General features: G+C 44.7%; 4 protein-coding genes across 7 annotated transcripts in view; 1 reads left to right on the top strand and 3 right to left on the bottom strand.

Annotated features, from left to right (window-relative positions):
- The window catches only part of flii (FLII actin remodeling protein), an 11,804-nt gene extending 3,870 nt beyond the window's left edge, over nt 1–7,934 (bottom strand). Inside the window, exons 1-21 of the mRNA XM_062407679.1 lie at nt 7,792–7,934; nt 6,387–6,497; nt 5,669–5,740; nt 5,400–5,480; nt 4,987–5,234; nt 4,749–4,852; nt 4,365–4,540; nt 3,954–4,111; nt 3,603–3,687; nt 3,283–3,430; nt 3,043–3,173; nt 2,677–2,784; nt 2,487–2,591; nt 2,175–2,354; nt 1,953–2,035; nt 1,677–1,751; nt 1,278–1,361; nt 979–1,150; nt 697–804; nt 416–607; nt 121–225 (exon numbers count right to left, since the gene is read on the bottom strand). Of these exons, the coding sequence (XP_062263663.1) occupies nt 121–225; nt 416–607; nt 697–804; nt 979–1,150; nt 1,278–1,361; nt 1,677–1,751; nt 1,953–2,035; nt 2,175–2,354; nt 2,487–2,591; nt 2,677–2,784; nt 3,043–3,173; nt 3,283–3,430; nt 3,603–3,687; nt 3,954–4,111; nt 4,365–4,540; nt 4,749–4,852; nt 4,987–5,234; nt 5,400–5,480; nt 5,669–5,740; nt 6,387–6,497; nt 7,792–7,854 (2,589 nt within the window). The 5' untranslated portion in view covers nt 7,855–7,934. The remainder of the gene's footprint in view (nt 1–120; nt 226–415; nt 608–696; nt 805–978; nt 1,151–1,277; nt 1,362–1,676; nt 1,752–1,952; nt 2,036–2,174; nt 2,355–2,486; nt 2,592–2,676; nt 2,785–3,042; nt 3,174–3,282; nt 3,431–3,602; nt 3,688–3,953; nt 4,112–4,364; nt 4,541–4,748; nt 4,853–4,986; nt 5,235–5,399; nt 5,481–5,668; nt 5,741–6,386; nt 6,498–7,791) is intronic.
- Nucleotides 7,935–8,695: 761 nt separating this feature from the next.
- desi1a (desumoylating isopeptidase 1a) lies at nt 8,696–12,885 on the top strand. The gene is made up of 6 exons (XM_062407841.1): nt 8,696–8,860; nt 9,091–9,112; nt 9,814–9,883; nt 10,058–10,167; nt 10,271–10,393; nt 10,630–12,885. The coding sequence occupies exons 1-6, from the start codon at nt 8,770–8,772 to the stop codon at nt 10,718–10,720; spliced, it is 507 nt and encodes a 168-aa protein (XP_062263825.1). The 5' UTR covers nt 8,696–8,769; the 3' UTR covers nt 10,721–12,885.
- Nucleotides 12,886–35,634: 22,749 nt separating this feature from the next.
- LOC133970942 (protein shisa-8) lies at nt 35,635–102,582 on the bottom strand. The gene is made up of 4 exons (XM_062408102.1): nt 102,020–102,582; nt 73,210–73,325; nt 42,686–42,802; nt 35,635–36,445 (listed from the first exon to the last, which is right to left on the bottom strand). The coding sequence occupies exons 1-4, from the start codon at nt 102,580–102,582 to the stop codon at nt 35,856–35,858; spliced, it is 1,386 nt and encodes a 461-aa protein (XP_062264086.1). The 3' UTR covers nt 35,635–35,855.
- Nucleotides 102,583–132,669: 30,087 nt separating this feature from the next.
- The window catches only part of LOC133970689 (myocardin-related transcription factor A-like), a 16,740-nt gene continuing 5,230 nt past the window's right edge, over nt 132,670–144,179 (bottom strand). Inside the window, exons 4-18 of one of the 4 annotated variants that reach the window (XM_062407701.1) lie at nt 143,898–143,973; nt 143,623–143,781; nt 140,631–140,791; nt 140,233–140,349; nt 139,671–139,733; nt 139,400–139,584; nt 139,042–139,216; nt 138,472–138,727; nt 138,145–138,281; nt 137,056–137,964; nt 136,810–136,962; nt 135,392–135,544; nt 135,184–135,264; nt 134,592–134,637; nt 132,670–134,496 (exon numbers count right to left, since the gene is read on the bottom strand). In XM_062407701.1, the coding sequence (XP_062263685.1) occupies nt 133,937–134,496; nt 134,592–134,637; nt 135,184–135,264; nt 135,392–135,544; nt 136,810–136,962; nt 137,056–137,964; nt 138,145–138,281; nt 138,472–138,727; nt 139,042–139,216; nt 139,400–139,584; nt 139,671–139,733; nt 140,233–140,349; nt 140,631–140,791; nt 143,623–143,781; nt 143,898–143,973 (3,231 nt within the window). In that variant the 3' untranslated portion in view covers nt 132,670–133,936. Of the gene's footprint in view, nt 134,497–134,591; nt 135,265–135,391; nt 135,545–136,809; nt 136,963–137,055; nt 137,965–138,144; nt 138,282–138,471; nt 138,728–139,041; nt 139,217–139,399; nt 139,585–139,670; nt 139,734–140,232; nt 140,350–140,630; nt 140,792–143,622; nt 143,782–143,897; nt 143,974–144,179 lie in introns of those variants that run through there. The other 3 variants (XM_062407702.1, XM_062407704.1, XM_062407705.1) reach the window with 3 other exon arrangements.

Raw genomic sequence — 144,179 nt, 5'->3', positions numbered from 1 at the left:
AAACACAAACACACAAATAGACATCAGCAGCTACACATGGGACACATTTCAGTGCAAATCTTTAACACCTGATAATCCTATTTTGTGACAAATCAACATTGTGGGGAAACACACACTGACCTTGCCCTGCAGGTTGTCCTGGTCCTTCTGTTGGACAGTCTCAGCTGCTCTGGTGTAATCCACCTTCAACACATCGTCCCAGTTCTTAAACTTGGACTTGAACACCTGGTCAAAGAGGACGACGACGGGAAGTGAAGAAAAGAAAGAAACAGGAAGTAGTATTTTACATTTAATTTTGTATCTTAAAGATTTAAAGACAAATATTACACTTAGGAATGTTAAGTTTAAAATGTGTTGGTTTATCCTCACAAGAGATACAAAGACAGCAGCTAAAAGAGGACTAAGCACTTGTTACCTGACACTCGTTGCCCTCCAGGTTGCGGGTGACACAGGCGTGTTTGGGCCGGTGCAGCATGGAGCAGATCTCCTGACCCAGTTTCAAGGCGGCTGCGCGGACGAGACGGGGAGACTTCCTCCCGATCCAGATGAACACGTCAGACCAGCAGTCCAGGATGTACACGCACTTTGTGTCCAGCAGAGACTGCACCTGAAGGGGGTGATGGAAAAAAGAGGAAGGTGTGAAAAAGGGAGGAAGGTTTTCTTGCCTTTAGGCGATCATGCAGCGGCTGCACGTACCAGCCTCATCTCCGGCAGGGTGTCCAGTTTGATCTTGTGGTCTTTGTGCTCCACTGACAGCTTGTAGTTCACCTGAGGCAGCTCCAGGTAGCCCAGCCCCAAACCCACCTACAGGTTGAACACAACAAAACATACGTGAAATGTGATGTTTACACACATCGTGCATCTGATAACAGATGACTTTAAGCTGGAGATCAAGCAGAAAGCTCAACAGTGAACCTCCTACACAACCCTGACCAACGTGCATCACACCCTCACAGCATGGGTCTTATAAAGATGTACCTTGTATAGTTTAGGTTTGACGGGAGAGAAGTCATCTGGAACGTGTTTCTTGATCTCCTCCGGTTGTCCTCCCAGAACCTCCCAGAAAGCTGGAGGCTCCTGGTTCTGCATGAGGGTTGTGATCTCCGCCTTCCCCTTGCGCTCATTCTTATTGATCTTTTCTGCAAATAACCTGGAAGAGGACAATAAGATCACTGCACTTATCGGTTTTGCACTTGAGTCCCAAACGTGGAAACTGACGTGAGATATGTCGACCAAGTGGCAGAGAAGTTTGTGTCGACACTTGATTTGTGTCTCACCTGGCCTTCGTGGTGCCGCTGAGAGTGGCGTTGGCTCCTCTCCAGACAAAGATATCCAACCCTGTTTCCAACAGGAAGACGAAGCTGCCAAAAAAATTGAATAGTGTTAAAGAAACACAACGTTATCGGCATAATTATCCATAACAAATGTAGACAGTGAACATATGAAATAGCCGTCAGACAATAAGAGCAACACATCAACTGCAGGTCAACTGCAAATGTACTGATTAAGTCAAGCAGACATAAGACGGATAACAAAGGTATTAGGAAAGGAGAGCGTGTGTGTGTGTGTGTGTGTGTGTGTGTGTGTGTGTGTGTTGGAGGGTGAGGTGAGGTGAACATGCAAGTGCGATTCAAATGAAAATCTTATGTAAAGCAGGAAGAGTGTGTGACACTTACCGAGGGTCGAGGGAAACGTTCTTCACAGGCACAGATTCCAGTCGGATGTTTTTCTTTCCGTAAACTCTGTACAACCTGAGAAACACACAAGTTATATATTATAAAATATTGTTAGGTCAAAAAGACACAGTCACACCAAAGGCTGATGAATTAATTACACACGGATGTGCAGGAAACAGCCAAATGAATTCAGAGAACAAAACAAAAGCTGCAAGAATGTCTGACTGATTTCACAGAGTAAGATCTGCTTTGTAGAACACGTTGCTTCCAGGCTACCTGACAGAGTAGTGAGAGTCCTCCACAGTGTAGAATCCACTGGATGTTCCTCCCTCGATGTAGGAGATCTCATTGTTAAACACCTGCATCAGACAAACGAAGTTTTAAAAAGCTGCAACCTTTCGTCTCTGTATCACAGCCAAAAGAATACATGTGTTTTTGCATTATGCACAGTGAATTGCCCTTATGCAAGCTAAGGTTGTACATCGTGTTTATACATACAGCACTGAACTCCTCGCTCTCATCTCCCATCTCTTCCCTGATCGTCCTGCACTCTGCTCCAAGGAAGTTTCTGAGGTTGACAGCATGGATGGCAGAGCCAGCCTTCTTGTCCAGCGTGGCTTCCTGACCGATCCAGTAGTAGATCTCCCAGTTCAGAGCTCCGTTATCATCCAGGAAGGTCTACATCACAAAGAGAAGCATGTGAGATGGAGGGGGGGGTCTTCTTAGGTAATATGCTGCAGGAAAACTTAAAAGATGTTCCAGCTAGATTAATTTCCAGCCACAAATATCTACAGGAATCTGACATGTTACCTTGAGGATAATGTAGCAGTCCGCCTCATAGAACTTTCCATGGAACGTTTCATCCACCAGGATGGGAACAAAGTTCTCTATCTGCCACACTCCTACACCAGGAATCTGCAAGGAAGGGGAGCGTGAGTTAGAGTGTTCAATCTGCAAAAAACATTCATAAGCAGACACGTTGTCAAAAAACACACAATACCTGCCCGACGTCCTCAACAAAGAACTCAGAGTAGTCGAGCTGAGGCTTCTCCAGACTCTTGTCCCATCGTTTCAGCTTTAAATCTCCATATTTCATCTCTCCGTTCTCCTGCAAAATGAGCAGATTTCTTGGTAAATTCATTGTAAGTCAATCCTCTTGAGTTAATTCTTCTTCCTTAACCCATTTGTCAACTGCTTCTGAGGTTATAGGACACATAAATGAACCAATCAAACTGCCAGAACAGTAATTAAACCAAAGGTATTCATAGTAGTGGCAGAGAACTGTTCTTAATAATAACAGCCTAGGATCCACAGACAGTGTGTCAATCCTTTGTCACACTGTTCTTTATATACATGTTTTCCTTACCTCTAAGTTCTTCTTGTCGTGTGCGATGTCACTCATTCCCTTCAGCACCTGCTTCGCCTGATCGTCCTGAGAACTGTCCTTCCTCCTCCTGAGCCTCATCTTCCTCGCCAGGTGATCTCTTGGGCTGGCTCCTGGACACATGTACAGACAGATACAGATTGAGCCTCGAGAAAATACACAAACACATTGATATGGTCCAAAAGTCAAGCTCCACACACAGCAACACACACACACACACACCTCCTCCAGCAGCTGCCACAACAGCAGGCGAGGCCCCGGCCAGTCGCAGCTGGTTCTGTAGGGAGAAGTCAATGTTGTACCACTCGGCTGCTCGGTCCACTGGTTTAGGAGGCATCACCAGGTTGGGATTTTCACGCACGTCTAGAACCTACAGAAAGGAAATGACAACAGGTTTTAGATGGTTTAAAATCCTTATAGATTTAACTTATATTTCATGAAATATACTCAAAAAAACATTGTTACAGACACCGACTTTAACTTTGTATTATTATTATCTATTTCATTGGAAAACTACTGCATGAAGTTGATAAGTATTTTACCTCCAGGTCAGTCAAGAAGTGGATGGCCTCAGGTAGTGTCACCAGGCGATTTTTATTCAGCACCAGCTTCTTCAACTTGCCACACCTACAAAACAGCATGTTAAGAGAATTTACCTTTTCCAACACAATGGACTGTATCAAACCCACTTTCCTTATAATGATCAATTCTTTTTTTGGAAAGTAGTGATTAAGAAATCCTGAACTAAAGACAATTCTGTTCCTGCGTCAATCTTATTTTCTAATGGGATAAACACTTGATTTCCCTTTGGTCTCTTTTCTACAAAATAACGTTATCTTTTATCATTTGACAATTTAGAAAGTGTAAGTCTGGCATCTCAGCCAGAATCTCACCTGCAGAGACCCTCGGGGATGAGCTCCAGGTTGTTGTTTGCAGCCATGAACTCAACGAGGCTGGAGAGTTTGCCCACACCGGGTGGAACCCCGTCAAAGTCCAGTTTGTTGGAGTTCACATACAGCTTCTTCAGTTTGGACAGTTTACAGATGGCGGACTAGATGGAGACACACAAACTTTAAATGTTAGACATAGTACAGAGGAGTTTAAAAAAATAACCAGCTGATAACTTACAATTAAATACATTATAAAAATAAACAATACCATGCAACAGTTTGATCCACTACAAAGCTACAGACACTTGCAAACTAATTCAACTTTCAGAGTAAGACATTATTGAAATTAAGTTAGAACACATAACTCCATGAACACTTGTACAGAAATGGTGGTTTAATGGTTATCGTTCTTACCGGCAGTGAGGTGAGCTGGTTGCGGCTCAGATTAAGCGTTTCCAGCTGAGTCCACTGGTCAATGCACAGGGAGAGTTCAGAGATCTGATTACTGCTCAGGTTGAGTCTCTTCAGGCTGCCCAGCGTATACAGGCACTCCGGCACCCGACTCAGGTCGTTACATGACAGATCGACATCTGGCAGAGATATGAGGGAGACGAGGAATTGCACTTTGTTAGAATATTCAATAACAGTGGGTGAATTCCCCTCCAAGGGTATAAGGAAATGTATAGTGATACAATTCTTTAAAAAATGCAAGTGCAAATAAAGAAGGAATGTAGGAATGAAAGTGTCTCTGTGAGTAAGTCAGTGATTGTGTATGTGTGTGTGGTGTGTGGGTATTACCTGCTAATTGTGTCAGTCCCTCCAGGCTGGTGGGCATGTTGCTCTGGGTCCTCTGCGTGTTCCTCAGGTGGAGAGTCTGTAACGCCACCATGGCCGGAAGCTGGCTGCTCGGACCCACACACAGACACACAAAGACAAGAGCAGCAGAAGAAACAAACAAAAGAAATGCATTTAAAACTTTTAGACTTAACATGGGACCTGATTTAGATGGCAAAGAATAATAGCAGTGTGTTTTTACCGCAGCTGTGCGTGCATCAGTGGGTTGTTGTTTAGTACGAGAGTCTGCAGATGCACCAGGCGTCTCATCTGGGGCGGCAGACTGTCCAGCTTGTTGTCGCTCAGGTCCAGGTACAGCAGGTCTGTCAGGTTGATGAACAGCTGGTTGGGGATGGAGTCGATACCGTTGTGGCTCAGATTCAGCACCAGCATGTTCCTGCTGTTCTCCAAGTCCCTGGGGATCTCCGTCAGCTGATTGAAACTCAGGTCCTAAAGGAGAAGAGAGACAGTTAAAGCTTGGGTCCAGGATTACGTTTGGGACAAGGATGTTTCATAACCAATAATAAAGCAGGGAGAGGATGACATACGTGAAGTGAAAGTGGAAATAACAAATAAAAATGTGGGTAGAAAAGAAAGACGTTGAGATTATTATACCAGCACAGAGAGATCATCGAGCTGAAAGATGTCATCTGGGACTCCAGAGTTTTTCAGGTTGTTGGCTCTGGCCACCACCGCCTGCACACATAATCAAACACATTTAGTGGCGTATTATAGCTGAATTAGACATATATGGTACAAATAGGAGGTCACCCAGAAAAACAATGTGAACTTGTCAAAGCATTACATTGAAATCATTGACTATGATATAACAAAATGATTCTACATGTACTTTATATGCATTTTGTTGTGAGTGTATCAGTTACCCGTAGATTTGGTAAACTGGACAGTTCTCCATGTAAGGTGGTCAGGCTGTTGTGACTCACGGAGAGATGTTCCTGAAGAAAAAAAATGTGCACACATGACATTAAATAATATAAAACTAAATTGAAATATCACATTAAGTGCCACTTGCATTAATGCTCAGTTATCTCTACGCAGAAAGAATTAACTACAAACAGGATTTTAAAAAGCATAAGACCTCCCTCTTCCTCTTTCCTGTTTAAAATGTAATTTAACATTTTGTCATTGGTTGTTGTTGTATTGTAAATTTCTTTTTTTATTCCCACAAAAAACCACAACGATTGAATCAAGTTTAAGCAGCAGTTTATCGAAACACAGCCCAAGAACAACAACCCTGAGCAGTGACAACCCACTAATCTTGTTTATCTCTGTAAGAGATCAAGCACACTAGTGTAGATGATCTTTTTTCAGTGGCCTGCTGAGCACTGCTTTGGAGAGTTAGATTAGATAATCCTATCAGATACAGGTGAGGTTTTACAGGCGAAACGCATCAACATGCTCCTGTGATCTCCTCTGTTACCCACACTTACAGTATACAAGTGAAACATTGTTTAGACCCAGAGACTGAACACACTGAAAACAACAAAGGGATAATATCTGGAAAATGGTTGAGGTAATCTAAATTGCTAACGTAAAAGTTTAACTCATTATTACCGATACAAAAACACCAGAATGTCTCACCAGCTTCTGCAGAGAGGCCAGCTCCTCTGGGAGGTAACACAGTCCTGTCCTGTTCAGCTTCAGCCATCGCAGGCTGCTCATACACTTGACGTGCTCTGGAAAGTATCCGCCCTGGAAAGACACACAACAAGAGACATAAGTGACTTGAAAACAATAAAGCTTCCACTGGACTAACCAATGCTTTACATTAGTGACATTAATTTGCCAGAATCATTTGGACCTGAAATATCAGCGAAGGTTGTGATGTTTAATTATATTTGGAGAACGACAAACTCATGCACAACATTTAGCGAATCTGAGTTGTGTGTTTTACCTTCTCATTTGGTTTAAACAATGCATTAATTCATTGTTCATACATCTTTATTTATTGTATTGTATAATATGTACAAAAATACATATACTAATACACCTACATTCCCAAAATCAAATATAGACAAATTTGCATTGTCATTTATGGCAAAAGGAGAAGAAGATAAACTAATGCATATGCAGAATCGTGCAAAGATTGAGCCTTTGATATATTACTATTGAATTAAATTATGATAGTTTTTGTTCTGTTGCCAGCCTCAGTCTACACACAAGAATAGAATCTGACATCAGGCCTGTGGGAGTCAATGTTATTAAGAGGCCATGGGTGTGACAGTACAAATGTGGACAGCGTTCATTTCCAAATCAGCCACATGAGTTCATGGTTTGTTGTCTGTGCCTGTCAGGATGTGACACATGAGAAAATGTCTGTTCTGGTCGTGTTGATATGAGGAAGAGGAAATTATGTCATCCCAGACTCAGCCATTCGCTGAGTAACAAGCCGGACTCGACCAACCAGTGATTTCACTTTATTCCCACACCTGTGATGAAGTCAGAGTTTAATTGACAGACAGATAGTTGTCAGTTCACCTCAGATGTTCCCAGCTGTCACCGCTGCTCCTCCCCGCTGAGTTGTACTGGGTCAGATTTCACATGTGTATCTGCAGCCACTCAACAAACCAGCAACAACACAAACCAGCAACAACAACACAACCCAGCGCTGTTCTTGGCCGCAGTGTAATCTAAAGTATACAATGATAGAGCCCCAGTTAGCCAAAGCTAAGTAGCTAGCGAATGTGACGTTTGGAGACAAACTTGAAGTTACGCCAAACTACAAATGCTAATTCATTCAACAGCTAACAAATATTATTTTTTTTAACGTCAACTGCTCAGTGTATAAACAGACGTACACACAGGAACTATCCGGACTCCACCTAGTCCATGTGGAACGTCTGACAACTGGCTAACGCCCAATGTTACAGCCGCGAAGCTAACGTTTCAGCGAGCTACGCCGACAGCCTCTAACTTTAGCTTTAGCCGCGTAGCTAAGCTAAAGTTCGCCTCTCTACCGGGAGAGACTGTGGGTTCGAATCCTTACTTTGAAGTCGTTTCCACTGAGGTCCACCCCCCTGATAAAGGGAAGAACTCCGGTGGCAGCCATTACCGCTGGAAGTCAGCTGCTCAGCCCAAGACGGTCTATTTTGGTGCCGAGCCCACAGTAAGCTACAGGGAGGCAGGGCGACTTCTTCGTGGCGTGGGGTGACGAAGACTCGAGGTGGCTTCAGCGCCACCTACTGCTCCGGAAAGGGAAAACAGCGAGTGTGGAACCACGTGTGTGAGAAGCTTTGTTTACTTTGACATTTCAAAAATAGTCGTAGTTAAAAAAGCTTTTTCGAAATCCCTTACATTTTAGAAACATGAGATGACTCGGACTCTTTGTTTATTTAATCTTTTGTTTGATTATGTCTGTTTTTTTTATTTTAAATGTTAATGTTTTACTCAATCTGGGACTGAATTATTGGATTAAAAAAAACAGGAAATGTGCCTTATTTGTTTGTATTTGTATATGCTTTAAAAAAATATAATACTACATGTATCATATTTCATTTTATTTTATCCTATTTCATTTTATTTTGATAATATAATAATATACAATATTTATTGCATTATTACTTATTCTTAATTAATTATTCTGTTTCTACACTTTATGTATTAATTTAGTTCAATTTATATTTTACTATATCCCTTACACTTAAATATTGCATGTTACTTATTTATTACTTCCTATTTCAACTCTTGCTGCTGTAATTCCCCATTGTGGGACTAATACAGGATTGTTATATAATATATCACATCTTATCATATTATAGTAAATCATTATTTGGTTTAAGTCATGGTTTAAGACTCCATAACAATAGGGGGCAGCAGTGCACCAAACTGTGTCTGGTCTACCGGAAAACCAAAGAAGAATACGTCATGACATCATCGTTTCCAGCCCCGCCCAGTCAGCTGTTCGGACGGAGCTAGCCGAGGCAGCTAACAGGAAAAAACATAAAAATACAGATCCGTGTACGTGATGGATAAGACCACTACGCGGTACAATGTACAGCTGTACATCTACGACCTGTCGAGAGGGATGGCCCGCAGCCTCAGCCCCATCATGCTGGGTGAGTCCTCAGAGAGAAGCCCGGTGCAGTGTGGCCTCAGGCACAAACAAGTGATGGTGACAGACACCGGCTGCAGTGAGGCTCCTCTCTGCTGGGAACTTATCAGGACCACACAGCTGTTTGAAACACCTTAGTGTAGAATGTAAAACATGGCTGATTTCCGTTGACATGTATCTTGTGTAGAGGATCATCTGCTTCTTCTGACTGCTGTCCTCTCTTCTCTCACACAGGAAAACAACTGGATGGGATCTGGTATGAACCTCTCCTATGAGTAGCTCAGTCAGAACTGGACCAAATAGGATTTAACATCCTCCCCTGGGGGAAATCAGCTGCTTGTTGGTGGCAGAGATTCTGTCCCAGTTTGTTTGTTGTTTGGATTCTGCTGAAAGAAGTTGTGTGAAGTTTTGAAAACCCCAAATTCACAAGACAAGTTAGTCATAGGAGATACAACACAATGTTAATTACAATCTTTTGTCACAAACATCTCATCGGACATAAATTAAAGGGTTCAGTGTGTAGGATTTAGTGACATCTAGTGGTGAAGTTGTATGCTGCAGCTGATGACCCCTCACCTCACCCTCCCCTTCCAAACCTGGATGAGAACCTGTTGTAACCTTCAGTTGTGGTAAAAACCCAAAAGATGTTTAGTTGTCCAGTCTGGGCTACTGTAAAAAAAAACATGGTGGCCTCCGTAAAAAGGGCCCGCTCCTAATGTAAAAGTATATAAATATAAAGGGTCATTCTATGGTAAAGAAAAGAATGCATACAATATAGATGTAACACACTCGTTGAAACATCACTAGGATTATTCTATTTTAAATTTCTGCTAATGGAATCCCTTTCACCTAAATCTTACACAATGAGCCTTTTAATCATGAACAAAGTCCCACTTGTCCTTAAGGACATGTATATATAAATGCTGCTGCCAATTTTGAGTGATGTGTTTCTTCCAGGCACACGGCTATAGTGACGTACGGGGATGAGTTCTTCTTCGGCGGGGAGGGGATCTCCAGCTGTCCACCGGTAAGTTGGACTGAAACTGTCTTTGAAACCTGTGTATACTCACTAAGTGTTAGTGTAAGAGAAGTATATAAGGCTCAGATCGATAAAACAACAATGATCGGGATACGTTCTTCAACAGCTGTCGCATATTGTGTCAATATTTGTGTGTGTGTGTGCGTGTTATATGTTTGTCAGGGTGGGACCATGCTGGGACCTCCAGACACAGTCGTGGAGCTGGGTGAGACCGAAGTGTCCGAGGAGATCTTCATGGAATACCTATCCTCCCTGGGAGAGAGTACATACAGGTGAAATAACTGCTCTTCATCTCCCCCGCACCTCATTGGGATTATATGATCTGTCCTCACTAGCTCTGATTTATTAAATGTTTTCCATTCGCTCCTGGTTCAGAGGGGACAGGTATCGTCTGTTTGAGCACAACTGCAACACCTTCACCAACGAGGTGGCTCAGTTCCTGACGGGCAGGACCATCCCCTCCTACATCACCGACCTTCCGTCCGAAGTCCTCTCCACGTGAGTGTAGACCTCAGTCCTTCAGCTGACTCATCCCCCCCTCCCCGACACCACATGATCATGTCTGTTCACTGATAAGATCCGAGCAAGACAGAGGCTCACATGCTCAGTAACAACCCGTCATCTGTTTCAAAATGCTGCCTTGCGTCATTTTGTTTCTGTTGTGGCAGCAACACATCGCCTGTATGAATATGTGTGAAGAATCTTATCGACTCTTTCCTTTCTTTTGTCTTCAGACCATTCGGCCAAATACTGCGGCCCATCCTGGACTCGATCCACATCGCACCACCAGGGGGCAACGTCATCAACGGAGGCAGAAACGTCTAACCTGAGAGTCGCAGTGTCCGAGGTCACTTCCATTGTAGTCAGTCACTAATATGTCTCAAGTTCATCTTTCTTTCTGTCTGTCTTTTTGTCCTTTTGTCTTTCTTAGCAGTATATGAAGCTATAATTGATAGACAAAACCTCAATTCTTAAAATTATTATATTTCTTCCTTAAAATCCAGTGGGTCGGTGAATGTGACTCCCTGCCCACTTGATGAAATTTGATGGTGCCTTGGTCAGTTGAAATGTGATATATTAATGATCAATTATAAAGTTTTAATTTCACAAGACCAGCAAAGTCTATTATATCGAGATTTGATAAAACACGGAAGATTTGATGAGTTGCCTCCTCAAAGAGTTTTTAGAAGTAAATGGCAACAAAGTGTATTTCATTATAGATTTAACACATTAATATACCTCTTAGCACATTGGTGCATTCATATATAGTATAATATATAATAAACAGTGTTTTTGTTGGTATAGCAACATTTTATTTATCATAAGAGTTTGTTTATTTAATGAAGTTGTTTCGATATGGATTTCAGTTCCGCACTTATCAGGTTTCACGCATGGTTCCTCCAGCGAGAATCATCTCCTGCTGACTACAATGGAATGAATCTGATCACTTTAGCATAGGTATGTTTAATATATTCAAATCAATGGAATGCGGGTTAATATATAGATAGAAAATAGAGTTTTAATCTTTAAATGTCATGATCAGATTTTAATTTAGCATTTTTTTGTTTTGTTTTACTTTTTTGTTATTTGGTCGCCTGCATTTCTCCCCAGAGATCATTTTGTACCTTTTTGATATTTGTCTCTGTTTCTCCTGAGTTCAGCCTCTTTCCGGTCGCCTCCTTACCAAACCTTCCATTGTCATTCCACTTGTCACAGAGTTTGTGAAGGGACAAACAATGTGTGACCGGTGCCTCATGAGCTGAGAGGTTTTAAGCTTATATAAGAGATAAGATAACGTGTTTATCTCTATAGCAGGACTGGGATCAGGTCACCATAGATTCACCTATGTCTGTGCGTACAAAAGTAAACCCTGGTGATGGAGGTGAGGGCTTTTTGTTCAGTTTTGGAAAATGAAATGAGTTTTCTCGGTTATTTTGTTTAAAATCGACTAAAAGTAAACTACATCGCAGTAACGTCACATAAGTTGTGCCTCTTGGCCTGTGCCCCCACCTCCAGAGGTAGATGCTGATCACTGATACTCTTCTTTTTTTTTTTCTTATTTTAAATACCTATGTTCCAGTTGCCATGTGGATAATTCTAAACAATTGCACATGAAGTTCTGCCCTGTTGACTTATTAACAGCTGATGCTTGAGTCCTTTAACAGCCACCAGAGTGTGTTTGATTCAAAATACATCTCTGTGCCTTCATCTTCCCGGTGGCTTGGTTGCAGTCTGGCGTGGTTATAGCTTAGCACAGATGGTACATTGTGAAGTTTTCAATTAATTGCATGAATGTCCGACCCTAAATATCTTTAAAAAAATTAGGCGAAGTTAAACCGCTGCATTTTGCCATTAGAAAGAAGATATATCTGTTCAAGCTCTAGATAACACACACAGTGGATCACGTGCTTATAGTTGATCTGATTTACATGAAACACACTGAACCTCATGAGCCAACAGACAGAGTGAAGGATGGAAGAGGCACAGGAAAAAGAAAACCGCAGAGTCAATAAACCAGCATTAACTTAACTCACCGTGTTCTCCTGCAATAAACAAACCTCTCACACACACACACACACACACACACACACACACGCACACACAACCTTCCCAGCAGTCGCTGCTCAAAGCTCAACCTCACGTCTTTTAAGTATTTGGATACTTTGAAAGAAATTAAAAACTGAATCGTGCTTCGAGAGGCCAGAAAGCTCAGGTGAATCCGGGGTTCTGTTGTTTTTTTGCCTTCAGCTAACTGACATGCTAACCGGACCACTGAAATGTATTACTGCACAGGTCGCCCCTCCTCGCTGTGACGTGTCGTTGGTGGGCCGTGACCTGTAATGTGAAATTCATAACATTTATTTATGGATATTATTCCCTATTTGAATACTCTAACTATGGTGGATATGTTAAATACATATTATTTGTATGGTTTGTGTAATTGTTTCTTTTTTGTAATCTGTCCTATACATAAAGCCATTGACTGCAAATGTTGTGACTCTCTGGTTTGTTCCTTATCATTTAACATGGACTTCACACCTTCAAAATATGAAATAAAAAAAAAAAATGTGTGTTACATTATGTGAAAATCTTAGACTTTGGTGATTTAAGTGTATAAAACGAATTAATGTACATAAGGAAAACTCTTATAATGGGAATAAAGCAGTTGATTAGATCATGTCACCTGTTCTACCTCCTGCACTATCTCACTGCAGTTCTTCCCTCATCCACAAGGGGACTCTGTTGCTCTGTCTCTCCAGCTCCAGATGTCCTCACAACAACAGATAGATTTTATTTAAGAGGTTGTGATTTCAAATCCCAGAGTAAACCGTCTAGAGCGTTGAGTCAAATCAAATCAAAGATCCCTTATTGTCCCCACGGGGAAATTAATCTTGTGTTGCAGCAGCTGCAGAATCAATATCACTGCATCACTTTCTATAGATTTCCATCAAGAACCAATAACAGAGACACTACACAGTGAATAATTTACACTCCACTGCAAAGTGTTAAACGAGTTAGGAGCTAAATAACATCCATAGTGTTATTCACAATTTACACTAAGTGCTTTTAAGTGTTAATGAGAATTCACTTTGACTTATTTTCTCTTCATGAGCACTAAACCTATTTAACACTGTCTGAAGTTTAAATATATTTTTCCCAACGGAGGATTGATTTTTAACCAGTTCCTACTACTGGTAAACATATTTTACACATTATTTACGAACTAATTTACTCTTCTATTGAATAACATTTATGTAATTTACAAGTTTCTACATTTACTTTTCAAAATAAAACTTAAAATGTTTGCATGGGGAAAAAAAAACTTTATATCCATGACCAGCAATAAATGATGTTGCAACAAGATCCACCTGTGACGGTGTTCAGAGGAAAGTGAACACTCAGCAAAACCAGATCCTCTTGGAGAAAAGTAGAAGGTCATTTGTGCACTTCATCTAGTTTAATACTGACACACAGCCAACCTAATAAGTGAAAAAAGGTGAACGCAAGACATCCTGTAAAGATATTATGTTTGCAATGTCCACGGCACAGTTTGGGGATAGGGTCAACTTCTTCTATGGGTAAAGATATTCTACATTGAGTTCACAACAATGATTGTAGTTCATGGTTTTTGCTCAGTTTGGACATTCATCACAAAAACACCCTGTCATGTCTGAGCTCAAGTGAATCCTGATCTCACTGTGCAGACAGATGTGAAGCAGACAGATGTGAAGCAGACCTGCTCCGTGGCCTGTAGATCAGCCCCCCCCCCGCGCCCCTCCGAAGAGAGAGCTGTTGATGAACTCACTCCCTCTCTGTCCTCGCCACCCGTGGGTGAGCAGCTGAATCAGCTCGGTCTGTAGCACGATCGTGAGCGTGCATGTGTCGTTTGACAAACTTTGACCTTCTGTCAAACTTCAAGGTCACCGTCAGCCTGGGCCAGAGTCGTTAGCACGGCAGCACCTCTGTGACAGAAGCCAGTGAGTAACACTGAGCCTCTTGCTGTGGTGACGTATCCTCCCATGACACACAGGGGTGACTTCTCTTCCACTCCTACAGGCTCTGTTTTAGCTATGGTCCTTTTAATATGAATACTGAGTTATGAATAAATTAAACCTGATACATTCACTATTTAGACATCATAATTATAGGAGTACATAACTAAAGTGTGGCTGTCAAAGTACATGTAGCAATCTGTTAGCGACATTTAGAATAGTTGCATCAAGATATTCTTCACAACATTGACTTTACAATTTCATCATTTGAAGTGTTTACTCCAGATGTGTTACCAAACATGTGGCTGTTTACACATCCAGCATAAACAGGAACATGTCACATATGTAGATGTGTATATATTAGTACAATGTTATAGAAAATATACACACACAAACACACACACAGACACACAGACACACAACTACCCTCAGTCCACACATACACACGCCATCTTGTACTATGAGCAAACTCATTATAATCCTTGTTTGGATTTGTTTCCTTCTTTATTTATGTATTTGCCTATTTCTTTATTATTTTGTTCGTCTTTGTGTCAGTTTGTGTGCTGTCCCCTGAATGTGTCTCCACTTGTTTTGTGTTTGCCACGGGGAACGTCATTAGTTTTGCAGGTGTTTGGTCATAAATCAAAATCAAAAAGGGGACAAATAGAAATGTGTTTATGTGTTTGAACATGGTTCAGTCCAAAGTGGTGGAGCAAACAGAACAACGCTGCAAAGTAGTGTGAGTGAGTGGTTCAGAAGTCAACCACACAAAATCAAGTGGATTGTAACACTGCAAATGAAATGAGAAGTGAAAGTGTGTGTGTGTGTGTGTGTGTGTGTGTGTGTGTGTGCCACTGTGAAGGTGAGAGACAGATGGATGCTTTTAACAGGTAAGTGTTTAAAAGCCGCAGTTTCCTGAGCTCGACTAAAGGTTTTATCGGGGGAAAAAAGCAGCTCCCCGAGGTCTGATGTTTCATTTAGCCCTGATATGCATAATTAAGGGACTGCTGTAGCATGTTTGAAGGTTACCCTGCCACTGAGAGCGAGGAATAATGAATGCATGCAGCGCGTAGAGGCTGAGTGTCAGGCTCTGAGTTGTGAGTCGCTGAAAAAACATCTATCGTTTGTTTCCTGCGTCGTGGAAAAGTCTTGTTTCTCTGATCTCTCATTCAACATAAACCAAAATGTCCACAAAGACGGTTTCCAACAGCAAAACCCAAACAAGCATCAGAGACTCCTCGATTTCCTCCGACGCTAAAAACAATTCGTTCAAATAAGTGTTGTTGGGACAGTCGTCTCCACATCTGTTGAAGTCTCACAGGAGTCGGGCTAAATGTTGTGTGCGCCACATCAGTAAAGTGTGACGATTATTCTTGTCCAGTCATGCTTGCTCGGACATGGTTTCATCTCTGCTGCAAGTGTCACTTTGAATGATCGTCAGTACGTCACAGCAGCCTCTCTAACCCCCCCCCCCCAAAAATAAATAAATAAATAAGAGGATATCCGTCTTTGCACCCATTTAACTCTCATCCCTCTTTTCCTTCCTTCTCACACCAATCGCCATATTTATTATCGACCTTCCCATCTCGAGCCTCCTCATCCTCCCCCCATCTTTTCTCCCACTTCCTGTCTTCAGGGATGCTCACCCTCTCTTCATGTTTCACCTGTTTCTCCACAGTCCTCTCGTCTCCCGTCTATTTCTCCGTTATTTTCTTCCATTTCATCGCTGCTTGCTTATTTGCTCCCTCTCACGATCCCTAATTACCCAGAGAGTTCTTTGCTCGGCTGCTCCTCCTCCGCTCTCCGGTCCTCCTCGGCCTCCCTCTGACCTTGTTCCTTAACCTCTATCCTTTTCCATTATCCATTTTGCCTTCTAGCCGTAATGGGCTTAGACTTCGCAGCCATTACAAACAATTCCCTTGAGTTTTTCCTTTAGGATAACTTTATAAAAGCACTCATGCGAATCCAGAGAACATAAACGACCAGAGTCCCTGAATGTCACAGTGCTTTTGTCTCATGGTGTTGTTATTTTGCTCAAATGCACAGACACTCACCCACAGTCAGAATATTCATGTCCCAGTTGTTTATGAGTCGCTCCCGCTCAGATTTGATCTCTGGCGTTAACTTGAGAATTGAATTAAACGAACTTTGTCAGCGTTTGACACAAAGCGAGAGAACGAAGGGGTGACACTCTCGCCTTCACTTTGTCCTGATCTGACGCTCCTCCACCTCTCCACCCTGCCTCGTTTACCCCCCCGCCCCCCCTCTAACTTGTCAGCCAACACCACAGGCAACCAGCTGGGGAGCGGCCAACCAGCTGGCCAGGTCAGCGCTTTGGAATCGGACGGGTCAGCAGCTGCTGTGTGCTCCTTGTCCACGTCCAGCCAAGGCCAGGGTAACTGCCACGTCCTTGCATAAATACATAGATGTGTAAGTATACGTGAACTGTCCCCGAGACCTTTTACCGCATCACTCGCCATTTGCAGCTGTTTCCCTGAATGTCCTTGGGTCGTCCCATCTGGACATGAATGTGTGTGTGTGTGCACATGATGCCTGTTCTGTGCTATTCAGAACTTTAAGTAACATCAGAACCAAAATCACTTGAAAGGATAGGTTCTTATTGAAAAGTGTCAAAAAATCTTCATTGATGATCTCGTTTAGAAGATGATTTGGATGTTTGACCTGTTGCCAGTTATCTAACATCACCTGTAGTTCTCAGAAGGAACCAATTCAGGACGACTGAGTACATTCTGGGATTAATGTTGCACGTCAGTCTGACCTGCAGATCAGAGGACATGAGAAGTAATGTTGATGTCCTCATTTAACAACAGAGCATTAAAGTGCATTTCCTAAAATGTAATTTCTTTCTTTAAGAGGTACGGTAACAGTTTGTCTCTCTCTATTTTATTTTGAAAATATCCTGTGAGGTCAAATAATCCAAAACCATAGCACGCATGCAATCCCAGTGCAGGAAATTGCCGTTGTGTATTTATCTTTCTGGTAGCTACCATCACACGCACACGCACACACACACACACACACACACACACACACACACACACACACACACACACACACACGCACACACGCAATCACAAACAGACACACAGACAGATAAATTGGTAGTTGTATCCACAGCTGAATCAGGGCTGCAAACCCATTTTGTTGATCATTAGAGGAGTGTAGTGTAGTGTGTAGTCGCAGGACTTTGGTGGCTGATCGGGTCACTGTGGATTCTGCCGGAGGCGGAGAGAGAGAGAGAGAGAGAGAGAGAGAGAGAGAGAGAGAGAGAGAGAGAGAGAGAGAGAGTTGTGAGGGATGGAGAGGATGTGAAGAGGAGGTGAAGAGAGAGTGAAAAGAGCAGGCTCCTCCAGAGAAAACTAAAGACAGCTTAAATGGGTATTAATAGACAAATTACACATATTATCAGCATCAGCACATATCCAGACAGTTGCTGTTGTTGGCGAAGTAGAATCTGATTTCAAACTGTGATATAGCTTTCTATAATTAGAGCAGGCCTGGAAGCTTTAAATTCCTCAGTGGCAACAATCCCCAGTTTAGCATTTCACACACTTTCCACTTGATGGCAACATTTCAGAGCGGTGTTACCTACACAGGACAGATATTCTGGCACCGGAGGTATGGTGTGCAGCTGTCGAGGTAATCAAGGCTGGTTGTGTTTGAAAGGAACAATATGTTCCAGACCTAATTTGTCTTCTTTTGGGGTATTTATCTATACCAAGCACACTGAAATGATTTAAATGCAGGGGAATGAAAACCAAAACACTCTCAGGCTGCTTAAGCAAAGTATATATTTAAAAAATCTCAGGGAATTTAGGAAGTCTTGGAGTTTTGACTTTAGTCTTAAATAACACACTCTATGTCCTTCAAGTTTCTCTTTACCATCGAGTCTTTATAAAACATCTCGATCTGCATTTGGTGCCTGGCTCTAGAGTAGGTCTCCTCCTCCATGTTAGTGGATGGGACATGTAGACAAAGCCATGACGCAGATCGTGAAAGTAGAGCGGCTGGTAGACGACCAGATCTCCGTCAGGAAGGAGATAGAGTAACAGAGGAGGGAGAGGACAGATTCTGGGTTAGAAGGATGAGAAGTTCAGCCAGCTGGCTTCCTCCCTGGTCCTCTGCATCCAGCACTGCTACGTCCCCTCGATGGAAACCTTTACAATGGTTAGAGAACGTCACTGCAAACAGAACGAGTGCCGACGGTGGAACCTTATTTTTTCTCTTTTGTTCTGTTGGATCAACGATAGAAACACTGGCTCCAGTGTAAAAACTGTAAAAACCCACTTTTAGATCCGTTTTATGAAGAAAGTCTGTTTTTTATACCTCCTCCCTTTTGTTGTCTTGTCCTCCTATTAGAGTCATTTGTCTCACAGAACACAGTAACGTATTATATCACAGCAGTTGATTATAGCAGAGCTGAGTGGATGAGAACAGCAGCACCTCGACTATCCATTACATTTTTCTTTCAAATCTTCTCACATCTGCCAGACAGAATACGGAGACACATTTATGTGAACCTACGCTCTGCAACTTCAGATAATATAAAATAAGTGCCCTTGTCATCGTGAACTGAAAAAAAGTGGAAAAGCAGCAAATAAACATTTCACACTGAGACTTTTTCATCTTCACTCCCCCGAAGGTGTTTCATGCTGCTGCCTCGGTAAGAATAAATGTTAATGTCAAACCAAACTGTCAGAGAAACAAACCTCCAGTTTTTATACGGATGATTCAAACGTTAGTGCATACTAGTTTGTGTGTGTGTGTGTGTGTGTGTGTGTGTGTGTGTGTGTGTAAGATATCACTGTGATGTGTGAATAGGGGGCAGTGTCAGTTGTGAAAATAAAATATATTCGCTATGATCATATCAAACACCCTATGTCGTTGGAGCATGAATAAACAGATTGTCACTCTCAACCATATAGGCGGATGACTGCTCCCCAAAAGTGAAAAACAGCATCTCCATCGCCCCCTGGTGGCTGGCTGCAGAATAGTTCACCTCCTCCAAGTAAGTGGACGGGACATGGAACCATTTAAAGAGTCAAAGTACACATCAGATACATTTCAAAAAAATTATAATTTGAAAAGTGGCTTGGAAGTGGAACTCCAATCTGAGCAGGTCGAACATAAATGAAGTGTGGACATCATTTGACCTTTAATCTACAATAATCAATTAACTCTCTTCAAAATGACACCACTGACGTCCTCGCCCCTCAAACTCAAAACCCGCTCACAGTACATTATTCTGAATTGTGATAAAGGCATTAGCATCTAGACCAGCTGAGACGAGGACTATCACACTCTATGTCACACACACACACACACACACACACACACACACACACACACACACACACAAGGTCAGTTACAGGTGTGAGGTCAGGTATAGGGCCAAAGGTAAAAGATTTACATGGACAGTTAAGCCACTGGAGGTCTTTGGAGCCAGTCCATCATGGAGATGAGGTCACGACATGCAACAGCAGCCGGACTGACTCGGTGTTAGCAGGTCAGGGGAGAACTTTAAACCCAGTTCAACCTCAGGCCGAGATGAGACGCTGTGTAAAAGTGCATTAATTGACAACCGAGGCGAGCTGTGTGTTTTTAAACCTGTGAGGTGTCAGGTTGGAAAGGTTAAAGACTCTGTGGAACCAAAGCCTGGAACGGTGCCTTGAAAAGACCGAGCTGCAAGGACAAATTACGAGGAAGGACAACGACAGATGACTTCCACAAAAACTGTGGTAAGTGGAAGTGGAAGTGGAGGAGCACAAAGAAAAAGAAAGTTCTTAAAAGTTACTAGCAGTCAGAGAGTGGCAGATGTGATAAAGCGAACCCAGATGTCCCAGGATGCTACTGAGGAAAAAAAGGCATAAATGGAGAGAAGTTCTGGCAGTTGGCAGAAACGGAAGCATGGGAACGAGCTAAAAGACAAATCGTCTTGTTAAACAACAATTGAGAACATCTGTCCCCTTTGGATAGTCCTCACTGTTTGTGTGCTGAAATCAATTTAGTATAAGCTGAGGAAATTTTCCCCTTCGACAGGATTATGTTACTTAACTTGAATCTTGACTGTTACTAGAAATATTTGATTCCTCTCGCGGTGGCAAACCACCCGATTATTCATCCACAGAAAATCTTTTGAAGCAGCCGGAGACTTTCAGCAATCATGAAAGAGTGAAGATCTCAGAGCCACTCCGACCCACTCCTCTGATCTTTTTGCTGACATTTGAAGAATACACTTAAACTCAACTTATAATGCAACCCAAACATATTTATAATGCAAATCGACTGCTTGGCCGAGGGAAGACTGTGGTGCACCATCGCAGGATAAGTAAAAACAGCAGCTGGACAGTTTTTCCAGATGTGAGCGAGCCCTGCTCCGTGCGGATGAATTTACTTATGAGCTCGAACAAGAGGCCCTGAACAAAGTTTGTGAAAGATGGCGAAGTCATGCTAAAGAAACCGAGAGCTGGGTCCAACCAATGAGAGGAGGGGCACACAAACAGAATTAGATGGAGGCACACAAAGAAACACACCCATGGGGAAGAATACAAACTAAACACAACCAGATTCAAACCTTTAGACTCAATATTCTCCTGTAAGTATCTCCGTCTAGCTACTGCAACAGTTTTGTGTGTGTTTTTCATTATTCTTTGTTATTTTATTCTTAGTCGACAATCTTCATACATTTTTGTCCAGCGGTACTTTTCATTTACACAATTTTGTTCTGTTCCCTCAAACTTTCTCTCTGCTGCAGCGTTTTGCTGCTCGCTGCTCGGAGGCGTTTTTTCCTCCCGACTCAAATCATGAAAGATTGATCATATCACAGAGAGACAGGGGCTGGAGAAATGAAAACAGAGAGAATCGGAGAGCAGGGAGGATACAAGACACCGAGCTGCAGGATCCCTGACTTTCTCCTCTGCTGCTGTCAAGTGTTGTAGTTGTAACTGCACAACACGGCCATCACATCCGCCTACGAGCTGACCCTGAACCAGCAGATACTCACACAGACGATAAGAGAACACAGGCAGGATATTCTGCATTCACGCGTCACAGTCAGGATTTGTTTGGCCCATAAGACTATTCTGGTTCTGTGTTTGAATGCTCTGCAATCACGGCTTCATTCAGCGATCACAAAGACAGACTGGATTGATTTAACCTGAAGTGACTGGGATCGAACCGTTCACTGCGGCGCAGGGGGAGAGGCAGGCGCACCGACTGCAAAGCTGTAGTGGATTAATCCTGCAGCTCTCAGGTGTCACATGTATTACCGGGGGATGTGGCTGATTAAAAGGTGCGAGGGGAATCAGAACAGTGACGTTTGTGAGTGGGAATGCAAATTGAACCTGACGTACCGTTAAATAGGGAGACATGTAGAAAAATTGAAGAAATGTAGAAGTTGGTTCATCATGGACGTGTGTGCCCACAGCAATTAAACAATTATCTGGTGTTAGGAAACGTTCCCCATTCAGAGCTGCCAGGTTTTCTGGTCTCTCACAGCAGTTTACAAGGATTTTACCATGATACAATAACTTTTTTTCCATCTATCAACAATCAGTCCAAGATTTTAGAATAATGTGAATGTTATGGAGCTTCTTTTACTATCAAAAGAGATGAATATGCTGCTCATATCCAAATTTCAATTTGGGTTTTTATTGTAAAAGGTTCACATGCTCTTATGTTCAGAAAACATCCTCAGATTGTCCTTTGCTGCAGCTCCTCTTTTCAGCCTCTGTCTGAAACACTTCCTTTCCCTTTAAGGCGCATTATAGGAGAGGGCCTGCTCTGATTGGCCAGCTGACTTGCTCTGTTGTGATAAATCAACTACTTCCAAGAATTTGATTTGGATTTTCATGGTTTGTGTCGCACAAAAGAGAATGTGACTCGCTCTCCACTTCACTATATCGCACGACCCACAATGTCTGTTTTCCTTATTTAAAAAAAACTATTTTTATATAATGTTGCTCAAAACCTGACACAAATAGAAAGAACTGTGCACTCACATTGTTTTTATATGATTATCTCTTTGACGTAATGCAGCAGCTCGACCCTGTGGGAGAAGAGAACTGGAGAAAAGGGAACAAAAGCCTGAGATGAAGCTGATAAATGATAATTGGTTGGAATAAGTGCGGCTCCGGTGATGGTGAGCGATGGTGGTGGTGCAGCGGAGGATCGGCAGCGACAGTAAGAGAGTCGTGATGGAGAGTGACAGGATCATCATCACACAGCCATTGCTCCCCCATGATTCATATCGTGATGGATATTGTATTAATAGCTCTGTATAGGAGAGCGTTGGGCATTTGTTCCAATCTAATAAAAGTGGGGAGACGATTGAGGCTTCTCAGAGACGTCCGGTTCACCAGGACTTTGTGTTTGGTTGTCCTGACTTGCATTTGATAGAATCCTGAATTTCAGCAGATGGCTTTTAACGCGAACATACAAAATTATACGTGTCTGTGTGAAGATGAATTAGGATTAGTGCGAAGCTGTTGAGGTGCGCCTGCAGTTAAGCAGTGGATCTATTATCTACTTTTTCAACCGTAGTGATATGAGGTAAGATTTTCTTTCTCCCCAAGGAAACCGCAGCCCCCGTTTCCACTAATCAGAAAACCCACTCACATCTGGCTTTTGTCTGCAATGACAATGGATTTACATAAGCAGATTCTTTATTTTAACAGTTTAGACGCTGACACTGCACTTTTTGCGGTGGAAATTATGATTCGCATTTAACTTCTGGGCGTCGGTGCATAAATAGCCACTTTGTCATCTCTTGCAGAAAGCACATCCGTCACTGTAAAATCATTCAGTCGACTTGGAGTTTGAAAGAGAGACTCGAGTTAAAAAATACAAAAGTGTCTGCATGGGTTTTTCTTCTGTTATGTTTCCTGCTCGTGAAGTGTTGGTTTCTAACTTGTTTGTTTATGTCTCATGTGTTACGTTGAACGTGACTCACCTGGGTAAGACAATTGGGAAAAAGGCAAAGTCCTCTACTGGCACTTTTTAAGCACTTTTAGAAAACCTGTATATACCTGCTAATATTGGTGTAACAGAGGAAGTTGATGAATTCAAAATTCTCTAACAACTTTATTTGACCACAAAATTATCTTTAAAACATTCTGCACAGACGTCGGCTCCTCCTGCTGCGTTGCATGTGAAAAGAAAAGTCCGGAGAAAGTCAAGACTCTACTTGTGCCAAATGTTTTCCAGAGTTGATCCAGAGAAATACGGCTCCGGTCAGTGTGTTTCCTTACGCGTGTCACATAACTCCCAGCTAATCAGCAGGTATCAGCCGGCAGCAGCACATTGTGACTAGGTGGTGTACGACAGTGCTGCACTCAGCAGAGTTTCAGCGGAGAGATAAAAGTTAACGTACTGGGAGAAGCGTCGTCCCAGTGAACGCTCGCTGATTGATTGTGGGTGAATTCCAGGTCAGGTCGGAGTGACTGACTACCAGACTGACTGAGTGGGCCCCGCTCCACCATGACTGACTGGTTTACTGACTGGGAGTTTACGTCCAAAGACTTCATTCGAGAGAGAGAGAGAGAGAGAACACACACAACAGCACTGTACACTCTAGTGTCAGCCGCACACAACCCAGCCCACGCTGGGATGAGATCATTACACACACATGCACATGAGGATCAAGCCAGAGTAATTATAGATGTGTCCAATCACCATGAATTCCCTTAAGTTTAATTAATTTTGTGCAGTAGGTCCTGGCTCTCCCCATCCATCAGTTTTATGTGCTGTCCGCCGCCCACCTCTCCATCTCCCATCATCCCCCCTTTAAAGCAGATGTATTGATTGGGGCTTGTCTGCGTTTTATGAAGTCGTCCCGGGCGCTTGTCTCGGTTTTCCCCTCTCTTGTGATATCCCCGTTGTTCTTGAGCTGAAGACGGGAGAAAAATCACTCGACATCGTGGTAATAAAAACCCAGGTCCCTCGATATAAGTTTTTGACGGAAAGCAAGAAAAGAAATTAAACATTTAAGAATCGGTTTTGTAAATGTCAGACAAAGATTAATGAGGTCGAGGTGAAGATTAGAGGATGTATGAACTGCACGGGGATATTTTTTAATTTCCTCTGTTATGTTGCCCCTGACAAACGAGGCGTGGCCTGCTGCTGAAGAGGGAAAGAACAGAGAGTTAGCGGCAAAAACAGGTAGATTTCCCGCCAGATTAGAGGGGGAGGGATGGAAAGAGTGATCTAGATGGATAGATGGAGGAGGAGAGTGTAGACCTCTCAGGAGACTTGCAGTTTAATTGAGTTTATGAAGCAGTGGATGGAGGGGAGTGATGGAGGACATCCATCTAATAGCACCACGATCTCTGTGGAACTCTTCCTTCTTGCTCTCCATCGTTCACCTGATCTTTTCAATCCCCTCGTTCTTCCTCTATTCATCTCACTTACTGTCTTTGTCTCTGTCTTCCCTCTCGTCTGATCATTTCTTTACTCTCTCCTCTCACACAAACTCTCCTCACTCTCATATAAACTTCTAATCATCCCTCAGTAATAAACAGAATTACACACATGTTGTACATTTCACTAACGGTTGACTTTGGTGTCTGTTCTAACAAAGAGGTGAATATATACCTCTCTCTCTGTTTAGTTCTTGCTGTGTAATTATACTGGAATAACCAATAAGACTCACAATCTAATTTCCAACAGGTGGGAATTTAACAGCTCAGTCGCTTGTGTTTATTCACGCCAGACATCCAGCGCACTAACGGTACAGATGTCGCAATCAAAACACCACCCGTGTGTGTGTGTGTGTGTGTGTGCGTGTGTGTGTACCACAGAACTTGGTTTTCTTCGTAATTACAACCTCATGCACCCGCACACGCGTACTTTATTATGTTTTGTCCGCCTGTCACACTCCTGGTTGTGTTGACGGCTGGTTGCAGCTGACCAGACTGATGGAGCTGTCGGCAGATTCCTGTGTGTGTGTGTGTGTGTGTGTGTGTGTGTGTGTGTGTGTGTGTGTATGTGTGTGTGTGTGTGTGTTTGAATGAAAGATAATTTACTGATTGAAGATGAAAGAAAGAAGGAGCGGGATTTCTGTGGGATGCGGAGTAATGAGAAAGCGGGAAAATAAAATGCTAATGGTTGCATATTATTGCATGAATAAAAGAGCACAGGGTGAGTGTGTGTGTGTGTGTGTGTGTGTGTGTGAAAAGGCTGAAACACCTGTGTGTGCACCGCCGTCTTTCAATGAGCACATAGTCAGAGTCACACTGTTACGCCTGTGATTATAATCCCCCCCTTACACAGATCTTATTACCTTGATACTTCTTAATAACTCTCGTTCAAGCGTTCCAGTTCTGTCGAGCTTCTCTTCTAAATCTTCGGCAGCTTATTAACCAACTAAAACATGTTTTCAGATTCATATTCAAACTTTAGGAGAATCAAATCCTTCGGAAATGGACAAAACACGAGGCAGAAGAAGGAAAACATTGCTTATTTTGGATGAATAACTGTTTTGCTCATGGATATAGGTTCTTATGTTTAAAGGGGGCAGCGTGGGTCTAAGGATGTGCTTTAGAGCAGCTCAGTGGAAATCAAACAAGTCAAATCCACATGCTTTTAGCTCTTTGTGTCACTTAGCCCCCACGAACCACTCGGCTCATCACTTCCTCCGCTCTCCATGGCCCTGTCTCCAGCTGTGAACTCCCCAGTCCACCGCAGCATTAGCCGGATTAACCTCCACGCTCCCACTGCTCGCTCTGGTCGTCTGTCTCTCTCTTGCAGCAACACACACAAACACACACACACACACACACACACGTAGAAGACGTCCTTTGTCTTCTTCCTGCCTCTGACAGTCTTGTGTCCCACCCACCCCCCCGCACAGCAGGAAATGTCATCTCCCTTTTTCTTTTTAGTTTTCCTTTGTCCCCTCCCTTTTCTTCTTCTGGTTTTATCTGGCACAGTCTCAGTCTCTGTTTGACAGTAGGTCATCAGAGAGTGAATTCTTCTTCCGCTGCCGCCTCCTCCTTCTCCTCCTCCTTCCGTCTGGCTTTGTAGTGTTTTTTATTTCTTCCTTTCATTCATTGGGTTCTCTGTCCTGTCATTATCAAGTCCAGGGAGATGCTTTGTGTGGCAGCTCCGGCCTTATCTGCTCCTGTCAGGTGCAGGTTGAAATCCATTCATAGGACGCACGGTGGTGGGCTGGTGAAATGCCAGAGCTGCCTCCACATGGCAAGGGGAGGAATATTTGTGGCAGGATGCACCGTGCACCACAGAGAGAGACTTGATTTCCTCTGGTTTGTCTTCATCTGACCCTCGACCTGCCGCTCGACCAGGAGACAAACTATTGTCTCTGTCAGGTCTGTGCCAAGAGGACATGCTTATTGGTGGACCACCGTGCAGCTGATTGGCCTGCTGCTACCGACAAGAAGACCGAAAGCGGCAGGGTTGAGCTGCAAGGGGACACACGTCCTCCTCCTCCCCCAGCCTGGGACATCATCCTTTGTCCTTTAAAGTACAGTACAGAACTGCTCTGTAGCTACTTGGGTCTTGGGAGAGAACGAGACGGCAGTGTCTATTCCTACAAACCAAAAACTCCACAACCCTCTAAAGGCAATTCTATAATCCATTTGAGAGGTTTCCTACTGGCACACAAAGGGTCTTAATTCACATTTCTGTCACTTAGACTCTCCAAACAAAATGCACGAAATTAACATAAAGCTGACATTAGTGGCATTCATTTTCCTTTTGTGTTCCTGGCCACCAGGCAAATGTAAATCAAGCATTCACCCTCCTTTTAGAGCTTTTTTGGTTTTCAACAAAATGCTGGCTCACTGTCACGACTCACTGAACCGTGGTTAATGTTGTTAGAACCCCCGTGTGCTTCTCCTACTCATGACAAGTCAACATGTCTGTTAATAGGACACAGAATCCTACTGTTAAGTGCAATAAATCCAAAGATGACAATGATATCGGCGAACACTTTCCACTCAATACTGTAAGTGAGCGTATTAGTGGGATGGCTGCAAAACTTATGGTAATGCAATATTCAAATATCCTCTGACCTGAATAAGAAGAAGTTATACACTGGTGCTGCGCCCCAGGATTGGGGAGGGGGGGGGGGGGGGGGGGAGAGAGAGAGAGAGAGAGAGAGAGAGAGAGAGAGAGGACATGGATTGTGGCATTTGGCTTTTTGCTCTGTGTGATGGATTTGGTCCAAACCCTTGAGACACACAAATGAACTGTGACATCAATGACAGCTGGAGATGATGCCCACCACTGCTCGAGCTGTGCACGCACACACACACACACACACACACACGCACACACACACCCACACACACACACGCACACGCACACACACGTACCCTGTTAAACATACCTTTGCATGGTGGACAGCATTTTTTTTTTTCAAACATTCCCGTTGCAGAGATGATTTTTTTGGTCGTGTGGAAGTAAGAAGGGGAGAAACAGACAAATAAAGTATTTAACTAGTGTATGTGTTTTTTAATGTGTTTATTTTCCTAGACATAATAAATGCATTTGTTTTACATCATGGACCAGGCTTTTCCAAACAGACCTCATGTGTGGAGGCTATGTTTGAGGTTTATTCTGAAGTAGCATATTTTTTGTTAAGGTTGGTAAGAGCCCTCGAAATAAAATATGCAGGACGGCTGCAAATTGGTCTTTTAAGCCTCTGGGAGCAGCGACATGAAAGAGGATCATCATGAAATTTGCCGTTTTAAAAACATAAAAAGTGGAATTTCCACTCGGCCTCTGTGTGCGGCTGCATGTTCCTCCTGTGACAAGCAGCCGGTTCCACCTCCCGGCTCTGGGGTTGACGTTGTTTTTCCCCCCGTGCAGAATAAACATGACACTGTTTTCTATAGTGTTCTGCAGCCATGTGTCCTCATGTGTAAACATCTTTGCTCATTTACACTCAACATCTTTAACACACTGCCTACACATTAGCTATGCCTACTTTGCTCTATTCCTCTCGGCTGTGTGCGTGAAGGACGGCATTAGCTGGTCCAATGTTTGCGTGTAAACACGGTCAATATAAATGCTATTAGAGGTCAAACCATTTTCATGCTCCTCCCCTCTTCCTCTCTGCTCTCCTCCTCCTCCTCCTCCTCTCTCGTATACTGTAACATTTCTGCAGGCCTGAAACAATGACTGCTCCACTTTACACTGCGTTTTTATTGCAGGATAAACGGGCAATGATATTATCAGCATCAAAACCAATTTGCTGTCAGAATGCGATCTGCGGTTTGGAAATCAAATGAGTCGGACGATCCTTAAAGGGATTTGTTTATTGATCCACGTGTGAAGATGCTGCTGCCAAACAGTTAGTGACAGTCTCGGTTAAACGTGTCGGACAGACTTGATTATGATTTCGCCTTATGATGGATTGATAATGACCCCTGCATGTGTGTCACTGAACTGCCTTTTCACTGTTATTAATGCGTCAACATCGAGCTTTAACCACTGAAAGACGAGTGTGTGTGTGTGCTGCTCTCGAGACAAGCTGCAGATGAAAGACACAAAAAGGTTTTTTACATGCTCTCGGATGACATCACACACTTGAGGGCTCTAAGACACACACTGGCAGCTCGCTCCTGACCCGAGGGAATCACATGCAGTCAAATCCCACATGATGTCAGAGCGAGACGCCTCCGTGGGAGACCCAGACTTCAGGCTGGGCATGACAACGAGATGAGGTGGGAGAAAAACAAAGACACGTAAAGACTCTTCAGTGCGGTCTGCCGTCGGGGGATGAGGAGTTCTTTGGTCGACTTTCTGTGGTTTGTCCGTTTTTATACCTCAACCCGAGAGCATGTTTTATCAGGACTCTGTCTGGTGGATTATCATGCACTTGTTTAAATCATCAGACTGCGGTAGACGTTGCTTTAAAGTTTTCATATGTGGTAATTTGCCCCGGTCATGAACCCTCCTTGTTCCTCCACTTCTCCTTTTAGTTCTGTATTTCTTTGTATTTCCCATGATGCTTTTAGACGAGCGTCAACAAGCCTGGATTCAGGTCAGGCTGCTGCACGTCTGCTCTACATCACTAAAATAGTGTGCGACCAGACATGACACCACAATGATGGTTTGACTCGATGGCGAATCTGTGCTCCGTCACTTAAACACTGATATAATATCAGCTTTTATATGTTTGAACTCTGATTCAAACACATTCAAGTTGATATTCAAGTGAACAAATACATTTTTGAACTTCACATTAAAGGAAGTTTGTCATTTTCAGATAATAAACAGATAATACACGACATATACAACCAAAGTATAAGCCAAAGTATCTTGATCAAAACCTTGTATAGGTGGCTGCATGGGTCATAATCCCACCTCCTCCTTGTTAATGGATGGGACATGAACCAAACAAAATAGTCAAAGTACACATCAAACAATGTTTTTGAAAATTTTGCTTCAATATTTGAAAGCCAGCAAACGTGAGATGTCAGGAAATGGGCAAAAACAACGTTGCTGGAGAGAAAGTTGTGGTTCACAAGAAGCATCCAGGACAAAGTGCACCACAACATTTTATCTGGACACATACAAGTTTAAGATTAAAAGTTTATCAAAGAAATCGTTTGTAACACTATAATTATGGAGCTTTAGAGCTGCTTGTGAGCAGATTTCCTTCGGACTGAGCTAGGCTAGCTGTTCCCACTACATCCAGTCTCGAAGCTAGGCTAAGTGGCGACAATTGCATATATTAGAGTGGCATCAATAGTCACATTTCACATTTCAGTATAAATTCCCCTTTTCTATGGATTCCTTCACATGTTGCCTCTGCTGAACAGAAAGAGTCAGAACACACGACCAGCAGCCGTATTTCTTGAAAGATTTATTCAAACAGGACAAATGGGCCAACGTTGTATGAGTGCCTATAGACGTTTCAGCCAGTTATTCAGTCAAAACTTTATTTAAATAGCATTTTTCGTACGCATGAAAATTCAGTTTGTCTCGAAAAGAAAACAACGACTCGTCTCGAGTTACAGAGTGACCTCAGATTGCCCAGTCTGCTTTTATATCTATAAAAAGCCCTTATATAAGCTGAGTAGTCAACAAATTTCACAGCAGACAAGTGGTACAGCATACATATATACACAAGTAGAACATAGCAATCCAAAGCAGCCTATTGCTGCCTGTTACAAATTATCATGAAACAACGCATGATTTAATTTTTTTTGTTATTTTTCCATTTTTGTTTGCAGATGCAAAAGCTGTACAAGAAATCACTGAATCTTCCTTCGGTCTTTCAGCAAACGTGTTGGCAAAGCACTTGGATACAATGCAATATCTTTTAACATTAAACACATGTATGCATGTTTACCATACGATGTAACTGAAACGATCGCAAGCTTCGAATGTATGACATCCTTTGGTGGGGAGGGAGGGGGAGTCAGGAGGAGGAGGGATGGGGGAGGAGGGGAGGCTGGAGTCAAAAATCGGGAAGCACTTTAAACTTCCCATCGGTCAAATTAACTTTTTTTTGTTTTTGTTTTGGACAGGAGATCAATCCTTTTAAAAAAAGAAAGAAAGAAAAAGAAAACACAGTACAAAAAAAAAACCCGACAGGAAACAAAGAAACTGAACCGTACACAATAATCTATATATTGCTAAGGATCATGGAGCCCAAGTATGTCTACCAGGTTGCATTCAGATAACCTGCGGTAGAATACTTGCATCGTTTCTTTAATATAGAGGAAGTTTAACAAACAACAGTCAGTTAGCTCGGAGAAGAGCCAGCGACGCCAGAGTCTGTTAGCAATCAGGAGAGATTGAGTAGACGCACTCTACGCTGACGACCCGAAACCGCCTCAGCAGGCCGGCGCTTTCGGGCCACGTCAGTTAGGTGTACTCAGTTTCCCCTGATTCAAGGCTTTTGGTCCCGTTTCATTACCACAAATCTGTGGACATTGTATGGAAGATATAATTAGTATTACACCTCGGTGGCTCCTTGTTTCCTGTGTGTGTGTGTGTGTGTGTGTGTGTTTTGTGCATGTAGTTCAAGTATGTACATCATCCATGACAGAGGCAAAACTGTGGCTCATCAGAGGCTTTTTTGTCCAGGCTTCACTTTGCCTGGAGGGAGTCAGAGGAGTCCATCCAGCATCGAAGGACAAAAACACATCCTGGGAAACCACCAAGCGGATTCCCAGCACATCGGCATGGCCCCTCTGATGCAGATCCACCAAAGAAGGATCAGCGACTCACAGAGCATGTTTCAACTCTGCCAGCCAGTCCAGAGCGACGTTGACAAACTGAAGAGTTGATAAAAAAAGTCTTTATCCGTGCTGGTCCTCGGACTCGGTTCCTCATCGACTGTAAATCCTGGTTCCAGTGCTGCCACTGTGTGTAACAACCCAGTTCTGTTTGTCACCAGTAGCTTTACGTCTCCACAGGTCAGCGTGTGTTCGAGGAGTCGGAGCGGCTCCCGGTTCAAAACCCAAACACAACAATAACTTTGAACTGTGCAAATCATATTAGAGACCAACTTTCCCCTTTCAGCTAAAGTCTCTTTGGGAAAGAGTTAGAAATCATCAGAGATATAGATCCAAGAATTTATGTTTTATTTTGACGACCCAGAGAAATGAATTAAAAAACAACCACTGCCATATCTGCTGTGTCCATGCAACACCATTCCTCTTTTCAGCCTCTCCATCATCTAAAGCCGTCTGCAGTCACTCCCCCAGTCTTTAGCTCATCAGCACATTCACTCCTGAACTCAGAGACAGAGACGTTCGGATAGTGTGAGGACGGCTGGGCGCTTATTGCTTTCCTGACGCATATTGCTTGTTTACTCGCTGTCGTTCCTCGCTTGTTCTCGACCTCTAATGCATTTCCAGTGATTAAGGAAAGACCCCAGAGAATAGTTTGGTCGGGGCTTTTAGAGGCCAGGAAGCTTTTGGTGTGAAGTGACCCACTGAGCGGGAAGCCACCTCACGGGGATTAGAGTCAAAGCGACGGTGCAACCTCCTGCAACACTGTACATCACATATTCTGCTCGGGCGCTGGCGCAGATGCGTTTGATGCATATTCACACCATGCATATCCCATTGATGCTTTTGTATTCATGATCCCCATTCTCCGCTGATCCCTTATTACAAAGGCGTGCCAGCAGCTCCGTGCACCAATCCAGCAGCTTGCTTAACAGGGTTTTCACATCTTGGAGAGGTAAAGTGGAGAAGCCTCCGCAGCAGCACGAACACGCATTATATTGCTAATTTATTCCCTCTCATTAAAGTTTTACTCTGTCGCTCACTTCATTTGCTTGTGTACATGCACGGCTCCATTAAATTGAGATGCAAATTGGGGAATTTGGCTGAATGACATTTCTGCTTGCAAGTAAAAAAAGATAGAGAGACAAGAGAGTAAGCTTGGTTCATATAAAGGTGACATGTTGGCACGGGGAAATCTCCAAGTGTGAATAATGGATCAAAAAGCATCTGGTCACTCATGTCCCAGGCTGCGTTCCTGTTTGTGTGTCTGTCTGTGTGTGTGTGTGTGTGTGAATCCTGCTCGAGTTTCTCTGAGTGATTTCATGTGTGTGAGCGCGACGGTGTAGCGGGGAAGGAAATCTGGAGGCTGCCATGCTGGGACTGACTCTGTCATTAATTATAGTCCCCGACACACTGACACACACAGACACACACGCACACACACACACACACACACACACACATGCTGAGAGGACCTAGTGAGATTTGCACAGAGCACTGGGTACCAAAAGCCAGACAAGTGCATCGTACCCATCGCTCAACCCTCTGCGGAGATGGATGCTTAGAGGGAGGTTGGGGGGGGCAGATGACAGTCTGTTAGGGAGCAAGTGAGAGAGAGAGAGAGAGAGAGAGAGAGAGAGAGAGAGAGAGAGAGAGAGAGAGAGACAGAGCGAGAGAGAGAAAGACAGAGCAAGAGAGAGAGGGATTGAGCGAGTAAGAACTGCTAAATAGTGTGTGACTGGTAAGCGCGACTGTTTGATTAGGTCCCACCACCTGTCTGATGGACTGCAGCATGTGCCAGGCATATGCACTGCGGCGTATCTGGTGTCCTCGTGATAACCAGAAGGTGAATGGAACCAGTGGGTCGGGTTCGATGCTGCTCTGCACGCCGGAGGTGAGACTCACGTGCTGCCGACGCAATGTGAAGGCTCAGAGGCAGAGAACTGAACTTCTGAACTGAAGCCATTCCATAATGAGAAGTTAAGAATGTAATATATTGCTCAGGTAATTACTAATTAGTCGTCAGCCACGGTTATTGCTTTCACAAGTCGTTACGCTACTTGTGTTTCTCAGCCCAGCTCCGGCTAAATTGCCTTTAAAGAGGGAATCCAGGATATTTCAGGTTTATTTCCCATAAATGTGGCTTTTTTTGGACTCCCTCTTAGAAATGGGGGGGGGGGGGGGGGGCAAGAAGTCATGCACAACAACATACAGTGCAGAATGAAAAATAATGGGAATCTTTACAAATAAGCATTATCTACATGGGGACACTAATGGCTGACCCTAATCACCTGCATATTCTACATGCAATAGCAGATCCACACCAACAAGGAGCTAAATCGATCAGAAGAGCACAGAGGTAGACACGGAAAGGAAATTGTGCTGTTGTGTGAAACACTGGTGTGTTGCTGTGGTCTGTGGGGGTGAACCCTGACACTAGTGGGCGCTGTGGACAAATCTACTGGAAGCACATTCTAGAAGGAGAAAGCAGGAAATGTTGAATACATCCATTCATTATCTAAACTACTTTTTGTTTGAGGGTCTCGGGGGGGGGTTCACCCTGGACGGGTCACCAGCATATCACAAGGTCGACACACAGAGATACACAATCATTCAAATCCACACCTACATCCAATTTAGAGTCTCCAGTCAACCTAACCCCAACATGCATGTCTTTGGACTGTGGGAGGAGGATGGAGAAACCCAGGATTCGAACCAGGAACCCTTCTTGCAATGTGAGGTTTACAGAGATTTGACACTCAACTTCTAGTCCCTTATATTCCTCAGTATGAAAACATGATCACATTACTGCAATGCGTTGAAAAGAGTCAATGAATTATTTATTATTAGTCCTGAATAAAAAAAAAAGAACTTAGTCCGATTCCATCCTGGAACAAGCTGAATCTGAAGGACTCACTTCAGCACCTGCTCTCTGTTTGCTGTCCTCGTTGTGTGTGTGTGTGTGTGTGTGTGTGGGGGGGGGCTCTTCATTAACAGAGTGGAGTAAATTGCAGAGCAGTGACGAGTGGTTTCATCCTCTCCGATAATGTGAGAGCGTCGCAGCAGACCCACACATACATCGCACAGCTGTGTGTAGCAGCGGCCATAGAGGGAAAACAGTGTCACCCGAACGCACAGCTGCTTTTCTCTCCCTACACACAGACACACAAACCGCTGGGGGTTATTCATCAGCAACTCATTATGAAATCATTTCTTTGCAAACAAATGACGCTGCTGCCAGAAAGCATTGAAGTGGATGTCGGAGGAGGAGGAGGAGGAGGAGGAGGAGGAGGAGGAGGAGGAGGTGCACGATATATATTCACATATCGTGAGTTCACCTCCCGGGAGAAGGAAGTGTCTGTACCAGCGCTGACATTTCTCCCCACACAAACAAAGTCTAATTTGTGGAACTCAGTGTGCGGCAGCGGGACAGGCAGGGAGAGAATGTGCTGACTTTAGAACGACCTTTCTGGATCCAGGGGCTCTTGTGCCCTCGCTCCTCCAGGCGCTGACACCTCGTCCTGGGGTTTTCTCCTCTGGAGGTAAACATCCACAGCACCACAAGAGACGGTGGCTGGAATTAGCTGCTCAACAAACCGCTGCGACAAGGGAGAGACAAGCGTGTGTGTCTGTTTGTGTGCGTCAGTGGTCTCTGGGACGCTTGGAACCTTCTGTAATTGTTGACGTGTTGTGTTGTTGTGTGTGTGCGTGTGTGTGTGTGTGCAGATCATCCTCATCTCATCTGCTGCCCCCAGTGGCATTGTCTGAGCTGATTGGAGGCCCGAGTCTGAGGGGCCTTTGCTGACAGCCTCGGAGTCTTGGAGGTTAGTTTGAGGAGTAAACAGTGTGTCTGAACACGTGTGTGTGTGGTGTCATTGAGTTGCAGGGGAGAGGGGGGGGGGGGGGGGGGGAGGACAGAGCTGTGCCAACACACTCAGAGGCCACTCAATTATTCAGAAGAGCCGTCGGGTTCAAAGAATCACAACCCGCCACCTTCACAGCTTCTCTGCTGCTGCTGCTGCTGCTCGACCCACTGGTCTTAAAAAGTACAACAGATATCACTCACGTCATTATTAGTATTGTCAACAATAACGAGGAAAAAAAACTTCCAGATACGATATTTCTCGCCCTCGTCTCGCCGGCTGGGCTTCGGATATAAAAGATATCTGCAGATTTCCCTTACAAACGCCGCTTGGTTTCTTTTGTCTGCCCTGCGATTCGCCCGTTTCGCCCCCGGGTTCAGACAGTGACCTCTGTCTTGCTGTTGGTGGCCAGTCCCTTGTGCTTGGGGTTCATGCGCGGCGAGTGGCCGTAGCCCAGCGGCTGCGAGAAGAGCTCGGGCAGCGTCTCGATGCTGAACTGCCTCTTGTTGGAGTAGGCCTGGCGCCGGCTGTTCTGCTGGTGCAGCGGCTGATGCTGCAGCTGCTGCAGCTGCTGGATGGGGTGGTGCTGATGCTGATGCTGGTGCTGATGCTGGTGCTGATGCTGATGCTGCTGCTGAAGCTGGTGCTGATGCTGATGCTGGTGCTGGTGCTGCTGCCCCTGGAGCACCATGTGGGTGGCCACCGGGTGGGGGGCGTGGCTCTTACTGGGGTCCCACACTTTGAAGGCGGAGCTGGAGGTGAGCGGATGCGTGTTGGTCTTGGCGATCTTGGGCTTGGGGATTTGAGAGGTGTTGATGGTGATGGCCAGTGGCGCGTGGATGTCGGGCGGCGGGAGGAAGGGCTTGTCCTTGGGATGGAAGTTGATTGGCTGGAAAGTGGGAGGGGACTGGCGGTGGGTGTAGTCCACCATCGGGTAGCTCTTGTAGTAGTCTCTCGGGGTCGTGTCTGGGTGAAGGGCAGAGGGACGGGGGGGGGGGGGGAGGGGATGACAGAGACATGGTTAATTTACAATGAGACAATTATTGATTAAAGCATCAGTGGTGAATGTGGATGTGAAACTAATCACGATATAATGATGATAACGATTTTTTAGAATGTTTGTCAGTTAGCAGGATTACACAAACTCTACTGGACGGATCCAGGAATCTTTAACATCGTGAAACAGGACGTTTAACAACTTTTTCACAGATTTCTCATAACACAAGAATATTGAGGGGACAGATCTCTGAGTGTTGCAGATCTGTTGGGTTTAGGTGGAGGTTTGTGACAATTCTAGTTTTTTAATTTAACTTTTGACCCAACATCTACACGTTTCATATTTATCCATATATATTTAACAGCCAATGAGCATTTGTGTGTGTGTGTGTGTGTGTGTGTGTGTGTGTGTGCGTGTCAACCAGGATGTGAGGTGGACCACATTGAGTAAATCGGCAGCTGAAATGTCTCTAGTGTTATAAATATCAACAGCACCAAGAAGAAAACATTCAGGAAAATAAGAGGAGAAACAGTTTGTGTGTGTTTGTGTGTGTCTGTGTTTGTGTGTGTGTGTGTGTGTTTTTTATGTGTGTCTGTGTCTGTGTTTGTGAAAGTGTGTCGGGCAAATCGGGAGATTTGTAGGGAGTAAAAATAGAGCATGTCGAGTCAGATTAGCCCGAGCTCCCTGAGTGGAACTCGACTCTGTTGCACGGTCATAACCACTGCCCCCCCCCCCACACACCCACACACACACACACACACAATTGCCCGAAAGACACTAACAACCTTGTTTGCGTGGGCCCCATATTTTTTTCTTCCTGGAGAGAAACTGCGTCACAGTTCATCTTCATCTGAGACGACGATATCTTTCAATATCTCCATAACGAACCAGGACACAGCCGCTATCAGGCCGCATTGTGTTGTAACGACAGTGTGACAAATTGTGTGTGTGTGTATGCGTGTAACTGATCTTATCATTATTGCAATCCAAACAGGAACATAATAGGGTTGTGTCAATAGTCTGGTGTGAGGATGAATGACCAGCGTAGTTTAATCCGTTGTAATAAATGTCGATCGCTGCTAGTGGCTGTTTATTCGTGAATGTGTGTGTCTGAGTGGTTGTGTGATTTCCGTGATTATGAAACATAAATGCAACAATCTGCACTTGACGGCCTGTTTGGGTCGATGTCTGTTTGCACCTCTCCACTGCTCCAGCTTCGAGTTGCATGAATTCAAACTCTTACATGTTCCCAAACACTCCCTTTCCACATCATCAAATCTAGATACACTGACACGTCTTATATTTGTGTTTCCAGAAAACACCTGAAGGAGAAGTCTCACATTCACACGTGTATAAAAGCGTCCAGCGTCCTCACACTCTGGTAATTGCTTATTGAACCTTTCGTTGTGTTACTCCGAGGCACCTCAGCAGCAGCCGTCGAGGAAGGAGACAGAGTTGCTGGTAATCTCTCTCTCCCTCTGTAACACCCGCCTCACGCTAGTCCGAGGATTTAGCCGGGGCCAACAATCAAAACTAACACAAAGTCTATTGTGCGAACAATTGCCGTCGATCACAAAGTCTATTTTAGGAGAAACATTTATTCTGGGGGGGAGCAATAAAGTCTCACAATATCGGTGAGAAGGAGAACGAGTGGAATGAACAGAAGAAACTGCTTTGCTTTCATTTACAATAAATGTATCTTGTATTTAAATTTTGCAAGATAGAAGCGAGTTGAGGATTAGTGAGTATTTGTGTGTCTGCAGTTCCATATGTTTGCGTGCGATGCATGTGTGTGCAGCTCCGTGCAACAAAGAACAAATTTACATACGTTCTTCACACAGTGAAGTGCTTCACATGCTTTTGGCAGCTCTCCTCTGCTGCCTGTTTGTCGCAGTGACACGTGGACACTCGGTCAACGTCAGCTGTGTCGCAGCAGTTACACACGTTGTGTTTACTTTACCAGCTTTTGGATTTGAAGTGCATGAAATTATCAAATATTGTTGTGGACGCTGCGGCTGAAGCGACAGTAAAGCGACCGACTTTGACGGTGAGTTGGTCTGAATCTCTTGTCAAAGGCGAATCTGGGGCGCAACAATGAATTAAACACACAATCTGGTCCCACAACAACTGCTGTTGCCGTCCAGTGGAGTGTTTCCACGCAGGTTGCCAGCAGGAGCACCTGACAGCCGAGTCCTCTGTGACGGTATCATGTGCCTTCCCCTCCGCTTCACACACGCTCCATCTGCTCCTTCTCTCTTTCTCTCCTTCTCTCCCTCCCTCTCCTTTTCCATTCTTTCCTGGTGTGTTGCACTTTTTTTCGTGCTCTCCAACAACATCAGCTCTTGTTTTCTTTGGAGCCACAGCCTGAAGCGAGGCCCGTGGGCCCAATCTGGGCCACCGCATTATAACTGCATAAGCTGAGTTTGACAACATATTCTGTTTAGTCTATTTTTAATGCCATTTGATTAAGTTAAAGCAGATTTGCTGGGGGAACCTGCTCAGTATAAAGATGTCAACACACATCACAATGAAATGAGAATTAATATGTAATTATATCCGGAGTAATCTATTGTTTCTTGTTCTTTTGGGAATGTGGCCCTTCATAACTTTGAAAACCTCTGGTTACAATTAACAAGGTTTTTATGGACTTTCGTGACCAGTGTTAATGTGCACCATTAGCCACTTGATCACTTGCCTTTATCAGTGTTTGACAGGGTTTCTTAAAACCATGATGAATGGAATTTAACACCTGTTTTAAATATTACATATGTAAAGGAATATCCCAGAATTACTTACGATTCCTCCTAATTGAAGATAAGTGGAAAGAACCCAGAAGAGAATAAGCCTTGATACTAAGACTATACTTAAGAATGTTTAAGGCCTAAAATTCAGCTTATTACATTTTTAAACAGGCGGCAGAAACCCTGGTTTGCCCGTGTGTTTGATGCCGGTGTCTTCTCACCGCTTGTTCAATAATGCAATGCAGCCATATGATATCTTACAGTGAATGAAATATTTAAACCCCAGAAGCCGAGCTCTTATAGGTTAAACCGTTACATAAGAACGCCCCGCAGCACTTGATGCACATTCTCACGTCATGTACACTGATTTGTACTTTGGAGACTTCTGTGGATCCTGAATGATGCAGGGCAGCACATCATCTTGTAGTGAGATGTATCATATCTATATTTTGGAGTAAAGGTGCCGTAGAAGAATTCCCAAACAGCAGAACTTCAAGAACCACACCGCTCTGCTTCACCTCATTAGTCTGGACGGGTTCTCCACTGATCACTGGCTGTAGAGGAACCTCACTCTGAAGTCCTCAACATCAAACCTTGAACCTGAGAAGGTTGGAGGAGAGCCTTCATCTTCAAAGGATTTGAGATCGCTCCAATTCACGACATCTTGCCAAACTTATTTCACCGATTCACTGACCTGAAAATCTTTATAATTAAATAAATATGTCTGAAGTGAGGCTGCTGCATTTTTATATAAATCTATTTTGGTCTAAACGATGAAGCTTGTGAAGATGTGTAGCAAAGATTGAACATTATTTAATTCACCCGACATTGTTTTCAGAAGTTTCATCAGATCATTGTATTTTAATGAAAGACTTGATGCAGCAGCGACAGCAAAGACACATCTAATTAATTAAACCCTCAAGAAGTGGAAAAGTTATTTTTTCTCCATAAAACAAATTCAAACCTCATCCACGTCTGAGCTGTTTCCATGACAATATCATGTATTTTAAGATGTTGTTTACTTATAAGCTCAAATAAAGAGATTATGTATATAACCTTTTATAAATTGTGAATATTAATGAATATCCGAGCAGTTATTTCCAAAGTATCTCCAATATAGCTCAATCTGTTCATTAGATTGCTTCATTAGATTTTAATTAAAGACTTGAAGCTTCCTTGGACCAGAACCTGGAGTCCTATCGTCCTTTCACACCCTTTCTGAAAAAATCAAATCCCTCCACCTTCTGTCTCATGTCGTGTTCCCTGACGCTCACTGAAGAACAACTTTGGCTGAGTTCCATGAATCACATTTTACCTTCAGTTAAAAACAGCTCCAAGTTCAAACAACACCCAAATGAACACAAGGTTAATAAATGAAAACTAAACTTAAGAATTTATGGGGACGTCTCTGTGGTTCTTCCTCGTCTCGCTCTCAGATTCTGTTTGTTGTCTGGCATCCAACTCTCTCTGACCTTTAACATCTCAACCCCAGAATCTCCCACTGCTCCTCCACCTGTCCTCCTTCCAGCACTTCATCTCAGACAGATATCTCACAGCTGTAACATCGGGCACATCTGGAGTTCCCCGACCTCCAAATTCTGATTTGCCTTTCCTCTTTTTTTTAAATCATTTTTGTGTTAACTTCCTCCTATCCCCCATTTAATCTCTTGTCCGTATGAGAAAACAAAGACATTTCTCTGAGTGGCAACGTGTTCAAGATTTCAAAGCAGCTGCCTGCTGGTCCAGGTACCTGCGGTTTCATCCCGGCAAATAATCGGCAGCCTCATCCAAGCTGCGGTGTGTCCTAGCCATGACTTTGTCCACACACCAGGTTCTCTGGACCCAGAAGCTTGTTTATTCACCAACAGTCACAGATTTGACGTCGAGGACATTTCTGTTTCTGTTGATACACGCGTTGACCAATCGTGAGTCAGTCTCAGCTGTCGATCATGACATTATGCCTGATTTTTCTAGCTTCAAATAACTAATAGAAAAATAAACTTCTTTCAGGAAAATGTATTTGACTTGTACTTTGACTTTTCAGTTTGTTCCGTGTCCCATCCACTAACATGGAGGAGGTAACCTACGCCTGTGTGTGTGCGATAGTTACAGAGAAACCAAAACAAAGCAGATACCAAACAGAGGACGAGTCCATGGCCTGTGTATCATCGCTCAGAGGCAGGGATGAGTAGATGTGGAGTGAGGAGGGTGAGGAGGGTGAGGAGGGTGAGGAGGGTGAGGAGGGAGCGTGGCACCTCGGTGTGTGAGAGATTTGTTAGTTTCGAGTGTTTGGCCGACGCTCGTTGTTCAGCGGCTGCAGAGACGCTGCTGCGGCAGTCGCTCTTTGTTTCTCACTCACTGAGCAGAATAATGAAATGAGCTCCTCTCCTCCACTCGTCTCTTTTTCAGATCGTTCCCTTTGCTCAATTTGCAAACGTCAGCTACTCTCCACATTCTCTCATCGGAAATTCTTCTCTCTTCTCTAATATATCTTTTTTGGTGATCACAGTTTTATTTATTTTTGTATATTTTCAGACAATAAATTTAGGTTTTAGTTCACGGTCATTATCACTTTTAGTTTCTGACTCTAAAAACATGAATTTTCACAAAAATAAACAATATTGCTGGAGATTTTGGTGATAAATGATATATTTTACTTTAAATTAATAAAATATAAACTATATACAGGAATAGTGAGTCTGTGTCTCTTTGTTTGTGTTTGTCTACAAATATCGCTGCTAATCTCTTGCTTATCGGCTTACAATTTACTCTGGTGTGCGGGGTTGTTCGATAAGATCAGCCATTTTCCACTATTGTATTTATGTGGCTCAATTAGCATCAATGCAGCTGCTGCCAAACTGTGTCACACAATGTGGTGCCAAAGAACACAGTATTTATTTTCCTCTCCTTCAAACATCTGCAGTATTTTTTGAATGCTGGATCTCAGTGATCTATTCTCACCGGTGGACAAACACAAACATTATTTGCGAACGGTGATTGTATCATATCTTCTCCTTTCTTATGAGCAGCATAGCCTGGCTGTAATGTTTAGATGAAGGTATCTGAAGTGCAGTCACTGAACACTGAGTTTGCATTAATCAGGAATAAAGCACCGCGCTCAAACGTGAATCATGATCCAACATCTCAGGATCAGAGTCAGGCTCATAAAAAATACATTATCTTAATGACTGCTTGCCCCCTTCAAACAGTTCCCCACTCAGCATGTGGATACGTTGTGTGTTTTCTATCACACTGTACAACACTTGACCTCGAAACACTAAGCCTGCGTTTTGGAGCTGTGCTGTTATTGTGGGGACCTAACAAGGTAAAGCACAGGGTTAGAATGAGTCCTGAAGTCATTGAGACAAACAATCTGGACCCCATCTGTCTGTGTGTTTGTGTGTGTGTCTGTGTGTGTGTGTGAGTGTGTGGCTGTGTGTGTGTGAGTGTGTGAATGAACCTACTCACCCACAGCCTTGAGCGAGGTGTACTTGTTGAAACCGATTCCCAGGTTGTTATGAGGGTGAGACAAGGCCATGGCTGGACCCAGGGGAGACAAAGCTGCGTTGTTCAAATGGTTGTGATCTACGAGAGAGAGAGAGAGAGAGAGAGAGAGAGAGAGAGAGAGAGAGAGAGAGAGAGAGAGAGAGAGAAACAAACATGAAACATGAAAAGTCAGTCAAAGAGAATAAAAATCAGTTCATATTTCATTAAAACATCACTCGTAAAAGAGCACCAGTGATTCCTCTTTAGCTCTGGTGCATATTGTCCTCAGGAATGAGACTGAGACTCAAGAAGATATTTCACATGACTTTTTTTATTAGTAAACAATAAATAGAGTCATTGGATTTGCTGGTTTTCCAGGACAGAGGCAAACGAGACATGATCAAATGAGCAAAAGATAAAATAAGCCAACAGTTAAAATGGAACAGCTGTCAGTCTTTTAGTGGATTGTTTAGTTTTTACAATTTGATTCATATATCTTTTTTATATGTGCACCAGTAGTCAGCATAAGATGTTTTACAAACTGATAATATTTAAATATTCAGCAGCACAGCAGTTTGACGGCAGTTTGACAAAGTGAGTGATTGTAACGTTCCTGTAGATCAGCTGGATGTGTAAATTGCAGGTTCCGTGAATCTTTTAACAAAAAAATGAGAAGGAAAATAAGTTTTAAAAGTTAAAGAACTATGCATCAATGTGGAAAAGTTGCTTCTTTAAGAAGAAAAACCTCAGAGCGCTGAAGAAACAAGGTCAGGAGCGGATTACTTCACTTCTCTAACATGTCGTCTTTCCAGAATTCCAAAAGTTAAACCGTTTCCACAGGAGAGTACAAGCGCACACACACACACACACACACAAACACACACACACACAGGCATGCACGCAGAAACAAACACACAAACCTCACACCCGCGTCCACCAGCCCCACGGTGACTGAGACGCATCAGTAAGAATCAAGCGAGGAGAAAATGGGAGAGTGAGGCGGGGAGAACGCGGGCGAGCGAGGGATGTGACACCAGCGCGAGTGATTGAATTAGAAATAGAATCTTCACTTCCCCGTGTAATTGATATGCAGTGGTGACACGCTGTGGGCTGCGTGGAGCGCGGGGACGCACAACTGTGTGTTTGTAATTTTTCTCCTGTGTAGATGCATGTGTGTGTAAAACTGTTATTGTCTTATGTGAAGCTGTGGTCCCCACCTGCTCTCCTCACTCACTCATCACCACCAGGACAATGGAAATATGACGGTGCACAACCTTCAATCAACCACACAAACAAACACGCACACACACAGACACACACACACAGACACACACACACACACACACAAGATGCATATATAATACTATGCAAAGATGTTGCTCTTTCATCTGCCCTTTGTTCTGGATGCTGTGATCCCAAGCATGATCAACTCGAGTGAGAGAGTTAAAGGCAGAGATACATAGACGGGGGGGGAAATAAATCATTTGATTGATGGAAAGATCTCTGGCCGTTCTCCAGTTTAACCACAGGGCTGTTTCGAGAGAGAGAGAGAGAGAGAGAGAGAGAGAGAGAGATTTTGTAATGTTGTGTTATTGTTGTGTTGTCTTTTTTTATACTTGACCAGAATGTCACTCAGGCCAAGGCCCAACAGTCCCTTCAAATTCAGACCACAGGCAACAAATTAAACACACTCACAGATACCAGTCCTCCCAGTATGAATGATTGTGTGTTATTCTTGTGTTGAATTATCTCTCAGAAGTGAAAACTGACTGAGGCTGATACAATATTGTATCAACAACTGCTCCAATAGCTGTTGAGATAATGCACAACTAATGCACAACTCATGCATAACGATCATACGGACATGAAGAGCATCTTTGCCTCTGTCCACCTGATGAAGAATGAAGGTCTGATATTCATTCTCCCTTCTAATCTCCTCTGAAAACATCTAAAAGGAGATTCAACCACAGAATGAGATGAGTGAGAGTGAAGCTGTGAAGCTGGAAATCAAAAACAAGGAGCTGAAAGACACTCAAAACCCCGAAGAGCCGGAGACTGTCTAATTTTATGTGCAACTCACATTTCCCGTTTCTTTTGCACAATGTTTCCATTTTAAGAAATAATATTCACTTGATAAAATCTAAGGTCACTAATGTGTATTTATGTGTGATTCATGCGGCTTTCTGCCTCGGTGCTATTAATCCCAGGATACTGTCGAATTGGAAGATAGGAAACTGAAAAGGGAGAAAGAAAAAAAACCTTCCCTGTATTCTGGAATAAATTCCCTCTGAATGTCCTACATTTCTCGCTCTGTCTGTGTGTGTGTGTCTGTTTGTGTGTGTGTGTGGTTCAGCGTGTGCATATTTCTTTATTGTGAAGTATAGAGGCCTCAGAGGAGACACACTCATAAGAATTCAAATTTATGTTTATTAAAGAGAAGCGGAAACAAGGTGTATGAATGTGATTCACATTGTGTGTGTGTGAGTGTGTGTGTGTGTGTGTGTGTGTGTCTGTGTGTGTGTGTGTGTGTGTGTGTGTGTGTGTGTGAGTGTGACAGAAATAGTGGCAGGAACTGTGGGACTCAGAATAGGAAATATTTGTGGACCTGTTTTTAGTGCATATCATTTAGAGCCCTGCATGTGTGTGTGTGTATGTGTGTGGGTGTCCACTATCGCAGTGTGAGAAGCAGCATGTGTACTTTATTTTGCATGCGCATGCTTTCCTGCCAGCATGCATTTGTTTTTGTATGTATGCATGTGTGTGTGTGTGTATGTGTGTGTGTGTGTTTGCAGGCAGCAGAGCACCGCTGGGTGATGGCCTAATTCAGCAGGGCTCAACATCAAAGAGGCTGACTGCTGCAAGGGCTTCAGCCAGCCTTACTCTGACATGAGCACTGTCTCTCTCTCACACACACACACACACACACACACAGAAAGAGAGAGAGGGAGAGAGCAAGCGAAATAGATGCAGGAGGATGCAGCAGCGTCGGGAGCAGAGGCTTGTGTTGTTTAATGCATGGAGCATAAATCAACTCAACTCAAACTTGCGACTGTTTGATGCACAGACCATTGCAAGTTTGGAGTCCTGCAAGGAGCCACACCAGGCCAACACGAGTGCACTCATGGAACTGTAGGGCACGCGGGATGAACAGCCAAGTGGCGTCCATGTCACATCGTTTCATGTGAGTGGAGCGGAGGAGGACTGAGAGGGCAGGGCAGGTCAGCGGACAAGTTCACTCCATGACACATGTTGGGAAACTGTGCTCTGACTTCTACTCGGGACAGAACATGTTCTATACTGAGCATGTGTAACAATAAATGCACCAGCTGTTTATGAGGCAGGTCTGCCTGTTGGCCTACGTGCACATTAAACTATTAGAGCAGAAGCTACTGAATCATACACACTCACTGCATCCAACCACTTTTACCCGAAAAGCCTTTTTTTTAAATAAATAATTCCGATTTATTAATTTATTTTAAAGAAATTGTTCAACACTTGAGGGAATAAGCTTGTTTTCTGTCAATCAGGAGATCAACACACCCTTCATGTCTGAACGCTAAATATGCAGATGCTAGAGCCGGCAGCAGGTTAGCGTAGCTTAGCATAAAGACTGGCAGCAGTAATATGTGTTTTTTAATTTACCACCATTTCCAAAAGTTTCTCTAATTACAGAGCTTCCACTAACAGATTGTCCTTTGATTTAAGTTTAATCTGAATCTAAAGATCGGAAATGAGAACAAATAAGGTGGTGTAAAAAAACAATGTGTACTTAATAAAGTGTTATATGCTGGATTATTGCCTTGTTGTCGTTTAGCTGCAGTTGTAACATACAGATGTGAGAGCGGAATTGATCTTTTTGCAGCACATTAAGTCAGGATGAGTTTTGTGTTATCAGTAGACATCAGTGGAAACACAACTTACTGCTACACACCTGTGATTTTAAAACATCTTCATTGTCTTATCTTGCTGAGTCTTTATCATAGAACATTTGAGGTAAGTGTAGAAGTGTTGCATGTTAAAGCGTTCAGTTGGGGGGGGGGGGGGGTTGGCATGTGTGCAACATATGGTCCTCCGTTATTATCAGCTTCAACGTGCTACAGTAGAAGAAATACACGCCAACATTTGTTCTAGGTGTTGTGGAGCACAACATGCTGGAGCTCCTCTAAATCACGCAAGCACACAGAGGATGAGCAGATGCTGTTTCCATCCTCTCTCTTCCCTCCTCTCGTTCTCTCTCCATGTGTCTGCTTATCTATAACTCAGCCTTTTACCCTGTTTCAATGTCAACTTCACATGGAAAACAACTTGGTTGACCAAGGTACAACAAGAAAACAGCAATACACAATATATCATAATACGAATGATAATACAATCTGCTGGGATATGGGTCGAAATGAAGGCCAAAGAGAAGAGATGTGTCCTTAACAATGATTTGAGTAGTTCGAGAGGGGGGGTAGATCTAAGTTGTGAGCTGTTGTGAGCTGTGAGCTGTTCCACAAATTTGGGGCGGCTGCTGCAAAGGCTCAATCGCCTCGGGTTCTGAGATTGAGGCAGATCCAGGAGCAGCTGAGTGTCTGACCTCAGCACTCTGACTGCAGTGTAGGGTATAGGGCCCAGAACAGAGCCTTGAAGGACACCACAGGTAGGTGTCACATGACTCTTTCTGCTTCAGTAGATGCTCCCTCCCTCCCTGCCTCCCTCCTTCCTCCTCTGTGACCTGCTTTTTCCTGTTACTCTCCTCATCTTACTCTTTTGTTCTCTCTCGGTCAGGACGAGGCCGGCCATCTGTGGTCTCGTAATGTAACAGTGAAAGTGGGGGAAGAACTCTTTCACCTTTAAATGTTTCAAGTTCTTTTTTTCCTACTTTGACTTTTACTAGAATGGATGCACATCAGATGAGGATGAAAAGTGCCCAGTGTATTTTTTTTTTGTACAACTTAAGTGAACTAGGGTATGGACCAATGAATTAAAAGTTCAGGTTGGACGATTTGTTTGTTAAAATGGCTAAAATAAATAAATAATAATGACCTGTAGCACCTCTATCACTGTAGCTCATTGTATAGTAAGCTGCAGATAATAACAAGTAGGAGTATGTATTTGAAGAGTACTTTTATCAGAGAAGTGTCTGGATTAGCAGATTAAACACACAGTGAGTGGTAATAGTATTTAATACCAACAGGCCCATTAAGAAAGATGAATGATGAAATGATCAGAAAGAGTAACTGCACCCGGCTTGCCTGCTCATTTAATAATCTCCCTCGTACATGCTTCTCTCTCACTTAAGTCTCTCTTGTCTGTGTGTGTTAAATGGAGTCATTTCAGTACACTGCATCCCCCCCCCCTCTCTCTTTCGGCCTCTCACACACTCTATTTGCAGGGTAAACGAAGGCTTATCCCAGGATGACACCATTATTTTCTGCCTTTAGCCCTCAGATTGAATGCATTGAACTCTGGCTCCCTGTCTGCGCAGCAGTTTACATAATTCAGTGGACGGCCATACATCTACACATCTACACACACGCACGCACATACACACATAGGCACACACACAAAGTTCATGCTGGTGATAAACATTGGAATGACAGAGCCTTTTACTTTTAAAACATTCCCACTGGAGAGATGGAAGAGGAGGCCGTGTGGAAGAGAGCCGGGAAGAAACAGACTAATAAATTGAGAAGACAAATAAGGAAGGAGAATAAATAAAGAATTGTATGATGACCTTAACACCAGCAAGGTCACAGAAATAATGTGTAGGAAGTGAATTATGATTAGGTGTGTTTTTTATTAGGGACTTTCTGTAAACATCCAAAACCATCTCCATAAAATAAACACCCATCTAATTTACCAGAGTAAATGTAAAAACCTAATCAAGGTTTAACAATCCGTGATTTGTTACAGGGCAGAAATTTAACAGTAGATTTATCAGAGGTTTTCTTTTAATGTAATTTGTGTTGTTGGTCGGAAACAAGGACCAAACGAGAGTGATCAATCACAACAGTGAAGTTACGATGACCTGAAAGAGTTGACGCTCTCAGAGCTGATGGGAACAGAGTCAGAGGATAGTGACACAACGTTCATATCACATGTTGTGATTGTTATTGATACATAAAAAAACATTGATCACTGCTCGTTGCTAACATTGAGTTCAGTCAGACTGAATTCAAGTCATTTTTAACATCAAAATATTGATTATTTCACCTTTAACTATATTTCTTAAGGTTAAAGGAAAAACAAGAACTCAGTAGAATAGAGAGAAAACTTTAGTTCGTGAAGAGAAGGGTTATGGTCTCTAACAGGGGAGATGGAGGGAGAGATGAACAGATGGAAGACAGATGAAGGAAAGATAGAGAGAGATCATACAGCAGCTGAGAACGTCCCTCTTGGTTCAGATCGTTCCCTTAGTGTAGATCAGCTGTTTTCAGCACCATGGACAGAGTCATTCTGCTGGGTATCAAACTCACGGTTGTGTACAGACTTTACGGGACAGGTTTTACTGCACAAAGCGACACTAAACAAGTGGGAATTCTATTATAACATTGTAATCTGTCAATAAATGTTTATAAATATTTTGTTTTTGTTTCCACACTCCTTTTTCTTGATTCCATCCATCCCTCATTCGCTAATGTGGTTTGGAAACACTCTCAATATTTCCAGCTAAGTATATCCTCCCTCATTTATCTAAATGTCATATATATATATATATTTCAAGTTTAGTGTGTATATTTTTTTTAATTTTCATTAAGGTTTCAATAAAACATATAAATATTTTGAAAAAGACAGATTGAAACATGCAACAATTAAAACATGTCAGAATCCTTTTTTCCAGAGTAGTTATAATGTGTAAATGATTAGCGCTTGTCTGTGCATGAGGGTTTGTGCATTTGTGTGTATTTTTGTGCATGTGTGTGTGTGTGTGTGTGTGTTTGTGTGTGAAAATAGTGAGTGAATGCCTCATTTTTCATTATCTACAAAGAAGCTGTTTTAACTCTGACAGGCGCCTCACATCCCACCGACCGCCCTCAAAGTCACCATGACTCATTCCCTCTCTCCCTCCTCCTTCCCTCCATATAATTTCTCTTCAAGGAACAACAAAGCAAAGCCCTGGCCAGCGCTTCTCAACTTCTGAGGATTCAATTATTCAAAAGCGTTAATTGTGCTGCACAGTCATCTAGAACTCACCCGCTAACCCACAGACATTTACTGATGTTTTTTGGTGTGTCCTTTTTTCTTGTTCCTTATGTTTGTGTCTGTGAACAATCTTGTACCTGTGTGCATCAGTTCAATCTGCACTTTGTGTGTCTGAGTGTGTGTCAGAAAGTGTGTGTGAGTTGCATAATCATCTCCAACTCCCCCTAACAGCTGCAGATATTTAGAGAGGTAAAAACCCTGTTATGCAATAGGACTCAAACTGGGTCTCATGCAGCGTATTCAGCAAGTTTGCCTGAATTAATCTTTCATGAATAAGAAAAAATCACAACAAAAAATTCAAATTTTTTAAGGCCTGAAACTGATCCGTGGACTTATGTGTGATACACCCTACCTCCAGGAGTTGTGTGCATTACCAATGTACAATCCCTGAAGATACCATGACCTGGATCCATCCATCCTCTACACAGACTTTAGCCCCACTGGGTTTAATTAAAGACGCATGTCTGTGCTCTTTGTGGGAAAAGTGATTGGAAACTAAATGAATGTTTCCCTGTTGAGGTCTGATTGACAATAAAAACCAGTCTGTAGATGTGTGTACCTGTATTAGTGTCACCGAAGCCTGTGCACACAGACACACACTCTCTTCCCCCCTCTACTTGGTTAACTAGAGAATTATTGAGCTAATCTGGGTGTTGAACAAGCTCTTTCATGACAGAGGCCGAGCGTCTCCCAAGGCTTCAGGTCCACACTCACAGATCTCTCCAGCTCCTCTCACAGGCTCATGGCGAGAGGATCAAACCACGAGGGCTCTTCAGTGCTCAGAGGACACTTGATTTACTCTTCTGAAAATGTGCAATTCATTCATTGCTGCCGCAGTTCTGATACGCACACACAGACACAGACAAACACACACACACATACACACACACTCCTCTGTAAACAGTGTCCTCAGACTGTTTGGCTGCCTCCATCCAGGTGATCCGAGTAGATAAGAGAAACTCAATCTGAGTCAACTTGTGTGAATTCAGAAGAAACGAGCAGCACAGCAAACTGCTTTGAAGGCCCCCCCCCCCCCCCCCCCCCCTTTTACTTGCTGGAGGTGTTATATATACGCAGCCTGAGGATATCATCATCAATCATTTATCACCTTTAATAGAAATATAACCTTTTTACAGTTTTTTTTTAACTCTAATTAAGTTTGAATCTTTCCCCCACCTTCTCTTAACCCTCCTTTGTTTTCTGAAAAAAGACACAATTTGTTCTACTTATTGTTCTTTGATCTTTTGTACAGGAGCATAAATCACAGCCGGTGTCAGGCCTGATAAAAGGAGATTTAAAGCTTATTCCTCCTCATCCATAAAAGCACTTTACTTGCAGCCCAGGGCTACTGTTGTATCCATAACAGAGGTGAGGGGGGGAAATGATTTAATATGTTTCACATTAAATCATTAAATCTAATTTGGTAAAATGTTCTTGTGACTGTGGGGCCCACGTCTCCTTCCAAGGGCAATAAAACTGTAAACCCTTTGTTTCATGAGGTCAGGACATGTGACCAGTTTCACTCCCAACACATTAATATAAGTGTCGTGGGAATGTGTCATACATTCAACATATTCAGGCAAAAATATATACGTCAAAAGATTAAAGATACTACTGAGATTACTGTGACTCATTATAAGTTTGAAGGCGTAAAAGATATTGATGATGCATCTACTATTACTTGTAGATGCAGGTTGAAAGAGGAAGAGGATGAAGGTCAGTGAGAACCCACACACACACACACAGAAACACACAATTTGACATATGGACCCACACGCTCCCTCCAATCACGTCCACGTTGTGTGAAAGAAGAGCATCAATCGTGGACTTCATCATTAATGTATGCATCGGGACTGGAAGTCAGGGCACGGGGGGGGGGGGTTGCATATTAGCTTCTCCGTGACATATTACTGAAAAGAGCTTTGATGCAGCCGAAGAGATGAGAGAGCAGAGGAGCTACAGAGGAGAAGAGGGCAAGTCATGTGAAAGGGATGCACAGAGAAGAAAAGAGTATATCCGTGTGTGTGTGTGTGTGTGTGTGTGTGTGTGTGTGTCTATAGATGCTGTCCATGTTTGAAGGCCATTATTACACAAGAGCTGCTTTGCTCAGTGTCCCTTTAATAGTTTTGGTTCCTGAAGGGAACGTAATCTCTTGTGATGTAATTGGATGTGAAACTCTTGATGATAGTGATACTCAATGATGTGCCTGTGTGTGTGTGTGTGTGTGTGTGTGTGTGTGTGTGTGTGTGTGTCTGTGTGTGTGTGTGCGTGTGTGTGTGTGTTTTAAGGGTTTTAAACAGAGTTGACTGATTCTCTACTTGTTAGCGGGGCAACTCCTCATTTACTGGACAACCATCGATACAGAGCAAATAGTTTCACACACACACACACACACACACACACACACACATTTAATGGTAATGGACAATAAAAAGAAGTTGATTAAAAAAAAAGAAGTAAAAACGTAAAGAAATTACTACATTTCTGATTATTTTATTTTTCTTCAACAACAATATCTGAATCTCACGCACATGTCCGACCTTTTTACACCTTCGTGTTGTGCCTGCGAGGGTATAACAGCATCTATATATACACACACATGCACATATAGCTGTACATCTATGTGTGTGTTTGTGCGTGTTTGTGTGTGTGTGTGTGTGTGTGTGCGACCCCTCTCAGCTCTCGTGCCTCCTGACTAATTGTGGCAGGCCTCTGATGTGATTGCAGAGGAGAGAGCCTGGCTACCTTCATAGGCTCACAGGCACATACATCATGGTAATACCCCTGTGTGTGTGTGTGTGTGTGTGTGTTTGTTTCTGTGTGTGTATGTGTAAAGGCCAATCACCTTCCTCAATGGGCTTGTATGTACATTCATTAATATACAGGTATGTCTAAGCCCTTTGGTTTGTGTTAGTGTGTTTGTGTGTGTGTGTGTGTGTGTGTGTGTGTGTGTGGGGGAATGATCTCATCCATATTCTCCCGGCAGCTGCAGCAGCACTGGAGTCGCTCAGCTCACTGACTTCACACCATGAACACGCAGCAGCCGCCCAGTGCTGTCCTTCACTCAACTGCTCCCATTACACCAGTTGGCAACGGGGCGACTGATCAAGAATATTAACTGGGGGAGAAAGATGCTGCTGAATAATAGAATTACACTCGTGTGAAGACACATGGCTATAAGAGGCATTGTCTTTCATCTCCTCACAGATGCAACCATCAGAGACAAACCAACCCAGCGTTCATCCTGCACCTGTTCTGCAGGTTTCTCACTAACTCTAGAAAGAGTCGATGCTTAAAGTACAAAAATTGTTGACAGATACGCCCAAGAAGACGAAAGGATCCATCTAACGTTTATAATGTGGATTAGAGTACTTACTGGGAAACACTGACTAGATTAAGATGCAAATTTATCTATACTTAAGATAGAAAATCATCAGTTTAACTTGCTGTATTCACTTTAATCGCAAACCATTGCATAGGTATAGTTAGAATTATTAAAAATGTGAGTTTATTAGTGTCAATAAACATTACATTATTAATTTCCCTGTGTAGTTAAGGAGCTACGTTAGACGTGAGGAAGTAACAGAGGAAGATTATGTCAAATAAGTTCATAGGAGAATTTCAGGTTTTTGCTACACAATGAATAAAATTACAACAAAAGATTTGGAATAGTCTAACGACACAAGACAACAAAACGGCCGCAGTCGTGATAAATACTTTGTGCTCCAACAAGCTTGTTTCATACAGTGGGTTTTGCTCCTCGGCCTCAGACTTCAGAGGCAACTAAACACAAACACCTCGGTCACGTGGCGTGCCTGAGAGGAACGCATACAAGTTGCGCATAATCAGTATGTGCATTCACTCACAGGCACGCACACACACAGACACACACGGACACACACACACAGAGCCACTCCTGCTCTCGGTCCCTTTGTCTTGTCGAATCAGGAGCCAGCTCCTCTCTTGTGTTTCCTAAAGCGTGAATCTCTTGCCTGTGTGTCCACCCACCATGTCTAACGGTGATTGATGCTCCACAGACGCACTCTCCGACAGACTCGGAGCGTGCACGTGTTGCTGCGTGCACTCTTGTGTTTGACCTTCAAATCACCCTCCATCCAAACTAACCTACAGTACCAGCACTGCCTCCATCACCTCCCAAACTCCCAACCACCCTGTTTGGGCCTCCATCTTGTGGATTCTGACCAATGGTGGACTGGGTCAGTGCGGCAAAGGCCACCTGGGATGCGGAGCTGGGATGTGGAGCTAGGGTGTGGAACTGGGATGTGGAGCTGGGATGTGGAGCTGGGGTGTGGAACTGGGATGTGGAGCTGGGATGTGGATCTGGGATGTGGAGCTGGGATGTGGAGCTGGGATGTGGAGCTGGGATGTGGAGCTGAGATGTGGAGCTGGGATGTGGAGCTGGGGTTTGGAGCTGGGATGTGGAGCTGGGATGTGGAGCTGGGATGTGGAGCTGGGATGTGGAGCTGGGATGTGGAGCTGGGGTGTGGAGTTGGGATGTGGAGCTGGGATGCGGAGCTGGGATGTGGAGCTGGGGTTTGGAGCTGGGATGCGGAGCTGGGATGTGGAGCTAGGATGTGGAGTTGGGGTGTGGAGCTTGGATGTGGAGCTGGGATGTGGAGCTGGGATGTGGAGCTGGGATGTGGAGCTGGGGTGTGGAGCTGGGATGTGGAGCTGGGGTGTGGAGCTGGGATGTGGAGCTGGGGTTTGGAGCTGGGATGTGGAGCTGGGATGTGGAGCTGGGATGTGGAGCTGGGATGTGGAGCTGGGGTGTGGAGCTGGGATGTGGAGCTGGGATGTGGAGCTGGGGTGTGGAGCTGGGGTGTGGAGCTGGGATGTGGAGCTGGGGTGTGGAGCTGGGGTGTGGAGCTGGGATGTGGAGCTGGGATGTGGAGCTGGGGTTTGGAGCTGAGATGTGGAGCTGGGGTGTGGAGCTGGGGTGTGGAGCTGGGGTGTGGAGCTGGGATGTGGAGCTGGGATGTGGAGCTGGGGTGTGGAGCTGGGGTGTGGAGCTGGGATGTGGAGCTGGAATGTGGAGCTGGGATGTGGAGCTGGGATGCAGAGCTGGGATGTGGAGCTGGGGGTGGGTGAGGGCTGTTAGCACTTTCCGCGCAGACTGCTAATTGGCTGCTGTATACCCTGCGGAGAGGGTGGAACAAAGGGAGGAGAGGATGCAGAGAGGAGGTGGGAGGAAAGTGATGGAGAGAGTAGCTGAGATAAGATGGAAAAGAAAAAGGAAGGGAAGGTCCATGATTTATGCCGGGATGGAGGTGTGATGGCGTGAGGGAGACGGAAAGATAAAAGGAGAAGGAGAGAGAGAGAGAGAGAGAGGGAGAGAGAGGCGGCACATGAAGAGAAACGGAGGGAGCAGATGGCTCAGGAAGAGAAACGGATGACACGAGTGTGACAAAAGAAAAGAAATCGACATTGCTGCATCCAGCTGCTGTTTTGTGTCCCAGAGAAACAATCTCCCCCCCCCCCCCCCCTTTTTTAAATGTTGGACGCTCTATCTGTCAACTTCACGTTCACTCGTCCTCTTTAGAAAGTTAGAAAACAATCCCTTAAGCATCCAGAAAAGCTCCCCATTATATTCAATGTTCCACCTTTTATTTAAAAACGCTATCCATGATATCAGTTGCTCACCCCCCCCCCCCCCCCTTCCTCCCTCTCTCAGTCCCTACCCCACTTTTTGCTCCCCAAGGCCAGTGATTTGTGAATTCTGTCACAGCTGGATCCTGATCCCCCTGAAGGGAGACGGGAGGGGAGCGGAATGGAAGGAAATGGAGATAAGAGATGGAGAGAGAGAGAGAGAGAGAGAGAGAGAGAGAGAGAGAGAGAGAGAGAGAGAGAGAGAGAGAGAGAGAGAGATGAGAGGATGAGAGGATGAGAGGATGAGAGGGTCTCGCCACCTCAGAATAATTACACGTCCACTCTCTCGGCGCACTGTCATCCTTTAGGTGGTGTGATATGTAGGCCACCAAACTAAAAATAAGCCCGACTGCTTTTCACCCTCTTTTATGAATGACTTCCCCCGTTCTTCAGAAGACCAGGTGAACTCTCAGATGAAACAAACACGTAGTTATGAAACAACTTTGGTGAACTTTGACCCTTTTGATATTCCCTTCACATCTGCACATGTGTGAGCCGTGCCTTATATCTGGATCAACATCTGGATCATGCACCATCCAAAATAAAATGCAGATATATCGCAAAATACTTTACAACTTTTTCCTCTGTGTTCTGGCCTCTTGCAAAACAGCGTTATCTGTCATTAAAACACATATTTATACAAATGTCTTCCAACGTGCAGATTTTTAAAAGCTCTGGATTCTGTGTATCTGTGTGTACATGTAAAGGAAGCATCTGGAACCAGAATCAACAACATTAATGTCAGCACTGCTATAGGTGTGATTACAAGTTTGCAGCCAGATTTAGCATCACTGCACCACAATAACAACATTCACAGCTTTCTCCCTCGCACAATATTAGAGCTCTTCTTCTCTAATATCTGACGGATGACTGATGAAGACTCTTCCTCCACCCACTGGTCCAACTTGCTTGTTTGAGCGTGTTTACTTGTTTTTTCAAGATATTTTGTAAAAACGAAGGTTGTAAGAATTTAGAAAAACAATATTTCAACAGAAGGGAAAATATTCATGCAAGAAAACATCTGCACTAGTGAAGACGAGACCTAAATTTGGCTCAAATGATCCACTGAGTGTAGAGGCACAGTTAGTTTGTGGGTTTAATTATCTCACAGGTGAAGGAAACCATTAAGGAAGAATAGGGAGTAATGAGGTGAGGTAATTAAAAGAGCACCAGTCAAAGCGTGAATGAAAACAAAGCAGGGAGTAGACATGATGGACGTATGGCGTTTGTTTGTCTCGTGTTTGAATTTGCAAAATGTGGTCCAGTCTCCTCGTCCCTCCACCCACACCTGGTGGTTGTGTCTCTTTTACAGCCGCCATCTTATGTCTCCTCAGAGGAGCAGAGGCTTGAGTGACACATGTGCAGCATGTGTTTCCCGCTGTGTCCAGTCAAAATGTGACTAACATGTTTCATCAGGCCGAAGACCCATTTTCCTCATTATTAATTACACCTGTTCCTTCACTACAATGGAACGTCAGCGTGCCTTTTGTCCTTTTGGTCAGAGGTTTGTAAACCTGTCATCCTGTCAGACTCCCTGAGCTGAGACTTTACTCAAAACAATTAACCTTAGTAATTCATTTCATGAAGCGTCACTTCAGACCCCAGAAAATCCCCAGTTTACATTTTAAAAGCTGCACTTTGCAAACAACTGTAAGTTACTGATGAAGAGGTCATAAACCCCACCTCCTCCATGTTAGTGGAGCAGACGTGGACAAGAAGAAATGTTCACCCCAAATGATTTTTTCTCAAAGACGGTTTCTCTCTTTGTAGGTTGAGGTTGTTCTTATCACACCAATCACGATGCTCATTTGTCTGGTACAATTATAATTTGATGAAAATAAACATGAGGTGAGACGTCACATGGCTGCTGCTCAGACTCTGGATCCACATGGCAGCGTTCCTTTCTGGGACATTCTGTCTTTCTGGATAGAAAGTCGTCCATCTTTATTCACATTGTAAACATAAATCTGAACGTAAACATGGAGTCTGACCTTTTCTGTAGTTGATCTAGTCTATGACTTTCCCTTCAAGTGATTGACAGGCGACCTCTGACTTCATCTTTCCCTTCAAGTGACTGACAGGCGTCCTCTGACTTCCTACTGCAGCCATGCTCCACTGAGCCAGTGTTACCCCACCTCCGCAGACAGAACTTTATTTGAAACCGACATGTTACTTGTTAAAGCTCATGCACAGCATCAACTTCAGTGTCAATCCCCATCGACATGATTCACACAGAGCTCACCGACCTCTGTGTGACCTTCATTTGCTGAGGGGCGGCTGTGACCATCCTTTCCAGCTTCCTGCTCATTTTCATTCACAAGGTTGAAGCCGGGGAGCTCACACGCTGTGGGCAGAGATCAGCGGCGGCGGAACGAGTAGAGGTCAAGTGACTCTGGTTTCTCCTGCTGCAGCCGGAAGAACTTTCACTGGCCTCACTTTCCCCACTGGTCTGAGTGTTGATACTACAGCACGTTGTGTTTTTGCCTTTGTTATCGTTTGTGTTTTGCACATTGACCTGTGAGATGTGGATGAATGACAATAAAGTTGACTTGATTTGACTTATGACAATAATACAATCCCATGTTTGCTGAACCACACCCTTCAAAATCTCCCAGTGAGTCCATGAGGAGGAGAAGTGACTTCATATGCCAAGGTCAGGACGCTGACATTTGTGATTCAGCCCGTCATTGGTGGAGACAGGCTGGGTGAAGTGTACCACCGCAGGGTGTGCTATAAAACACACTTGCACTGGGCCACGTGGCTGCGCTGAACTCAGATGTACACACACACACACACACACAACAAATTACACATGCATGACATGTGAGGACTTTTGGCCCTTTTACAAACCCATTCATTTAACTGACTGCTACTTGGCTAACCTCAACGCTATGACCCAAGATTCAAACTACACAATGTTATTCTAACCTCTATCTCCTCATGTTGCTCGTGTTCCAACCCTGAGCCATATGACACTGTAATTACACCACGGATTTTACATAGAGGCTGCATGTAATAATCTGCATCAGCAGTTTTATCATGCTTGACATTTCTCTCACTGCAGCCAGCACATGGAAGCTGTCCAGTGACATTTCACACAGTGCATGGAGGGACAGAGAGAGACAGAGCAGAACATACAGATGGAAAGGAGAACAATAGATGGAAGAAGAAGAAGAAGAAGAAGAAGAAGAAGAAGAAGAAGAAGAAGAAGAAGAAGAAGAAGAAGAAGAAGAAGAAGAAGAAGAAGAAGAAGAAGGATGTGATGGAAAGAGATGTTTAAACAGGTTTTACTTCTGTGCATGAAAACACTCAGGTAGTTGTTTCTTGGAGGCAACTGCACTCACTTCCTTCTCACTCCCTCTTTCAGGTTTCACTCCCCGAGTCCCACCATGTTTCTCACCTCATCGTCACCCTATTGGCTCCATCTGTCGCACACGCTCAAACACTCTCTCTCTCTCAGATATCTCTTTATTTTTTAGATCTTTTGATATCGCTCATTTTTCTTCTTTGCTTGTGCCCTGATTCTCTCTCCCCTCTCGTGTGTACCCCGTCCCCACCTGTAATCCTCCTTCCCCTCCGTCCCTCCTGCGCCATGCTGAACGATTGAGATGCCACAGCGAATGACATGCGGTGATTGAAAACCCTGTTTAGCAGAGTGCGTTTTCCTCCTCCTGGTTTTTTCCCCTCTCCCTTTCTTTTCTTCCTCTCTCCTCCTCGCCCTCAGGCATCAGCCCCTGCACCGTGGCCAACAGTGGCCCCTCTTTGATCCCCCATAATGCATTGAGATGGCTGTGTCAGCACTCTCTCTGCAACAAGCTCAGATCAATATCAGTGTCTCACCAGGGAACTGTTTTCTCTGTTTGTCTTTCTCTTCTCTCTCTCTCTCTCTCTCTCTCTCTCTCCGTCTGTCTGATTATCTCATTCCCTCAATATTCTCCAACATCCTCCTTTTCTTTTTTTCCCAACCTCTGTTATCTCTCTGTCACTTCCTGCAACCTCTTCCACCCTGTGCACTGCGCCTTCTCTTGCTATCTTGTCATCTGTCTCTCTGTGATTTATTTATTGTCTTGTTCTTTCTGCCTCCCTCTCCCTCTCTCTCTCTCCCTGTCACACACGCACGGGCAGAAAACGCCTCAATGCACATTAACTATGGTCGTATGATAAAAAATTAACAAATATTCAGTCTCAGTGCTCCAGCAGCATCAGTTCTGTTTTCTTTTTTGTGTGACTGCTGCGGGTAAGTGAGAAGATTACACAGTTCAATTGGATAAGTGTGTGTTTACAGGTTGTTTTCTCTTTCCTCAAATGCTTCCACCTATTTTGTGGCAGCACAAACATTGCTACGGGTATAAGAGCAGGGTGAAGCATGGTGATTGACAGCTGAGACTGACGGTCGAGCGTGTGCATCGGCAGGATCTCGCTTCCGCGGCTCCATCCCCCCCGATCACTTCTGTGCAGACTACAAATGCTCAGGACGGCAGTGTTTGTTTGCATCCTGTTAACTTTGGCTTCCTCTGATGGAACTGAGAGGAAAGTGAGATGTGTATGATCAAGCACCTCTGCAGAGGAAGAAGAGACTCTCCTCTCCGACTCTCCTCTCCAACCCCTACACCCATTGCTCTGCCTCCTCCCAGTCACTTCTGTATAGTGGCCCAGTATCCGCGGGGCTGTGGTCTGGGGTTGTGATTGGATTATTGACTTATTGTGAGTGTGACTGTGGAAAACATGAATGATAAAAAAACCTCTCTGATACGTGAGCGGTCATGAAAAAAACTACTTCTACTTCAGCATCTGTTAAATTAAGATCTTTCTTTTTTTCAATTTAATTTTTTATGAAATCTCATTAACACAAGGAGGTTAATTGAAGGTCACTGCCTCCGCTCACAGCACAACGGAGCAACTCTTGTTCCCTGGAGCTGCAACTTGTGGGGTGACAGGTACAGATGCACCCCGGGACAGAAAACCACCACTACAAGTTCGTTCAAGAATGACAAGGATAGCAGCTGTGACGGGAATTTTACCATTTGGGCATTGATTGATGGAAGGAACTACTTTGATGTATAGAAAGATGAGCAAATGCAGTCCCTTAGGAATCAGGGTGTTTTGCTTAAGCAATTGATGGTTATATTACTTCCTAACTTACAGGGTCACTTAACAAACACTTCACAGGGAGGGGGATGTAAGTGGGTTGTAAAACACTGATAAGCGATCCTTGAAAACAGATGTTTGACTCGAGGGGCGTGAGACCAAGTAGAGGACAGGATACTGATTACCTATTTCTAAGGATCAAAGAGGTTAATTGATAACATGTGTTCCTCTCCAGGAGGAGCTTGTAACTGTATAAGAGGGATGTGTGTTCTGTATGTCATTGCTCATTGTATGAAATCTTTGCCATGGTCTTGTACACTGATGCCCATCTGCAGATGCTGAATTAAACTACCAGAAAGAACAATTGCAATGACTTGTGCTTGACTATAATGAAAATTCTACGACACAGCATTATGTCTTTTCTAGATGTGAACACAAAGCCCCTCTCAAATACCTGGTTATCCAGACAGCATCCGAGCATAGATCAGTTTAACGTGAGGTGCAAATGATGTTTTGCTTCGTCCTTGCGTCGCAGATCTGTAATTGGCGATGCCGGGATCGAACGCAGCGCCGCTCCACATAAGGCGAGAGTGTCGGAATGAGGATGACTTCCCCGGGCCCACCGAGTTGAATGACATCCAACGTGGGATTATGTTAATGTTTGTGGATTAATGATTCAATAAAGAGAGGATAATTTGTTATTAATAGTGACAGTGTGTGTGTGTGTGTGTGTGTGTGTGTGAGAGAGAGAGAGAGCGAGAGAGCAAGAGAGTGAGAGAGAGAGAGAGAGGGGGGGGAGCACTTCTCTCCTTTGCGCTGTTGCTAGATAAATGTTACCTGTCACCTCTGCAGCAGTATACTGGCAGTAGTATATGGGTTCACTTTGTTACATGACAATCTCACCTTAGTCTGACACACACACACACAGACACACACAGATTGATGTAACTACTATAGTACATTTGACACTATATACTGTTGAAAACTCAGTGTTACAAGCAGAGAACACAGACACAGGGTTTTAAAGTTTGAAGCATCTCTTGGCCAAACTGCAGTAACCCGTTATTGTGGCGTATTAATCAAAGTCAGAAATTGTTCATAAAACCTAATAAAACAAACAATGAACTTTCTCCATGTTCAGGACAATGCAGTGTAATAAGCTTCAGCTGACCAGCCGGCCTTAAGAAGCTGTAAAACATTCTTTAGAATAAGAAAGAGATGGAATTGTTGAAATTAAACATTATTCTATCTATTTGATGCCCGGATCAAATCTTCAGATTCTAGGGTTACTGGTTTCCATCTCAGTGGTATAATCTCCCAACAGGTAAACACTGAGTGACACTGAAACCCCCCCAGTAAGGTTTGATGGGACAAATGTGATGGGACTTCTGATCTGCGTCTGCACACAGGTCAGTGATATGGAAATGAACCACCCAGTTAGTCACCGCCTCACAGTGTCGTCTGTTTGGCTTCCGCCCCGTCTGTCCACATGTCCTCCTCACATCCTGCACAGGTCTTTGCCATAAATGTGTGTGTGTCTGCGTGTGTGTGTGTGTGTGTGTTAAAAGCAGTCTGCTGGTCGGGGCTCTCCAAACCCCCATGGCCGTCACACAGCACATCGGCTGTCATAACAGACCTGACTCTCCCTCTGAGGCTCACGCATGGTTGAGTGTGATTAGGTTAAACACGCTCTCTGAAGTGACGTGATGTGATGTGGCATGGTGTGTGTGTGTGTGTGTGTGTGTGTGTGGACAGAAAGGGAAAAAATAGAGAGAATATACTGTATGTGTGTCATTTTTACGTGTTTGTCGTTTTTTTTGTGCCATGTGCAGTCGAGAGTTTGTGTGTCTGTGACTCTTGAGGTGAGTGGCTCTTGTTCTTCTATGTGTGTGTGTGTGTCTGTGTGTGTCTGTGTGTGTGTGTCTGTGTGTTATCCTTCAATTTCTGCTTTCCAAGACTGATTTTACTCAGATATGTAAAACTATTGTTTGGCTTAATTTAGACACACGTGCACGCCCACACGCACAGTAGCTGTTCCTTCCGTGCTCACTACTGTCACAGGGGGGGAAACCTTCACAGGCACAAGGACACGTTGCTATCAAAGGTAAATCCTCGTCCGTGTATTTCACATTTGTTTCCTTTGTGAAGTTAATGAATCGCTCGTGTCTCGTGAAAACCTGCCACCTTCAATCTGCTGCTGGAGCTTTAACAGAACCCCCCCCCCCCCCCCCGACTGCAGGACGAAGCCTCGTGATGTGTTCCTCACCTACGAGCCGTCACTTCAGATCCATCGTGGAGAAACAAGATGTTTCCTCGATGGTTTGACTGTCGGACGTGTTTTCAGCTGACAGGGAACATGACAGGACACGTGTACGGAGCGTGTGAGCAGAAGGCGTCGCTGTTCCACCGAGCTGCATCTTCGTCCTATATTTATCTAAAGCACTAAAAAAATCACTGAGCCAACGAGAGTCAATATAACACAATCACAAAAAATGGATTTACCCAGCACTGTTCACACCCTATGTTGTTATCCTTTACGACTGTGGGGTTATTTGTAAAAACTTACAACATAGATTAAACTGCAGTCCTTAAACTTCTCACTTTGTGTATATATTGTGAATATGTGTATTCTCTGCAGTTATGAGTTAATTTTGTTCGACTAACAATTACAGTTTTAAAGGTTCCCTGTAGAATTGTTGACGTTCTGACGATTCTGGATTGAGAATAACGATTCCCTCTCACATATTTATTTTCCAATATAGATGTTGGCTCAGTTAGTTTTCTCTTGTGGCTCAGACGGAGAAACGCATTTAAACTCTCCTCTGCCTCTTTCTGCCAAACTGGAACTCGTCTAACTTCACACACACACATTTAATTGTGGGTCAATAACCCAACAATAGATACAAAATAGACAGAAACAAATATTTGTCATATTACATAGTTTAAATTTGACCTCAGAGGCAGGGACATGTTTGAAGTTGTAAATAATAATCTGCTTATGAGGAGAAGTTAGTTTGCTTCTGCTGAAGATTAGTTCCTCCTCATATATTTAAAACCTTCACGCTCTCCAGCTCCGTCTCTTAAAGCCTCTACGTCTCCCAGCCTGCTAGTCAGCACACGGGCTCTAACTGTGGCCTGACGCTTTAACCTGGAAACCACTTAGTCCTCTGTGCGAGGGGTTATGCCTCATTATGACAGAATAACGGAGCCAAAATGGAGCCCGATCCCTCCCAGTCGCTCCATAACAGTAATACTATCAGCGAGGGTGCAGCAGCCGGGGCTAATCCTGGCCATTTAATGTATAGCCACACACTGCACCTCACTCAGGGGCTCAGCAGGGGCTCATATCAGTATCCAACACACACACACACACACACACACACACACACAACAACACACACACACACACGATCTTCACATCCATGGAAATCCACATTCTCCCTTTGAACTGCCGCCGCTTATTTCTCCTTATACATAATACCGTGCACCCTCTGCTCTCTAGTCCACGGAATAATACAGGAAATGTGGATGATCTTAAATATTTAGGCCACACACACACACACACACACACACACACACACACCAAAAAATAGTGAACGCAATCAAATCCTCCCATGCAGCAGCACGCCAACATTTCCGCTCCCTCTTTCACACATCTGTATTTTTTTAAGGTCAAATGCTTAAAAATGTGTCAATCCATACGGGCTGACCCTCGGGGTGGTTGGTGGCCCAGGAGGTGACACACACACACACACACACACACACACACAACAAGCCTCGCACAGCTTCTCTCCACATCTCCGATACAACCGGATCAACAAACAGACACACACACAGCGGCAAACGTCTAGCCAACGCGCCCCATCATTTGTCTCTATTGAGCTGCAATTTATAAGTCGCCTGTCAACACTATCCGCTATGGCTGTCATTGCTCTGTGTGTGTGTCTGTGTAGTGTCTTTGTGTGTGTGTGTCTGTGTGTAGTGGGGCTGTCATGCTTGAAGCGTGGGGCTGCAGAGCCACGTCTGGTGTCCTTCAAATGACTTAGAGAAAAATATCCCCCGCACCACGCAGGATCAATGCACGCCCACGCACACGCAAGCACACAAAAAACACACACACATCTAGACACACTACCCAATATGCCTGAAGATACTCTGCCCCCCCACCCCCCCCCCCCTTATGCAGGCTGTATACATTTGTCAACAATAATATCCTCTGCAGCACCTTGAGGGGTCGACTGTAAGAAAACATTAACTTCACCCCGACCGGGGAAAGCCCTCCCTGAGATGATCCTGGAAATCCTTCATAATTATCTAAAGAAATAAAATCAACCAGCAGAAAAAAGTCTGTGTTCATTGGGAATTTACTAAAACCAGTGTGTTTCACTGGGATAAAATCTTCACAAATACTCCTGTAATGATTTCCGATGGCTTTGAAGCACGGTGAGATGCCCTGGTGGCAATTTTTCTTTTTTTTGTCCGAACACATTTAATTTGTCATTTGTCGCTGTCACAGAACACTGACACCAGAATGAAACGGCCTCCAGTCAGAAGAGTGGGGAGCTGAAGAGACAGTGACGGACAAGTCGGGTTGTTGGATGAATCCTTCTCACTTTTTCCTTGAGTGTCACCAATAAGGTGGATATTTATGTTTCTGATGGAAATTCATATAATTTATCTCCTAAGAATAAACAGTATTAACCTAAATAATCTCATAATTACCTTCTGGTTATGTTTTAACCCCTGTTTATTTGTTTATAGGAAAGATTACCCCCCCAAAAAACAACTCTACAGATTCACAAATCAATTAATCTGTGGAATAATTAAATGAATTTAAAGAAAATACACTTGGCTGCAGTCAAGCCTATTAACATGTATTTTAAATATGCAAACAGTATCCTCGCCTGTCTCTCTAAAAACATGTGTCGCCGACCCTCTTCCTTTTGTGTCCGACTGTTTGTTATCCTCGGTCTTTGTTTCGTTGGCTCACTGAAGCTGTAATCTGCTGCTGCCCCGGCTTATTAACAAGACTGTTCTGGATGTTTCCCCTCTGCGGAGCCGGCTGACTTTCAGCAGCGACTGCAGATCCTCACAGAACTAGGATGAATAGAATGGAACCATCCGTGCTGCTTGTGTTTGAATGTCCGTAAATTGCGGCTTAAAAAGTGCATTTATAGATTCTATTATTTTTCGGTGATGTTTATGTATATGATGGATATGATACGAAATTAGGTCAAATAGTTTAGCAATAGTCTAGTAACTATGAAGACTTTCTATTCTGTGATTTCTCATTGTATCTGCATCACTCTGCCTTTAGGTTTTGTCCCTGTAGCTCAAAAAGTTTGTTTTCCACTCGGTGCAACTCAACTCTTGAACTCTTAAAACCACCAAAAGGAACATCGGGTCTATTTGCTGCAGCTCTGTGATCATCTCTGGGTGACTTTAGAGTTCAGTCTGCAGACACTCAGGCTGTGATGTAGAGAATGAAAAGGGAGAAGAGGGGAGAAAGTGGCGGGAGTGACAGAGAGCGACCTCGAGGGAGGCAGGGCTGTGAGCAGAGAGAGGGCAGAAGATGAGAGGAGGATGGCGGCTGATGGGAGGGAAGTGGAGAGAGGAAGGATGGAAGGATGCATTGGGAGAAGAGAGCGTAACGACTGTGACGCGCTGCAGAATTATTAACGAGGTTTGCAGCAGATTAAGGAACAACCAATCAGTGAGGACATCTCCCTGCTGCCATCTGTTACATCTGGAGAAGTGAGGGCGACAAATTTGTCGGGTATGGAAGAGATAACGACAACGCGGAGATCATCACAACAAATGTGTGAAAATACTCACTGAGGAAAAGAAAAACACACTTTATAACCTCCGCCAAGGAGACGGGTCTTCATCTGTGTTTGTTTGTATTTTAATTGGCAGGATTACGACAACGCGATTCGGAGCGAATTGCACATCACTCGCATGTACGCACACACAACTGCAGCTGCAACTATGAGGTCAGTGTGTCTGCGTGGACAGTTACAACTTTATGGACGATAGCTACACAATGCAGGGACGAAGCAAAACGCCCCCTGATGTTATTATGAGAAGTGGACATTTCCTTTTTGGTACATTATGAAACTAGCTTTGACATGTCATGATAGGGCATTCTGGGCATGTGCTCTCAGAATGCCTTTTGAGTTATGGGTGTGTCGGTAGTTCAGTCAACAGTTAGGAAGGAGCAGGGAGAGAGAGAGAGAGAGAGAGAGAGAAGGTTGAAGTTGAGGAGGGAAACACACACTCCCCTTTTCTCCTCTGTTATGAAGGTCAAGAGAAAGAAACAAAGACCCAGAGGAGGAGACTCAAGTCGACCGGGAAAAGAAAAGCGAGCGAGAACACACAAAGGTCGACAACGTTCAAATTGGACGGGGAAAGAAAAAGAAGCGGAGATAAGGAGAGAGAGATTTAATAAAACCCGTTCAGCGTGTTAGGTTGAGTGAATGTGGTTAAAACATAAGAAAGCCCCAGCAGCTGGTCAGATAAACATCGCCCCCTGCCCCCCCCTGACATTTGCTCTCCCACACCGGCCCCTCCCCCTCGTTGTGGGTGGCTCCCACTTGTTTACAGTGACATTAAAGGCGAACGGGCGCTGGCACCGCGTCGCTGTCACTGGCATCTGCTCTGACGTGCTGCAGCTGCCAAGTCGGCTCCAGCTCATTCCTGTGAGCCCCTGAAATGTGTGAGTCTGCAATGTGAAGCGTGGCTGGACCAGGCCAGCAGCCGAGGGTCAGTCAAAGGGCACGCGGCCTCCGTCACAACGCCACTGACACCATTCCCCCCCCCACACACACACACACACACACAAACACACACCATTCAACAACAGGCTGATTGGTGCCGAGTCCATCAGAGGCTGAATTAGAAGACAAGTGGGCCACCTGATGTACAGTACAATCATGGTTCAGTGCGTGTTTTCATGCCTGTGTGAACACACGCTCATGCACACACACACACACACATACACACTAACATTTCTCTCTCTCCCTCCCTCCCTCTCTCTCTATCTCCCTCCCTCGTTCTCGCTCGCTCGGTCTCTGGTGGGGTGTCAATGCAGATATAACTGGCACCGGCCCCATGTGGCACTGTAGTGACGAGCCACAGAAATCAAGGGCGCACAGATGTAAACAAACACCCTCTCTCTCTCACACACACACAAACACACACACACACACACGCACACACACACACGCGAACACACACACCCTGCATGTAGTGTGTCTTTTCACTTAACACTCGTCCTGAAGGCTCCCATGATACTCATTTCCTTGTTTTGATTTCAATGTCACACTGATGCTATCTCCCTCCTCTGCGCTCTCTCTCTCTCTCTCTCTCTCTCTCTGCTCTCTCTCTCTCTCTCTCTCTCTCTCTATCTCTCTCTGCACCAAACACACATTTCTTCTCACTCTCTCTCTCTCTCACTCCCTCTTCCTTGTCTCTCTCTTTTTCCTCCCGCTCCACCACTTCCACCTCCCTCCCTCTCAGCCTCCCTTCCTCCCTCTCGTGCTCTGATGTTTTTATTTCTCTCCACTTCTCCCCCCCCTCTCTCTCTCTCTCTTTCTCTTTCTCTCTCTCTCACAGGCCAGCAACATGCAAATTATGCCCCACAAATGCAAATCCTTCCCCATCAGAGGAGACCTCACAGAGGGCGATCACATCTTTGAAGTCTACCTGGGACCGCTCCTGAAGAAAGTCCTCCATTCTTGACACAGTCCGTTGCATTATATCTATATAGTGTGTGTGTAAAATGGAGATTTGTGTAGTTGTATTTGCGTAATAATCCATGTAGGACTTGTTGGTGTACATTTACTGCATGTAGCCATCAAAAGAATCAGCCAATGTCCACATTGATATGACGACATGGTATTTGTACATGGTCAGAATACAAATGGATCTTCCCCTTGCACTTTCTGTGTAAAGAAATATAAGTTATATTGATTTATTTTTATTTTTTCAGAGAAGACAACCCTTTGACTTTGAGCCATCAGTTTTCATGTCTCCTCACTGGAGACATCACCGTCATGTATCCTAGAAAAATGGGTACAAGATGGATTTCCCCCCCGTAGTCAGCAAACACACAAAGCGTTGATTGTGTTCAGGTTGTGTTTCTCTACAACACGGAGCATTGTGATGTTGGGTCTGCGTTCCACTTGGAAATCAGGAGCTTACCAGCTTGGCTGCCGAGCTCCTGCCTCCTGATTGGATGCAGCCGCGCTCGCTCGTGTTAGAGTCCCACTAAACCTCACTTCTTGTTTATGCTGTTTCAACACCCGCTCCGGCACTGTACGCTGCACCCGGCTTGCAATATTCATGTGTGTGTGTGTGTGTGTGTGTGTGTGTGTGTGCATTAACAGCAGCCTCAATCAAACAAATGGACATTTCATCAGATTCAAGACGCTGATACTTCCAACTGTTACAGCTTGAAGTTAAGGTGTCGGGGGTGCTGTTTTACAAATTGTGAATTTTTCATCATTTACTTTTTAAAATAATAATAATCGTAAACTGAAATAATGATTTTTGGATGTGAATTTTAGTTTGATTATGGGTGAATATAATTTGAAACCCAAACTCACACCATGACTACTTGCCCGTCTCCAATCTACATGATAAACAACAGGGCGTCACATGACACGACCTTTCACCAGGAGACCCCGACACAATTTTCTGTCCAAACCTAAACTGAACTTTTCCGCCTTGCAGGAATCTGTCCCCAATCGGACAAAAGTTGCGTCATATTAACGATATTTCACTTGCCTCAGAGGATTTTTTGCTAAAGTTAACTTGGATTGAGGTTTTCCACTTTGATGCGATGCAGAAGAAGTCAAGTGAGGAAGTCGATTTCCTGCTGAACTCAACTGAGACTGAACAGAGACAGTTTCTGTGTCGCTCTGTGTCGCTCTGTGTAGCTCTGTGTTGCTCTGTGTCGCTCTGTGTCGCTCTGTGTCGCTCTGTGCTGCAGTCAGTGCCTCGATTAGATGCAATGTTTGCAAGTGTGACATCAGCTGTAATATTTCTCACATACTTTACCAATTTCTAACAACTCCCCCAGTCCCTGCTCTCTTTCCATGTTTCCCAGCCCGTGTTGAACTCAGGTGACACAGGCAATTTTTCATACATGCAACCATCTGCATTCTGGTGTGTGTGTGTGTGTGTGTGTGTGTGTGTGTGTGTGTGGCACCCTGACTGTCCTCAGGCCAGCTCTCCACACCAGAACGAAGCCGAGCAGCATCTGACCAGCTGTCCCACTCACAGCTAGCAGCATGTTATCTCCTCTCTCCATTCTCTCTATTCCCGTCTTGTTTTAATATACCCAGCTCCTCTCTCACCCTTTTATTCTTTGGTCGTTCCCTCCCTCTGACACACATTGTCCCTCTCTTTCTCTTTCCTCCCCCTTTTCCTCAGAGACTCCCTTCTCGTATTCCTCAATCACCTCATCACATCAGCTGGGACGGACCCTCCCTCCATAGACCATCATCAACCTTCCCCCATCTTCACCCCCCCCCCCAGCCTCGCTTGCTCCACCTCCCATTCCCCACTTCCCTGTCGTCCCTTGTCAAATTTAACCTCATCTCCATCTCATCTCCTCCCTCCTGTCTCCCTCCTCTCCCCCGTAAACCTCGTCCTACGACCGTGCTCAAGAACGTCCGTCTGCCAACTCTTCTTCCTCCCTTTTCCTCCCTCTTCCTCCCTCTTCCCCCCTCTTCCCCCCTCTTCCTCCCTCTTCTCTCCACATCACCCGTCTTTTGTAACCACAAAGAATTCTCTGGTCTTCCCGTCTCACTGATTGGGTCATTGTAAATGTCATATGACCTCAATACTTCTCCTTCTTCCCTCTATCCAGCTTTTAGACTTTACATCACACCCCTTTTTTTTTTGCGCCTGGGTTCATACATACTCTTACACGGAATTAAAAGCATATCTGCCTTGGAAATCAGAGCAGGAGAGAAGTGGGAAGGCAGATCCCTCTTCTCCCAGAGAGGGAACATGAGGATTTGGCTGCTGTCTTCATTAGTGAAAGAGCTCAGAACTTGTTCGGTCTATTTTCATCCTAATCAGCTCACGCCTCTCACTGCTCTCTAACTTGTGCAGCGAAGACAAATGAAGACGATAAGTGGGAGAAAACTGTTAAATATGCACGATAACAGTTGCTGTTTAATGCTGTGCTAAGCATTGTTCCTTTAGTTTGAAAATCCACTGGATAGGAACAGAAATAAAGAAAACAATGTTATTATCCTGATGTTCAGCAGGTAAAGTAAAATGTTTACCATCGTCTGACTTCCATCATATTAGTTTAAGATGAATTTTATTTTTTCATGGAAATTCATTTTGTGCATGAGCTAGTTTTTTCATAATAGAAAAACGCTGCCTTATTTTAGCATAGTAACATTTTCCAAGTTTAGCTGAGAGTGATAAAGTAAATCACCTGCTTTCACTTAAGGGAATAAGTGATAACCAAAGTCAGTCGGATTTGTCCTCTGGGAGCCATGATAAGCTGTACCACATTTCATTGTAATACATTCAGGGGGTTTATCCTCTGGTGATCATGAATCTTTAAAAAACAAAAACAGTGTAATAGTTGTCATACTTATAAAACTGCCACAGCACAGAATCTATTTCCAAGCTTTTACTTGTGTATTTAAATAGTCTTATGGTGTTTTCGCCCATTTACAAGCAACATCGACATCATTATGCAGACACACTACATTTACTACATCTCATTGACTGAAGACGCTGAATGCGAGTTTGAATCCCGACTTAATGCACCAAGTAGCGATGCATGAAAGTCTTTTTTGATGAACCCAAGAAATTCAACTCACGGAGAAGGAGAATACATTCAGCCACAAAACGTCCCCTGAAAAGTTTTTTAATCTAAACTGTGAAGTGATAAAGATTCATCTGCATTTATAACCATCTGTCTGCCGTGCCTTCTTCTTCCTGTCGCTCTCGTTCGCTCGCACTCATCTCCGCTTCCTCTCCTCTCTCTCCCTCTCCTCTCTCTCTCCCTCTCTAATTGGCCTGGAGGATTAAATGTGTTTAATTAAGAGGTGATTATGTGTAGACGGCTGACACAGCAGGATGAGGATGGCTTCATCCCATCGTCCCGACTGTCATCGCCCTGTACCCCCATTCCAACCCCCGACGCACACTGAGACCTTCTCCTCCATATGTCTGCCTTGTTTATTCCTAATTTAAAACCTCTCCCACGGCCATTTCCTCTTTCTAACGTTACCAACTTATCCTTTTGCAGTTATGACTCCTGTTCCTCACTGATCAAAAGCTCAGGAAGGATTCATTAAATAAAATATATTTATCCCAACATACAATCTATATTAAAGACCATGAAAAATGCTGTTATACTTTCTTCCATATGTACTGAAATGCATGTATGCGTTATATATATCATTTGGAAGATTTACCAAGACAAAGCAACATGAGAAAGTAGAGGAGGGTTTAATGGCTGAGGAGAGAAATGGAGGGAGCGAGGGAAAGCAGTGCAGAAAACAACAAAGTGCTAATAAGCAGCGTGCAGGGTGAGAAAGAGGCCAAAAACTTGTTTATTGCAATTGGGGGAAGATGAAAGAGAAGGGATGAGCCTCGGCAATTTCCTTTTTGTGTGTAAATGCTGCAGGTGCATGTGCACGTGTGTGTTTAAGAGCGTGAAATACAAATTGTGCACTTGAATGATTCATCCGGGAAGCAGAGCACACGGTAAATGATAATTGATCGACTTTGTGGATGCGGCTGCGCTGATGATTAACTTGATGGTAAGTGGTTTACAATGAACTCCTTCTTCTGCGACACTCAGCCACATGAGTCAACCTGGTCACGGACACAACGGGACCCAGGCGGTTTCCTGTTGAGCCTAATGACGAGGACCAAATTGCGAGGCAACGGGGACCAGTGTCCTTGAAAACATGCCATCGCTCTCAACACAATGAGCCCCCAGGAAACACTGTACGCCCACTAATTGAGTCTCAATCCACTTAAGACGCACAGGGTTGTGTTGACGTTGTACATGTGTGTGTGGGGTGTGTGTGTGTGTGTGTGTGTGTGTGGTCGGAGCATCCAGAGGAAGAGCCAGACAGATGGGTCACACAGCGTTCCCTCTGTGGTTTTGGAGCTGGAGCACAGCTAATTACATCCTGATTAAAAATGACCTGTCTGTCCCTGCGTCTCATGACACATGTGAGCTTGCATGTGTGTGCGTGCGTGCACATGTGTTTATGACAGAGAAACAGCAAAAGACCCGTGTGTGTGTGTGTGTGTGTGTTTGTGTGTGTGAGTGTGAGTGGGGGTGAAGACAGGAAGAGCACTGAGAGTAGATGTACATATTCAGGGTCTTGATCGGGTCTCTCCTGTTCTCTCGACTAATCCGCCGCCTTGTCTCTGACTCGCTCTCCATTTGGAGAAAAGTATTTCAAGTACTTATTGAGGACTTTAAAAGTAAATAAATTGAAATTTTATAATGACAGTAAATACACTATAAAAGCTGGCGTGTAAAGACACAAAGACGTGCGCTGAGGACTGACCGTTGTTGGAGCGCAGCGCCCTGGCCGAGATGCCGTTGGTGCCGATCGGATGATGAACCCCGGTTCCGTCCACCACTCCTGCCTCCCCTGGCTGCTTCAGAAGCTCCGTCAGAGTCCTGGAGGGAGAGAGAACAAACACACATTTACAGCTTCCTGCAAACAAACTGAGAAGAAAACACAACTCGAAAAACGTTGTGGATTCTCACATGTGTACTCAGCACACAGGAAGGAGACAATGAAAGTGGAAGAGGGCTGAGGGGAGAGCTGTTAGATGTGAGTTTGAGTCGGGACAGAGGGAGAAAGATGATTATAAATGCACATGAAAATTAATTTTGTTATGTACATTAATCATATCCAATCAGCCTTCATCTACCTGAGGATGAAAAACGGGGGTTTGGAACAAGATGGTGATCATTGAAGATCGTGTCCACAAACACAAACCCAGAGAGAGAGAGACGCTCGGAGTGGAATCGAGGATAAAAAGGAAAAAGTCTCTGGATGTTTCCCAACTGGTCGCGTCAATCATTTATAAAAAGAAAAAGGACTTCCCCTCTTGCCATCTTTTTATTGTTTGATGCCTCCTCAGAAACTGGAGCAGGGGCAGGAAGCAGCCGTCCAGCAGGAAGACTGAACTCCTCAGCAGCACACAGACCCCGACGCAGGAAACTGGGATTCACACTGTTTTCGGCAGATTTATTTTTTCAGTTTACTTATTTGCTAAGTTGTCATTTACTCTTATTTCAACATGTTTAGAGAACTCTTAGTAATTACGTGTAAATGAAAAAAAAGGTGGTTTCAGCCATGTTAATGTGATTCTGTCTCATACGAAGCGGCTTCATTGATGTTTGAGTGATCACATTTTGATCGCTGCTATAAACATCCCATTGAAAACACAAGGAAATGACTTCTTCTTCTTTAAGACTGTCAGCTCCGCTCCTAAAAAACAGAAATGCCCTTGGAGAGAGTTTAACAATCATCGCTCACATGTTAAATAACTCATCCATGACCCCCCCCCACCAACAGGCCAAGACGAATCCCCACTGGATTAAACCAACCGACACACAGACATATACCACTGATTAAAAACAACCCGATACCACAAACAAAAGCTCAAACAACCACACAGCATGTACACAGCTCCACCCCCCCCCCCCCCTCATTTGAAAAGTTTGATTTCCTTTCCTCTGTTGACCTCAAACTCTCTAATTGGCTCCGCAAACTTTTGCAGCGTTTGCACATATTAACGAGGAGCAGAAGTGAGGGCTCAGCATCAACACGTCACCGTCGACAAGGAAATTACAGCAAAACATCGTCAACAAATCAGCCGTGACCCCAGAGCCGCTTTCCAGAGACCCATGAATATTCTCCTCATCGTTAATCTCGCTGCGGAAACCTTGGCACAACCTTCGGAAACGCAACGGAGCAATTGTCTTTTTTTTTTTATTAGCCCGCTGTGAAACGACTGCCCGTGGTCACGAGAGCAGTGAGCATAAAAAAACATGAACACCAGCACAATACAGAGCAGTGGCTCTGCAGCGGGGACAAAGGATTTAATACGTGGTCGAAAATGTGACTTTTGTTTTTACTTTGTTTGTGTTATTTTTTCCCAAATGAAGGCACAACATGTTCGTAGGTAATTAGTTCAGCGGCGGCCTTTTGACTCGTGCCTGTGGTAACTCCATCATAGGCTGCTTTCAGACTCTGAACTCTGGATACCCCCCCCCCCCCCCCCCCCCCGACATTCCCTGGAGGGGCTGTGTGTGACAACGCAAATGTCAGTGTCGGAGTTTCACCTGTCTCCTCGTCAAAACTCCAGTAAACGTCTGAATGAGCCCATGTTGAACACAGCAGGGTGTCAAACCTTAAAAAAGGACTAAAGGAATCAAGACCCCCCCCCCCCCCCCCCCGGATGAAGCGGCGTGATACACGAAGCAGAGACTGATGAAGATGTCAGGAGAGCCTCTGGTGATGAAGGACAACACCAGAGTCGACGTGCTGTAGAGAAGAACACTTGATCTCCACAGCAGGATCAATACATCACCTCTCTGCCTGCAGCTCAGCGCTCTGGAGGATTCTCTGCTCACGTGAGAACGTCTGGACTCGAACACGCAGACGTCCTCTGGAGCCCCCGACGGCTGCAGCGGAGCCGATTCATCACAATCTGACACGTCGTTACTTATCAAAACTCATCTACTCAACATGAGTGGAACACCTCCCCCTGTGGAAACAGCGGTTCAGTGTGCTCGGAGGTGATTGGAGTTATCTCAGGTTAAATGCAGATGCTGCGATGGGATAGAAACCGGCCGTGTGGTGCTTTCACCAGCCGGGGGGGGGGGGGGGTGGGGGGGGTGGGGCGACTTTAAGTAACTGCACAGTGCAGCACAAAATCTAAAGTATCAGACAGCGGGAGGGGGCGGGGGGGTGAAGAAATTAAACTGGTATTCCGTTTCCTTCTCCCCTGACACAGTTCTGAGAGCGAAGGTTCCATTAAGCAATGTGCCGCTGCTCCAGTGGAGCTGCACTGGGACATGTCAGTGGTCTGTGGTCGGCTCCCTGTGGGGAACTGGTGTCTGTGGGGAACTGGGAGTTACTGGAAAGCTCTCAGCTCGGACAAATTAATGTTAGAGAGAAAGTTTATTTGAAATTAGTCTCCTGCTGGAATTGATAAATACCCCCCCCCCCCCCGTGGAGGTCAGTGATGTCATTTAGTCTCATGGTAAAAACACAAACTACGAGATTTCAGAAAATGTATAAATACTAACACACAGATAGGAAAACACAACAACAAATTACAAAATTGCACAATCGAGACAAGATCTTTGTCGTCAGCAGGTGCCTCCATTTTCCGATAGAAATGAATGTTGTTGTGTTGTGTGATTAGTTGTTGTGTTTCATGATTGGTTGCTGTCATTTGTAATTTACGGTTGTGTTGTGTGATTTGTCATTGTATTCTGTAATTTACTGTCATATTATGTGATTGTTTTTTTTGTGTTGTATTATAGTTGTGTAATGTGATTGGTTGTTATGTTGTATGACTTGCTGCTGTGTTATGTGATTTGTTGTTGTGTAATGTGTTTGGTTGTTGTGTTGTATGACTTGCTGCTGTGTTATGTGATTTGTTGTTGTGTAATGTGTTTGGTTATGTGTTGTATCTTTTGCTGTTTTGCTATGCGATTGGTTGTTGTGTTACATGATTGGTTGTTGTGTTATCTGCTGTTGTGTAATGTGATTGGTTGTTGTGTTGTCTGATCGATCAGTGTGTGTTGTGATGTAAACTTCAGGGCCACCGTCCATTGACTGTATAAACATGGAGAGTGCGTGCGGATGAGAAACACACAACCTGGACCCGCACATGCATCTCAATTGACCTTTGCAATTTTCTGCCTGCTGGCCAATCCACTTTCTCTCTCTCATCTCATTAGTATCTGTCCTCATGCTGTGGGTAATAAAGTGAGCTGAAGCTGCATCTCCCTCGCCCCCCCCACCATCCCTCGCTCTGTCCCCCCCCCCCCCATCCCCTGCAGAATGTATAAGAGTGCTATTGCTGTGTACTTGTACTTCTCTCCACCATCCATCTCCCTGAAAACAACTTCTCTTTCTTTCTCTCCTCTTCTGACCCGTCGGTCTTATCTTCTAAACTTTCTGCGTCTGACCCACCCCCCCACCCCCCCCTATCTTGCCCTTTGTCATCTTCGTTGCTACGAGCCTTTTATCTTTCCCTGTTATCACTTCCTCAACCCTTTCTTCTCCTCTCAGGCCTGTGATGCCTTCTCGCTCGCTCTCACTCGCTCATCAGTGCGTCTGGTCCCTCTCTCTGCGTCTCACCCTTTAGCCTAGTTTCTTTCTTTCCTTTCTTTCTTTCTCCTCTCTGCAGTACTCTCAGGCCTCCCTCCCTCATTTCTCTTCCCTTCCCGCAGGAAGCTGTCACATAAACTATTCCAACTTGCAAAATTAGCATTATTGAAATGATGGAGAGCAATATTATGACATCAGAGCACAGCACACACAGAGAGAGAGAGAGAGAGAATACAAATGTCAGAGTCGCTTCTAACACGCGACAGACGCAAAAACTGAAAAGTAAGATAATAAAACATTCCTGTCATGTCCTGCCTCCTGCTGCTCGGCTCAAACACCTCAATTCAATCTTCTGGATATTTCCCTGTGCGACGGAAAGACAAACTGTCTGATAAATGTTCTGGATTAGTCCCGAAAATGGCTTGAATGACTCAAAACATATGGAAAAAGTCAAAAAAGACAACTTCCACCTCAGCTGATGCTGTGAGCAAAACCTCGTCTTTCATTCAGAAGCATGAGGCAAAGGCACAAACACTTAAGTTGCAGAGAAATTGGGAATCCAGTGTGACACCCACATGAAAATGGCATCCATCCAGTCTATGTGCCGAGGCAAGTCTGGCTCTTTCATGATAGGAGGTGAAGCAGCGAGTGTCGCTTCAAACAAAACACATGTGAACAAGGAGAGTACAGAACACACACAAACGACAATGCCTACAGTGCACACGACAAAATCCCTCTTTGTATTGACTCTTTCTTGACAGATTCCACTTCAGCCTGTATTTTAGTGCATTTCCCACATGTTCCAGGGGCATGGAAGGAAAAAGGTTACACACCGATTGTGATGAGAAGACTAAATCCACAGATCTCGTAATGAGCAGGTAAATGATATCAGGTTAACTGAACAGGCGTCCTGTTGTAATCTGTGTTGATGCTTTCCACCTTCACATTCGGGCTCGACCGTGTATGGAGGAATCGGAGAAGTGGCCATTTTCAAGCAATTTCGCTCCTATTGTGTGTAGCTCGACCTCTAAACGACCTCTGTTACACAACCTGTTTCCACCAAACTGGGCTACAGTACGGGGGGGACAAAGGAGGCAATTCCAAGTTGTTACCTTATCTGGACAAAAACACATACAAACACAATTGGCTGGACGATAAGAGAGTCCTTCAGCTAAAGTGAGAAGTAACTGGAAGTGTTGGTTGGAGTATAAGAGCTGAAGTCCTTTCTGGAATAAACAGACCCTTCCTCTTCAATTCTGCCTCCGCGTGTACTTAATGAGAATTCCCTTCAAGACTCCTTTGCTTTAGTTTTCGTCAGTGATTAATGAGTTTTACAATTTGCCTTCAAACAGTCGACACCAGAGAGAGGATGAAGCGGAGCCGGCTCTGCTCAGCAGGCGTTCAGATCCTCCGCCAGTCAGCTAGAAAGTGGGCTGTTAAAGAAGGCCTCTGAAGGCTGGAGCTCACACGGCCTCTCTCAGTGCAGGAGCTGCACAACCAGCAGCTCCAGATAAATAACGGCTGGGAACTGGGAATCAGTGTAATGAATTTCACGAGGTCTGCATTCACACAAAGCCTCGGATCAGCCTCATTTCCAGTTAAATTACTGCAAACTGGAACCCATGCAGGAGAGGATATGAATGAAAGTACTTTTTAAAACTCTCAAACAAAACATATTTAGGAGAAGGAAGTAAATAATCCACCACAGAGAGTTTTATTTGACGGACGCCTCACGATCACCTTTATCCCGACTCAACCATCTCAGAGTGAGAAAACACAAAACACGACAAGCGGCTCCTCGTGTCGCCCACAACTTGATTTGATGAAACATGAAAACTTAAAAAGGGAGCCGGCAGCCACGGTGCTGCTCCGACTGATAACAGTGACAAATTAAAAACCCATGGGCCTCCTGCCTGAGCACGAGTGCGTTTTCAAAGTGAAGCTGTTTTAATACGTGGCGGTAATTGCCTTGAATGGAGTCGGCCATCTACCACCGCAGAGTCGTCTCAGTCGGGCGCAATTAGCGATCGTTCAGACGTCCGTGGGAAAAACAATTAGCCTGTGAAAGCTGCTGTGATAGTCAGTGAGGGTGAACCTGCTTAACATGTGGCGCTCGATTGGACTGTGACAATCCAGGGACGTCTTTATTACTTTACTTTATTACTTTGTCTGACGGGGACGGTGCAGATTAATAACAGTTCTGCAAATACGCCAGTCAGCCACAGAGGAACTTTCATATTCATATTTCAAATATACTAAAGCAGAGAGAAAGGTAACGTTTATCAAATACATGTCGATAAATATGAGTGTGTGGGAATCTGTGGAAACAGAGTTTATGATGTGAATCATCATGTTGTAATTTACTAAAGTTACTTCAACCTCCCTGACATATTTATTCTCTGACATTTAACTGTTTGGTACAGCATAGTTACTGAAATAATTCAAATTATATACATGAATTATACATTTACATATCCATTAATAACACAAATTATTATTTCCATTCACACACATTTATTTAAGGGTCAAAATGTTATTCACACCACGACAGTAAACTAAAAAAAGGTGATTTTACCTTTACATACATTTGTATGTGTTCTTTACCAAATCCTATCTTTGCTCTTTTATGGTGTTACATCGTTATTGCTTTTCTTTTAATTGCCTTAAACCAAATGGCCTTCTGGATTTAATAAAGTTGAATATGATTGACACGAAGCTCACTGGTTTAAAGTTGGTTTAAAACACATTTTGCTTCACCGCGTCCCTAATAGGTCGGCCATTTTGTTTCCCTGGTCAGATTTAGCATTGATGCAGTGAAACCCTGAAACCAAACCGCACCAGCCATTGTTCAACGTGCACGTTTTGTTTTTCAATTGTCAAAGAGTGTTAAAAGTTAAAGTGAGAAAAGCACTCCACGGTCACGTTTACAGACACTCACTATTGTTCTCCACAGAAACACACAAACACACACAAACACACAAACACATTCCCACCCCTGGGTCTATAACACAGTGCTCTGTAGCTGAATCACTCTTCACTGTCACAGCAGGTTAGTTTACATTACGAGGCACCCCACGGATGATTCCAGGGGCCTGTGACCAAGTGAGGAGCGCACAGATACAACCCTGCTGTTTTTCAAACACTGATGCTGTATAATTGTGTGTAGCGCTGCTTGTTGCCACCCGAGCAGCCTACACAAACAGGACCAACACAGACACACACACACACAGCGGCTGGTCTCCTATCTACAGTTGGTCCTGGAGGGAGATAATTGATGCCACTCGGGTGTGACTCACCCCTTAAATTCTCATGGGTGGTACTTTGGAGAGGTGACACTAGGTGGGCGTTGTGTGGGTATGGCTGCATGTGTGTGTGGATGCAATTGTGTGTGTGTGTTTGTGTGCAGTCCTCCGGGGCAGGGAGTGTGAATTTAAAAACAAGCTCATGAGTAAAGCAGCAGGAGGACGTACGAGAGTTGGCTGGTTTCTCTTTGTCCCTCTTTGATTACAAATGGAAAACGACAAATGAGAGAAACAACAACAGAAAATCCATTATCGCCTTATGACCAAATTATCTGATCATCCGCCCACTTAGGGAACGCGACTCACTGTGCTTATGTGTTTTGTTTTTACCCTTTGCAGGATTAAGCAGAATTTCCAGACTCACTCACTTACATGTGAGCGACAATGAGCAGCTTCTCCAAACTGAGGGATTCTTATGTAAATGAAGCTGAAGTTCAGAGTTATTGTTGTAAAGCTGTTTCCTCTGAATGGGATGTTTGAGCCAGAATGTGAAAATAAAGCTTTTATGGGTAAGAGGAGAAACAAGAGAGAGAGATGCTCAGACAGAGATAGTGTGTGTGCGTCTGTGTGTGTGTGTGTGTGTGTGTGTGTTTGTGTGTTTGTGCCCGTTCTGTGTTAGTTTATCTGTCTCTTTATCTCTCCCCGTTTCTGTTTGTCTTGTGGCGTTATGAAATGACAGACCCAACACTTGAAGTCTCACTTTATCAGTAATCCACTGCAACACACACACTCACACACACACACTCACACACACACACACACACACACCCCCACACACACAGATAGTAGGCTAAATGGGCACTGTAGTGGCACAAGTGGTGGCATGCATCTTCTCAGAGGGGATCTGATACACCAGTCTCTCTGACACATAAAAATCCGCGCACTGATACATGCGCACACAGACACACACAGACACACACACACGGAGCGGACATGCTGATATGTTTTAGCTGCCAGATAGTGCACCCTTGTAGGCTTGGTACAGAGCCTGGATCTGTCTCCCGCCCTGCCTTACTCCGATTAGAGCTGACAGCTGCCAAATAATGTCCCTTGGCATGGCCGAGTGCCTGCCATGCCAGGGCCTGTGTGTGTTTATTCAAAGTCTCATTGTGTGCGTTTGCATGTGTGTAACCGCACATCGGAGGAGTTTCACTTAAAAAATTTGGAACAAACTGGTGTCTCGGTTCTTGATATCAAGTTTAGAGGTCACAGAGAACGTTGGAGGTTGTTCAGATGGTCCAGTCAAAGGGAGGGTTGATAGTAGGGTCACATGTTCACGTTGGTCTTGGGCAGCAAGACACACACAACACGACAGCAGCCTCGGACTCTGTGGGTCAAATGCTTCCTCTCGTCTTCTGTGAGCCAACAAAAAGCTGCAGTGGATTTACTCTCTGCTGCGTCACAACACTCGCCTGTTCACATTTCACTCTCAGGTCGACTGAGGAGCTTTTATCCAAAGTAGTTTTCTCTTCAGGTGAATAAAAAAAATCCTTCCTGGTTTCTCTGTCGACAATCTATCACATGAAATCCCAGACTTGGATACCATCCCTAATTAAATACTCAATTACTATCAAATGAATTAATATGTCTCCTCCAATGATCAATGCTTCAAACTGGTCCTTTATTTATCTAATATGGAATTTGTTTGTCCCTGAAAATGCTATGAATGATACCAATCCTTCAAAATCAAATTTAGAGGATCATGAAATGTGGTAACTAAAGTGTCTTGGACATATAAATACTTGTTTGATCCACTGGTCAAGAACACACGATACTATGATAAACTGTATAACAAAGAAAATCAACAAAAATGTACTTGAGAGAAGCAAAAACCTGTAAATATATACAATTTTCAAATTGTTCTGGTTGATAAATAAACAGTTGATTCTCAAAATAGTCGACTGATTATTTTATCTGTTTAGTCGACAAATCGCTTTAATCTCTCAATGTTATGTATCATGCTACGTGGAAGGAGCTGTAAACAGGCGACTGAATAGAAAAACAAATAAATAAATCCAAGCCAGCCTGTTGGAAGAAGCATAAACCAGTCGCTGGCAGGATCTCAGTGCTAACGCGGTGGAGCTGCTGCGGATGATGTCACAGAAAAAATACCATATGTCAACCTCTGAGTCACCGCCTGCACTCATTATTTTGGGCTGTCTTTATTTTAGAAACAACGAAACACACACACACACACACACACACACACATACAGATTAATTCTCCTCAAGGGATTTGTTCTCAAACAGTCATCGGTGTGACGCACACATAACCCATGCATGAATACACCTACACACAGACACACACACACATATACGTCTGCTAAGTATCTATCACCCGGTGGAGCCCTGGACGTTATTGATTTCATACAAGTCCTCAGTACGCTCTCATCTCAGCCTCGTCCATCATCACACCCAGATGGACAGAAAGGTATCGACCTATTTTGATTAGATGTCATTGACTGTCCAAACAGCTGGAGCACCTCTGGGTGCCGGGGGAGTCGTGGGAGCTCCTCGTCAAACGGAACAGAATACAGTCGGTTGCTTTATGTAACCCAGTGTGCGGAGGTTTCCACTTTTGTCTCACATCCGGGAGCTGAAATGTCTTTTATTATGATGTTGGAGTTTTCATGACTCATGACAGGAGCGTTCCCATTTTAACTTGAACTGGAATTAACTTTACTTCAGAGATACTTCCTCTTAATGTATAATTGTCCACATTGACTATATTACCCAGGTAGTAGTATTCCAATATTAACCAGATTAAGAAATATGGAGTATTCCATCTTTACATATACATTTAAGATACGAGAAACAGAATGTATACACATGTATACGTTTTCATCACATTCTTATCACCTGTTGGAGACAGAAGAAGAGATTCCCATGAAGGACAACAAACTGTGGCTGAGAACATTCAGCATAATTTTCTCTCTGCTTCATTTGGCTCAGATCCTGCACTCGTGTCTTAAAATGCTATTTTTAACCCTGCAGATTAATGGTGAGCGCAAATTAATGTTGTTTTATTTTTCTAATTTGATGCATCTCAGCTCATCTTTTATGATGAGTTAATTGCTCCTGTGATGATGATGACGAAAATCCAATTCAGCTGTCAGCATGTGCAGTGCAACAAATTGACGAAATGCAATGAATGCAACAGAAAGCAACACACACACACACACACATACACACAAACACACACTAGGAGAAGGGCTTAGCGACGCAGCGCAGCCGAAGTGGGAGCCAGGTGTCAACCTGTGTTTAGCTCACATATACTCACACATGCACAGATAATCCCTTCATGCTGCATTCAGCTCAAAGTTCAGTCTCGCACACACACACACATCAAACCTGCGCACAATATGTAGAGTGTCACAGCGTTTACACACACACACACACACACTCACACCGAGTAAGAGAGTGCAAGGACAACCTCGCAGTATAATATCAGAATGTATAAACAACTCTGTCATTCACTTCCTCATTTGTCATGAAATCAAACGCACACGTGCACACACACACACACACACACACACACACATACACACACACACACGATGAGCCTGAGGTCAGCTTTTCCCTTCACGTGAGTGAATGCATACACCTACAGGATGGATCACACCAATGACTCTAATCTATCAACCTGTCTGGCTTGACTGCTTCTAATTCCATCCACACACACACTTTCTCTCTCTCTCTCTCTCTCTCTCTCTCTCTCTTTTTCATTACTCCTCTTCCTCCTCTTCCTCCTTTCCATTCTCTCCACCTGTATCTTCTTCCTCATCACCTCTTTCCTAGGTCTGAATTTCCTTTGAGGTTTTAAAACAGTTCGTCCAACTTGAATCATTTGACCTTTGACCTCAGTCTGTATTCATCCTCTTTTTATAACCTACACTACTTGGTTGACTCCCACCTGTTAAGGGTTAATTACTACACACATACATACACACACTATTCCAGTGTCTACAACGTAAATATATGAATACAGTAAATATATCACTTCATATAATATTATCTTGTGTATTTGTACCTTGATATTTGTCATCCTTTGTCTCCGTTTGTACCCAGGGTTGGTGTACTTTGTGTACTTCTTTGGATTTTATTTACTACAATGGTTCATGTTTATCCTTGTGTTCTCGAATCAAAGAAAATACTTCACATTTAAACGTTCAGTAATTTCCATCACACCGCACAATGGTTCCCACTGAGCGGAGAGAGCGACAGATTAATGGAGCGATGGTTTGAAGAATTAACTCGCCCACTTGTCTATTTTTATTTAAATGTCAATTACTCAATTTCTTTCTCCAGTTAATCTGAACTCCTTCATTTTCCGACCTCTCCATTTGACTCACGTTCACTCCCTCTTTGCGGTGCTCCTTTCTTCTCTGACGACTATCTCCCCCAATCCCTTTATTTCTCTTTCTCCCCCCAACTTCATGTCCATCCCTCTTTCCTCATCTCCCCCTCTCTCTCTTTTTTTTGGCCTCATGGTCTCTTCTTATCTCCGCTGCCTCTCCCTCTCTCCCCCTCTCTTTCTCTCTCGCCCTCTGTTACGTGTGCTGTTTAGCCGCGCTTAGCTTCACCTGTCAGCCTGGATCAGGGCTGAGGAGCAGCAACATGACAAACTGCCCTCTGATTCACTTACACGCACACAGACACACACATATAAGCGTGCACACATACACACTTGTAGCACTTTCTCCTCCCGTCTTCACCTCCCCACCCCTCCTTCATCCCCGATCCCCTCTCTCTGGCTTATTGCTTTGTGTCCATGCACACTTGCAGTTACCTGCAGGCCCGTCTTTATACCAACACCTTTAGAGGAATGTTCTGTTTCCTTCGTGTCAACTTTTGTGCCTTAAGATCTGAACACAGACGACAAAATAATGCATGTGACCCCAGACTGAGTGTAGACGATGTAAATGATTCCGTGGAACATGAGGAAAATCTATTGTTGAATAGTAAATCATCTTGATTGATATATGACTAATTCTTTATGGCTGTGAAGGAAAAATAAGTCACCTGACTCAATGTAAGTGCAACGTTAATTTGCTGGGGTCACAATCGACCCACAAATAAACATGGCTTCGTTCACCGCTGCCTTCCTCTGCTATCGGCTGACATTTGAATCTTACGGAGGAGAAAAAGGTATGAGAAGCAGAAATATATTACATCTTCAAATGTGTCAGCTGCACGGTGTTATTTAAAAACTGAGGACTTTTCAAAAGGTGTCTTTGCAGTGGGCGAAAGTGACCATGAAGAAGTGTGCACTGTGGAAAACTCTCTGCAAGCTGCTGTTATATTTCCACTCAATCACTGCAAAACATGCAAAATGCCTCTGAGCGACATCCTGCGCTTTGTCGTCTACATTAAATACACAAACATTTATTAATTTTGAAAGAAGGATTTAATCTATTGATGAGTTTTATAATGAACCAATATTGCTTTTCTTGCTATGAAATGACCACAATGCTTGTGTGTGCTGTACGTTGTTGATACCCCCCCTCCACCCCCCTTTCTATAATGAAATCAGGTTGGGCAGACATGTTGGCAGAGAGTGTGCATTGATTGGTTGCCTTTGAAAGGTTCCTATAGCTCTCAGAGAAAAGAGGGGGCCATAAATCCACTTAATGACTGGAGATAGAAGCCTGAGCTGAGCCGCTTGGATGCTCATCACTTTGAGATGGATGGAAGGCAGACTACAGACACACTTACAGACGGGATGTAAACAACTGACAGTAGTTAATTATATGCAGAGTGCCGATGCGCTTGTGTAAATTAATACTTATGCACACAGAGATGAGGTGCATGCACATACAACCTGTTGTCTCCTGACACATGAAACAGAAGCATCGGAAGAAAATGCAAAGCCCAGGATTTACTGCTCGTCTGTTTTCACTCACTAATTGACTGACTGATAGAGCCGAGGTATAACCAGACCCTATATACATCTCATTAAAGCTATAGTATTGTATTTGGTAAAAGACCAATTGCAACAGATTACTAATGTCCTGCAGGGGGGGGTCCCGACTGGCTCTATACCTGCCAGGTCAATGTCGGGGTGAAGGAAACACAAGCAACATCTTCAGGGCAGAAGTGGAATCTCATTCTGTTCAAGAGAAATAGACAAACCCTATTTTCTTGGGCCTGGTTTGAAGGGAACGTGATGAAAAATACAAATCACAGGCCTCGTCACAGCAGGAAACGACAAATGTGCTCGGATCAACTTATCGCTCCTCGACGGAGTCACATTCTGACAAACACAAGTTCTGTCGTGAAAGAGCTAACGGCCAAGAGGCTGAAGCCTCATTCAGGAGGAGAGTGTGAAGGAGCCGTGTTGTTGCTGCAGAGCTGAAAGAATTCAGAGAGACAAAGGAAAATAGTTCCAAAGAGTCAGTTTGTCTCCAAGGAAGATTGATGAAAGGGCACAAAGGAAATTCCAGTTGTTCTTCATGACCTTCGATGGAGCAGGAGACATAATAAAAAGTAATTTAACGTGTGATCTATGTGTTCACTAATTTACTACGGGTCTCTATGAAGTTTTTTTAAATATAGTCGCAATGAAGTCGTAATAATGAAGCTGTCCACTGTCGGTGTCCATTTTGGATCATTTCACACATTCAAACACACACAGAATAGGCTGCAGTCAGCTATTTGCCTATAAGCACTCTTCTTACTTATTAGCATGAGGTCTTTGGACTGCCACAGCGTGTAATGACCTACCCTGCCTGATATGCCAACTCTGTGTTTGTGTGTGTGTGTGTGTGTGAGAGAGCACGTGTGCGTTTGATTTCATGTGCATGCTGGGCTCCATGTGATATGTTCCTCCTCTCACTTCACCGTGGCACATTGAGTTATTCCGCCCCCCCCGTCCCTGCCCTGCTCGGGTTCTGGACCTTCTTAAAGTGCGTAACTATCGTCCCCGCTCGCTCTCAGCAGCAGGTGTGTTGTGTGAGTGGAGTGTAAGTGGAACACTTCGGCTGTGTGGTGTCACGAGCGGATGCGGGAAGCCGGATGCTCTTTCTCTTCGAGGTGTTGGAGGGCTGTCAAACGGCCAGAAGGACATTTTTCTTATTTAAAAGCTTCTTCCGTCGCTGTAGACAGAAAGAGAGTGAATGGAGGGATGAGACGTGTCAGTGAGCAGGAGGAGAGTGTGTTGTTTACTGATTGTAGCCAGAGAAGCATTTTCAGTTTGGTGGGATGTCAGCGCTCTGTTATAAAAACGTACAGTCACGATGCAGAATAACAAACTGTGACGACAGCTGCTGTAATAGAATGAGAAGTAATGAAGGGATGACCACAACCAAGCTGACATGAATATATTTTATACCCAAACCTTATAGTGTATATAAATATAGACGACACGAAAAGCTATAGCCAAAATGTCTTGATCGCCCCCTGGTGGCTGGCTGTCCTAAATCCTGCCTCCTTCATGTTAGTGGAAAGGACATGGATCCCACCAGGAAGTCGCAAAAAAAAATGTATTCTCAGATTTTTGTTGTGCTTATCATCATCATCATCATCTTTGTTTACTTGTGTGGTCACTTGAGATCTGATCCCTCGAACCACATGTGGGATGTTTGCAGTGAGATCACAGATGAGTCCTCGGCCACGGCCACTCATCTCCTACTCAACTACAGTTTCAGTTTTAGCAACAGTTTGACTCTTCTCATACTTTCCCAAAAAATCGATTTATTTATGGCAGCCCGCCACAATAACAACAGTGATTGCCTCCTATTGATTTTTCTATTTTTGCACATTAATTTCAGATGGGTAAAATCTTACTTTGTTATAGAACCATTATTGATTCGCTCAAACACCCACAGTGACAACAGACCCGTCTTCTATCATCCGAACAAAGTATTTGTTTTTTGCAAAGAGTGAAGTAAAGCCATGAATTTAAAAAAGGACCTTGGCAGCAGCTGAAATAATTGTTGAAGCTATAACACACATGCAGAATGTACGTGGGCCTACATGCATCTTATTTCCTTCCTGAACTTCTTATCTTTAAACCTCTTTATCACGTCATTACCTCTCTTTCTTTCACAGATTTCATCCCACTTCCATATAGTGCTTATCTTTTTAAGGGTGGTGGTCATGAAACCAATTGGGCACGAGACAGGGAACAGCCCAGGACACTTCGTTCGTCCATCACAGAACCTAAACTGTGGGACGAAGCCGGAGATCCCAGAGAAACCCATGAAAATGCAAAAGAACTGGAATTCAAACCAATTGCCTTCACCGCTGTGCCACCCTCCATCACTCAGGAATATATCTATATAAATAAGCCACCATTTCCTTAGATGGCTCAGCATCCAGTGTGTTTTCCATATCAAACACATGTCGCCACATACGGTCGGTGAGTAAAGTGGCTATTTCAGCGTTAACGGTTGTGAACGGTTCAAAAACACTGAACATCTGGTTTCTCCACTTTCGCCTTCCCACCACATTTATGTATGCAGCACATACAGCGGTCCCCCCCCCCCCCCCTTCCTTAAGATTTATCGCACTCATTTGTACAAAAGTGTGGAGGAGAGGAAACCACGAGGCTGGAATGTAAATGTCCCGTATACATTTCACACTGATTGATGGAGGGATGGACGAGGTACAAAAGAAGTGAGGAGAGGAGAAAAGAAGGTTATGAGCGAGGGAACGAGAGGAGAGAAGAAGAAGAAATGGGATTTATTCAGTGTGGAAAATTGTAATGTATTCCATTAAGTTCCACAGTGGTGCAGAGGTTCAAGTTCTTGTTTGTGATTGTTTATTTCGTATATTTTCTCATATTTTAGTTTAATCTCATGCAAATAAATAGTCGACTTCTCTCCTGGTCGACACGTCTTCAGTTGTGGTTGCCACAGGCTTGATTGGTCTCCTGCCTCATTTCCCTTGATCTCTTTTTTATATCTGCAAGCTTATCTCACATTTTCATTCCCATCCTTTTCGTGCTCTCTGTTTTTCCCTCCTCTCGGTTTCTGTTTTTCCCCAAACTGTCTCGCTCTCACACTCTCTTCTCCGGTGCCGCGTTATGTAACCACAGTTCTGCGCCTTCGTGCTCCACTTTCTCGTAAGGGGGGGGGGGGGGGGGGGGGGGGGGGGGTGCGAGGAGCCCTGTGTGGTAAAACAACGCAGCTGAGCACTGGGAAGCAGGGCTGGGGTTACTGGTTGTAAGGACTGATGGTAATGTTTCTTTATTCCATCGCTGAGGACAAGGGAGGGAGGGCAAAGATGAGCCGAGCAGATGAAGTGACCCTGTTTGCTGGAGCGGTGGCTGAACTCTAAAGTGCTTGGCTCTTCTGCAGGCATCATCCTCCACTTTCTATTCGTCAGTGTGTTTACTGCAGCCAAGTTTCCTCTAATCACACCCGAGAAGTTCTTTAAAATAACCCAGTAACTGCAGAATGAGTTCACCTGTTTACAAACACTAACAGCCACAGTGCTATTTAACAGACTCAACACCTGATTCCCTCTAATTGCTTCAGAAATCCTGCTCCTGCTCAGAGTCTCAGTCCGGATCCTGACTGAGAATCATCACATTGTGTGTGTTCTCCTCAGTATCACAGTAACTCAGTGATAGCTGCCTGGACACACTGTGGACAGGAAGCTGCTGACCACTTATAGTATGGCAACACATTTCAATTAGCCAAAGTGTTTCGCTTGAAGTTAACAGCATAACTCACAGAATCCATAGAAACGTAAACATATCCTGCATAAACCCACAAAGTGAGATGGAAACTTTACTTCAACCGAACACGACAATCTGCCTCGTGTGTGCTGCAGCGTGCACAGTGCACACGGATGAGCATTCGTTTTAGTTTCAATAAAGACGGACATCGAACTAAAAAGCTTATTTGTGTTAAAACAAGAACATTGAGAAACATTTCCGAGTCCACTTGCCGACTCATTTCCAAACGGTGTAATACTCTGCAGCCCCAGTGTGTTCCAGATGTGCTCTTTGAAGATTATGTTTCATGTGCAGCCCTTCAGTCCTCTAGTGTTGGCCTTTCGAATGTTTCCAGGAGAGGATTTGCCGAAGACGCAGCTTGTAACATCCACGGTTGCGACCCTCAGAGCAGCCTACCAGCAGAGAGGGTGGTCTCTCTAATCGACGGGGTCATCACTTTACTTATCTGCACACATCTGGATTTAACCGTTTCATTCTGGCACTCAGACGAGGATCTCCGCTAAAAAACACACGGCCGGGGGCTTGGAGCCACAGGGTGTGTCGACATTTGTGACCGTATGAAAATATTACTGGATCCCAGCTCTTCAGGTGAATAAGGAAGAGAACGGGGGAGGGGGAAAGGAAGCAGGGGAGGGAGTGTTTGACGATGACGGATGAGGGAGATGGATTGAGAGGCTGATGCCTGGGGAGAGGGAGGAATGGATGTGTAAGGTGAGCTGTATTTTGACCATCAGGGCTGTCGTGTAGCGATGAGGAATCCATGTTCCCGCTGTCATTTTCCATCCCGTCTGTGTTATTTCACACTTCGGCTCCGGGGCAAGGCATCGACATCTCTCTCTGCCCTCTGACTGGTTCTTCTCTCGCTCCCTTGTCCATCCAGTCTCTCCTCCTTCCTCTCCTCCTCGCAGTGACAGGGATCCCTCGGACAGCGTCAGTGTTGCGTCACCCTGACATTGAATCACTGATACAACATCAGTATAATTAGAACACACATATCGACAGCCTCATGCTGCCAAGTAAGGGTGTGCGTATGTTTGATTGTGCGTATGTTTGAGAGTGTGTGTGCGTCTGTGTGCGTCTGTGTGTGTTTCACATACAAACTAAAGCCGGTTTTCAGCATATGTCACTTCCAATCCTTTCATTCACAAAAGGACATCCCTGTTTTTTTTTTTACTTTTAAACACTCTTGACTGACTCGTTAATATTCTGTTTTATTTGGTTTTATTCCATAATTGCTGGAACGTTAACACAACAAACAGTGCCTCATTCACTTGACTAGAAAAACACAAATTGCGGCCAGCTTCACACAACATTGGCAACATTAACACGGCAGAAAAACATTCAAATATGAATTGGACAGGCTTGACAGAGACTAGAGAACTGGGTGAGTCTCCAGTGATAATTAGAGGCTTTTCTAAGTACTTAGAAGTCGCAGGTAGGAAACGTTATTGAATTTAAATTGGGCAGAGCGGCGACATTACAACTCCTCCAGCGCAGCGGCTCTCGTGCACAGTGATAGTGTCATCATGCGTTTGTGACTGCAGGGCTGAAACCTGATTGATTTTCATTGTGGCTCAAACGCAGTATTATTAATCCTGAGTACAAAGAGCAAACACAATCCTGTTCAGCACACAGATAGAAGAGATACAAGCTGCTGCTGCTGCCGCTGTGAAGCACACGGGGTGTTTTCTTAGTGTCTTCGTACTGGAAAACATATTTTGTGTGTGTGTTAGGTTAGGTTAAGGGATATGGGTTTCGGTTAGTGGGTCCACGATGGATGGAAGTCAATTTAAAGTGCTCATATGGGATATCTGCAGTACGAGTGAGGGAGGGACAGACAGAGAGACGGGGGACAAGGTGGACAGGCGTATTTTTCCAGCATTAACAAAAACAAATTATTTTTTAAGGCACAGGGAAAGAGCGTGTTTGTTTCTGTGTGTGCATGAGAGAAAGTAGGGGAGAGAGAGAGAGAGAGAGGCCGAGCGTGTGTTAATCAGATACATGTTTGTTATTTTGCCAAAGCATCAATTCCCTGAAAACATCTTGTTCCCCCCCCGTCTGCTCCGAAGCGACGGCCGCCTTTTAGAAAAGTGTAAAAAACGTCTATTTTGAGACCGAAAATGTGAAAATCGCGAGTTCGGCTCTGTGCTGCTGTTAATGCCGTTAACGCTGCTTTGTTGAATAGGGTGTTTGTGATTCTCAGGGTGTGTGTCTGTGTGTGTGTGTGTGTGTGGATGGGTTGGGAGGGGGGAGGTTAATGGGAGTCGAGCAGAAGACAAAATCATAGCGTGGTTTTATCGACTATGGGCCTGGGTCCCTCCCCAGAGTCCCGTCTCATCAATTATACGACATGTTACACCACCAACATACAGAATAAACCTCCACTTAGCAGCCGGGGAACAGCAACAACACACTGGGCAAAGAAAAACCTCTCTTTTGTGTCACTGAATTATCATTGAACAGTGCACAAATCTCAAATGTACGCTCTACAAAGAAGGACAAATACAAACCAAGGATAGAAACTGGGCATAATACAAACATCTACATCCTTTGTGAAGAGGAGTGTATCTGAAAAGCTCAGACAGGGCTGGCGCTATGTTGACTTATAAAGGGTTATAATGAGAAGAGTAGAAATACAGGAGGTACTTTGTTACTGTTGGAGAAGAACCAACCATTTTTCCCATTTCCTCTTTTCTGTCTGTACGAGAGGAAGATAAATAACACCGGGGTTTTTTAAAAGTGCTGCAGAGATTGTTCCCAACGCAGGAACTGCCCAGTGCGGCCTGTCACTACAAGTTTGAGTGTGTAACCGAGAGTGTGTGTGTGTTGGTGAGGAAAAGACTGAAAAGAGGGTGACGATAAAGACCAGCCCCGGGAAAACGTGACTGTTGTTTTTAGGATAAATGCAGCGAAGCTTTGGGAGCTAGTTCAGGCGCCAACTGGAGCTGCACTGCTCCAATCATGTGACCTGCCTCACTCTCCACAATCCTCCATCATATACAGTACATCCTCCCAATGTGGCCGTCTATTTACAGCATCTCCCCCACCCCACCATCCAAAGATATAAAGACATTTCTTGCAACTACCAGTGGAATCATATTTGCTCGGAGCCTTGACGCCAAACTAACTATGTTCTGCAGCTGTATAGACATTTTAAACTTAAGTTTTCTGACCCAAATGTTGCAAAAAACATATCAAAAAACATGTCAAATATACTTTGTGACAATTGAGTGATAAAAGACGGCTACATCGATGTGTCTCTTGGCTTTGGCGGCCTTCTTCACGAAGGTGCCATCACGCTCCTCTTCATCAACACTCGTCCTCCCCCTTTTTGTTTCATCTCTGTTCCACAACACGGAACATGCACCAGGGTTTGGGCAAAACAAGCTAGCAGGTAATTATTTTTTGGACGATGGGGAAAAGGGATAGGGGAAAGATTGGGGGGGGGGGTAAATCCTTCTTCTTCTTCTTGTTTAATCTGCGTGTGAAGTATAAGCTCTCTTTCAGATATGATGCTGTGTGGAGATACGAGCTGAGGGGCACAGCCATAACGGGCAAATGTGGGCGGGGAGGAGAGCGGCAAAGACGACAGGAGAGTGAAACTGAGAAAAACATACACCGCACAACATATTGGTTTCGGTTTTGCGAGTAGAATAAAAAAGAAGGAAAATACAGAACTTTGTGTCTTCAGTTATAATTTGATTTAACTTGATTGGACATATTTTTTTTTATTTTGCCCACGTCAACTAACATGGAGGAGGCAGGATTGCAATATATCACGTTACAAATGCATGAATGAATGCATTCATTTCATAACACTAGATTTTCTGGATACTCAACATTCTTCAGGTATCAGCTGTTTCACCTGCGGGTGATATATTTCAGTTTCCTTCCCTCCACAGAGTGAAAGATATTAAAAAGCTGAGACGGAACCAGCAGGTCGAAGGGCAGGTAGAAAAGAAATTAGGAGGTGCGTAATAGATGGGAGAGGTGACGTGGTGATGAATACAGATGAGACGGCTGGACAGAGAGAGACGGAGGGACGGAGGGACGGACAGGAGACGAGCAGAAAGAAGAGAGGACCAGCTACAGTGCACAGACAGTGGTGATGCTTGTTACTCTGCGCGCTCCAGCACACAGTTACATGTAAGCACTTGATTTCCTGTCAGGGCGAGTTGGAGCCGGCGTCACTCCACACTGGGACAAGACCATTACCACGATCACTGGAGTGAAAATGGAGTCCACGCTGGACGGCGTGTACCCAAACTCCATGTACAGTAGATGCCGCACACAAGCAAAGTTTACACACTCTTTACACACTGAGAGCCACAAAGCAACACTGACACAATTGTCCCAGGAGACGGCAAAGCTTTGATTGACTGGCGATGCATTTCAACAATGGTTCCCGCCCACAAACCCTCCCACAGAGCCTCCACATGACGGAGTCAGAAGAGACACAGATGCTGGTTGACAGCCGACATGGTGGCTGTGGGGCGGGGGTGGGGGGGGGTTATTATTAAACAAACTTTCCAGTTTTTTTGCAATTGTGTTGTGGAAATTGACCCTCGAGTCCGGCCTCCTGCTGAGGGGATGATTTATTTATTTTTCAATCAAAGGCTTGAAAGGTAATTCTAATAGAACCCTTGATTGAATGAGTAAATATTAATACGAAGAAAAGATTGGAAATAAGAAATGATGATGGTGGCGAAGAGGAGACTTCTGGGAATTTTTGGTTTGGTTTGAAAATGAATTACAGGAGCAGAGACACGTAAACTGAGAGTTTGAGCCTCGCTGTTGTATTTTAATTTAAATTTCATTGAAACATCTGCAGAGAGAGAGAAGACGTGAGGAAGGTTAAAAGAATATAATGTGCTTTTGTTGAAGAAAGCTGATAATAGAGAGACGGAGGACATAATCATTTTCTTTGAGGAGTAACAATGACTCTTTGCTTGAAGTTTTTCTTTTCAGGATTTCAACTATAGTCAAGCAAATATTGTAAACTCTGAAAACCCTCATGAGCTAAATTCAACACAATATTGATTTTAAAATATTAAATCAAACAGGAGATGTCTGACATGTTCCATCTTCTTTCCCCTCACAATGAGCCATCAGGCCATTATTCATACAAGTTCTATTGTTGGAGTTCAGCTTTTGAAATAACATTTATAATGCGTATGATAAACTCTATACATTGTGCAGAAATAAAAAACCTTTCCAACAAATGCTCACTGTTTTATTAATGTGCATAAAGTGTCTCCAGGGATCAAACAAACACTGCATCCATATTAATGACATCAGGCCGTTTTGATTTAAATTTGAGCATCTGTCTCACTTCTCAGCCCGAGTTTTGGCAGATGCTGTGTTGTCGTGCAAAGGGACGCCAGCAGGGAACCGAGGAGAACGGAGGTGAATAAAGAGGAGAGGAAAACAACAGGATGTAAGAAAAGGAGGAAATAAGCAGGAAATAGAAAACCAGCGGCCAGCAGGAGTGTGAGGAGAAGAAGCGTATGGAGATCAGCTGACGTGGAGCCGCTGCAGCAACAGATGAGCTGAGGAACTCAGACGCTCTGCAGCAATCTGTCTCTCCGAGCTGTGCTGCACTGAGGTGTGGTGTGGAGTTACAATCACAACCTCTGGAACCGCCCGCCTCGGTGGGACACGCGTGTGAAAAGACACGCCTGGATCTTTTAAACAAGTATATTAGATGTAAAAATACACCAATCTTGCAAGGGTATTTGTACTAGTACTATTGTGTTCAGGTTCAGACACAGACAACAGAAAGCCTGTGGGGTTCGGGTCAGGTTTGGTTAGTTGGTTAGACGCATACTCTTCCTCGTTCCTTGTGCCGAAGTGTCCTTGAGCAAGATACTGATCTCCCTCCTCCCTGATTACCTTACCGTTGAAATATTATGTCACTGAGATCAAGATGCTGTTTAACAAAAAGGAAACAGGTGCAGCTGTGTAGAAAAGTGGAGAAAGAAAGGATGAAATCCATGTTAAATAAAATACATAATTGAAGTAAAGGCCATTGGGCTTGTTTTCAAAATCATATTCTTCAATAATATGGAGTAGGTTGAGACATCTTCAGCTGTCATCTCTGGACAGAGGCAAATACCTTGAACTACAATTTATCAAATATCCAAGAACTTCGGATGATTTGAGTTCAAGTGCACGAGAAGCCGGCGTTCACATCCTCCATATTTCAGACTCTGAGTTTGTGTTGAAGATGTAAATGTTGATTATGTGTGAGGTCATCATGAGTCAGTCACAGTTCACATGAGAAGCTGTGAAACTGATCAGATTGTTCAGCTCGATGGAGACGAACCTGGGATGAAACTCATCCTGACCTGACACCATCCCACAGTGCTGCAGCTGCTCCTCTGAGTTGTGTACTTCAGAAACTTTTTTAAATCCTTCATTTGGATGTGTGCGCGATCCAAAAAGTAAATTTAGTGGAAGAAAACTCTCAAGCCTGTTAGCTGGCCGAAATCCAACACCCTGCTTAGTAACCGCAGTGTGTGTTTGTGTGTGTGTGTGTGTGTGTGTGTGTGTGTGTGTGAAGATGTTTTAAATCCCTTTTCAAATCCAAAGTGCCAAAGATCACAGAAAGTTTTTTAACAACTCAAATGTGAGAGACGGCACACAAATAAGGCCCAGGTTGAAAACACACACACACACACACAATTATCACTCTGAGCCTGAAATATGCACAGAGACTAACGAACGGCAACACTGAAGGAATTCTAATTACTTGGCGGTTTGCGTTAACGCTGCACTTCGGGAGAGTCTGTGTTCTCGTCCCGCTGCAGCATCAAAGGGTTTATTTTGGGTTCAGAAGGAGGAAGTTAAATGAACGGAGCAAATGAGACTCTCGTTGAAGCTCGTGTGGAAACGAGGTGAGAGAAGCAGCGGCTCGAACAATAGAGGTGAAGTCAGCGCCGGCGCCTGAAGACACATTTCACATCAGTGATGAGTTTCTTTGTGAAGTGGAAAGTGAATTTGAGGAATAGTTTGATGTGGGGGTTAGTTTTTTTTGTCCGGGGGTTATTTGCTTGATTTTTTGTATTTGATAGTTTTAATCAGCAGGTCTTGATATTTTTCTGTTCTAGATGAAAAAGACGATAATTGAAGTTATGACACACACACACACACACACACAGAGACACACACAAATATCCTTTATTCCAACTACAAAGCTCCCAACGAACAGTTCATGAGGCCGCCGCTGCGTTCACATGTTTATCTCTTGGCTCCAAACACACACCTGTCAAGGGCGATGATGAAAAGCGCCGCCGTGGTCGAACAATAACGGAACGAGAGGAGCGCTGTTGATGAAACACAACACAGCGGAGGAATAGAAACGGTTGTTTAGATCCCTGGTGGGTCATTCAATCGTTTGTGCCCTTGAGCACACGGCCCTTCAGAGGAATAACTTATGATAAGTGGTGCAATGCTGTTAAGGGGAACGAGAGGGACGTGTGTGTGTGTGTGTGTGTGTGTTAGTGTGTGTGTGTGTGTGTGTGTGTGTGTGTGTGTGTGTTAGTGTGTGTACTGTATCAGATGAAATAGATTTAGGCATGAAGCGGTCGCTCGTTGCACCAAACCAAAACAGAAGCACTTGATCGGCCAAATGTCTCATCATGATCTGTGTGATGTAACAAAGTGTTGTGTTGGTGAAGGTCACTGCAGGAAGATAACAAACAGAATATTATCATTGATAAGCCCTCATATGAGTCGCGTTGCTTTAACTTCCACGTGTTGTGGTTGAGTGAACTTTTGTTTGCCCCCAAAAAGTGATGAGCTACATGTTGTATATTAACTAGTATGTGTTATTTACTTGGGTGGCTAAAGGGAGGGCACAGTTATTCTACCATAGACAACATATGTTCATAAAAGCAATTATCTTTCATTTTACATGAAACCCCCGATCCCACTCCTCCTCTCATTGGCTAACACTTCTTACTGCGCAGTGTAAAGTACTAGCCTGCAGTAAATATTGTTGAAGGCTTATCCACTGTCCTTGATTATTTAATTGTGCTTGTGGAAAACGTTGTGTAATTATTTATACTCAGCTTCACTTGATGCTCACTCTTCTCACACTGGAATTAATTCATGCCTGGCATTTTAATAATTTGTGTTTTGGCTGTTTTATTGTCTTTAAAAGTGCTTAATGCATCAGCAGCTGAGTTTGCAGTAATGCTCTACAACGATATTCTACACAGGTTTTATGTGCAGAATATTTATTGACCAACACCTTAAGTACTCTGGTTGTGTTTATCACCGCTGCAGCGTGTGCGGTTGTTTCACAGCGGGGGGGCGTCTCGGAGCACGCTGGTGCGCCGCTGAGTTTTAGCCTCGTTCACTTCTATACACTTTGAAAAGTCACTGATGCAAAATGTCAGCTTTTAACCGCTGAGCGTCCTCGTCCTCTTCCTCTTTCCTCCTCCGTCTACACCTCCACTGAAGCTGCAGTCAACACCGACATGAGCCGAGCTCTCGCTAGAATTTAAAAAACTTGATTCACCACATCTCCCCCCCCCCCCCCCCCCTGCGACTGGATCGTGTTTCAAAGGATATAATTCATTTTTAATTCTGCTCTGCAGCGGTTTCCACAGACACAGACTGAAAGCACAACACAAACAGCTACTTGGGAGATAAGAGGCAGTGGGACGGAGGGGGCGTGTGCACGCTCATGTGTGCATGTGTGCTGTGTATCATTGTGCCGCTGCCTGTTGTGATTGCCTGACCCAAGGTTCCAGCGCATTACCACCTTAGCTGCTTTCTGGTTGGATTTATTCATCGAGTGCACACACACACACACACACATACACATACACACACACACATACACATACACACACACACACACACACACACACACACACACACACACACACACACACACATACCCACACACACACACGACTGCACGTAGACTCACAATTCATTTTACCGCTCTCAGCCTGGTGAATGTGTCCCACTGTCAAATGTATTCAGATTGAGAATGAATTTAAAAACGGCATGTCCTTAAATCGATGTGACAAATTCTCTCACCTCCTCATCCACAGAGACACAAAGTGGACACACAATAAGCAGCTATAGGACATTCCAGATCTCAGCCAAGCCCGAGCAGCCCCTTTAAATTCAATCGTCCATACACTCGTTCCAGAATCTAGGACAATGTAGGTGAAAGTCTCTTAAGTTTGAAGGTCTTCTGCACAATTTCAGTTACCAACTACCAGTGGATGTTAGGGACATAAGCACCTTAGTGTCATTGAGTGTTTCAGGCTTTGAATCAGAGATACAGGCCGAAGTTGAGGGTAGGCTGAGGCTGAAGGTAAATCTGACTGGCTACTGGCTTGAATGGCAGCACTATGAAAACCATGTGGTGGCTCAGTAGATCAGTCATTACCTCTATGTCTTTTTAACCTAAACACTTTCCCACAATCTCCTCGACATAGGACAAGATGGAGAATATCCATCGTATGTTCTACCACAATGATTAATGTGGACGTTAGGGACATGTCTTCAGTTGTGCACCTTAGTGTCTTCAGGTGTTTCGGCCTTTAATATCAGGTATCAGTCCCCTAATTGTTTTCATCAAGATCCAAAATTTGGAAATCTATAAAAATGTCCAGAAAAAGTCTTTAATCCAAGGATCCTTGGTCTGTCCCCTGCTCCAGATCCAATCCAAAATAGAAGAGCTCCTTCCCTGAACGAGGTTTGTGGGAATCTGTAGTTTTTGTGTAACCATTTGCGACAAACAAACCAACGGTTCCCGGGCTGACACACAACTGACTTGTCGGAGGTAATTAGCGTAATTTTCGGGTCGTTCACATTTCAGGCAATTAAATAACAAACAAAAGACTTGTTCAGACGATCATTATCCACGCAGCGCGATCTCAGAGCCAAGCAGCGCTCCTCAGCTCTCACTGGACGATTCAGCAGGATTGTAACAGCCCTTCGCTCGGCGCCACCTCCTCCTCCTCCTCCTCCTCCTCTTGTGTAACTTTCTCCCTTCATCATCGCATCTCTCGCCTCGTAATGCTTCAGCTGTGCTCTCGTCACATGACCACAGTGGTTAACTCCCGTGCTGTGGTCTTTGTTTCCTCTCTCACGCAGACACATGGTGAAACTGTTAGATTCTTTTTCATTTCCAGATTTCAACCTTATTATGTAAAGTGCCTTGAGACAATGTATGTTGTGATTTAGTGGTACACAAATACACTTGTATTGAATTGTTATCACTGCTGTGTGTGTTACTGTGCAAACAAAGGAGCGTCTCCAAAGCAAACGTGGGACTCAGGTATTTCAATTCACACATTTGTTTGATTCAGGGAATAAAATGTCCCAAAAGCAGACAGCATTCATTGTGCTATGGTTGACTCATGTCTTCGGCTATCCTCCTCCACCTCTTCCTCCTCCTCCAACTCTTCCTTCTCATCCTCCTCTTCCTCATCCTTCCCTGGATGCGTGAGAGGAGATCCAGCAATGATAGGATTTTAAAGGAGACACCATTTCCGAACTCTTAACACCCAATGATCTGGTCACACACTGCCTCCCCCCCAGCCCCTCTCGATCACACACACACACGCACACACACACAAACACACACACACACCCCTGTTCTCTGCACTAGAATTAGCCGTTGGAAGCGCTCCAGTGAGATCCGCTCAATATCCCACCCCACCAAAAACCAGCCTCTGCCTCCTCATCGCTCACTGGAGGCCGCACATTGCCAAAGTCAGAGTTGTGTCACAGCAGCGATCAATCCCTCCATCAATGTGAAACAGCCTCCACCAATACAGAGAAAAACACAGCACAACACCGCTGTGGCTCCACCCCCCCGTCACAGACCTCCTCCCTTACTATCACCTGACATCTGCCCATTTGAATCTCCATCGTCCCTGCTGACCTCCTCCTCCTCCTCCTCCTCCTCCTCCTCCTCCTCCTCCTCCTCCTCCTCCTCTCGGTCGCTCCATCCCTCGTGGTTTCAAACAGACATCACAGCCATTATCACCTCACTGTGATTCAGACACTTGATTCATTATCCAGCCGGTGACCCTTTGGCACATATGCAGACAAGCGCACGAGAGTTCTTGCACACCACACGTGCACAGACACACACACACACACACACACACACACACACACAGAAACACTAATGTGATGTGCACCTGACAAGACAGACTTCATTTCAAACTCAGCGTACAGTGCGTACAGTCACTGGGACGGCCATGAAGCCTGACGCTTTATGATGAGAGTAATTTAATAAAGTAAGTGGTGAATTACTTTAGATGAGTTATTGAATTGTTAAGTAACTCGTCCTCCCCTCGTCTTCATCACTCAGGAGCTGGTCAGCGGAGTAAAGTGTGAAATCAGCTCCATACGTGTGTTTTCAAATGAGCTCATCGAACCGGAGACAACAAGGACTCATCGCCTTAGACGAGTATTTCCATCCATTCATCGGTTCTCCTAGAGCTCCACTGTTAACAGGGAGATGTAATGCGTTGTCGTACTGCATTGTGGTTCCCTTGTGTCGTGTTGCTCGCGCTACACAAGTTCAGCAGAGCTCAATTGTTCACGCGGCAGCAGAGGCACCAACCAATCAAATCACGTTAATGTGCAAGAGTAGGCAGAGACGGCTGGTGTCGCTGGTTTGTGTTCATCTGGTTGTGGATGTTGTTTGAGCCGTACTTCACCACCGTCAAGTGTTAATGCAAACTTGTGAGTCCGATACCACTTTACTATCTGTGGCCATGAAGGACATGAAGCTGGAATCAGCAGCCAATTAGCTGATTCTAGGATTATGACAGGAAACAGAGAAACAGCAATGCAGGCTAATGGGGAAACCATCCACAAACATACAAGCACATATTATAGAACTTTACATTTTTAGTAATCCTGCTTCCAGTCTGTATGCAAAGCTAAACTATGACAATCACACCCATTATCTTCCTATCAAGGATCCCTCCCCCCCAAACCCAAGAGCAATATCAGTATCACTATCCTCCAGCTCTCTCACTTCCTACCTGGAGTTGGTCATGTCCGTCTGTCCTCCTTGGCTTTTCTCCAGCCCCAGCTTGGTGAAAATCCCGACCAACACCATGATGGCCACCACTCCACAGATAATATACACGATCATGTGGGTCCGGTCCCGGTCTGGCTCCTCGTGGACCTCTGTGACGGGTTCCGCCGGTTTCCCGGTGTTCGCCCACACGGGCGTGTCGTAGTTGGAACAGGACGTCTGGTCCAAACTGTGAATTTTGAACTGGCAGCAGAAGCGGTAGAAGCAGGAGCCGCAGCAGAACAGGTAGATGCCCGCGTTACAGTTGAAGGGGGGGTCCCACTGGCCCATGACATCATAGTAGCCCCAGCATCTTTTGCCGTCACTCGGAACCGTTTGGTCCTCGGTTTCTGGTGTGGGCGTAGCCAGGGCGACCTCCGACACCATAGAGGACTCGGTCTGGTTGTTGGCGGGGACCTGGGCCAAAGCCTGACCAGCCGACCGAGGGCCCAGTCCACCCAGTGAGGTCAAACCCAGCAGAACGGCTAGCAACACGCTCAGCAAGAGAGGATGCATGGAGGTGGCCATCTTGAAAGTTACACTTCCAGTGTCCTGTGGCTCAGAGCTGATGTGTAATTGTTAATTAGAGGCCCGAACTAAAGTTCCTAGGTTAGAGAAAACAACAAAGAAGTGGAAGGTTAAATACGCCCAGAGCTTCAACTTCTATTCATTTAATCAATCTGTTAGTTGTAAGAAGACACTGAAGATAACACTGAGGTCAGATAGAGGGAGCTTAGTCTATTTGCATGCCTGGAAGAGAAATAAAACAGCCTTTAATTAGTGCTGTGGGAGTCATTACTGCACAGTTACAGAAAACTGTCGTCCAAGGGCAGAGAAACAAGTGAGTGAAAGAAATCAATCTCTCATCTCAACATGCTTCTAATGGGGGGAATGAGTCCCTCGTGGGCAGGAGCTCACATGCACACACATCACAGTCCCTGGCAATTTGCTCTAAGTGTGTGTGTGTGTGACGGAATATCCGTGTGTGTGTTACAAAGCAATTAAATATTCTAAAATTCGGGAAATGTCACCTTTCACAAAGCCATATGTCACGAGCAGACAGCGGAGGCGGCTGAAGACAAATCCAAATCCGCTGGCTCGGAGGGAAACGCAGTTTAGGAGGGGGTGTTACCTACGAATGGACTTGCCTCTGGCATTTCTAGCAATAAGCTCCCATGCTGAGTGGAAGAATAATCCGTGAAAAGAGAGAACTCTGGGTTCCTGACGGCAGAGAGCGAAGGCAGATTCCTCTCAAACTCACAGATTGTCACAGGCTCCCACATGAAAGGCTTTTGACTCCGCAGACGGACTCATATTCCTGAGTGGCTCACAACTCTAATGCTCGAGTCTGGAGTCAAATAAGTCCAGGAAAGAAAAAAGAAAACACTTGAAACCAGTGTGCAGTGTTTTCCTCCTCTCCCTCTCAGAGTTTAACTGGCATCTATCATCCTCCTACTCTCCGTGTCACTGTTCAGAGTAGGCTTTTTTATTTTGGTGGTGGGCATCTTTTCCCCGCCACCTTGGTCCACTTTGGTGAACGTGAGTCCCTCTTTGAGAAGTTTGGTTCCAAGTCTCTCAGCTCCTGAGGTCTTTTGTGAGAGATATTAAATATTCAGCCTTTATTTTGAAAAGGTTATGTTGGACAGTTCCTTCCTAATTCCAGCCAACAGGTAAAAGTAGCTTCTCTTTAAAACACACCTCCAGACTCCAGAGATCCTATTCCAGTCCAAAAGAAGCGTCTCCTCTTGCACCTCAGGCGTGTTGTCTTTCATGCATGCTCACAAACACACACACCACAAACACACACACAGACTCACACACAATCAGCTCCAACCCTCCTGATGACAGTGCTCTGTCAGTGTCACTCTGCAGGTTTTAAGCAACACCCAAGGAGTCCAATGGGTTTTCTGGTGCTCGGCGTTTGCAGGGCTCCTGCTGCCGCCGCCGCTCTCTCCGTGCACGCTCCACTGAACCCCCCCCTCCTCTCCCCCTGTGGATGCCGGGGTCTCGAGCGGACCCAGGACACCAGCCGGGCACTCAGTCTATCAGCCCCTGCTCAGTCCTGCCCTACAAGTGCTCAGAAGACAGAGGGGAGGAGGAAGAGCGAGGAAGGGGAGGGCTGATGTGCTGATACCGACTCTCTAATCTAAATGTCTTGGTGCTGCTGCATCCAACAGAAGCTGTAAAAAAAGAAAAGAGAAAAGAGGTGGAATTACTCAACCAGAGTGGAGGGTCCTGTTTAACGGATTGTTCTTTGATGGTTTCTCTTTCTCTTTCCTGGGCTTTTGCTTTTGCCTTTTTTTAAATATTTTTTATGCACCTCTTTATTCACACTATGATCTCAATCCCTCTCTATCCTCTCTTTGAGCTCCCTGCCTCTTTTTTCTACTTACCTCACCCTCTGCTCTCATGCCCTGAGGAAATATCAGCTCGGGGGGGGTCAGAGTGCCTGTGGATTGCCCTCTGCACTTTCAGCGATGCACTGGCTCAAGCCTATAGCGGGGAACAATGCTCCCCGGGAGCCCGGGCGGACGGCAGAGACAAGTGGAGATGCGACAGCCACGCAGCAGCCGTGTGGCGCCGAGGGCAGATCAAAAAATGTCCTGTTTTTTTTCAGAAGAAGCCCCGTTTGGAAACGTGGGACTGTCTGCAGCAGCTGCTCTTTGTTGTTGTTGTTGTTGTTGTTGTTATTGATGGTCTCGCCTCAACAACTCACTTGCCAGTTTTAGCTTTGGAAAAAAAAAACAAGAAAAAAATTTCAAAGCATTAATATGCAACAGTTTTTAAGCAAAATGCTGCATATTAGCTCCCAATTAATGGATTCACTCTGCTGTCAATTCAGTCCTTGTCCGGCTGCAGCTTCTTTGAAAACAGGCATAATTTGATATATATGTATAGGAATTTTATATATATATCATATGTATGTGTTTTCACTGGTGCTCTGCTTGTGGGATGCTCCAAACAGAAGAGGGTGGAAGAAGCAGTAAAATGCTTTTTCTCTTTTTTTTGTTTTATTCCATCCTCCCTCTTTGTTGCTGTTGTTCTCCGTCAGTGTGTATTCCTCGTATTCCCTCGCTCGGCTCGGTGCGTCTGAATCTCCTCGGCTCCGGCGGCTGCTCTCGCTGCTGCTGCTGTTCTCCGGCAGGACTGGATGACAATGACTCTCGCTCTCTCTTTCTCTCTCACACACACACACTCTCTCTCTATCTCTCTCTCTCCTCTCTCTCTCCTCCCTCTCCCAGCTTCACTCCTCCTACCCTCTCTCTCTCGCTCACTCCTCCCTTTCCCTTCCTCTCACACACTCATCCTTTGTGGGTAAATGAGCACTTGCTGACTCTCGCTTTCACTCTCCTCCTCTCTCCATCATCATGTGTCACTGACACTCTCTCCTCTCAGTTTTGTGTTTTCTGTTTTTTTGCTCCTCACGATGTCCCTCTGTCCTTTCTCCTTCCTGTTATCTGTTCATTCCTGTTTACCTCCTGTCTGTCTAACCTTTTCAGTGGGCTTTGCCTCCCCCTCCCCCCCCCCCCCCCTGTCTTTTTTCTGCTCTGCCATTATTTTGGAGATTCTATCCTCATCTCATCTCATCTTTTCATCCTCTCCCTGACCCCCTGCTTGCAGCTCTTCTGTGCTTCTATCCCAAAATGCCAGACAGCCCCACAAATGAGAGCGATAGTGCTGACAGAGAAGTAGCATGTGTGAGGCATGTTTTTTTTTTGTGCATGCACGTGTGTCTCTTATTTTGGCTTGTGCGTAATTACTGAGCTAATTCCCCTGCACATCTCCGTCTCTGTGTGTGTCTGGAACATGTGTGGTGCTGCAGTGCTGATTGAGGGAGGGAGGGAAACAGAGAGAGAGAGAGAGAGAGAGAGAGGAAAGAGATGGATGCATGGAGAGGAGGAGGGAAGGAGGAAAAGAGGGAGGGGAGGAGTGGAGGAGAGGAGAGGACAGCGGAGCAGCTGCCAAAGAGAGGGGGAGAAAGAGAGGGAGCTTGACAGAGAAAAGCAGGGAGAGGGAAGGAGGAAAATTATTACAGGGAAGGGAGGGGGGGGATTAAGAAACATAAGGATAGCAAGTGGAATGGGAAGTGACAGAGGGGTAGTAGGAAGTGCAGGAAAGAGATAATAAGTTAGTGATGACAATATGGAGGAAAATAAAGAAAAGCTCTCTGAACAGAAAGTGACATGTTAGACCTGTAGAGGTTCAACAGAGAGAGAAGGGAGGGATTATTATTCAGAGAGAGAGAGAGAGAGAGAGAGAGAGAGAGAGAGAGAGAGCACTCAGTAAGAGCACATACCTCCACCTAGAGGAGCAGTCCCCTGATGAAACCACATCTAAATTCAGTATCGATCCAGGTTTTTATTTGGATCTGAACCCACTCACATGTATCAGTCCCCTGAAACACGCCTGCCTAGTTTTCTTCAGGAAGAATTATTCTCTGAGAAAGCAACCAGAAACATTGGTATCACATTTATCACCACCATGTTCAGTTTTTACGTTTCACCTTTTCTACAGATCAAACACCAGGATAACTAGAATCTCCCTCAGTGGAGCAGAACCCTGCCAAGTCCCCGTCGTCCCGTTAAATTCAATCACGCTGCACCAAATTGTACACAATCATATCGCTCCTGCATCCACGGCTCTAGTTGCTTTTGCATAATCGTGCTGACAATCACACAAACAGAATCCTCCTCCTTGGTAACAATAAGGAGTAGTGCCTTCGGGTCTGACTATGACCTGGGCGCTCATGAGAAAACTGAGCTGCTTTGTTCATATATTTAATTCTGTTTTTTAAAGGGGCTGAAATTATATTCTCATTTTTTCCTTTCCCTGCCACCATCTCTCTTTTTAATCTCTCCTATTCCCCCTCTCAGTTTTCATTTACACTCTCTCTCTCACACACACAGAGACACACACACACACACACACAATTTTAACCTGCGTGTGTCTGAGCCACATTTCTTTTGTTGTGGTATTTTTCCTGCGGCTCCTCTTTGCTCACTGTTTGTACTCTGTCCAAACCTCTCCGGCTAAATTCTCTGGCACAGTGCGTCAGGACTTGTGTCAAGAAAACACATGCGTGCACGTTTACGACATGCACACAAACGACTGTGCCAGATACACACTTCACACCACAGCGATGCGATGCGCCACAAATGAGCTAATCCCTCCCCCCCTCCTCCCTTTCCCCCCAGTCTGACATTAAAGAGGCTTTTTTTTTCTGCCAATGGAAAATAGGCCATTCGTTTAGAAAGAGAGAAGCTATCAAAGTTGGTGTGAATGAAGACAGGTCTGTGCAGCATCAAACGCACAAGTCGCCGCGTCTCGGTGCTCACGAAGGCGTGCGGTGCGACATGGGAGCAGAGGGTGTTGGCTGGAAAGCGAAATGGGAAGGAAGGAGGGATGAGGAAGATGGAGAGGCAGAAAGGGATGGGAGGAGAAGTCCTCGGGGAGAGAACAGATTGAATGGGAGATCTGTCTTAAATCATTTCAATCTCCCCCTTTCTCTCTGTGCTTGGCTGTGGTCTAATAGCACACTCCTCTCCTCTCCTCTCCTCTTACTCTCCTCTACTCTCCTCTCCTCTCCTCTACTCTTACTCTCCTCTACTCTTGCTCTCTTTAGCCAAGTGGACTTACATCAGTAGTCTTCTATTACCAATTAGGCCTCTTATCATTTGATTTTTTATGTTTTAGTGGCTCATAATTATAGTAGAAATATGGAGGACTTATTGACACCAGCAGATAATCGTGTGTGGCCATTTTAATCATTTTAAAGTGCTTTTCCTATATGTTTATTTCTTTGCGTGGTGTTCAACTTTAAATTTGTGCCACTGACCAATAGGAAGCTGTCGTGACTCATGTGTAGCTCATACATGTGTTAACCAATAACATTTTTGAATAAGGACACTATCATTCCAATGTCCAGACAATAGTCCTAACAAGACACTGTGTTTTCTGGTTCTTAATGAACCTGAATATGATTTTACAATATAATAAACAGTGATTAAAGTAGGACAGGTGGAGTATTACAACATTATGTACACATGTATATGACTTAACCCCATTATACTGCCCTATTGGAGTTTTCCCAGCATTCCAGGTTTGGGGTTTTAATATTCTGGTGGGAAAGATGACATGATGGACGTGAGCATAGTCACATTTTGTAACCGGTAACAAGGATATGATTGGAATGTTCTATTAGCAGCAGATGTCAGCATTATAATCAGAGTAATGTCTTATGTCTGAATATTAAACCCTTTCTCCTAATTACACTGTCCACATCTGGATACAGTGTCCTCTCCTCCACCTTCCCTGGCACTCGTCTCCTTTATTCTAATCTCCGTCTTTCTTTTTCATTTTACTAGAAAACCCAAAGAGGGTAAATACGTTTCCTCAAAGTCAGCCTCCATCTTTGTTTTCATCTCTGTCACCTGCTGCCACCTTCAACCGCACCCCCCATCCCCCCCCCCTTTACATCTGCTCCATCCTTTCCTCGGCTTGTCTACATTTCTCCCCTCATCTTGGAATCCTCTCATCAAACTATCTCATGTGTCTCTCAGATCCCAGCGTATGGGCCACACCACACCACACCTGTCACTCTGGCTCCGATTTGCCTCGTGGCTTTTTCTCGCTCTCTTTCACTTCCGTTCGCTCTCTACAGCCGCTCGTGGTTCCTGTTCTCCACGACTGTCACTCACTATAGATTAGATCAGGGTGGAGAAGAAGGGTGGAGGTTCGTCAGGGTATGTCTGAGAAGGCCGTGACAGAATTCAGAGGAAAAATGGGGTGAAAGGGACGTGAAATATGGGATGGAGGCAGAAATAATTTAGGAGAAAGTATAAAACTGCAAAAGAAATTAAATTAATGATGGAATTAGTAAAGAGATGAAATTAAACAAAGCAAGAAGTGAAAGAAAAAGATCAAGTGAGGTAATTATTGTTGGGTGTCATCTATAAGCAATTGTTTCTACTCACAAGTAGCACCCTCCTGAGTCCCTGCATCTCACACACACATAAACACACACACACACAGACACACACACACATCCGACCCTGATACGCACCTGGGCACTGCTGCACTCTACGGACACAGGTTGTTCTTTAGCGGTTGAGTTGTTTGCCCTAAAGACGAAACTGTACAGGTGAGCATGGAACTAGAATTACTGCCCTGAGGTTGTTTACCTCCACCAACAAGAAGCCATATTTGTTTTCAGAATAGTTTACCTTGACCTTTGATTCCGCACATTTCTTTAAATCACCTTGTCGAGCCAAAAATATCCGCGACAGCCATGAAAAACATCAATAATATCATATTTTAGAAGTAACTTGTAATAAAGTATAGATCAGACTATTAATGATATATGAACAAACCCCTCCGTAAAATCATTCAGCTTATAGACAGGAATAAACATTGAATATTTAATGCATGTAAGTGCCATTGATTTGTGGCTCAGTGCATGAGGATGACACTCACATACAAAGATATGCATCGTGGCTGAAATCTACAGATGCAGATTTGAGTCTAATCTTTTCAAAAATATAAAAACAAAAACGTCTCGAAAGTGACACACTCTCCCACCGGTGGATTAAAGATGTCCCCCAGCTTTCATCGTTTCAGCGCTCTTTATATGCACAGTTTAATTTGCGGATAAAACCCCCCCGCCCCACCTCATCTGGGTCTAATTCCCTTTTCTCCACTGTGATCCCTCTTTGTCTGTAACCTTCTCGACTTTCCCTCTTCTCCCGTCAAAAAGTGCATGGACAGGTCACCCTGTCTCGTCCTCACATCAGAGCAAAGCAGAACTGGCCCCGTAGTGAAAGGAGAGCCGGGCTCTAACCTTAGTTTTGTCATAGGCTGATTTGAGCCCTGAGGAAACTTTGGGACTATATGCTTCTGCATCTTAGTGTCTTAGTTCTTAACATAGGTCTTTGCACAGTATTTGCAAAGGTACACAGCCTTTCCTTCTACATTGGCTGGGGTGAAATGTCTCCACACATGAGATAGTGCACCTGGCATTGCTCTGTAGAATAAGATGAGAAAAAAGCTTGTAAAAAAACACTAATGCAAAGCCAGAGATATAAATAGTTCGCCAAACAATTGGAATCGTCTGTAAGAATATTTTACAATTGATGGATAAATGAATAGAAATATGCTAGATGGAGAGATGAACAATCCCCATCACCATGCTAATATATTTTCCCCAGTAATATCCCAGTAATTGACTGGAAATTTTCCACCCCTCTGCAACCCTAATTGGGAGTATCGGATTTTCCTGCTGGAGACTTTTCAGGTTTATTTTGGAGGGGATAACTTTGGAGTGATGTCAAACTCTGTGAATCTATAGGATGAATAGAATATTATGTCTGGTTTTTCCGTGGGTCCATTTGTTTGTGCACCCCCACAACAAACACCCTTCCAAGGGCAGATCGATGACTGATGCTAATGTACTTAAGTATTGATGGTTCCTTTTAGCCGATTGTTGACCAGCGGGATCCAGTTTTTCCAGTCAGCGATGCAAGCAGACATTTAGTTTGATGATTGTAAACAGGAGAAGAAGTTTATCTGCCAACATTTCAGCTCCGCCCATCAGCCATGAAGCCGAGGGAAATGTTTTCAGGACTCGGGGCAGCTCATGATCCAGTTCTGACTCCTGAAAGTTTGCTCCCTGAAGCTTGACGGTAAATCAAAATTAACAAATGTCAACCGGTGATATCTTCACACTTATGGGGGCTTTGGCGTAATCCCATTAAAGACTCAGATGCACCAAAAAGTCAAAAACAGGTCACCTGTATTCAGGCTCTTCCAGACTGACGGGGCAGACAGAGCAACAGGGAGACATGAGAACCAGTGAGGGCAGCAAAAACCAGTAGAAGTGGAAACAAGACGGGCGATTGGGAGTTGATGCTTTGAAAACAGGGTAACACGTGATGATTGGCAGCTGAGACTGACTCGTGATTGGTTGACTGGCTGGATGCCGCGGCTCCATCCTGCACAGACCCTGGCTCCCAAAGCACCAGATTGTGAATCCAGGTTAGCTTGGCTTGATGTCTGGACACTGGGAGGAAGTGGACATCTGTCAGTTTAATGTCTGTGGTGATTATGGTGCACAGGAGCGAGCTACGAATTCCTGCGGGTGAGAAACTACTCGTTTGGAAATGTGCTACATGTGGAACAAGTGCAGAAACTCTTTTAGAGACAGGAACCAATCAGGCAACCGGAGCGCCATCGGCCCAAGGTGCCACCGGCTAAGTAGTCGTGCAGTCATCCAGTCCACGTCAACAGAGGATTATCCCACTGCGTCTCTGTGGGAGGTCCATGGTTTTATAACTGTCTGTCTCGGTTTCATCCTGATGCAGCCTCAGTTCCCCCGCAAAGCCATCCACTGTGTATGTGTGTGTCTGTGTGTGTCTGTGTGTGTGTGTGTCAACAGGGAACGAGCTGCAGTAACTCAATCAGCCAGTCAGAGATGAGATCTGTCCTCACTTGTGCCTCAGAAAGTGAGACAGGATGGAGAGAGATGTAGGAAGAGAGTGTTTGTGTTGGTGTGCGTGTGTGTGTGTGTGTGTGTGTGTGTTTGTGTTGGTGTGCGTGTGTGTGTGTGTGTGTTTGGTAGTGTGATAGAGGAAGATAGACAGAAAGGTCAACCGAAGGTGAACCAGGAAAGGCGGAGGTGGTGATATAGGAAACATAAGAAGTAAGGAGGTGTATAAACATCAGGTGCAGATTCTGAAACAAACCCTCCAGGGGAATTATTGTTATGGATATTTTGTGTTGCTCTGCTTTCGTTGTGTGTCTCTTGGTTGTAGTTTTGTGTGTGTTTGCCTCATCTACAGTCAGATTTCCTGGTGGTTGTTCTTGTATGTTAGTCGCTAATCTTTGCCGTCATTCTTTGTGCCTCTACAGTTTTTTTGTGTCTCATAGTGTGTCTGTTCATTTAGTATCTTTTTGTGGTTGTCAGTGTGTGTTTACTCATGTTGCAAGTCTTCCTTCAGCTGCTCAGAGTCTTGTTTTTGTGTCTTTATGGTCAATTTTCTGCCCAATTGTCATTTAGAATCTCTTTTGTCAGTTCACATTTCTTAGTTGTTTGTCTTCCATGTCACTTTGTGTCTCTCTGCAGTCGTTTTGCGTCTCTTTGCAGTCGTTTTGTGTCTCTCCACAGTTATTTTGACGCAGGCTCTTGCACAAGGGGCCCCCTGACCCATTTGGACCCTGGAAGATCAATGCTGGAGCAGAGTGAGCGATGGAGGACAAGCGGAGAAGCAGAGCTGCGTAGCGCTGCACTGAGGAGACCTTCATGCTCAGACTCTCCCTGACTCTCACTCGTCTGCTCCGTCTCTCTCCGCCCGCAGAAGTTTTTTGACACAAAGCGGATTTGTTAAATCCAGTCGACTTTCTATTGCAGCTCAGTGATCTGGGCATGCACACACACACACACACACACACACACACACAAGCGCATGGACGTGTAGATTCTTAAAGTTCTGGGGTTTAATAAGCTGCACAGTGCCAGTTTATAAACTAACGTGTTTATTAACAGATTTAGTGTTTCATCATTCGTTGCATGTTCGTTTTCAGTGATTTGGACGTTAAACATGTGTGTGTGTCTGTGTGTGTGCGAGCAGTGTGAATCTGTGGATGTCGGTGGATTAGCCCACTTTAGGGTTTTCATCACCGAGGCTCCTAAACTTGCGGATGAGTCATATTTGGTCCAGTAGCGCTGATGACATCACCGTACATCTCAAAGCGCCTCTGCCTGGAGCTGTTTATCCGACTCTATATTTATCTTCGTATCACACTTACAGAAACACATTCGAACTTGTGCAGTTGATTACCTACACGCCATGAAGAGCCCAGGAGCAGCGTTTAGCTCCCGCACAGGGCTGTAAACTGGATAAAAGCCTGTATATTTCATGGCGTGTAAATACGTGACACATATTGGAGAGCAGATTGCTTCGGGGAGGATATTTCTCCTGATCTAATCTAAAATGTTCACGCTGAGATGGCAGTATCAAAGTCAGGGCTTCCTCTTTGATTCTCTAAACTCCTTCAAAGCAAAAGTTGAGTCATGGAGGCTTTAGGGCGCTGCCTGAGTTACTGAATCCTCCGAGGAGGGAAATGTGAGAATGTTTAATGGTTTATTTTATAATTTGAACACTGAAATATTCAGAATCAGCCCAAAAATAATTCATAATATCCAGTCAAATATTTATCATGAGAGAACCAACATTCATAATTCAGTCAGACAGGGCCTGGCTTAGTGACCATATGTGCATAACGAGACATTTTGGACATATTCTGCAGCGGGGGGGGGGGGGGGGGGGCATGGCTGCCTTTTAATGTTCAAAAATGATAAAGAGCAGTTGAAGGCTCAGTGCTGTGAGGACATAAACGCCCTCACACACAAAAATATTTACAAAACTCTCCTCACTGGCACAGATACACTTCTCTGACGGTTCCAACACTTGTTCACTTAAAGGATTTGTGCCAGCTGCTTTTTCAACAAAAGAATGATGAACTCACAAAACATCCAGTGATGAAGATCCTGTCCCCCTCTTCACTTGATAAAGGAAGAGGAGCTTTTCCCATTTTTAGGAGGTGGAGAAGTAGAAGCAGAGATTTACTGCCTCATACCGGAGCGGCCCTGGTTCCACATTTAGGATCTAAAGGGCACATTAAGCTCTGACTGGGGATTCTACTGCAGCGTCTCGGGAGGCAGAGGAGGCAGAGGAGCCAGGAGCGTATTGACCCACAGCAGCCGTGGGTCTGAGGTGAGTTATTGTACAGCCTGATGGGTAATATTCACATTCTGTGTAAAGGATTTCAATTAAATTAACTTTTATTTGTAAATCTCATATCTCTACATTGGAAGTCGGGCCCTCACAGTATAAACTGCAACCCCACTAATCCTAACTCCAATTAATAAAATAAATACTGAGATGATAATACTGATAATTATAATTGTCGAGTAGTAGATCTGGATTCTGTTCTTGCATTACAAAAACAAAAGTGTAAAAAGATACTGACGTAAATAGTATTTGAACCATCCAGGGCGGTGGAGCATCAGAGATTTACTGGAACCACAACTGGTTTTGTTAAATCCCTGATGTAGACATTTACTGTTTCCTCTTCCCAACGGATAAGAATCTGTGAAAAGAGAAGCTAACTGAATTAAACTTCAACAAGAGGCACTTTCCTTTTCTCTCTATGTCCCACCAGGTGTCAGGCGTCAGAGCTCACCTACAAAAGCCGCCGCAGTTATCTCATTATCCATTTTCCAATTTCAAAAAGCTCATCACCGGATCCGTCTCCACCGATCTCAGACGTTCTGAATCCAACAGATAAATATTCCTGTTGAAGCCGGGAAAGGAAAATAGATCTCTCTTAGGTTTGCTTCACCAACAATTACTGTCACTTTGAAGGTTACAAGCTCGAAGGTGCCAGAATAATTCAGCGATCAGTGATATCATTACATTTCAAACCTGATTTAAACCGTGAGGTGTAATTGTGGTTATTTCTCGGACCTCCAGTGTGAGTGGAAGCTTCTTCCAGAGCAGGCCTGTGACACTGAACCTTCACGAGAGGCTGTAATTGACCTGCTCCACCACAGAGCTGCACCGGGACATTCAATCTGCCGCCGCTGTCCCTTACCTCACACACAGGTTTGTATAAGGTTACAGTTCAAGAGTCCATTTACTCTGCACTGTGGAACAAACACCGATCAGGTTCCATTAGCGTAGCTGCTGAGGCCATAAAACTCTCTCTCATCAGAGCGGAGGTGTACAGTCCGATTCTTCTTTAGTTCCTCTGGCCCTCGCTCCATTCAAAAAGAAGATCTGCTTTAATGAATAAACAGGTAATTGATTCGTTTTGTAATATAAAATAACCTTTACTCATTAAAACCCAAGTTAAAGAAAAACTTTACCCCATCAAGGTCCAAACAACAAAGTCCTTTCTCTCCACAGCAGAAAAGTATGATCTGCATAGTTCTACCAACTGATGAGGTGCTGAGCTTCATGTGATGTGCTCCATTGAAAGCTTCAGTGCCACAGTGGTAACTTTGGATACCACATGACCTCATTGACACATCTTTAAATACCACATCTCATTATCTGACAACACAAGCCGTTTCTAGTGATTTCACACTCGCACAGAGACGCTCAGACACAGCAACGATTCTATATCTAAATATATATATATATATATATATATATCTACAGTGTGTGAAGGTGCATTGAGGCTGTGAAAAAACACACACACGTCTCTCTTCGATGGAATTGAATCAAATGTGTCCCCAACAACTATAGAGAGACAAACACACACTCACCCCCTCTCTGTAAGAGTGTTGCATAGAGGTGGGGGGGGGGGGGGGTACACCATCACCGTAAAGGTTTATACCAGCTCTAGTCAACAGTGTATGACTTTCATTATCTTTGTCATTGGTAATATAATCACTTTGAACCGGGGCACAAACCTCTACCATCATAATCATCATCATAATTGTTGCTGATGTAAGTGGATGGATGTTTAAAGCACAGGGAAGGCGTGCACAGACACACACACACACACACACACACACACACACACACTGGAAGATCACTTACTTTGAAGATCCGCTCCGAGAACTGTTTCAATTACATGGCTGAACAAACTGTGGCACTGTTTGTGTCTTCTGTGATTTCTTTGGGTCAAAGAGATGTTAAACGTGTCTGAGCCAAACAAAGAGAAGAAGCTGTGGCGTGAAAATTAGATTTAGTTTTCAGTTTAGTTTTAAATTGAAGGCGGCAAGTTATTGGCTAAATCAATTTTGCAAGTCTAGTCATGGGTCAATGGGTTTTCACAGGGATCGAACCGCCAACCTTCTGGTTAGTGCAGCTCCACCAACACATCTCTAATGGTGACACTACTATACGCTGCCCGTTGAGCCATCAGGGACAAGTTGGTGATCAGTATTTATATTTCAAGAGTAAAATAGTTGTATAAGTAGTACTGATGCAGAATAGTTTTCAATTGTTACACACATCATGAAAAGAGACACACACAAAAAACATGTGTCCATAGGAATCGTTCGACCACAAATGACCGTGAACCATGGATTCATGTCTGTGTGTCAAACCCTGAGCCAGCCATTAACCCGGGGTTAAGATCCTCAGGCTAATGAGACACTGTGGCTGCTCAATATAATGTATATCAATAATTCCTAACTGGTTATAATGGGAACCATGCTGTAGGAAAAAAAAAAAGTTCATTCGAGTTTACACGCGATTGAATGTTCGAGCACATTAGTTCCCGGTGTGGACGTGGTGGTGGGGGGGGGGGGGGGGCGGTGCATGGTCAGTTTGACATGCAAATCATTTTCGTGGCAGAGTTATGGTGGCGGGGTCACGAGGCCGGTGTGTGCACACAGGGAACTGAACTCACACTGAGCCCATCGGAGCGAGGCCGGGATCACACATCATTCCCACACGTCTGCCCCCTGACTCATCAGTCACCGCACGGCACAAATCAGCGGCAGAGCTCCAAGGTTCCTCTGCAAGGTTCTCTCTCTGTCTCTCTCTCTCCTTCTCTCTCTCTCTCTCTCTCTCTCTCTCTCTCTCCTTCTCTCTCTCTCCTTCTCTCTCTCCGGCCGACCCCGCAGCTCAGCGGCAGAGCGGTGACTCCGACTCAGAACCACGACATCCGGCTCTGACAAAATCATTACAGGCCTGAACTCAAAGCCCATTGTGGTTATTTCCTCTGAACCAGCTGTGTATTTTTAACGCAGGAGATTAGCAGTGTTCCACATTATTAAGGCCAAAATTAAAAGCATGGCGTGATTATATAAATGCATAATTGTGTGCGGGGGGGGCCCATTTGCCACGAACACTGCAGATGTTGCCGAGTGGGAGACGTGGGGTGAATCCCATCAGCCGAACGCGGTGCTGGGATTTAGAGAGTGATTATATTTGACATCCTGCTAACAATCCCCCTGCTGGTGAAACCATTTAAAGGTACAAATAGCAAGATGTTTCACTCTTAGCTCGGGGCATCTAACACAATAATAGCATCAGCTGTCAGCCGTGAAGAGGCTGTGGGGAGGGCGGGCGCTCGGCTCGGTGGAAGAGGCTGTTGAATCAAGGGAGGCAAGAAAAACCGAAACACAAAGATGGGAGAAAGTTGCAGAGAGGAGAGGAGCTGCGGGACGGGGAGGACGGGGTGAAGGGAAGGTGCCTTTCGGTTTAATTAGCGCTAGCAAATTAATTAGCAGCAGGGTGTGAATTAATTAGTGTTCCAAAGGCAGTTTAAAGGCAGCGCCATAAGGAACCACTGCAGAGGTCCCATAAGGCTTTACAGTTTGTTACAGCCCAACCACGATCCTATTAATGAGCAATTAAATGCTTCCTGAATTCCCCATTCTATCAATCTCTCTATTTGTTTTTTCTTCTATCTTTTCTCTCTATGTTTTTATCTCCTCCGCAACATCACCCCCCCCCCCCCCCCCCCTTGCTGGTATTTACAGTAGAAGTCGTCAATGGTCTTGCAGTGGTGTTACACAGTTGTTCTTTGTTGTTCTTCCACGGCCGATTTAAAAACTTTTACCCCGAGGCTCTTCCTCCCCCACTACCCCTACCCCCCCCCCCCCCCCCCCCCCCGCCCCGCCCCACACACCAATAAAAACTTTGTGGGAGATTCAAGGGTTTATCAGTGTTCCTGTCTTCAGATGGGAGTGCAGAGAAAGAGGCGGCTCTCTGATGTTCTCATTGATTTTTAAAAGCCATCTCATTTCCCCGGCTCTCACTCGGCGGTGCCTCCTCCCGGCTGCTTTACAGCCAACACAACCTGGTCGGCGTGAGTGAACGGGTCAGTGCGCCGGAGAGACGGGCTCGTTCGGAAAGTGGCTCGTGCTTTCGTTTTTTTTCTCTACAGGCCGTGCAATCACTTCAATTTATGTGCTTGAAAACAGGGCACTGAACGAGCATCGTGGCCCCCCCCCCCCCCTGCACCAACGGTATTCCCTCATAAAGACAGTGTTGTTAAAATGTGTTGCTTCTTTATCACATCTCGCCCTGCGCTTCTCTCTCTCTTGGCAACACAATGTGCCGCATGGAGCAACGTGGCATCGATCGGACGAGCGCTGCACATTTCAATAAGGAGACGATGAATGGACATGTGTTCTTTTTTTTTAACCCTTTAAATTCTACAGACAAAACACGGTGCAGCTGATGGGTATTTTTTTAAAGCAATTGAAAAATACAGTGAAGTCAATAATCAGGGTGTTGAATATCATAAATCCATCGAAGAGCAGAGTTCCACCTGGAGGTAGCGTCTGTGTGCATGAAGGTCAAGATTTCTCACAAAACTACCAGTGCCAAGTTCATGGTGGTGCTACAGGGAAAGTCAGTGGATTACAAAATCTGGGGAATATCCATGAACGTCCATCCATCTATTATCTACACCACTTATCCTGTCGAGGGTCCCAGAGGAGCTGGGGCTGATCCCCTGACATTAGGCGAGAGGCGGGTAGGTCCTGAAGAGGTCACCTGTTTATTTTAGGGTCAACGTATAGAGAGAAGCAGTTAAACATTCCATTTTGAGTCTCCAGTCAGCGTAATCCAAATCTCCATGTCTGTGGACCGTGGAGAAAACCCCCCCGCAGACACACGGGGAGAACATGCAAATTCCACAGAGAGAGAAGCTGGTCGAATCCATAAACAAACCGGGAAGCGTGCAAACCACTGGACCACTGTGCCGCCTGCTTATGAAAAATTTTCAACAGTCAATTTACTAGTCGTCGAGATATTTAATTTGCATCGTGGCTGAGCAATCAACTTTGTTATAGGCATGGAACGTCTGTCAATAAATATCTATCACATGTGGAACTGTGAATGTGGGGACTTTGATAACGTGGAAGCGACTGGATGAATTACTGAGAAATGAAACCACGATAATTTTCTCATAGAAAGCGAAAGTTTTGCATCTGAACTTTCACCAGAGCTTAAGTTTCTTTGCTCTGGAATTCATACCGAATAATTTAGCATATTACCTTAAATAAACATGTGCATCTGCTGAAGGTGTTGTACTAATATAATATGCCTCTTGTAGAACGAGTGAAGCGTTGCTTTATTCCCTTTGAGGGAGCGAGAGAAGCTTCTGTCACCGGATGACCTCAGCGGCAGAGACGTTCGATGTTTATTTTTCCTGCAGATCGAGAACAGAAATACCAAGTTTGATTGATTTCGTGTCATCAGTCAGAAAGTTCTGCTGGATGCAGGAGAAACATACAGAGAAACTACAGCAGCGGGTTTGCTTCACACTCGGCTGCTCCGCCCTCCTCTGCAGCTGCATGATGATGCTTCAGTCAAACTCATGACAGCCTCTAACATTTGGTTATTTGTCAAAACATGTGCATTATTTTGTTTTGCAGCATTTGTCTGACACTCTAAGGTCCACTTACTCTGTGATTTATTACTCATCATTCTTTCTCCTTCAGCTCTCCTCCTCTCTAAAGGTTTTTATTTCGGGGGTGTTTCTTGATGATTATGAGGGTCGGCGTCTTGTTCAGTTTTCTTCTTCTCTTCCTGACTCGACCTGAGGGGGCGGGGCCACCTCTGCCCTCAAGTCGCCGTCCAGTCATCTCAATGGAAACCAACACAATATAGAAGAGGATGATGAAACAGCATTCACAGATGAAACAATCATGAAACTAGTATTTTTTATTTTACTTCAGGGTTTTATTCCCCTTTTCGACTATTTTATCTTCTTCAATTTTTTTCCATTGACCCAAATTAAATCTGTCGATGAAAAAGATGAGTGAGAATTTGTTCATGGAGATTTTAAAAATTCAAATTTTTATTTTAAATTCACTAACAGCTTATCTCTGTGTGCCGCTTAACTTCGGCCTCAAGGCTACAAGTTGTGAACAAGTTGAGGACTTCCTGCCTCAAGGCATTATTCTCCCTAAATAAGTGAAGTGTGTGCACTTTTTGTGTATTTTCCCTCTGTCATAGACACAATGACCAGGTCTGAACGGGTCCTATATGAAAACCCATCAGGCTTCCTCCCATACAGTTGTGTAGCTCATTAGCTAAACAGCTACCTCCTCTGCTTGAAGCTCAAATTTCCAAGAGGAAAGACAAATCACAGCAAAGTCAATGGGCTTCAGTTGTCATTGATTCTCTCATCAGAGGCGACTTCCGAGTGCTACGTCGATACACAACACTGATAAAACAAACAAAGCCTCCTGGAGCAGCACTGGGGAATTCCTCCGAGTCGACCATCACTTCCGGCGGACTGCGTGGAGTCATGCACGGAGCACCTTCCTCACACGGCTCCCAAACCAGCCATCAGCACCAGCAGCCTCTGATCAATGCTCATTACACCGCATGTGCAAACACAACCACAACACGTCATGGGAGGAGTCAAGGGAATCCATCTTAGACGTCTCCTGATCCCTGGACGCTGTTAAACTCTATACGTTTCGCTCTGACACAACACACAGGCTCTGAGACAACACACAGGCTCTGAGACAACACACAGGATCAGACAGACAACACGCAAGAAACTCTGAGGTCAGTTGGAATCTGCATAATTAATTCACGCATGCACCTAATCCAGAGAAAATGTAGAAAAACTGTGGATTCCGAAGCATTGTCTGAAGGCAGCTTTACACTGTTTGTTTACAATGGAACCTGTTCAGGGTAACATTTACTGCATACACACACACACACACACACACACACACAGAGACACACACCCTCTGCAATATCCCATTCCAATGTTGTTTATATGCAGTCTCGGGATCCTCATTAAATGCGGCTGAAGAGATACAGAGGTGCCAGGACACCAAATCTGTGAGATTGGGGGGGTAATAATACTGTGTCGGGAGTCAGCAATAAATCACACACTGATAAGGTCAGCGCCTGAATAATGATCATAATAATATGATGAGTTCCAGACACAAGACGGTGCCAGCTGACATCGCCTGGGCGTAAAATAGTTAGAGGGGTGCTCTCTCTCTCTCTCTCTCTCTCTCGCCCCCTCAACCTCTCTCTCTCACACGCACACAAACATATACGTCATTTATATACTGTGCATGTTTGTGTGTGTGGAGGGTCTGCTCCGTCTGTATAAATAAAAGTGCCGTTTTGTTTTCTCTGAGATATTCTGCACTCGCACACCTCAACCCCCACAAGCCAGTAAACAATCCCTCCTCTGCTAATTATAGACAGTCTGCTCCCAGCCCCTCCTCCCCCACCTCCTCCCGAACACACCAAACTCCCTCTCTCCTCTCTCCCTCTCTCACATGTTACACGGCTCCTCGCAGTCTCATCTTTCTCGAGAAGCCGGCTCAGGGTCTGTGGATCCATCGCTTTCATCCTTCAGGGTTTGTCGTGAAATTTGGGTCAACGTCTGTGGAATCACAACAGGATAAATCCTAATGACTTCTGGGATTCGCCGACTTATCGTTTCACATGTACGTCGGTTTGGTTCACGATGATGAGACACCACGGAAACTGCAAACACTCACCGGGATATTAACCATCGAAATGTGTAAGAACCAGTTTGAAGAAAAAAACACAACCACACATGATATCAAATTGCTCGACTTCTGGAGTTCTATATCAGTTATTATCTTACCAACTGCTTTAATCATTATACAATATCTTATTTCATCTCTATTTAACAAGCGTGCAGCGGCCATGCTAACATGCTACATGCATGTTAGCACGTGTGCCCCGGTTGTAACCGTGTGCTGCTGTTTCCTATCTCCTCTCTTTGTGCTATTGCAGAGCTGAGATCATTGCAAGCTCAGCTTCTGTTGTCACAGCAGCCAATGGGTCACACTGATGCTTATAGCTCTGATGAGTGTTTCCACGTTGCTACACACTACCCCCCCCCCCACACACACACACACACACACTACCATACATGCTGTGTCAGCAGTTTCCTCCTCCTATGTGCCGCATTGGCATCTGCAGGTGAAATGCATGCGTGTGTGTGTGATCAGTTTTATTGCTTATCTTTGTGCAGTTGCATTTCGCTTTGTGTCTGTTGAATGTGTGTCTGTTGAATGTGTGTCTGTTGAATGTGTGTCTGTTGAATGTGTGTCTGTTGAATGTGTGTTTGTTGTGTGGAAGTGTCCAGTGCTCCTTATCAGACATTAAGAGCAACCAATAACAGGGGTCTTTTCTCATCGGTGGAGTCTCATTGCCTCAGTTCCTTTGTGCAACCATGTACTGATTAGCAGAAGTTAATGGCAACAACTTGATTAATTGGTAGTCACTGGTGGACGAGTCAATCCCAGCTGTCATCGGATTACAGTGACCATGAACATGTCCATGATGCAACAGGGTTTGATTCTGATTCAACAAGTTAATTTCAAGACTTTTCACGACCATAATTGATTTTAGACCCTTGTCAAGTACGACGATATAAAGGATTATGGGAGTCTCAGAATGACTTACACTTAATTGAAGATAATTATCTAATTAATTACAGTCATAGGTTTCCATAATGTCTCCCACAGACACTTTGAAACTTAGAGACTTTCAACGGCTAAAATTCAGATAATTCATTGTAAAGACTCTGGGAACAGAGTGAAACAGGTGCAGGTGCAAAGATCAATATCAGTTCCTGCAGATTCAAGATGCAGTTTTTCTCTCCACATGATAACAATAGAAGCTGCTGAACAATTCACTTTTTCCTGAGGGGCGTCGTACTGTCAGTTATTTGTGGGATTCCTCTATTATGATAATATTGTTGCAGAAAGTAATGGTTTGGTTTTCGTTCTGCCGTCCGGCCCAAACTCCTCTATAAGCTGCAGCCAACTCGCCTGACTCGATGCCCTCCTCGCATTGTCCCGATGTTTCGGTGGAAATGGATGTCATCATCCCGTCGCCATATTTATCCACTCAGCGGAGATTCTTCTAGAAGGACAGCATCCTCGTGTCCGCGAGGCAATTACCACATGTCGGTAAACAGCTCTAACAACGTGCTTCTCTATTAACGTGAACAAAGGGGACAAGGAGTGAAACGAGGACAGACTGTGAGGCTCCATTAAAATGTTAAGTACTAAACAGGAACTTTTTCTTTGCCGTCAAGTGGCTTTGGATGTGCTTCATGTTGTGGACGGGGCGTAGCAGAGAGAGAGAGGGTTGTTTTTAAATGGTGAAATAAAAAGCTGAACCTAGAGAGACATGATATGAAATGTTTGTGGCGAATGAGGTAGAACCAGCACCGAGATGCTGACGGGTCATGTTTATTCATCGGGTTTTATCTCCTTCCTCTAAGGCATAAACTTAAGATTATAACATGACTGCAGCAGTTTTTCCAGGACGGTATATTCTCAGTGTTCTGAAGTCATGGAGGTAATCAGGATAACGAGCAAGGAGAAAAGCAGAGAGGGGGGGGGGTTACTTCAAAGGGAGAGGTTCCACAGCAGGAGATATAAAAGAATAACGTCGTGATAAGTGATGTTTATACCCTGTGAAACACACTGTGCTCAAACCAGACGCTGTATCTCATCTCCTGCCAATGTGCAGCATTATATTCACACGCTCTTATTGTGTGTATGGGTTGTATAGAGCGGACAATTCCCCCCCCCCCAACCGCTCTGCTGACGCATTGGAAATCAATTCTGTGCAGGCGAAGCACACAGACAGACAGACAGACAGACGGACGGACGGACGGACGGACGGACGGACGGACGGACGGACGGACGGACAGACGGACAGACAGACAGACAGACAGACAGACAGACAGACAGACAGACAGACAGACAGACAGACAGACAGACAGACAGACAGACAGACAGACAGACAGACAGACAGACAGACGGACAGACAGACAGCTCTGCCGTGGGGCTTTCCAGTGTCTCTGCCTCGCGTGCGGAGGAGGTAAAGGCTGCGGCTGGAATTGGAAATCATTATAATCTCTATGTGAATCAATAGACTTAAATAATTCACTGTATTTCCGGTAAGCACATTGCGTTGTGGGGGGGGATGTTACTTTATCTCCACATTGCAAAACTGAAGCTTGAAGAAAACGATCTCTCCTCGTTCTTCTTCCCTTAGAAAATTGAGATATGCAGCCGAATGTAGGGAGTTATTTCCCCCCCCCCCCGACCTTTATTGAAAAGCCAGGGTTTTCGGCGGCCGAGCAGGATTTATTGATTTCATGTTCAGATTTCATAATGCTCTCACTCAAAACCCGGCCGCTCCCTCTCAGGTGTATTCTCCTGCCAGACATTCTCCTCCTGTCAAAACTACACCTGGCGTCAAACTGGGTCCTATATTTATAATTGTGTGCGTGTGGATGAATAGCAGTGGCTACTAGGTCTTCTGATGGGGTAACTGTGACAGTCCAGTCCACATTGCTTTTACCAAGAGTCTGGAAGAATCATATTACATCTATGATGGCCTGCAGGCATAATTAACGTCAAGTCCGTTCTTTGTGTTCTTGACATTTGGGAAACTCCGGATGCAGTGAGGTTAGGTCTCAGCTGCAGGTGCCATGTTCATCTCTACTGGTCCAAAGTGAAGAGGAGCTGAGAGATGAAGAGTCTGACTTTCTGGCAGCCGACAGCTGGATGTCCGTCTCTTCCATCGTCTTTATTTCCATCTCAATTGACTTCCTGTCCTCTGTGAAGAATCACTCCCTCTGCAGCTGGAGAGCGTCTCTGTTCTTTCTACAGTTAAGGCCTTCCTCATCTTCTCCACTTCCATCTTCTTCTCACACGTTGCAGTATTTAAGGAATTCCTCCTCTTGGGCTCATAGCCTGAAGTTCTGGTTCAAAGCTCTAATATATTTCACCAAATGTTTATTCTCCATTTCCGGCACTTTCTCTCCTGCAGGCTTCCATAAACAATGGCATCCCTTTCTTCTTTATTTGGAAACACTCACTTTCAAAACCAATAGATGTGTGTGTGTGTGTGTGTGTGTGTGTGTTTGTGTGCGTGTTTGTATGTGTGTGTGCATGAGGCCTCGGTACATAGAGACTAAACCTCAGATTTTCCCATGTCTCTAATTAGGTGATTCTCACTCATTTCCTGATAAGTGATTTAACTGCACTCGCTCTGGTGTGATCCGACTCCATGACACTGACCCCGCTTAGCTTTGATTTGCTAACGCCCCCCCCACCACCACCCCCCCTCATCAAACAGGCCGCTCTTTCCCAGCACTGTTATTCTGTCTAATCTCCATCTGAAGGATTTGAATTAGCGACACTGAGTGGGACTTTCGATGAACTCTCTGGTAACATCACGTGTGAGAACTGCAGCTGTGCAAAAATAATATAAAGGCAGCTGCAAAACAGAGTGAGAGTTAAACACTATAATTTCCATCTTCTGTTTTTTGTCTCTCTATTTTCTCCTCATCGCTCTCATCCTTGCAATTTGCAACACGCCTTATATTGTTTCACTTATTAATAATGTCTTTTCAGTGTGTTGTTGTGGAACCTGCCCGTTGGCTATGAATTTGTTTTTTATTAACTAAAAATAACAGGAAGGGGTCCTAGATGACAGAGTGTAAATCAGACGTATACAAAGTGTTGAAGCCTCGGAGTTGAACTGTTGTGTTTCCTTTTGTGTTTGTGTGTGGATCTGACCTCATTACTCGGCTGCTTGACCTTTTGCTTTCCCTTTTCCCGAGAGGACAAACACAACGAATATGTGTTGTTGGCCTCAGTCCCTTGAGGAGAATCTCCAAACACAGCTTCCACCTTATCCTCCTTTCTGCAGGATAATCCTCACCCTTACCCTGAGCCTTGAGATGATACCTCGACATCCTGCTGACCACATCCTCACTTTCTCCCGCGGCAGCAGCTCCGCCCGTTTCCCCCAGAGTCCGCCTTGGAAAATAAAAATAATCACAAGAGCCGGGCCCGTCTGCCCACACAGTTTGAAAACCCTGCGGCACGATCAATGAGTCAGTTACTTTCCTCTTGTATCCTCAGTCGAGCACATTAGAGGTTCTTTGTGATATTCCCAGAGAAGGATGAAGATCAAGGCGGACAGCTCGTCCTCCTCCTCCTGTTCAGCAGACGCACATTTCCCCCGACGATTGACGGGGGGGTGGAGTTCAAATCTTCATATTGTCTGATCTCCTCCAGCTCCCACAGGCCAAAGTTGTATGTCCTGGCTACATCACCAATAGCTGAATGATAACTGGTGGAATGGCGAGGGGTAGCACTGAAGCCTCAAGGTTATAGGTTTGAATCCCAGTTTGTCGAGGCCTTTCTGTGTGGAATGTGAATGTTCCTCAGCTTAGGAAAGATATTTGATTTGGGGTTCAGTTCATTTGAGTTTATGAAACATGGCACTTGTCGTGGTATGTACCTCTCCTCTCTCCCCTTTCAATTCCTTTCCTCGCTTGTCCTCTCCTCTCCTCTCCTCTCCTCTCCTCAGGTAAAGTGTGAATAAATCCACCACTCTGCCGGTTGTATTCATTTTCCGCTCTTTTCCTCCCCCGCCCTTCTTCTGCCTCTCGTAAACTTGGGGTCATGTGTTCTTCTCATCTGAATTCAGGTCAGGAAACACCTGCATCGGAGTCGTACATCTTACAACTGACGTCCCATTACACACTGGGAGGAGGAGGGAATACCCAGTGGCTCAGACAAGAGAGAGAGAGAGAGAGCGCAGGAGGAGGACTGTGTATCTGCATAATCTAATAAAGTCTAATAAAGTTATATTTAAAGATGCTTTGGGCAGGATTTCTACATAGAAATGCACCAAAGAAACATCCATCACAAGGTGGAGTTCCCGGGGAACATCCCAGCTCACACACGGCTGCACTGTCGACTGTTTGTTGTGTGTCCAATGTGCAAATTGCTCTCATAACTCATTTAGGTTAAGTATATTCAGTCTGTAGACTTAAATATTAACTACAGTTGTTATAGTTGTTTTTATAGTTGGGGACAGTGTATAAATATAGGTATTTTTACTTTGAGGATGATTTTCTGGTAAGGTAGTATTGTGAATGCAGGATTTTCTTTAATAAATGTAATGTTTTAAATGTATTTACTGGTTCTTTCTATCGCTGAAGCCACCTGTGAAGCCACAGGACAGATGGACACACACCGATTCATGAGTTTAAACACATGTATGTGACAGAGAACCTGGCAGGAAAATTGTACATCATCGTAAACAGATGGGAAACCTGGGAGCTGCCCGTCTCTGTCGCTCGCTCGTTCTCTCTGGCAGCGGTTCAGCAGGGGAAGGAAGTATGGAAGCTGTCAGGGGCCATATGATGCTGCCTCTGCAGTTGACACACAGAGACGGAGAGGGAGATTGACGGCAAGGACATGTGGACGAGAGGAGCTCTGGTGGAGGACGCTTGAGGGTTGAAGGCAAACATGGAAACACAAACCGCAGGTGAGACTGGATTTGACTGGTCTTTAAACTCCATGTGGATCTTTTTCATACCTGTTGTAATTGTCAGGTAACGAGTTCGCTGGAGAAGGTCAGGCCTGTCTCCGGCACTGACCTAGATTTAAAAGACCCTTTAGGTGTTTGTGTGCATGTTAATACGTGTGAGTATGTGTGTGTATGTGTCTTTGTGTGTGTGTGCGCTGCTTGCCACAGTCTCTGTATAATCCCTGCGGTAGCATTTGGTTTCAAGCATAAGTCAGGGAACAGTCACACACTCAGTTTGCAATGTGCCTGACCTACATCGGCTGCTCGCAGTTTGCTTAAGACGACACATGAAGTCACACCGACTGTGTCTTCCTGCCAAGCGTCTGCATTCAACAGCCTGTGTGTGTGTGTGTGTGTGTGTGTGTGTGTCTGCGTGCGTTGAGTCTGCTTAAACACACCTACACACACAAACACACACCCACACTGAGGCTAACCAGTTTAAATAATGATGGTAGTTTCACAGAAAATGCTGCTGTCACATTAAGGCAAGGATTAGATTCTCCTTAAGCTTCCCTCACCAGGCTGCCTCCCTCCAGGTGGTTAACAGGAGAGGTATAATCCCCACACACATGCATGTACGGACACACACACAGTGAAACACACACACACACACACACAAGAATAAACTCATAGGCAAGGAAACATAGCAAATCCTGCATAAACAGTCTCGTAACGGCACAAAAACTGAGGGGAAACAGACTCAATGAACATATACTGTACACATTACATCTACACAAGGACACACACATGCACGCACACACACGATTCTCTCATTGTGTGTTATCTGCGGCAATGTGGCAGCAGTAATTAGAGGTGCGACAGCCAGACAGGTAGAGGGGATGATAATGGGGTGCAGCTATTTCTGTTCTCCATTCTCTAACTCTTCACCTCTCTGTCTTCCTCCTCTCGCTCTCTCTTCCCCTGTCTCCTGCTCACATATTTCTATCTTCTAGCTCTGGTCCAGGTGGAAAAGAAACACACACACATACACACACCTTTACACGCCTTTACACAAACACACACACACAAACACACACCCTCCGCTCTCTTCCCTTGTTCCCCTTTCACCTCCTCCTGAACGCTCCTCTCACACCTTATCTCTCGCTGTTCCACTGTCCTTAACTACATTTCCTTTGTTCCCTTTGTGTGTTGAATTTGTCGCGATGTCAGCGTTTTTCCTCCGGGCGTTGTTCTATTATTCAGTCCGTTCCTCCGTGTGGCGTAATGAGGAAGGTAGACACGGGGTAAAAACATTGTCTCTTCAGGGTTTGAGGGAGAGGTTCCACTCCTGGATCTGTTGCCTTATCACAGCCTTCACTTGCTATCCTGGCAGGCAGAAAACAAGTGAGTCTCTGTGCTACTCGTTTAATACTGACTGCAGGTGGGTGACACAATCTCTATAAACTGAAGAGGCTGTGGACGAGGGACAAGAATTTGAGGACAGAGGTCTTCTGGTTGTTTCCCTTTCTAGTTGGACCAATCACGTTTGAGCATGCATTGGTTGGCTGCAGATAAACAGTCAGTATCGAGACAGCCGTTGGTAGAGATTGGCCAAAATGTCCGACTGTTAGACACGAGAGGGATCTGGGATGAATGGCGGCTGGAAGTCTGAACGGCCAACTGGGTTTTGGGGGTTTCTGAAGTGGTGGAAAGGCCTTGAAGGGAAAACACTGGAACCAGTTTGGGATTGGTGATGGCGGCGGAGAAGAAGTGGTCTGAATGTGGTTCAAAGCAGACACCAGATGAGGACTGAGCTGGAAGAGGCAGCAGAGACACAAAGATGGAAACAAACTGAGGATGAAGGAGTGAAACAAAAAGAAAAGCACAGAGAACAACCAAACTCCTGACAGGTTGAGTTAATGCTGCTGTGATAAGGAATCAGAAACAGACTCTGGAAGTTCCGGGTTATTTTCTGTAAACACTTACACACGATGTGAGGGCGGACTGGCAGAGGTGCTGGGCTGCAGACAGGGATCTGACTGGCGGAGCTCAGCAGGCAGGCAGACAAGGACTTAGCAGGAAGTGGAAGGTTACAAGGAAAGCTGGGTAATACACCACAGGCAGACAGAGCAAACAGGCAAACAGGAAACTTCAAGCTGAGTGTGGACCGAACGTCTGGACCACCGAGGTGATGGAACAAAGACTGGAGGGGAAATCAAGAAGCCACTGACAGACAACAGACCAGAAGGGCACCTCCGGCAAAGCAGTCCCCTCATGAAACCATGTTCAGATTAGGATTGACTGAATCACATTTACAGATATCAGAAAATAAAAGCTCCAATAAGAGTAAATAGTAAATCCATGAAAATGCACTAAATCAGCAAATTGTGTTAACGATCCCAGTGCATAGATTCTACCCTTGAACACATGGTGCCTTGCTAAACGGCAACATCACCTCAGAACCTTGAGGTAGCCAGTAATAATGTTATAGATATAAATATACACATATATATATATGAGTATATTACAGTTTCACTCTTTTGCTCTGTGTGTGTGTGTCCATGTTCTTCCAGGCTCATTTTTGAAATTGAAATGTGTATCTGACAGCTACTGTCAGCATTTTATTGGTTGAGTGTGCAGCTGGAGCTGAAATCTGTTATAGGTGTGTGTGTGGGGGGGGTGCATGTGTGTGTGTGTGTGTGTGTGTGTGTGTGTGTGTGTCAGTTTAAACATTTCATCGCAGCAGGTTTCCATTAGAACGTTCCAGATTTAGAATACTATCTGTCATCTGGAGTGAAGCTGCTTTGACCTTGTGGATTTCTCTAAGAATATATGTTGTAGGCTCCTCTTCCTCCTCTTCCTCTTCCACCTCTTCCTCCTCTTCCTCCTCTTCCTCCTCTTGCTCCTCTCATCCTACATGTGTTTCTTCTCTCAGCTTGAAAGGAGGCTGCTTCAGAAGCCAGATATTCTCCCCCACCCTCTTGCTCACCACAAATTAATTTCACTCTCTCATCCACGGCAGAGGTGTCATGATGTTTGGTCTGAAATAACCCGAGCTTTCAAAAGACTGTCACATCTAATCAGGAGCAGCAACAGAGCCGATGTCACCTCACCCCCCCGGCTCCGTGGGCGCTTTCACATCCCAGCTTCTCCCGGCCTAGTCACCACCACAGATGGAGAGCGTGGTTGATTGTGTGTTTTGAGGTGGACTCGGCTGTTTTGGTCGGCACCGGAGTCTGAATGGCGGCTCAGTTCTTCTTCTCAGAGCCGGATCCTGAGGAAGTCAATGTAACTATAGATTTTCATAGTAATAACATTTGAGTAACGGTTTAGCTTCACACAAACAAGTGAAAACTGCAGAGTTCTTAACTATACTCCCTGTATCTTTAAGATGTAACTGTTTTTCTGGGAGTTAAGCTCTCGCATGTGGGTGTGTGTGCACTTTTATAAATCCCTGTTTACTTCAGTTATTTTTTTACTGTGCATACTTGTGATTCTTTGTGTTGCTATTTGCCTCCACACCAAACACTGGACCCCCCCACTGTTCAGCTCAGATGCATCAAAGTTTCTGCAGAATGACTTCAGGCTGTCGAAATGCAAATGCAATGTATTTTGTGTGTGTGTGTGTGTTTGTGTAGATCAATGAAGAAGTGGGTGTTTGCATGCGACTCTTTGTAGCCTTTATCTTACACTTGAGATTTCATCAAAATAGCAGGACAGCTGATTTAAGCCGTGGACGTTTCTAAGCACTAACGCGGCTGATGTGACATATTTAACTGGACTGAGGAGGATTAGTGGTTTTACATTAATATCAGAAGATATTATATCTGTGCTCATGACTGTCATCCTCATGCACAACACACACACACACACACACAGCACACACACCAGGCCTGGCGCCAGCATGCAGTGACTAACGGGGCTGTTAAATATTGCGAGGGAGCAATTTTGTTGTCATTAATTTAAAGTCGTTGATTTAACCGTGTGATGCCCTCGAAGCAAAATAACATCAACATGAGAATCAGATGAAGAAGAAGAAGAGGGAGGATGGTCCCGCTGGTCGTGTGAATTCATGAACGAATGCCTGTCCAACCAGCAGGCGGCTGCTCGTGGCCATGTCCTACACAGAAGGGTCAGAAATACAACCGAGGGAGCCGCGTCCTCCAACGACCTCTCGTGACGCCGGGTCTGACTGACACACACACACAGGCGCACACACACACACACATACACACACATTTGTTTTCAGGTTCAGTGGAGTACATGTCAGTCTGGCATCCTCCGCTCCCCCCATTAACAGCTTCAGATCAGCCCAACAGGTCCTGGTTTGACAACGAACACTGTTTTGCTTGTTATATGTAGAAAGATTTTTGTGTTGAGTCGTTTGTGTGTGTGTGTGTTTGTGTGTGTGTGTGTGGGGGGGGGGGTGTTTTTTGCTCCCTCGCCCCAGAGCTGTAACCCTGTCGTCATTCCTGTCATCCTCCTGCTAAAAGCACATTTTATCCACCCAAATGTGTGTGTGTGAGTGTGTGTGTGTGTGCGTGTGGTTGCATTACTCATGTTGTGAGGCCATGAATAAGTTTACACAGTCACCAGATTAAAAAGTCCCCATAGGATAAGTGATTACACTTTAATGTGAGGACTTGGCTGAAGGTTAGGCTGAGATTAGGGTTAAGGTCAATGTTGAAGGTTGAAGGAAACGTTTGTAAATCAATGTGACAGTGTTGTAGTGCTTGCTCCTATGTGGGTTTATAGCAGCGTCGGGTTGTGTGTCTTTTGTGTCCGTTTGTGCTTTTTATTGATCTTCAGAGATAAGCAGCTAGATCAGCATTTAGTGATGTTCAGCTTTGTAGTTCAATGTCATCAGCTTCTTCAGCATCAAACAAAACAAAGGCCTCGTGAAACATTATTCAGTTTTATTTTATAAATCAGCCATTTATCACAGGTTCACAAAACCAGTAACAACCAGTGTCTGATTATTTGATGATATAATAACTGCCCTGAGGTTTTTTGCCTCCCCTCCAACAACCAGTAGTTTAATTGACCATATTTGGACTTACTTATTATGACCTTTGACCTTGGCCTAATGAAATCTAATAATTTTCCTCTTTGAGTCCAAGTGACAACTGAATCAATTCTCTAAAGGCACATTTTAGATAACATGTTCAAGAGGCTAACAGCACGTTAGCTGCGTCTAAATATATACAAGTAGTCACAGTTCACACCAACCTATACACAGAGTGTTACACTCTTGTGTATAGATTAAAAAAAACTATACAAACAAATGTATCTTATAATAAATCTTTAGTGCCTAATTATCAGTGTAAAATCTCAGAGGGAAATAAAATCCTCAGTGGCCACAGTACTGATACAGTACAGGACAGCCAGTTATCACCATGAAAACTAAAAATATGACAAATACCTTAATATGAAGGTATTTAATCAAACTGTGTTCAGTCCCTTCCCTTTTATATGACACTGTTTGATTATTAAGTGCAAACAGAGAAACGACAGTGAGGCTCTAAAGCAGTAACACTCAGTGTTGTGAATATAGATGCAGATTCTACATCATGTGCACAAACCAGTCCCACATGTTTACATTCAGAGGTCGTCATAGCAAAGACATTCATACATAAAATATATAAATATGAAATGTGTGCACGTGTTTATAATGTTCATAGAATGCAGGAGAATAATGTCATTTGAGAAATTAAGACGGTTGGCTGCATGTGACATATTAAAGGGCCCTTCTCTGACAAATACTCTGAAAACACTTTAAATATCAATGTAATGTTCTCTCTGTGATTCTGCAAAAATAGAGAGTCACCATCCGTCACCTCAGTACCTGATGCACTGGTGACAGCTGCATAAAACCTTCTGCATAACAGTTGTTTGGAAAAAGTTGTGTTGTGAATGAAACACAAACTCTGATTAGATCACTTCTTTAAATACGTCATGTCTTTTGTCCTCCAGAATGATGTCAAATCAATTAATTAGCTTAATTTCTCCCACTGTTCATATGTTTTTAAATATTTTTAAATTCTGGATGGCAGCTCGTCTACAAACAACCTATTTACACAGTTGTGTTGCAGGGAAATCAGTCTTTGACCCAATCTCATCGATTACCGATATCTTTCTCCTGCAGTTGTCAAATATGGATTTTCTTTACTACGAAAGGCAGCGAAGGACGAGTTTGCATTCTAATTAGACAAAGGTCAAATAAACAGATTGACCTTTCCACATCAACATGGCGCCTGTATCCTCAGGTAGATTTGTCTGTGGGTACATGACCCCAGTTTAAAGAGCCTCAGCACAGATCGGGTCCAGATCTATATCTAAGTAGATATAATATGTAAGTGAGTACACATGTAGGACCTGCCTAATACTTGTATGCGGTCAATACTGCAGTGTGTGAGTGAAATACAGGTCAAAGTGCTTGAGGGTTCAATAAAGCAAACGTGTGTAAAAATGCAGAGATAAGTGCTTTCATCAAAAACTGAAGCTTGGCAATCAGCTCCATGTGTGTGTCTGTGTGCTGATGCTACACATACATGCTACAGGCAGGAGTCCCAGTGTATCTGCAGGTCACAACTGTCCAGGAAGTCTGTGGAGAAGATACTAGGGGGAGTGTCGGGGCCGAGCGGGGCGAGCGCGGTGCTTTCCTCCCCCGTCCCCCCCCCCATCGTGAGGTCCAACCAATCCATACTGTCCAGGCCACGCCCCTCCTCCGGGGCCATGTCGAAGGTGTCCATGGGAGACGGGGGGTGGTCCAGGATGCTGGGGGTGCACAGCATTTGGCTGTGGAGGTCGTCGATCAGCGTCAGCAGGCCTCCAGGCTCCACCCCCAGGAGAGGCCTGCCCGTGGTGCTCTCCAGGAAGTCCTCCAGGCGTCCGCCCCCGGTGTTACCGAAGTGCGGCTCCTCTCCTGCGGCGTCGACCAGAGTCTGAAGCTCGGAGCCCGCTGAGACAGAGGGCGGGGGGGTGTCACAGCTGGGAGAGACGGGGGGAGAGAGCATCAGCTGGAATGGGGAGGGAGAGGGGGAGGAGGCTGGGGAGTTTGGACTGAGACGGTCCAGGGACGAGTCTGGTGCTGTGTTGGAGGAGGTCGACTTCTCTATGAAGAGAAACACAGAGAATGTGAATGTTTCAAAGTGTCGACCTGAGGGAGACGGATCAGGATGAGACCAAACAGAGAGGACCATGTCTCACCTCCTGCCTGCAAGATGATGTCGATAAAATCTTCATGCTCTGTAGGCTGAGGAGGGAGACACACAAACACACACACACACACACACAAAGTGTTACTGCATGACAGGAGCACTTGATGTGGCACGTTGTGATAAAATGCGCGATACAAAGGATACCAAAGCAAAAACTAGAGTTAGCTCTCTGTGGTCGGATGCCTCCGCTGACCGGAGCAGTTTCAGTTCCATGACCTTTCACCTCTGACATCTAATCAAATCATATTCAAGGCCAAGTCAAAAGATGTTGGGAATGAGGTCATAGTTACTTTGACCTTTGGCCCTAATCAGTTTATCCTGGAGTCCAACTGTGCGTTAAACTAATTTAAATAAATCCTTCAGGCACTCTGGAGATAGAGGAATGAGACGGAGAGTATCAACAGGAAAACCTGACACCTGTGGGCCACCGGGTGTCAGCGGCGCGGAGCCATAAATATAAAAACAAACTGGCAAAAGTCATTAAAATCATGATTATGAACATTTGCAGCCGGGTGTGTATAGGTTTACATAAAACAGCTGATTTGTGCAATGACACATTGGGAGCATGTGGTGCGTCATACTTTGTCATCCGGCGAGGAGGCGGCCGTCTGAACAGAAGCTGGAGACAGACGACTAAATAAAACATCCAGACTGGAGCTGAGCTGGAAACAGAAACATTGAATGAGAGAAAAAGGTTTCACTTTCCAAGGACAAGATAATGGGAAAAGTTGGATTTGGGGAGAAGTTAGAAATCCCCTTGAAGGTTTATCCATGTGGTAGATCACTTACCGTGTGAGAGGAAGGTGATGGGAGGTTTTCCCCCGAGGGAGCGGCCTCCTGGTTCTGGAGGTGGGGCTGCAGACTGGGGGGGGCAGACACACACTGAGCGGCTCCCTGCTGTGGTCGGTCCCCTGACACATGAGGTCCTCTGTTCTCTACCTTCTTTTACATGTTAAGAAAAAACAAGACGTTTGTTCACATTTGTTTTACAGTGAGGATGTTTGTCACTATATCAATGTATCTGTTGCTTTATTGCTTTTAACTGAATTGGGTTTGTGTTGGACCTTTAATTTGTCTATACATTTACCATATATACTTACGTTTCCACCACTCAACCATTACCTTTAGTAATTTCAGCATCTGTAACATTATCCAATAGTTAAGCTAATTCTAATTCATCCATTATCTAATTTAACCCACTTACTTTTGGTTTATATTTAAACTGCTCATCCATTACTTTTATTTTCTGCTAAAGGTTTCAACATTTATACTCATCCAGTTCTTTATCTATCCATAGTGACCCCTCACCCATTATTTTTAAAATACAACATTTATCAGATACTGTATTTCACAATTTATCCATTACACAAATACATTTGTACACACTGTCAGAATGTGGGGATCAGGTGTTAGAACTGACTCAATATGTTTATGTAAGTTTTCTCCTCTTGGTTGAGGAACTCCACAGTTTCTCCATGAACCCCGAAGCGACCCCCTGACCCACGTACCCTGGGTTGGGATTCACCCCCCCCCCACACACCGTGCAGCTCTCTCCTGCAGAGAACTTCTTCTACCGGTGCTAAACCGTCACCAACTAGCCGAGATGCGACGGAGTCCCCCCCCCATTAACAACATGAATCATAGTAATGGAGGATGTCATTAGAGTAATTAGCAAAGCAATAATAATCAGCATCTGGCTGGAGTCAGACACTCTTATCGAGGACGGCTGTCATTGTGTGAAAGAGCACAAGTCATTTCCTGAGACTCACTGGAGCAGTTCTTTCACTCATGTTTCTGTCTCTGTGTTAGTGACACATTAACAGAGCAGCCTGATGCTGCACTTCAGAAGAGGGAGGAGGCTCCGGGCTTTGGTTGAGGATGAGGAGTCTCACAGGGATCCATGCAATATTCAAACATGATTCCAGTGGAGACTAATATGTCCGTATCATCGTACAATCATATCCCTGCACTACATTGGAGCCAATCCCAGCTGACATTGGGTGGGAGGCGGGGTTACCCCCTGGAGAGGTCGCCAGCGTGCAGAGACAATCCATCCTTCACACACATTTACACCCACGGTCAATTTAGAATCTCTCTAATCCCCAATCTGCATGACCTTGGACTGTGGGAGGAGGCCGGAGAACCCAGAGAAAACCCTCACATGCACGGGAAGAACCAACAAACACCACACAATTGATGTAATGCACCTGGAGAGTGTTGTGATTGGTCGCTTTTCCCTCGGGTGCCTCAGTGATGCGATTGCTCAGTGCGATCAGGAAGTGGTTTCCTTCCCCGTCTGTGACCAGGGCCGCGGTGGAGTCTGACCAGGTCGGGAGAGAGAGGGACGATCCTTGAGACGCCTGCACAAAAACAAAAAACATTTAGAGGAAGAAGATCTAGGTGTAAGTGTGCGAAATATTATTTACAGCTTCGAACCTGACCCCCGTCCTCACCTGTGGAGCCTGCTGCTGCACCTGTTGTTTCTTTGGTATTAGCACCTGTTGTTGCTTCACATGTATCTTGGAGTGTATCTGGATTTGCTGTGGCTGCTTTGTTTGCTGCTGCTGCTGCTGCTGCTGTGACAGCGGCTTCAGTTGTTCTTTCACTAGAGTCTGTTGATTTAGTTTCGACTGTTGCTTCTGCTGCTGTTTGTGAGATTTCTTCTTTTTCTGCAGAGAAACTTTCTGTTGATTCTCCAGCGCCTGGTGACAGTTGTGGATGTTTTGCTGCCGCAGCAGGAGTCTGTGAACGACGTGCCGCTGGGCCCGCTGCAGAGCGTTCTGCTGCACACAGTCACGATGCTCCTGTTTGTTCTGTGGCTCCGTGTGCAGCTGAGTTTGCTCCTGTGCTTCCTGAGGTTGCAAGTTGGATCCACGGGAGTCTAGGGATTGCACGTCCTCCGTCTCAGGGGCTTCCTGTTTGACTGTGACTCTAGTGTCACATGGAGCAGATGATGTTGGAGGGGGGAATGGAGGATGGCCCGACGTGAGGGGGACACCAGGCTTATCAGGAGGTTCTTGTTTTACTCTTAGAAGAACCACAGGCTCAGAAACCTGCGCTCCTCGGTTCCTATGCTCCAGCTGCATCCTCAGCAACTCCACCAGCCTCTGGGTCTGCCTCAGCATCCTGGTCAACTCCTCTATCTGCTGGTCTTTCTCCTTCAGCATCTTGTCTTTGTCCAGAGTCCGTACTGGAGCTGTGGGGATAGTTGATGGGAGCGGGCGGTGTTTCTGCCGGGACGCTGGCTTTAGAGAGAACTGACACGGAGCTGGGGTGGAAAATGGGAACTCTTGTTTAATAGTCTTTGGAAGGTGAGGAGCTGAAGATGGCTGAAGCCCCGACTGGGAGAGAGGTGACATCATCTAGACAGAAAATAAGAATATGATAAATAAAAGCTGACATTGACCTCCATGGTTCTAGCAAGGTCACGGCTTGGTTTCATTTTTCAATATCCAAACGTGTAAGATGAGTAACATCTGTGAAGATGCTTCTGTGGTTACACAAGATTAGTTCATCAGATCACATGTGAAGCTTATTCCCACCATTTCCTCCAAAGCACCAGTGTTGCCGCTGGACTCCTCTGTACTGCTGGTGGCCGGCGGGTGGTCAGAGAGGCTGACGGAGACGGGTGGTGCTGGTGACACCGAACCACTGGAGGTCACAAGCTGCTGAGGAGCGGCTGCAGGGGGAGAGGAAGCGTTACATGCGTCGGTCACACAGAGATCATGAATGGGGGATTTAACAAACAACACACACATCATACTCTGTCATTATTGTTTGCTACATTTATTTTCTACCCCCAAAGACTAATACATAATAGATAAAAGGAAAAACCACAGTGTGGCACAGTGGGAATCCTCTGAAGTCACCTAGCTGACTCGTCAGGGAGGATGCCCGGCAGCACTGGATCTGTTGCTGCTGTGATGCTCTGTCGGCTGCAGCAGGACGGGAGGATCTTCCTGCTCCTTCCGCCCCCGGCCTTGTGTTACCCCCTGCTGTCAGAGAGGGGGTGGTGCCACTGCCTCCGTTCAGCTCCTGGTACGCCTTCAGCCTCTCGATGAGGCCTGGTTTGGTGCCGGAGACTGGCAAGCTACGCAGCTTCAGCTGGGACTTCAGCTCCACGACCTGACGGGGAGAGGGAGTGAAAGAGAAGTAGAGAACGAGGGATGAGAGCGATAAGAAGTGAAGAGATGAGGATGAAACATGAGAGGAAAATTGCAAAGGATTAAAGGAGAAGGAGGAGGAGATATAAAATAAAGACAGAATAATCTGTCACTGTCTCTCTCTTTGTCGGCTCTGAGCTAACGGGCCGCTTTGCTATGTCAACAAGAATATTTCACAAAATCACGTTCGATCCACCTGTTATCGCCTCACAGCAGAGACCTGTTGATTCTACACATGTTTCAGAGTTTGGGTGATGAGGAGAAACATGATCTAACCTTCATCTCATCCAGGTTTGGAGGTAGAGATCCTGCTTGTGTCCCATCAAAAGGAGCTGAACTCTGATCGCTGTGACGGCCCTGGACAGAGGGGGCAGCTGGGGGGGCAGCGAGAGGCGGTGACGGGGAGGAGGTGGTCCTGGAGTCGGAGGAGGAAGACAGATTTTTCTGAGGTCTGTCGGGGGGGGGGGGGAGCAGGCAGAGGCAGGAACAGGAGGGTGATCTTTTCAGCCTTTAAACAATTACAGCTTATGCAAATAAAACCTTTGCACCACCTCAGATTCTGAGATGATATTAAACTAAAGAGCAGAACAGAGTGGCTCTTTTTCCTCATATTGAGATCCTAGTCCACACTCACTTGGGTGGAGCTGGCAGGATGGCCTGGTAGTTGTAGTTCTGCTGCTGCTGACTGAGGATCTGGAGATGCAGGAAAAGCTGCTGCTGCTGCAGGATCTTTGCATAAGACGAGTCCAATGGAGGAGGAGGCTCTTTCTCTCCCTTCTGGTCAGGAGGGACGTACTGATGGTACTTTAACTTCTTTATCTGGATTAAACACATAATGAACAGCGTCACAAATCGTTATTCAAGGTAAATAACTCTAAGGTCTAAACACGGGAACAGAAATCTACCTTTGGCTGGTTGTCCTTTGGTTTCTTGTGCCTCTGGGCGGAGCGGTCAGAGTTTGGTTTAGTCTGGAACAAGAAAAGAAGAAGTGATGTTGATCATTGTAAACATAAACTTTTGTTTGTAATATGACACAGTGCAGCAGTATTAATACCTTTTCTACCACTTGGGGCATTGCAGCAAGCAGTTAACACAAATAACACAATCCTTTAAAAGTTGAAAGGTGAATGCATTTGGAGTTGTGTGTGTGGCCACCTGATAAACCTCATATGTTTTAATGTCTCTCGACTATAAAGAAAGATTCCTGTCTCTTCCACTGCAGCTGGAAACGAGTTGACAGTAGAACCATGACAATGGGCCCATGGTGCTAACAGGAGCAGCAGCTGTTCATGTTCTGTGGCTGATGCAAATGTTTCATGCTCTGCTTCACACGTTTCAGGTTGTGCAACAACCGTCACATCACACTCCATCTGTTCTGTTAGCAACACAAACACCATCTTTATATCTGAGCACAGATTACTGAGAGGTGAGGCCCTTTCATCCTGTGAGGTTTGATTAATCTCTTACCCTGATGAGAGAGGCCACACCCATCCTCTGGGCAGATGGTGCTGTCACCCCAGTGGTCAGCTTCAGTGAGGGTCGGTGTCCAGAGAGCAGAGGTAGACGAGGAGCTGAAGGAGGGTCCTGATACACAAGATGAAAACAGAAGTGGACTGAGCTCCACCTTTGACTACTACCTCATCATGGCCTTACAAACAGGCCCATCACCCGTCTACAGCCCCCTGAACCCAATCGAGCCAAACCACTCATCACAATATGGCTCTGCAGTATTTCTTTAGAGCTCCAAAAGTGAATTCTTCCTCGACTTCCCTTTGTCCTCTGAATTCACTCTATTTTTACACTCTAGCATCCATGACACACGACATGTCAGTCACATCCCCGTCTTCCCTCCAGAGGATTGGTACCTGTGTGGGAGAGGGGATGCAGATCTCGGTGTCTGGTGGAGAGGGCGGGGGTCCCACGGCCGCAGGCGACTCCTGTCCTACTGGCTGTTCTGGGGACAGACTGTCACTGCTGTCCATGTCACATGATGAGTTATCACCTGCAGCCTTTGGAAACTGTGTCTCTGAGGGAGGGGAGAGGGAGACAGGGAAGAACATGGTGGATGGAGAGTTTTTCAAAGTCGAGGGCCAATTATATGTATATGTCCAACATCCATGAATATTATTCCATCTTATCTGTCAGCTCCAAATTAATTTTCACATGTAATTTTAAAGACTAATGACAGGACAGGAGCACTTCAGGGATCAATTGGATTTCGACTGGGGCCGGTGTCCCCCCCCTGGTTTTCCCCCCCGGCCCAATAGTCCCCCTTAACTCAATCAAGTTGCATCAAAGAGCACGCACGATATCAGATTCAGATCGATGTTTTGTTCCCTGGGATATATGTGGAGATGTAAAAAAGCCATATCTCACAATCCCACACCCAAATGTAAAATGTTCTTCTTTGACCTAAACCACGTTCTTTCGACAGGTGTCGATCCAGAGTCCACATCGTCAGCCTTGTGCCAGTGAACTAATGCACTGCTGTGGATAAATTATCTCCTCTGTTAGAACCAGCGACACGTCCCTGCATGTGTGTGTGTTAATGCTCCTCTGACTGTGTGAAATACTACAACAAGCTCCTCACACCACAAGCTTATTCTCCAGTGGCTGCTCCAGAAACGTCCCCCGGAGCGTTTATCCCCGAACAGAGTGTGACGGCAGCTGCAGAGCGACTTAAAAAACTTCTTGTGTCTGCATTCACGTCACGGCCCTGGAAGCCAGCGTGCGCAGGATGAGATGATATCTGCTCTGTCGTCCACGCTGCGGCCCGGATGAGCTCAGCTCTATCTCAGGGATCTCATTCACTCTCCATCTGCAGCCACATTAATCCAGCCACCTCATTCATACGAGTTTTTTAACGTGATGGCGTCTCTCTAACGGACAACGAGGACAGGTCGGGTCATTTGTGCTGTGACTGCATTAACTCTTCACTCAGCCATTGTTCAACTGAAATATACAATATATGAAAAGTGTGCGAGAAATCTAAATATGCATGGAAAAGAATCAAAGCACAGTTCTCCTAATAATTTCCCCCCCAAAGGGATCTGATATAATCAATTCATTACTATGCAGACTTCTGAGTCTTTACAGGGATTAGGGAGCAAAGCCACCTGCTAGGATCCCCTGGACTGGAGTAAAGACTTTCCTTCCCCTGCTGGATGTTGGAGCTGCCGTGGGCCACAGCAGACGGTTATGTAAAGTACACCACTGGCCATTAGTGTACCATCAGCAGGCGATGATGAAAAGACAACATGGGGGCAGATTTAATTCCCTCTGATCTAATACTGTGATGACTTCCCCACCGATGCGCTGTGCCAACGTGTGTGTGTCTGCATGTGCGTGTCTGCATGTGTGTGTCACTGCGTGTTAACTCTGTGTAACATCCGTGTCCCCAGAGCTCCTGCTGCAACTTGTGATAATGCAATTGTGTTTATTGAGACACGCTGACAGTGACGGATAATCCACTGAGTCGGTATCTTATTGAATCTCAGCAACCTTCCCCCCCGCACATCGATCAAGCAGCTGGACTCGACGTCTCTTATCTCATCCTCGGATGTGAGATTAGTTTTCACACCTGAAAGTTCCGACAGAGATTCACGTCTTTGTTCATATCACAATAAAGGAATCTAGGACTGTTGTTGTACCACATACGTTATGTCCTGTCGTCATCACCTGTTCTGAAAGTTGTTGGTTTGAAGACCGACCTGCACCCGACCTGTTGTCAGTTTTACTTTTGCATTCGCTAACTAAGCTAAACTGAAATAGGATCTGTTGTCTTTGAATCATCTTCTTCTTCTTCTACTGTTTAATGCCGTCTCAACTTCCTGATATTAGTCATTAGCACTGAGACCATCTCTTCTGGTCGGACTATAATTTGACACATCTTTTATTTAGGATCAGACTAAACTGCAAAGTCTGAAGCTCTGGACCAAACAAGGTGGATGTGAAAGCCTCCTAAGTACTGGCCCCTACGTTTCTTTTATTATCAAAGCGTAAATGAAGTCATTATACCTGTCATAATATTACATCCGAGAGAAATCACCTCTCATTCAGACTCTCTACGCTTCAATTAGTATCTAATTCTCCTAATAAAAGATAATGTGTCATGGTAGCAGCCAGCGTGGCTATTTAAAGCTGACAGCAGAGGAGGGAGAGACGTCTCAACTTTGCATCTGTCAGGCAGAGACGAGAGGCCATGCATGATTTACTTTATCCTACTTTAACCTTTCCAAACCCACAGCAGCGGCTGTTCCGGAGCAGGAAGCGTCGCACTGCAGTGTATGTTGGATGTTAATATGTGTGTGTCTGTGTGTTAACTGTGTGTGACGAGGCAACTGTGTGGGTGCATGTTTGTGTGTGTGTGTGTGCGTGTTTGTGTGTGTGGGTGCACAGCTGAGGCATCAGAGAGGAAACATCAGTGTGTTCATAAAAGCTGGAGGAGAGGACCAGGAGGGACATCCTGTCAGGAGCCTCACAGTGTAGGTGTGCTGTGATATATTGCACATTTAAAATCTTATTATTTATTTTGTTTACCCTCCTCTGCAGCTTATACAGAGGGGATTTTATTTAAGGGTGAATTCAGAATTTATTGGCCACTAGAGGGCAGAAAAAGCAACGAACAAGCTGGCAACTGTGAAATGAGGGTTGTTACGGCTGACACACGTTGACGGGATGATTTTAACTGGGTTCTGTGTGCAGCCACCTAAAAGACTTGCATATGAGCAACGCAGAGAGCTGAGAGAAACTCAACCCAACAAATCAAGACTCAGAGGTCTGGATGCCCCACAGTAGCTTTGTAATAATTCCTAAGGTTTTGTTTTTCTGGCACCTGGTGATGAAGGCAGCACTGACCTATGGCCTGTTTAATGATGGAGTGAACAGGCAGGATGTTTTTGTGAATCAGCTCCATGGGCCCCGGTCGATGGGAGATCTTATCGTTCAGGTTGTCGGCGAGTCGAGCTCTCTTCAGCTGCAGCTGCTTGACCTGCAGCGACGGCTCCGCTGACGTCTCTGGAAGCCAAACACACAAGTGTAGAAATGTTTGACATCATGTTTAACATCATTAGAAGTTGTTAGTCGAGCTGAGCCAAAGCTCCAAACAGCAGGGGGCGCTCTGCAGCTCTCACCCTCCAGGATGTGCATCCTGATCAGCTCTGTTCGCTCCGGTCGACTCCGGATCTTCCTCTTGAGATAGTCCTCAGTCTGGAGACAGAGAGGAATAGATGGTTTATATTCACACTACATTATTATCTTTACATAATCTGTTTCCTCATGAACATTCAATCTGGTTCATCACACCTGGTTTTCTTTTGGCACTAATTATTAAAACTCATTTATTACTATTGACTAGGGGTTAAATTGGGATTTATGATGTAAGAAGGTGGATTAGGGAATTTAAATAAGACAAT

Source organism: Platichthys flesus, chromosome 16 (assembly GCF_949316205.1).
Source record: "Platichthys flesus chromosome 16, fPlaFle2.1, whole genome shotgun sequence".
NCBI lineage: Eukaryota > Metazoa > Chordata > Actinopteri > Pleuronectiformes > Pleuronectidae > Platichthys > Platichthys flesus.
This window is presented reverse-complemented; position numbering and strand designations above follow the sequence as displayed.

Bases quoted from the DNA above. Each gene is read 5' to 3' on its own strand.
- LOC133970942 (XM_062408102.1), bottom strand. From the start codon at position 102,582: ATGGCCACCTCCATGCATCCTCTCTTGCTGAGCGTGTTGCTAGCCGTT. The intron at 73,326-102,019 runs GTAGGAAGTGAG...CTCTCCCTCCAG, and splicing joins ACGGACATGACCAACTCCAG to GACTCTGACGGAGCTTCTGA. The intron at 36,446-42,685 runs GTGAGTAGGTTC...CCCTTCACCCAG, and splicing joins CACCTCGCTCAAGGCTGTGG to ACACGACCCCGAGAGACTAC.
- desi1a (XM_062407841.1), top strand. From the start codon at position 8,770: ATGGATAAGACCACTACGCGGTACAATGTACAGCTGTACATCTACGAC. The intron at 8,861-9,090 runs GTGAGTCCTCAG...TCTCTCACACAG, and splicing joins CCTCAGCCCCATCATGCTGG to GAAAACAACTGGATGGGATC. The intron at 10,394-10,629 runs GTGAGTGTAGAC...TTTTGTCTTCAG, and splicing joins CCGTCCGAAGTCCTCTCCAC to ACCATTCGGCCAAATACTGC.